Below are 144,179 nucleotides of genomic sequence, written 5' to 3' on the forward strand. Positions count from 1 at the left end.
CCTTTTGCAGGAGGCCTCTAGGTACATTAGCATGGAGATCTGTCTTGAGCCTATGTGATCACAGATCATGTCCTTTTCTATATGTGGGGGACTTGGGGCATTGCCATTATGTGGCTGATGGCCACAAATCTATGGAGGAGCTGTGGCTAATGACAGGGGCCTGGTGCCTGGGAGCAGGCAAAGCTCCTACCATCCATTCAGGGTTTCTGATGCTTCTAGCCTTAGCTCATGGTCCATTGCCCACACTTGGTGACATTTGGTTCTCCTCCGTGGTCCTAGACTTCTGCAAACACTAATTCCTTCTTCTTGATATTATTACAAACCAAACAATTTTCATAACTGCTCCTCTAAAAGGAAATGCGAATTACCAATTCTGGCAAAATAAAAAAAGGAATTTATCCTTCTAGGTAGACACACCATCAGGTGGGATTCAAACGTATGATTGTATAGCCTTTTTAAACACTGGGTTTTAGTGTTTATTGGGCTTCACTGTTACTGTTTTGGTGAAACGGTGAGTCATTTGATTTTGTCAGGCTGGCCTCCATGTTTGGGTTCTGGTGAGCCTCCTGCTTCATTCAGCCTCTGAGGTAGCTGAGAGGCACAGACCTGTACTACCCAGCAGCGCCATACTTGGTTTTGTTGTTGGTTTTGGTTTCCAAGACAGGGTCTCACTCTATAAACCAAGCTATGCTGGAACTACGCCACCCAGGCTGACCCTGAGCTTGCAGTTCTTCTGCCTCCGTCTCCTGAGCACTAGGAGTATAGGCGTGAACCACACTTGCCTTGTTTTGTCTTTAAACAAATGTAAACATGAGGTTTGCCCCCACTATGTATCAATAAGCAAACAAATAAAGGAAAATAACCATCTAGGTTAATTTTAGTGTCTCCCAGCTTCCTCTGCCCTAAATATTGAATCTCATTCCTTTCCTTAGACTAGTGAAAAAATCAGAGTCCTGGACAAGTCCTTGATACAACCAAGTTATATTTGCAGATTTGGGATTTGGGGGGAAACAGTGACTGAGAAGCTGGAGAACACTAGAGACAGACATTAAAGCAGGTTGGTGAGCTCGGGGCCCTCTGTGTCTGACCCTGGGCTGCTGAGCGTACAGGCACGCACCAACACGCCCGGCTTTCCTTGGACTTCTAGCAGACATTCAAGTATTTCATCCCAACTCCGCATTCCATGTTCCTAATGTACATTTCTCCATGTCTGTTGAAATCCTTTGTGTGTGTTAGAGTTGTCCCTACTATGGTTGAGTCACACTTCTCTCTATATTCTGGAGAGTGACCTCTTATCAGATGAATGACTTGAAAATGTTTTCTACCATGTGCGTTTTTTCTGTTTCTGTTTTTCTTTTCATTTTCTTTGTGGTGTCCTCTGATACCCAGATGTTGTTTGTATCTGGTACCTCCACAGATTCACATTTGAGCACTTCTTTCCCAGGCAGTGGCACTGTTCTGGAAGACTCTGGAAGGTAGGTCTAGCAGGCAGAGGCAGGTCGCCAGGGAAGGCCTCCGAAGGTTACATACTGTCCCAGATTTGGATCTCACTCTGATTACTGATCCTCTGAGATGTGAACTGCATAGCCTCCCCTGCATGTCCCTGCAGACCTGAGCCGAGCTGTTACGACACATTATCCATGATGAACTGAAACTCTGGTGAGCCAAACTCACCCTTTCCTCCATTAGCCTACTCAGTTCAGGGATTAGCTATGGCGCCGTAGCTAACACATCGCTCACAGTTTTGGTGAAGTAAATGACTGATTATTTTTTTCTTTTGCTGCCCTTGCTTTTGTTAAGATACTATTGTCACACAGATCTTCCGACTCTTTGTTCCAAAAGCTTTATAGTGTTAGTTCTTTAGGTCTTTGCTCCATGCATTTTGAGTTAATTTTGTGCCTGCTGTTAAATGTCCAGCCTCACTCTTTTGCCCACAGATCAGCCTCCTAAGCACCATTAGTTGAAATGGTAGTTGTTTCTCTATTAGCTTGTCTTGGCACTGCTGTCAGAACTCATTGTGCATGTGAAGGTTGACTTCTGGTTGTCTGTGCATATCTGTATGTATGTCAGGGCCACAGTTTCAATTGCCACACTGTAGTGCTTTGAGTATGTTTGACCCAGGAGTGGCACTATTTGGAGGTGTGGCCTTAGAGTAGGTGTGTCAGTGTGGGTGTGGGCTTTAAGACCCTCATCCTATGCTTCACTCCTTCTTTAAAAGGGGAACAAGAATACCCTTGGGAGGGAATAGGGAGGCAAAGTTTAGAACAGAGGCTGAAGGAACGCCCATTCAGAGCCTGCCCCACATGTGGCCCATACATATACAGCTACCAAACTAGACAAGATGGATAAAGCAAAGAAGTGCAGGCCGACAGGAACCGGATGTAGATCTCTCCTGAGAGACACAGCCAGAATACGCAAATACATAGGTGAATGCCAGCAGCAAACCACTGAACTAAGAAGGATCCCCCGTTGAAGGAATCAGAGAAAGGACTGAAAGAGCTTGAAGGGGCTTGAGACCCCATATGAACAACAATGCCAACCAACCAGAGCTTCCAGGGACTAAGCCACTACCCAAAGACTATACATGGACTGACCCTGGGCTCCAACTGCATAGGTAGCAATGAATAACCTAGTAAGAGCACCAGTGGAAGGGGAAGCCCTTGTTCCTGCCAAGGCTGGACCCCCAGTGAACGGGATTGTTGGGGGGAGGGCGGTAAAGGGGGGAGGATGGGGAGGGGAACACCCATATAGAAGGGGAGGGAGAGGGGTTAGGGGGATGTTGGCCTGGAAACCAGGAAAGGGAATAACATTTGAAATGTAAATAAGAAATACTCAATTTAATAAAGATGAAAAAAAAAAAAAAAAAAGACCCTCATCCTAGCTGCCTGGAAGCCAGTTTTCTACTATCAGCCTTCAGATGAAGATACAGAACTCTCAGCTCCTCTTGCCTGGATATTGCCATGCTCCCAGATTGATGATAATGGACTGAACCTCTGAATCTGTAAGCCAGCCCTAATTAAATATGTCCTTTGTAAGACTTGCCTTGGTCATGGTGTCTGTTCACAGCAGTAGAACCCTAACTAAAACATACACCTTTGTAAGTTTTGAACTTAAGGGTACAAATCAATTGTGTTCGTTTTAAGCTTTTTAAGGTCATTTTATGCAGCTAGACTTGACACTGCAAACACATGCAAAAGAAAAGGCGGAAGCCTCCAAAGTCATGCTTTCTTGTTGAATTTTCTTATTTATTCACTTTTTATATATGGCTGTTTTATCTGTATGTATGTCTACATACCATGCACCTGCAATGTCCAAAAAGGCTATAAGAGAGCAGAGGGATCCCAGGGACTAGAGTTACAGATAGTAGAGTTGCCACATGGAAGCTGGGAATCAAACCCAGGTCCTCTAACAGGAGTCAATATGATCTTAACCACTGAGCCATCCCTCTATCCTGAGCTTTCCACCTTTGGAAAGAGCCAGTCATGCCTGTTCTCAGAATGGTCTGCATTTCCTCCTGGAAGAGTAAAGGTAGCTATGTAATATAGTCATGGACAAGTGGGTGTGGCTAAGCGATATGTGAAAATCCATCAAATTCCATACTATAATGCAACAGTTTCTCAACCCGTGGGTTGTGACCTCTTTGAGGTCTCATATCAGATACCCTGAATACACTACAATTTATAACAGTAGCAGAATCGCAGTTATGAAGTAGCAACAAAAATAATTGTATGGTTTGGGGTCACCATGACATGAACTGGGCTAAAGGGTCACAGCATTAGGAAGGATGAGGATCACCTCGGGTAAAAAGAGAGCTGGAGAGAGCGTGAACACTAATTAATGTTCTAGCTAGCCATGTGTATGAGTCAGGGTTACATTGCTGTGGATATCCACCATGACCATGGCAACTTTTATAAACAACAACATTTAATTGGGGCTGGCTTACAGTTTCAGAGGTTTAGTCCATTATCATCATGGTGGGAAGTATGGCAGCATCCAGGAAGATATGGTGCTGGGGAACGAACAAGTTCTACATCTTGATCTGAAGGTAGGCAGCCAGAAGGAGACTGTCTTCCACAGGCAGCCAGGAGAAGACTGTCACCCACACTGGGCAGAGGCTGAGCATAGCAGGAGACCTCTAACCTACCTCTGCAGTGACACACTTCCTCCAATAAGGCCACACGGGCTCCAACAAAGCCACACCCCCTAGTAGTGCTATCCCCATGGGGACCATACCCTGACAGGACATGCCTGTCACCCTAGGACTTAGGAAGCTAATAAGGTAGGGGGGTTGTGAGTTGGAGGTAGCCTCGGGTACACAGAGATAACTGTCTCAAAAAAAAAAATTCAAGACAGAAAATGAGGACAAGTCCCAGTTCATCACTGAAAAGCAACGGGCTTGGATCTGGAGAGATGACTCACTCAGTAAACTCATTGTTGCAAAGGCACGAGGACTTGAGTTCAGAGTCCTAGCATCCATGTAAAAAGTCAGACATGGAGTGCCTATCTGTGGTGTGTGTGTGTGGGGGGGGGGGAGAGGGGAGGGAGAGGGGGAGGAAGGGAGAGAGGGGGAGGGAGGGAGAGCGCAATGAGCCTGCTAGCTCTCTGAAGATGCCCTCTCAATCTTTTCCCTTCCTTTCATGACCTATATACATGGGGTTATACTTAACTGACACCGAGCATGTATGGGGCAGTCCCTGCAGTGCTGTGAAGCTTGCTAACTTAGAAGTGTTGTTGTCCACATGACCACTCATCTTCCATCTCTCCAGAGTCATGAAGCAATTCTGGTCAGCAGTTTGATGACATCAAGTAGGGTTTCTAGTCATGGAAGTTCATTAAATCCTCCAAAGTTGGTCTGGAGAGATGGCTCAGTGGTTAAGAGCACCCGACTGCTCTTCCAGAGGTCCTGAGTTCAATTCCCAGCAACCACATGGTGGCTCACAACCATCTGTAATGGGATCTGATGCCCTCTTCTGGTGTGACTGAAGACAGCTACAGTGTATTTATATATAATAAGTAAATAAATCTTTAAAAAAAAAAAAGTCCTCCAAAGTTCACTGCTAAGAGTTTTGGCTGGCAGTTTCTTACCCAATCAGCTCCGGCAGGTAATCAAGGAGCCTCTCGGTCACACCCTGCTTTCATTCTTGTCACACAGCCAAGAAAAGGCCAGGGAGAAGCTGGAAAGTCTGAGGGACAGGGAGCTCCTGGTCGTCTGGGGAAAGGTCCCTTTCCCTCCTGAACGTGTGAGGAAGAGTATAAGCTATTCATTCACCAGGCTGCTGATGTGGCGGCTGGTGACACCACAGCTGTAGTGTGGTCCCAACAGGAGGGCCATTAAAAATAATCAGGGTGGGCCATGGTGGCGCATGCCTTTAATCCCAGCAGCAGAGGCTGGTAGATTTCTGTGAGGTCGAGGCCTGGTCTACAGAGCTAGCTCCAGGACAGCCAGGGCTACACAAAGAAACACAGTCTCAAAACACAAAACAAACAAAAAGCTAAACCAAAACAAAACCAACAACAACATAACCAAACTTCAATCAGCCCGAACAACAAACACCGCCCCTATTGGCTGTTGGCCTCAGAGCAATTGCCAGGGCTCCTGACAAGTCACTCCGGGCCTCCTGATAGGATTCTCACCACCCACAGAAGAACAGAGAAATCTCTTCATCTCTGCATGTTAATTAAGGAGGACAGATGGCCCTGTGATTATTCAACCATATGTAGGTCATGACTAAATGAATTAATAAGCAACTTAATTCTTAGCCGCCTCCATGAGCTTATGGGCATCTATGAACAAACAATTGTAGTATCCTGGGAAAGCAGACGGGCGGGCGGGCAGAGGGACTGCATCTCCCTCTCACATGCCTAAAGCCCCATGACCCAGGAAGGGACATCTTTGTCTCTCCATCCCATGTTGCCTGCTACATAATATTTGGGATATGAAGATGAGTCAAAAGTTGCACATTTTAGTTGTCCACTTATATAGTGCATAACCACGGCTAGCAGGGGTTCTCTTGCGCGCGCTCTCTCTCTCTCTCTCCCTCCCCACCCCCCGTCATTTTTCTGTCTTTATGTTAATCTTCCTTTAACTGATCACCTAAAAACAACAGAAGTCCCAGAGCCACAAAACCTAAAACAAGCAAAATCTACCCCCAAACACAACCCCCAACACCAAGACAGCATAAGGGAAGCCGAGCCAAATCCCGAAACAGCTCGAGGGACAGGAGCTGTGGGAGCTGGGGCAGCCGAAGGCCCATTCGGAACAGAGGGCCAGAACTAATTCTTGCTTCATTTTGATTTTTTTTTTTTTAGACAGGTCTTGGGATACAGCAAAGCTGGCTTTGAAGTCACAGACCCCCGCTCATGACTTTGGATGTGGAAGTCAGGAAGCTATGGCAGACGCAAAAGGGGCAGGAGGAAAACCCCTCCGAGGGCACGGCTGAGACAAGGCACGGTGTGGAGTGGGTGAGGTTCAGCAAGAGGAGTCCTGCATGGCTGCAGGGCTGCACTTGTGGGACTCCAGCTGGATTCCACAGGACAGAAACGTATACCCATCTTGGGTTCTTCTGGGACAAGTCTTCCAGCACCACCTGCCGCATGTGGATCTCTGATTGCACTGCATGTCCTGAGATGGTTCCTGCCCTACCCTGTAGCTAAGTCCTCTTCTGTCTGTAGGACGTTTTTCATTTTTCAAAGACATGAGATTTGATTAACTTTTACCTGAGTAGATACTTTTTAACTTCCTGGAAGTGCCAACACTCTTTAATACCAAAGCCAGTTCTGTCAGAGAGAACTTCATGTGTACTTTTTAAATTTTGTAGTAGATTAACACCCACTGGGGTAGCCTGTTATTGACATGGTGCTTCTCAACTCCAAAGTCCCCTCTTCCTTACTGCTGCTACTGTGTCAAAACGCACTGGAGCACTATTTAAAAATAAAACATTTTGTAAACAGACAATTTAAAAAAAGATGATATAAGGATTCACAATAATCAAAAGGCACTTATTATGATCTGATTAAAACATGTTTCGACCCTCCCCTGTTAAATAACATAGTGAACACAAGCCAAAAACACACAAAACTTCCTCCTCCTCTGAGATTCATAAAGAGAAACTCATTAACTCCTCGGGTTTGGCAGCGGCCCGCCTCAGTGGGGCATGAACACTGTCAGAAAAACCAACGCTAGGAGAGCTGAAGATCTAGAAATGGGCAGGTTCAGAATATCTCTGTTCATATAATCTGTTCTGGAAAGTTTCTTGCTGCCTTGGGAAGATCCTCTGTTTAAAGCCCTCTATTAAACTAAGCTGACTTGACAGCCCAAAGCAGTAAGACAGTGTGTGCATTTCATTGCTGCCACTGTTTCTAAGATGTGCCTGCTCTGTTACCCTGCATTTGAAGTCCTCCTGCATCAGCCTCCTGAGTCCCGGCATTAAAAGTGTGGCCAACTCGCCAGTACTAAATGGAAGGGCTGGAGGTTTGTCACATTGATATTCTGTCTCTGTCTCTCTTTCCCTCCCTCCCTCTCTCCTTCCCTCCCTCCCAGTTCTCCTCCCCACTCCTCCGTGTGTGTGTGTGTGTGTGTGTGTGTGTGTGTGTGTGTGTGTGTGTGTGTGTGCGCGCACGTGCACACAAGTGTGTGTGTGTGGTGGGGCATGCACAGAGGGCACCATGCAGGGGGTCAGTTCTCTCCATTCACCATGTGGGTTCTGGGGATTGAACCCAGGATGTCAGGCTCTGGCAAGCACCTTTACACACCGAGCTAGCTCACTGGCCCCCCAATGGGGATATTCTGACACACTTGTGAGGTATTATGTCTTCCTTTGGTCCTTAACCAACTTTAACAGTAGCTGGTTTCCAGCACAGGAGTTATTTTTTACCCACTGTATCTAGCTTCTGGTTCGAGGATTCTCCAAAGACAGATCACAAGTGTGTCACACAAAATTTAGAACACACACACTATTGGTGCTGCACGAAATAGCCATACTTGAGTCTCGTGAACGTTCCACTGAATGGATTCCCACAAGCACTGCATTTCTGTGCCACTTAATTTTGCCCTCTCCGCAGCAGTTGTTTTATAGGTCACGGTGCTACTTGAAAGACTTCCCCTTCTAAAGTTTAAGAATTCATACAAGATACAGCTGTGTGCGTGGCACGTGGGCTTCAGGCATTCTCTTCATGCTTTGTGGAAAAAGCTGTGGCCAGGAGACAGCATTTCTGGCCCTTACTTGCAGCAGCCAACTCTGATGGAAAACCAAGTTTTGACGGAACCATAACTCCCCTGATAATTCTTCTTCCTCAGAGCACCTTTGCTGTGACCATTTGAGCTAGTACTACATCAGCTCGGCATGTTTTAGGCATTGATAGTTCAAACCCAGTCAAGATGGGAGAACACAGTGCTTCAGAAACAGCCATTAAAACTGTTTCCAGGACACTGGTATTTCAAAGTGAAGGTGCTGCCCACATAGCACAGCAAGTTTGCATTTTATGGAATCTTTAAGCATTAAGAAGACTCGAGAAAAGCGTGGTGATGCACGCTTCCCTCAGGCTGACACTCAGGAAGCGGAGTCAGGAGGATCAGAAGCTCAGGCTCCTCTCTGCTAATAGCAAGTTCAAGGCCAATCTAGGCTGCATGAGTCCCTAACTCAAAAGGGAAAAGACAACTTTTATAGGGCTGGAGAGATGGCTCAGTGGTTAAGAGCACTGACTACTCTTCCAGAGGTCATGAGTTCAATTCCCAGCAACCACACGCTGGCTCTCCAATAGTGGAATCCAATGCCCTCTTCTGGTGTGGCTGACAGCTACAGTGTACTCATATAAATATAATAAATAAGTCTCTTTTTAAAGAGACAATTTTTTACTACTAGCGAACTACAGAGTATATGAATGACTTCACCTGGGCCTCTTAAAGTCTATACTATAATTTTGAACATTAACACCAGTAGGGCTTACTAAAATATACAATGGGAATGAAGCAGGCTGGGGCTGGTCATAACTTAGTCAGGGTGTCTGTTAAATCAGTTTCAGCCTAAGTAGAGGAAAAGGCGGGTGATAAAACTGATTTACAGAGGACAGGAAACCAGCTACTGTTAAAGTTGTTATAAAAGCTATAGAAGAACTCCTGGGGCAAATTCTTAAACGTGAACAAAAACACGAGTTCTGTAAAGCAGGAAAAGTTCAGCCTAGAATGTGTGGTTCCCCTGCTGGATGGGAGGGACCACGGCAAGGCAGTCTCATGTCCAGTTGAGGGTCATCTGCCAGGCATGGAGCATGGCAGTGTTTCCAATCCATAACCCCGTACCTACACTTCCTGGAACTCACCCTGGTCAGCTGTTCAGTCCTGTTTCTGATAAGCGGGTGAACCTGCCACAAACAAGGCTGGAAAAACAGTCCTAAGTTATCTGCAGGCAAGCACAGTACAAAGGACAGGAGCTTTAAGTATACTGATTACACAGAACACTTAAAGGGACATTTGTAACTTCCTAGAGGGATCATGCCTTGGCCAGTCAGAGCTGTCTTGGCAGCTGTTTACATGGGGCTCCTCATCCCAGGCGCTGTGTCAATTGCTCTGCTCGGGTTCTGGCAACACCCCGAGATAAGCAGGACTTTGTGACTGAAGGAGCCTGAACTCCAGAGACAGCAGTTTCACAGTCGAGGCTGCTAACTTCTTACCTTAAACCCACAGGAGTCTGCTAATTTATGTGGATCATTCGCCTCAAAGCTCATGCCTTAGATTATACTTAGTGATAGGCAACTGCAAACCAATTTGGATGTTAAACATTACGGGACTGAGATAGCTACGTTATAATAAAAATCAAATATCTTTTCAATAGGCCATGGTGTGTGGTGCCTTGGCGGGTCGAGGGCAGGCCGTGGCTATGCTGGAGCAGAGAGTGGTTGGATTTAAGTTCAGCATATACTGTACAATGAGGCCCTGTCTCAGACAAAACAAAACACCCGCCTTGAAAAACAGATTGCTTCGTAGCCTCAGAATCACCTGGAAAAATAAAAAAGCAATGGCATTCTGGCTTAGAATTCGCTGCAGTAATAGGTGTTGTTAGAAAGCATTCTATTAGCCAACTCTTCTTTCATTGGCCAAGAGAAAAAAATTATTGGAAGCAGGGCTGGGGACGTAGCGAGATTTAGAGTATTTGCTTAGAAAGAGAGGCTTGTCTCAATCCTTGGTACCATATTTTAAAAAATGGCAAACAGTAAAAGGATATAGATGATTTTTTTAAGTATTTTATTCTTACTACTGTGCACGTGTGTGCAGGTGACCACAGAAGCCAGAGCTGGAGATTTAGGTAGTCATGGATGCTGACGTGCGGTCTGAGGGGCTCAAACTCAGTAAGGGCAGCTACACACACAACCCGTCATTTCTGCAGCCCAACATGGTTCTTAATTAAGCTTGGAACAAATTCTTCATACTTTATTAAGGCCAGAAAAACATTACTTCTGAATAGTTTGGTATAAATATGGTCATTTTGGGTTTGTATTTTCTAGGAAAATGGGGGTTCTATTCTTTTCTAACCATTACGTCCCCAAGGACTTATCTAAGTCTGCATCAGAAGCCACTAATCAGACAAAATACAGTCTTACCAATGAGCACCCAGTCTTGTTTTCCTGCTTCAGGGTTCCTAGCCTGCCTATCTGCCCAGCTGTGTGGTAATTTGTTTGTTATAAGAGAATGCTCTACTGGGATCCTCATGTCCCAGGCAGGACCTCTTTACCAGTGATTTAACTACATAGTTTATGTTGGCCAGACATGTAAACAAAAATATAGTGTTTCCCTTCCAATAATGAAACAGCTCAGTCTAATTTACTAGTAACAGGGAAATGTATGGATATTAGTAGTTCAAGTCTTTGATATAATTCTATATCACCACAAGATGGAGTAAGAGTTCAACTCACATACCAAATACACACACACACACACACACACACACACACACACACACACACACACACACACTCACTATGTCAGAAGTCAATAGCTCTGACATGTTCTATTCTGCCATCTAGTGGTTATACAATTGGGTATTATTGGATCTGTCTCCCATGAAAGAATAGTTAAGTTTCTAGGGCCTAAGGATTAGTTGCAGGAAAAGACTGAGCACACAACAGAAGGTGGTAACATCACAGCATGCCAGGCTGAGGTTTCAGCTGTCAAAACAAGTTCAGAAATATCTAAATCAAAGCTACACCAGACAAGGTGGTCCACAGTGTTCATCGGAGTGGAGGAAGATCAGGAGTCAAGGTCAACGTCAGCTACACAGCCTGCCGGGGTGACGGGTGTGGGCCTCAGGCCTACCCCAGGAGAGGAAGGGTGGGATCTTGAGGGGCTTAAATTGTGGGTGTGATCACTTAGATTCATAGTCCATTTATAGTATTTTCCTTTCATCAAGCACCAATCTTTTTATTGCTGGAGTTTTACATTTAGAATTAAGGGGACATAATTTTAATTTTTATCAAAAAGTATACTTGGGGCTGGAGAGATGGCTCAGTGGTTAAGAACACTGGCTGCTCTTCCAGAGGTCCTGGGTTCAATTCCCAGCAACCACATGGCACCTTACAACCATCTGTAGCTCCAGTTTCAGGGATCTACCATCTTCAGACATACTTGCAGGCAAACCACCAAAGAGCATAAAATAAAAATAAATGGTTTTAAAATGTACTTAAATGTAAAAGCAGACAGCAGGGGGTTAATATTCTTGGTGAGTAAAATGTCATATAAATTAATGAATACAATCACTCCCCTAAGGAATAAAAGAGACATGACAAGCAACCTACAAATAATATAATCAACAGACAATACAAGTTCCCACTCAGTAATTTGAGCAAGATGACAATGGGACCAGCAGGACGGTTCAGAAAGTAAAGACCCTGCCAGCCAACCTCGATGACCTGAGTTCAATCCCCCAGACCCACACGATGAGGACAAGCACCTCCTTTGACCGCTACATGTTCATGGTGGTGTGTGTCCCAAAAGTGTAAAAAATGATTTAAGTGACGAGAAGACGAAAACAGTCCAATTTCCCCCCAGTTGAATGGGGAGAAAAGCTTGTAGCTGGTGCTTACAAGGATGGAGGGGGGCACATACTGGTGAACCCCAGTATTTGGTATCAGGAAGGTGTGATAGTTTGAATGTAAGCATCTGGAGATTTGAGATTTCTTCTAGGTAGTAACTCCAAAATTATACACATAGCTTGGCTTGTAATAAATTAATTGGTTGTTTATAAAAGCCAAACCTTGGCCACAGCTGAGGCCAACAACAGGAGAGTAGATACACAAATTTGGTGCACAATAAACTGGGCTACTATGTAACTAATTTCTCAAAAAGATTGTATTATTTCTATCTTTTTCTTTATGTTTTCCTTCCTCTCTTGTTTCTTGCCTGTTCTCCCACTTTCCTTTTTCTGTTAAGGATGCAGTCTGGCATGACAGTGCGGTGTAAGCATTTTACCCCAGCGATATCACTGTATGTGTGTACTTTAAGGTTTTTTTTTCCCCCAAGTAGTGAGGATTGAACTCAGGGCCTTGTAAATGCTTGGTAAGTGCTCTACCACTGAGTCACATCCCCAGGAAGTATTTTAATATATAACTTATGAGAACAAGATAAGCTAGCCTGTCTCCTCTGAAAGACAATAATCAATGTCATGCATTGAAACTAGGTGTTTCTGCTAGTGCGATAAAGTACTTCTGAATCATGCTGTGCCCAGTACAAATGAACCTAAGAACTTTGTCACTGGACTTCATTAATGAAACATAATGACAATTGCTGCTAGTAGAATTAAAATACGACAGCACTGTAAATATAGCATAAATAAAATTTAAAAGTCAATTCAGATAATTCAAAATAATTTATTAAATTATTAACTAAAATGATTATTTATTTATATCAGTTACAATAGCACTAAGAATTAAAAATCACTTTGTTACATCTCTTGAAAACAATTATGAGTATAGGACAAAATGAAGAGAAACAAAATGGATATACTAAGCACTTCTCCTAGGTAAATGGTAATGTGACTGCTTGTGACACACCCACCTGCACATGTAAACAGTAAGCACATTCAAAACAAATTCATTTATTTACACAGCTATTCCAGTAAAAACCCAGCTTTCAACTACATGTGCAAGTTTTTGTAGAATCACAAAAGTCAGTCTGTCTGTATATACCCAGCTTATGCCACTTCAGAAAGTTCCACATCAACACAGCAGTGGTGAAATTGGGTTTGACTTGGGGAAAGTAGTATCCAGAGCCACAGGCCTCATCAGCTACAGTCTGCTATGCATTCCTTTTTCATTAAAGGAAGGGAGGGAGGGAGGGAGGAAGGGAGGGAGGGAGGGAGGAAGGGAGGGAGGGAGGGAGGGAGGGAGGGGGGGAGGGAGGGAGGGAGGGAGGGAGGGGGGAGGGAGGGAGGGAGGGGGAGGGGGGGGAGGGAGGGAGGGGGGAGGGGAGGGAGGAGGGGAGGGGGGGGGGGGGAGAGGGAGGGAGGGGGGGAGGGGGGAGGGGGGAAGGGGGGGAGGAGGGGAGGGAGGGGGGGGGAAGGAGGGAGGCAGGGAGGGAGGGGGAGGGAGGGAAGGGATGAGGGAGGAGGGAAGGAAGGGAGGAAGGAAGGGGGGAGGAAGGGAAATGAGGGAGGAGGGAAATGAGGGAGAAATGAGGGAGGAGGGAGGAGGGAGGAGGAAGGAAGGGAGGGGAGGAGGAGGGAGGAGGAGGGAAGGGGAGGAAGGGAGGGGAGGAGGGAGGAGGGGGAGGGGGAAGGGAGGGAGGGGAGGGAGGGAGGGAGGGAGGGAGGAAGGGAGGAAGGAGGAGGGAGGAAGGGGAGGGAGGAGGAGAGGGGAGGGAGGGGAGGAAGGGAGGAGGAGGAGGGAGGAAGGGAGGAGGGGAGGGAGGAGGGAGGAGGAGGGAGGAAAAAAGAAAGAGGGAGGAAAGGAAAATCTCCTTCAAATTAAGTATATACAAGAAAAAATAAAAGTATGTTTCATATCCGTTTCTGAATTTAAAACCTATGTACATAACCCCCCTTGCTTTTGACATGTTCAAACAGGGATGAGCAGGGAGACGACTGACTCTGTAGATGACTACAACACCCTGTATCTCCTGTAAGAGGAATGTGCCGGAACGTCAGGTGTTCCTGTGTGTGTTTAAATGTAATAAAGGAATTCTTGTAAACAGTGCCCTTCAAGGAAACCTGACGGCAAAGGTCCCACAGGATCCTAAGGTTAACCAGGCCTTGTTTGTGGAATCAGAGAAAACATGGGGAATTCATCTTGCTAGGAAAAAAGGACACAATCTTTTTTCCTTTTTGTTTTTCTGATTATCACAATTAAACATCCGAAGATCTACCCGCATACACATTGAAGCCAATGCTGACTTCAAGAACGCATGACTTTTGTGTCAGCATCGCTTCCCTGGTGCTTCACCCCTAGAGGCCAAGGCCGCACTGTCACTGTGAATTGTCACTGGGCTCCTGTGCCTTTCTCCTGCGCATCCTTGTTGGGACTGCAGCTCCCTGGCAGATGCAGGCTCAGCAGCACTTGGTGGTGTTGAACAGTGGGACGGAAGTGTGTGGTGACTACTCTCCTCCCCAGAAGTAGATGGATGTCTTTTTCTTCCAAATTCCTCACTGGTAGGGGGCTGCAAGGCATGAAAGACAGCAGAGCAGACATTTTGGCTACTTCCCTCAGAGTGTAAGCCTGAAGTTCTAACCAGGGGCTTGGAGCTGGTGCTTAGAGACTTTAGCGGGACTGCATTTACATTTCCTCAGCACATGGGACTGCTACTTCAGTCAGCATAGACTTGAGAAGCTTCTCCTGTAAGTCGGGGCATAAGTACAGAGACCACTTCATTGACCTTCCTTTAGCTTCTTGGATGCATTGCAGTTCCAGTCCCTTCCTTATCACCAAGCTCCTATTCTAGGCTTCTCCAGCTCTGATGGTTAAATGACAGCTGAATGGAACCAGAAAGGGGGAAAAGGTGGCAGGTCAAACAGCCACCAGCCAGTTTGACATTTCATCCAGGATTCCTATGCTAGAGGGACTAGACAGTATTACCAAGAATACTAAAGTCAAATCCATAATGCAAGCAGGAACAGGGACATTTAAAATGTCTGCTTTGGGGGTTGGGGATTTGGTTAAGGGGTAGGGGGCTGGCTCAGGAAGCGCAAGGTCCTGGGTGCGGTCCCCACCCCCAAAAAAAAAAAAAAAAAAAAAAAAAAAAAAGGTAAAATGTCTGCTTTGAATGAATAGCCTAGTAGGGGCACCAGTGGAAGAGGAAGCCCTTGGTCCTGCCAAGACTGAACCCCATGAACGGGATTGTTGGGGGGAGGGTGGTAATGGGAGGAGGATGGGGAGGGGAACACCCATACAGAAGTAGAGGGGGAGAGGTTAGGGGGATGTTTGCTTGGAAACTGGGAAAGGTAATAACAATTGAAATGTAAATAAGAAATAACTGATTTAATAAAGATGGAGAAAAGAAAAAAATGTCTGCTTTGGGGTCTGTTTCAGTTACACCATTACAAATCTAACAATATGTGTATAGACAAATATTCTTTAATCTGAAAAATGAATTAAAACAACAAAACCATCTTCCTGTCCTCTGCTGTATTTAGAACTGAGGGTCTACATTTGTGGCTGATGTCAAGGCAAGCATAACATTTATACTTTTTAGGGTTCTCCTCCTCCACTTTCCTTCTTTGTAATTTTCTTGATATAACCTTTTCTTTTCCACTTGAAATCAAATCAAATAAAGTACCCACCAGTTAGCAGTCTTGCTTTAATTTGTGATGCCAGGGACCCATCCAATCCAGAGCAGCATGCACACTGGGCTTACCCCTGACACTAATTTCATTATGAAGAACCTCGAAATGCATGTGTCATCACACTATATAAAAATTATATGGAAAAAGCACATTAAAAAGTAGAAAGTTGCTGCCAGGCGGTGCTCATGTTTTAATTCCAGCACTCTAGAGGCAGAGGCAGGTGGATATCTGTGAGTTCGAACCAGCCTGAGCTGCAGAGAGCAAGTTCTAAGATTGGCTGCACAGAGAAAACCCTGTTTTGAAAAACAAAAACAAAAACAAAACAACAGAAAAAGAAGAGGAGGAGGAGGAAGACAGGAAGGAGGGTGAAGAGAGGAAAAAGGAAAAGGAGGTAGCGGAAGAGGACAAGGAGGAAGAGGAAGAGAGGGAGGAAGAGGAGGAGGAGGAGTAAAGAGAACTGGCTATTCTTGCAGAGGACCATAGTTGAGATTCTCAGCACCCACGTCCTCCAGCTCCAGGAGATCCAAACCCCTCTTCTGGGTTCTGTGGGTTGTTACAGTATGTACAAACACACATGCTCAAACAAAATAATCTTTGAAAGAGAAGATAAACTTTAACACATCTTTGAGAATACAGCTTAGTGGTGAGCACTCACTCAGCATGTACAAGCCCTCAGCTCAATTCTTAGCACAGAAAACTGTCCAAAGCTTGTAGGTTGTTGTCAAAGAGATATACAGTTGGACAGTAGAGAGTGGGGCAGGGACAAGGTTTTGTAAGGCAGGAGAGAGGAGGAAGGAGGGGATCAAGACAGAGGAGGATGGTTCAGCTTTAGGTGAATAGATCAATTTTATCTTGTCTAGGTGGGCAGTTTATATCTTTATCAGTCAGCAGTGAATTTATTGTGTGGATGAATTATGGATTGAGAATTTAACATGTAAATCTAATTGCTAAATTACAGGTTTCTGGAACTTCAATTCTATCAGGCTAGAGAGGACAGGGTATAAAGAAATGGCTGAGAGGCAGTTGGAGTGTGCAGATCTGGTTCTGTTGCCCATGCAGAGTGAGAACACACAGGCCCCACAGAACAAGGTGTGTGTGTGTATGTGTGTGTGTGTGTGTGTGTGTGTGTGTGTGTTCATGAGTGTGCATGTATCTGTCTGTGTGCGAGTTCATGTGAGGACAAGAGGTTGATGGCAGACGTCTCCCTCTGTCAGCCTCCACCTGTCTTTGGAGACAGGGTCTCTCCCTAACCCTGGAGCTCATGGTGGGGTAGACTGCTGGCCACTGGGCATCAGGAAGGCACCTGTCTCTGCTCCCACACTCTCACCCGACTGTGCTCAGCTTTCATATGGATGCTGGGGAAACCTGACATAAGTGTGACAAGTTCTTTACCAACTCTGCTATCTCTGCATCCCCCAGTTTTTGGAAATCTAAATGAAAAAAGTATATGGTAATTTTCTTATTTATTTTTGTGCCTGTTTTCAAAGTTCAATGTCAAAAGTTAAAAGTTCAAAGTTAACAGCCCCAAATTTAAGATTAACATTATGAAAGTCTGTTAAGTTATAAAGTGGTACAAGTGATAAAAACAATAGAGAAAAGAAATTAAAACTTACATCAACACGGAAGTCTTCTAACTTCTTAAAACTGCAGAGGTATTCCTGAAGTTTCGGGTCAATAGACTGGGTCTTAGATTGAGAATATTTCAGATAGGCCCAAAATTTTTCCAGTCCATACAGCTGACCTTAATAATAAAAGAATTTATGTTATATGGAATTAACAAACCTATTGTGCATATGTACACCGGCAATAAACCACACACAGTGAATTAGCAGTGGTGGCAGTTAATATCTACTGATAGTTTAACAGGTACTATCAAATATCAAACTAATCTGAACCACATGTACCCAACCTGGTGGGATAGTTCCTTCTGCCTGCATTACAGATGGGAACACTGGAGCTGGAGGGTGGAGGAACTGGCCTAAGTCACACGGCTATTGAGAAAGGGGAAGATGCTCAGACCTACACTCCTCGTGGTATAATTCTGCCTTGCCAAGCATACCTTATTATGCTCATGAGAAGGAGCACCAATGAGCAGCCATGTCTGTTGAGAAGTTAACATTGACACATACCTCTGTAAGGTCAAGGCACCTAACAGGAGGAGCCTTCTTACTGCAGGGTGCCCCACCCTCACCAAGAATTACAACAGTGGGCTATCTTAAACGATTGTCCCAAAGACAAAAAGCTGCAAATTCCTTTCTTATTTTTTAAATTACATGAGTGTTTATGGGTGTGTTTGTGCACATGTATGCACGTGTATATCTGTGTGTGTACACACATGTGTGGATGTGCACACATGTGCAGGCAAAGGTGCACATGTGGGGAGATTCTTTTCAGAGTAGGTTCTTCCCTTGCATTATGGTAAGGTTACAGGGAGGTCGCCAGGTCTGACAGCAAGTGCCTTTACCCACTGAGTCATCTTGCTTTCCTTTCCTAGTTATTGACCGATTCAAGTCTACAACTTCCAAAGTGAGTGAGTGTTTGTTTTACCAGATTCGTAGTCTTTTTTGGTTTCTTCTTGAAAATCCTTAAAAATTTCTTGTCTGAATTTTTTTTCCAGTCCATAACTATAAAACCTGAACAGACATTCTAACCCATACCTATGGAAAGGAAAGAAAAAGCACGAAGTTGTGACTTTGCTAGCATAATGAAGCACCTCCCAGTGTATACTGTGCAAGCGAGCGTGGCACACACCGTAACAGGAGGTATTTCTTTGTTTCACTTTCTGGGACAGTGTCTCACTCTATACTCAAGGTTACCCTAGAACTCACTATGCAGTCCTAGCTGGCCTTGGGCTTGCCATCCTTCTGCCTGCTTCAGCTCATGGACGCTGGAATGGAACTAAAATTTCTAACTGATGTGCTAATGAGGGCAGGACAGTGTTATTTCCTAAGAAGTAGTGAAAAGATTCAAGGACATTGGAAGTGTTTTAGATTTTTCTTAATGCAAAGTTTAAATGGCATGCTTTTTCTTGAATACAATCTTCCATCTGAAAAGTCCACATTTTTACCTCTTCAATTATAATGGTACATGCTTAACTGGGTGGTTATAAAGTACATTCCTAGCAGGTCTATTGACAATAGGACTATGAAGTCACTTTACAAATCAAAAAAGCATTTCCCTGCATCTTCTTATAACCACCTAGAGTACCTGGGACAAGAATATGACCGTGGATCAAAAAACAACAGGGTTCCACCACTCATGGGCAGAGCCACTGAGGAGAGAGGAACAGAATGAGAACAGACAGGACATTCGGCATGAGAAGTCTTGCTTGTATGGGTAGATTGTCATCTCAAGAAGTCTTAAATCTGCATCGGCTCTCAGCACGCATTAATCTGGGGCTATCCATGCATGTGCAGGGAAGTCCACAATGATGGGGGCATAAGAGAGAACGGTTTTAACATTTCTTTTTATTTAGGGGTGTGTGTCTGTGTGCCTACTTGGCTGTATGTACACCCCATATGTTTAAGCCCTCTTGGAGATCAGAGAGTATCTGATCCTCTAGGACTGGAGTTACATTTGTGAGACACTTGATGTGAGTGCTGGGAACTGAAGTGTTCTTCACTGAGACATTTCTCTAGGTAGGAGAGAACTTTCAGCTTGGTGAATCCCTGCTGACCCTATCTTCTGTGATCTGCAATCTCATGTAGGTCTCTTTCACTGTACCTGGGCCAGTTTGTATGAACAATACCGTATGGTAGAAGAGATGCTGTCATTTCTAAGGAAAGGTTATTCAATGAGGCTCCTGCTTTGGAAGCTGCTATTCTTTCTTAGATCACTGCTCTGCGAGTAGCGACACTGAGAAATACTCTGTGGAGAGGCAGCAGGAAATGATACTCTGGCCAACGGCCAAGGGGCGAGGCCTGAGAAGACCCTGCGGAAAGACCAGCCCTGGAAATACCTTATGAGGAGCCTCAGGCTGGGGTTCCCTGGTGAGATGGGTCCCAGAGGAACCCCCCCTCACCCTTTAGGAGTTAACAAATGCTTGTTTTGAGTCTAGGAGTTGTTTATTATTTAGCAACAGAAGACAAATACAATTCTCATTCCAGTTACATTGTGGTTATTTTTCACAGTTCAAAACTCAAAATTGTGATTAAAATAATTTAAAAAAAAGCATTAAGAAACGTTTGACCTGTAATTCTCTTTTGCATCTTCCCAAGCAAGTTGTCTAAATTCCTCATACATTTTCCTATTGAAGTGGTCTCTGAGGAAGAAGGACCAGAAACGAAAGAGGGTGTTCATTTCCTGGGACTGTCCAATTCCCAAGCGTTTTCTCTCTGGAAAGAGTTAATAAAATGCCAAGATAGCAAGCATTTTATATAACTCACAATGAAAAAAGTAAAAACAAAACAAAAATACAACACTAAAACCATAACTGAGATTCTTCCAAATTGAGGACACATTGTTCAAGTTATGAATACTTGTCAACAGTAACAAGAAGAATATAATAGATTCATTTACTAGTGTGTTTAAACTTTAAAAAAGCACAGGAAAACATAAATGAAAGGTAAGACTATTTGGCCAGATATGAAGTGACAATTTAATTTTTAGAATCTCCTGTAACAGCAATACAGCTTACATAGGACAGGCATCTTACCACCTAAGCACCTTCGACGATACTTCTGGTACACTTGTTGGGTAAAGCCATTTTCCTTCAGGAGTTCATGAGAAGGATGCTCAAACTTTGGGAATGATTGAGGCATGCAGCTGCAGCTTCCTGTGAGTGGTGCAGCTTCTGAAGGTGAAGCATTTGAACTGCTGTTTGAGGAGAGGAAAAAGTCTTCAAAATGAAGTATAACAGTGGTTCACCCAAAACAAGAGGGCTGGACTCTCCTCAGGAGAACTCATGTGAAGCCGGGTGAACATGGAAGATGCCTGCCCTTCCAGCTTCAGAGGTGGACACAGAAGATCCTGTCTAGCAGCTTAGCAGTATCAGCAATATCGGTGACTCTGGGTTTGACCAAAAACCCTCTGCCTCAGTGAGTAGGATAGAGAGGAGTTGACGAATAGTCCCAGCATCAAGTTCCATCCTCTATGTGCCTGTGTACACATAACGGAATCTGTACTGATCTTTCTCTATCACTGACTGCGGAGTGGTGCAGCACTAGTCTTAACTACAGACACAGGGGACAGAGGAATGATACACAGGTCACACACAGGATCACTCAGAACAATGTCACAAATTCACTAGACTCCAAGAAGATAAGAAGAAAATCCAACAGCTCATTTATTCTCCCAGGTTAATTGCCAGTTTAGCTGAGATTAGGCTCTTGTCAGCATTATAATACTGGGAAACCTCAACTTAATTAACTAGATTAAAATGGAAGATGGAAATGTGAGAGAAAATCCAACATGGTGAAACCAAAAAGCTCACCTTCTTAAAGTCACACCTCATCTGCCTAAGCCAGTCTTCCTCTGAAGAAGCTGCTGCCTGGCTGTTTCCATGTGAACCCATTGTTTAAGCTTAGGCCTTCCTCTTCTTCCACTTGGATTCACGAGTCCTCCAACTCTACCTTGCCACCAAGACCTTCCTAAGACATCAGCAGTTTTCAAAGTGCAGGCCCTGTGGGTACAGGAGAACCTTCCCAAAGCCAGCAAACCCAAACTGTGTCCACATAATTGGACAAAAAGTAATGATGTGCTGACGTAAGCTGAGGCTGTGCTCAGTTTACTAGTGACTGTATTGTTTCCTACTGTGTGCCTGCAATGAGGAAGAAGAACACCTTTCACTTTTGGATGTTTTTGGTTAAGTGGAAAAATTAACTTTATGAAATCACAGCCATGGGGCACTCATCTTTTCTGTCTGACAAAAGCACAGGAGCTCCAGATTTGCATGGTGGGAATGTTCTGAAAACCTTCATCACTGCACCCTGAAAGACAGCTTGGGCTGGGGAACGCTCAGGCCACACAGAGCACACATCTACAACCCCAGCACTCCAGGGACTGGGAAGCCAGGCAAATCCTGGTGCTCGATGACCAGACAACTGTGGCCAAAATGACAAGCTCCAGTTCTGTGAAAGATCGTGTCAAACCAGGAAAGGTGCAGAGTGACAGAGGAAGCAATCAATACTGACCTCTCTACCCTTTATAGACACACATACATGGGGGTGCGTACCCACCCACACAAGAATAGTTAAGACAGTGAACTTTCTTGTTTTGTTTTTGTTTTTAACTACAGTCTAAAGAAAAGAAATAGAAACACAATGCTTTCATGGTCTATTAAAAAACAGATGTCTTGTGGTAAAGTCCTTGTGACTAAGCTGTGAGGTAAAATAGCAGCTTTCTCATGGAACACTGTTTTTAAAAAATATGTATGTATTCGTGTGTGTGTGTGTGTGTGTGTGTGTGTGTGTGTGTGCGCGCGCGCGCGTGCGCGTGCGCGTGCGCTTCCACATGCATGCTGCAGTCCACAGGGAGAGGTCAGAGGACAATGCACACACACCAGTTCTTTCTTTTCACTAAGTGGGTCCTCGGGATAAGACTCAGGTCATCAGGGTCAGTTGCAGTGCGTTTATTTGCTGAGCTATCTTACCTGCCACAGCACTGTCTTAATTAAAGTCAATGATGAGTATATTCTCCAGGCTTCATTATTTGTGAGATGTTGCCTTGACTGGTCATTAACATCAAGACAATTATTGAGTATTGCCAATGCTAAAACTTGAGTTTTTAAGCAAAAATGAGATTTTACAAACTTTGAATTTGTCAGAGGCAAATACCTAAAGGTTTTTTCCCACTGATACTTAAAGACCTTTCTAATAAAGTAATGGCCTTTTTTGTGCTTATGTTAAAATATATAATGTAAATGACCATGTTAAACACTATTTATAAGCTTATAATTCATTGGCATTGCATATACGATCACCACCAGTATCCTACCCCAGACTCTATTAGCATGTCCAACTCTTACCTATTAACCATGAACTTTTACTTTCCTTCCTACCCCCAAAGTTATTAATTTTATTTCCATGTTACTTTCATCAAACCAATATGATGAGAAAAATGTTTTTAGGACTTCCAGAAAGGGCTGAACAGAAAGCCATAGCACATGCTTGTAATCCTAGTGGTGGGGAAAGATGGATAAAGGCATAGCTCTGGGCCTCACAAGGGAACCAGCCTAGTGTATTCTATACAAGTTCAGGGCTAGTCCAGGAGCCTATATTGAAAAAAGGCAGAGAGGGTCTAAGGAATAACAACTAAAGTTGTCCTGAACAAAACATGAATGGAACACACTTATGAACACCTATATGCACACACAAACACATATACATGTATGCCCAAATACACATGGGCAGAATACCTCTGGGTAGACATCTAGGAATAGTATAGCTAGGCCATACAGTAATTCTATATATCTTAACATTTTGAGAAAAATGCTGAACTCAGCTTTTATATCTTCACTAGTGATGCAAAAAGATTCCAGTTTGTCTCCCTCCTCACCAACATTTTCAGAAATTTTCATACTTCTACAATGTAGTATGGGCTATAACAATACAGAACAGAATGGATTGGCTTAAACCACAGAAACATATTTCCTTAAATCCTAGAGGCTAGATGCTATAGAACAAGATGACCAGGTGAAAGGTATTCTGGTTTTCTGTCAACTTGACACACACTAGAGTAGTGTGGGCAGAGAGAGCCTCAAATGAGGGGTTACCTCCACCAGAGCTTATCTATGGGCGAGTTTGTGTGAGCATTCTCTTCATTAATGATTGATGTAGGAGGGACCAGCCCCCAGGGTATATGAAAGCAACCAGTAAGTAGTGGTGCTTTATGGTTTCTGTTTCAGTTCCTGCCTTGAAATGTTGTCCTCATGTCACTAAGTGATGAACTGTGACCTGGAAGTTGTAAGAGAAATAAACTCTTCCTCTGCTGAGTTGATCGTGGCCAATGTTTTATCACCACAACAGAGAAGCAAACTAGGACACTCCGTGTGGTGGGTGGCTCACGCCTGTAATAATCCCAGCACGCAGGACACAGAGGAAAAACAGGTCACATGCTTGAGGCCAGCATGTTCTACATAGTATGTCCTAGACTGGCCTGGGCTCCATTATGAATCCTTGCTTCAGAACCAACGGTGGCAAGAGAAGTCACTAGCAGAGCCATTGCCTAGTAGGCACAGGGCCCTGGGGCTTGATCCTCAGCATCCACCCACCCCCAATCAACCGGAGCTGATTTCTGGTAAACCTCCTGACTTTCATGTGACTCCCATCTTGCTATGTCCTGCCTTCTGTTGAGGCACAAAGAAATATGCCTGTTGTCTCTATGACTTCTTATAAATCTCCTTACACAGAAAATGCACTTTACAACAACAGGATGCTGCTTTCACGGCCTCATTTATCGCCTCCTTAAAGGCCCTATCACCAAACACACTCAAGAGGGCTTAAGGCTTCAATACATGGACTCTGGGGTACACGACTTAGTTCGCTTGACCTAGTGGTATCTCATTGTAGGTTTTTTCCTTATTCTATTAGTTTTTGTCTAGTCAAAGACTATGTCACGATTCTTTTCATGTGCTGGGGTTTTACTTGTATACCTTACCTTTTCTAGAGAAATGTCCACTTAAGTTTTACATATTCTAAAATTAACTTTCTTTTGTCCTTTAAAGATTGTCCTTTACTTGCTCATGTGTGAGTGCAGGTGACTGGAGTCCAGAGGAGAATGGCTCCTGTGAACTGGAGTTATCAGCACTTGTGAATGCTCATCAGACGCTGGGAACTAAACTTGTGTCCTCTGTAAGAGCAGTGTACATTCAGCCACTCAGCCATCTCTCCAGCCCCTCAGCCCCTAAGTTGGTTTATTTAGTTTTTAAAATGTTATTGTAATTGTTGAGTTACAAGAAGACTTTGTATGTTCTGGACTTAAATTCTTAATCAGCTACTGTCATTGCTCCACTAAGGAACATTATTCTATTGATGGCTGCACAACCTTTGATCATCTTGATGTGGTCTATTTACCTTTTATCTTTTATTATCTGGGTTTTAATTGTCACACTCATGGAAATGAAACCAAATCCAATACCATGAAATTTTCTGTGCTTTCTTCTTAAGAACTATATAGTTTGAGTTCTTAAGATTAGGTTTTTAAAATTTTACTTGGAGTGTTTTTTTTTAAATATGGTATTCAGCAAGGTCCTAGGTTCAGTAGCAATGCATGTGGATATTCAATTTTCCCATTGAAAAGATAATATTTCCCCCACTGAATAGTCTTGACACCCTTGTCAAAAAAGAAAGAAACCTGAGCACACATGTGTTTATTTCTTGGCTTCTATTCTATTTCATTGGTCTATGTATCTTTTACTGACCAAGGAAACTTATGTAAAATAAGACTTTATTTTTATTCACTGGAGCTGGAATTACAGGTAGTTGTGAGCCTCCTGATTTGAGTGCTGATAACAGAACTGGTCTTCTGCAAGAGCAGCAAGTGTTCTTAACTGCTGAGTAAGCTCCTCCTCATCTGAAGTAACTTTAAAAGGTAGGAAATGCCCTAACTTAATTATTTTGTTTAAAGTTAGATTTAGCTATTGAGAGATTGCTGCAATTACACTGAATTTAATGTTTCTGTGGGAAAGCTATGAGAGTATTGATAAGGAATGTGGATAATTTATAAATTCTTTGGGTACCAATAATGTCATAATAGTGTTACCCCTTCCCACCCATGAACATGAAATGCCTTTGCACTTATTTAGGACTTCTGCATTTCTTTCATCATATTTTTAAAATTGGTTAATATTGTGTGTATGTACAGTGGATGTAGAGTATTCTTGAGCATTTGTAACGCTCAAAAGACAGCTTTGTGGACTCAGTTCTCTCTACCTTCACATGGGTTCTGGGGCTGAACTCAGGTCCTGAGGCTTGTGTATTAAGTGCTTTAAGCACAGAACCATCTTCCTTCTCTCACACCACCCCCAATTTGACTTTTGTTTTGGGCTTTTGAAACAAGGTTTCTCTGTGTATCCTTGGATGTCCTGGAACTTACTCTGTAGACAGGATTAGCCTTGAACTCGGAGATCTTCCTGCCTCTGCCTCCTGAGAGCTGGGATTAAAGGAGTGGGCCACTACACCTGGCTACACAGAGTCACCTCTTTGGCTTCATGGTTTACAGTTTTGAACATACAAGTTTTTCACATCCTTGGTTAGATTTATTCTTGAATACTTAATTTTTGGGTGCTTAATTTTTATTATTATAAATACTAATGCTTTGTAAATTTCCTTTTCATTTTGCTCATTTGGGCTATTTTGAGAAACAATGGATTCTTTTGAGGGGGCAGTATTTTTCAAAATCAACCTTAATATTTTCTGGTGGATTTCTGAGACTCACACTATCTGTAACAGGGGTGATCTGCCTTCCCAATTTGATGTCTTTTGTTTCTTTGTTTTCTGTTCTAGCTCTGGATAGCACCTTTCATTCAGTGCTAAGGATCTGGAGGGAGCACATGCTTCCTTTCTGTGGTGGGAAACTTGGTATGACTCACCACTGAGTATAATGTTCTGATTTCTATCTTTCAAAAATACCTTTTCTCACATTGAGGAGATTTCCTTTTATTCCTAATTTTCTGAGTTTTTAATCATGAAAGGTCACATCAATTGAAATGGCCAAGTATGTTTTTTTGTCCTTTAGTTCTATTAATAACATAGGCTACATGGATTTATTTTATGTTCCTGGGATGCCACTCTCTTGACCATAGTGAATATTTCTATCCATATGCTACTCAATTTTACTCTCTAGGATTTTTAAAAATGACTTTTGTGTCTATCTTTTTTTTTTCTTTTCTTTTCTTTTTTTCGGAGCTGGGGACCAAACCCAGGGCCTTGCACTTGCTAGGCAAGCGCTCTACCACTGAGCTAAATCCCCAACCCCTCTTTTAAAAAAGACAAAGTGTGACTTGTAATTTTGCTTTCTTTTAAAAAAAAATCTTGTTGTCTTTTTAAAAAAGATTTATTTATTATCTATAAGTACACTGTGGGTGTCTCCAGACATACCAGAAGAGGGCATCAGATCCCATTACAGATAGTTGTGAGCCACCATGTGGGTGCTGGAATTTGAACTCAGGACATCTGGAAAAGCAGTCAGTGCTCTTAACCACTAAGCCATCTCTCCAGCCCTGTAGTTTTGTTTTCTTTAAATGCATGGTGGAATTCACTAATGAATTGCCATTTGGTCCAAGACTTTTATTGGGAATATTCTGATTAGCAATTCAATGTCTTTTATTACAGGTCAGTTGAGATTTTACTTCTTCCTAATTCAGTTGAGAGTATTGTGATAGTTTGGATACTGAGTGTTTGCAAAGGCTGATCACCAGTGTGGGGCCTTTGGAAGGCAGTGGGACCCTTAGGAGGTCAGGTTAAGGGGAGAGCCTTTAGGTCCTAAGCCTGTAAGGGATTATGGGACCCTGGCCTGCTCTGCTCTGTTGCTTCCTGGCCATGGGGAAAATGGCTTTGCTCTGTCATGCACACCTGCCATGATATGCTTGCTGCCTGAGATCACAGCACTGGTTCATCTCAGACCCACAGCACAAAGGTCCATCACAGACCACAGCACAGGCCCATCACAGACCACAGCACAGGTCCACCACAGACCCACAACACAGGTCCATCATAGACCACAGCCCACAGGTCTATCACAGGCATGTTGAGAGATGGGAGCACACACCTTTAATGACACTGACACTGATCTGAGTTCAAGGCCAGCCTGAGCTACATAGTAAAACAGTTTCTTACACACACCACCCCCACCCCCACCCCCACCACCACTTCCTCCTCCTCCTCCTCCACCTCCTCCTCTTCCTCCTCCTTCTCTTCCTCTTCTTCCTCCTAATGGAAAGGTAAGTACAACATGTAAACAGAGACCTTGCTGAGGAGAAATAGAATGCTTAAATATAGGTAAAAAGTGTCCAGTGACTACAGTGAGGAAAGAATAGGGAAGTTAAACACCAGAGACCTGAGCACTGAGATTTTATTAAATGCTAGGACACAAGTGTATTGTGAATCTAAAATAAAAGCAATAAGAGGTGAAGAGGGGCTGGAGAGATGACTCGGGGGTTAAGATTATTTACTGCTCTTGCAGAGGACCTAGGTTACAGATGAACCAAGCCATCTTCTGGTCTACAGGGGCTCCTGAACATAAAAATGGTACACAGAAACCCACTCACATACATATAAACAAAAAAGAAATTAAAAAATTGAAGACAGTGGAAAAAAATTCTAACTGAATATAATAAACCTATTAGACTATCATAGAAACATAACAGGGTAAATATTTAATTCATCATCACTGTTGATGTTTATGGAGTGAGACAGGGGATGAACAAGCTATGAATGTTAATTATTAGCATGAAAAAGCATGGTTCTTAGAAACACCTTTGCTGGGCATGGTGGCAAACACCAATAATCAATCCCAGCGCTCAGGAGCAGAGGTAGGCAAATCTCTGAGTTTGAGGCCATTCTAGTCTACAAAGTGAGTTCTAGGATGGCCAGGGCTACACAGAGAAAGCCTGTCAGACAGACAGACAGACAGACAGACAGACAGACATTCTACCTAAACTAAATGTCACTGACCATTCTCTTCTGGTCTCCAAACATGCTGTAACAAAGCAACAGACAAACACAGAAAAACACAAAAACAACCTACTCATGGAACAAAACCCTATCAGAGCAGTGTGTTGAACAATACACATTTTATGTGTTAAGGACACTGTATTTGATGAGAGCATCATACTCTAAATAAAACACTCTAAATAAGTATTGAGAAAAGTAAGTTTCAAGACTGTGAGTTTAAGATGAAATCCCTTGCACTTGTTTTCATAAAATTAATCTTCCCTGGTGCCTGCAAAATGGCTCAGCAGAATAAAGTGTAAAACAGAAAAATCACCAGACAGCAATTCTGAAAATATCTACTACAAGCATAAAACAGGCTTTACTTATTTTTTTAAGCATTTATTGTGTGTGCAGGTGCACCTGCATACATTCTATGACCCTAGAGCACAGATTATGAGATATTGGTTGTCCTTTCACCCTGTGAGTTCCGGGGGCTAAACTCAGGTTGTCAGGCTTCATGGCAGTGCCCTTTACCCATAAGCCATCTCAGGGGCCCATAAAATAGGTTTTCAACACACAACACTGTAATGGTTTATATTTTCACCTACATATGAGACAAATAATAATTTTTTAAAGTTAAACTAAAAGAAAAAAACACATACTGCTAATAGGTTATCTAAATTGTTTCTTCCCAAGAGGACAACAAAATATTCTGTTCCTAAATTCTTAATATACTCCAAGAAAACCATTTAGGACAAAAATTCTCTTAACAATACCTCTGAAGAACCTACTAAATATCATGAGGAATGTACGTTCTTTCTAAGGAAGCTTTCCAATACTCACACCATTTACAAATCTAACACTCTACTTTGTGAGAAAGATCTGAAGCGGAAACATGTCCCACTGAAGCCTTGCTCTGTGAACCCCGTGGTGACCCATTCTGAGGTCTCTCTTGTGCATGTTCCCTGCGGACCTGTGCTTCTTTGGTTCAACCTTGCTCTGTGGTTGCTCATTGCTGTCTAAGTCTCTATATATTAATTTCCAAATGCTTCCAAATAGCAACTTAGTAATGCTTAGAAAACTTGTGAAGAGAGTGAGAGAGAGTGCTGCCAACTAGGTACCTGACAGAGGGTGGTCTTGGCCCATGGTCCCTGGAATCCATCACCCACCCAACGTGACACTCTAAAGCGGGGGTTGTGCTGTGACTCGTCTTCCTCTTTCGTGGACTCTAAAGAAAAAGAAGGCAAACATTGCAATTTCTTTTGGTAGTTTGAACTTCACAAGTAAATTAAAACACTCTGGCTGCAAACCAACTACACATTTTCACACTGCAGATGGCACATTGTGAAATCACATGAAGTCACAAAACCCAAACATCTCTCACACAAGTTACAAAGCTTAACCTGAAGGACCCTGACTTAGTTTGAGCACAAGGCTAAATGAAATCAACACAGAATAATCCACTGCATCCTGATTGTCTTTAATCCCATGACACCTTGAAAAAGAAGGCACAGTTCAGCCTAAAGACAGTGTGGTAAATACCATTTTAAAGTGAACTATTACGAGGTGTACATGTTACAAAGACTCCTCGTGCACTGTTAGAGGATGTACAATTCAAGCCTCATACCCCTGGGTATTTGTATGTTTATGTTGATGGTTCTTGGTTCTTTGACAACAGGACAAAACCTCCATGTTTTGTTAGGATCTTGCAGTTGGAGCATTTGATGTGCTTTGGAAATCCCTGTAGGGTGAATCCTGGGAGAAGCAATCACTGTAGAAGGCATTGTGCCAGCCATTGTTGTTGAGGTCATTTCTGAGAGATCAAACAGCTTCTAAGTTCATTTATTAATCAGGTCTGCCAAGTGGCTCTTTAAATCATTTAGATGGTAGAAAAATATTTTACTTTGAAACTAAAGACAAATCTGAAAAACTCTAGGCCCAAGAGTTTTTCATTCAAATATTTCAAATACCTTAAAAGGAATTTATAAAAATACTTGGTAGCATTACCTTGTTTTATAACATTCTATTGTGTTTTACAGTAAGCAGGTAAGATGGTTCAGTACGTAAACATACCTTCTGCCAAGCCTGATGACCTAAGTTCTGCTGCAGAACCCATATGGTACAGGAGAGAACAGACTGACTACAGCAAGTTGCCCGTTCACCTCCACCCATACATGTGCACAGACACATAAATACAGCCTTTAAGAGAAGGCTTATATCCCTGTTGTCATTTCTAATTCCATTTCCTTCCTGGTTTTCCTCCTCAGAGATGACCAAGCTCTTACTTAAGCTTAGTATTTTAGTCTGTTACTACATATTTACAATATTATTTTTCCCTAATTGACTTTATATATGTGAAATCATACTTTATGTATCATGCTCTAAATTGTTTGTATTTTATTCATTTACCAATCTTGTGTTTCACTACTGAAGAATATGCTGTTATATAAATGTATCAAATCTCCTGATTCTCCTGCTGATAAGATATTTGTTATTTCCAATGCTTTGGTTTAATCAGGAATGCTGTACCACTGTTGGGGAACATGTCTTTGCTTACTTGCTCCAGTTATTACCAATTGCCACTTCAATTCTAGTTTCCCAACAGCTGTCTTGCTTACTGGGTGTATAGTTTTCTGGGTAGGTTCCCCCCAACCCCCCACTTCTCTCTGAAAGCCCTGTCCTTCATCTTGTGTGCAACCAGTTGGCCCTGCATCTTTCAATGCTCAGCACAGATGCTGGGGCACGGGAGACACTTAAGCACCTCCTGCCATCAGACTGAATGCTTTGAGTCCTTTGGCCCTTATACATTTGTTGCTTCAGCTATAGCTTGGGTTTGAAATACCTCCCAGAGGCCCATGTGTGAATAGCTTGATACTCAGATTGGCACTGTTGGAAATGGTGGAATCTACTACAGAGGTAGAGCTTAGTGGGAAGTCAAGCCATACAGAGGCATGTCTCTGTCCCTCCCCTTTCCTCACAAGCTCCCATCACAAGTCCAAAGGCAAAAGCACCAAGGGGCCATGGACTGGATTTTTAAAAGTCTAAGCTTAAACTTTTCCTTCTTATAAGCTTCCCACATATTTTGTCTCAGCACAGAAAGCTGAGTCGGTTTCATTAGCCTATTAATGTTTATTCTCATCTGTCATCTCATTAGATCCCTGAAAACAGCATCTGCAATCTCACCGAATACCAGTGTCGGTCTCAGAAGGAATGTCAAACTTAATTCAAATGTGTTTATGCTATTTTACTTCTGCCAAAATATCGCAGATTTTTGAAAATAAGAATGAACATGAAAGGGAAGATGTCCTATCACACACGAAGGTGAAAGAAGTTCCAACATCTGGGGTCAACGGCTTTCTGGGCAGTGAGCTTTGATTTTTGATTCCCACTCATCAGGGGCATTTGCCCAAGGAAATAATGTCTGAAGTATGGGGAATGTAAGCCTTGGAAATCCTGAGCCTGGAAACCAATAATGTTAAATTATGAGAAATATATAGAAGTAGGAAATGAGAACATTTAAATAATAATGACAAAAGTCAAAGGATGGGAGAAGTTTAGGAATCCCACCAATTAGTAGCACTATGGCACCCAAAAACAGTGGCTGAAGCATGTTACCAGGAAGCAGATTAGGAATTACATGAGTCCACAATAAAATGCTAAGACTCAGTTACTTTCAAAGGTTGCTGGGGTACCAACTTAGTATTTTGAAAACTGATAAACTGGATCACAAGAAATTACGGTTTGTCCTATAAAACTTTGGTTTCAAATTGAACAAAGAGTTGATAGCGTTCTCTGCCCCCCGCCCTCCTCTTTTTTTGTGACATAGTCTCACTACGTAGCTCTGGCTGGCCTGGAACTCCCTATGTAGAAAGGGTTGGCCTTGAGTTCAAGAGCAATTCACCTGCCTCTGCCTTCCTCGTGATGGAATTAAAGATATTTTGATATTTTAATTCTGTGTAAGAAATGCAAAGGAACTAAGTTATTATTAACACTTGACAAAAGTAGAGGGTTAGGAAATTTTTATGAAGTACTACACATACAAGGCCAAGCAAAGCCTGCGTCCTTCAGCCATTAGCATCCGGCAACATATGAAGAAGTATTTCCAGAAAGATGATTCGAGTGAGACTGAGTGTGAAGTGGCAGACACAAGTAGCTGTAAAGGCTGGTCAGGATAAGGACGAATGGCAAACCACTGAGAGTGAAGTCAGGTGAGACTGGCACATGGCAGCCCGTAAGCAATCGCCCATGTTTTATCAAGTGACAAGGCCTCTTCATTACACTTGCTCACTTATGTGTAGGGGTGTGGGTGTCGGCACATGTGTGGAGGTCGGAGGGAGACTTGGGGTCAGTTCTCTCCTCCTATCACATGGGCTTGAACTCAGGCATTGAGGCTTGACAGTAAGCATTTTTACACACCAAGTCATCTGGTCTGCCCCACAAAAGGAAAGAGTTTTTATTTCATAATTTAACTTGATTCAAGGATTAATATTAATTAATTAATATTGATATATCAGTAAGGATATAACAATTTCATGAATACTATGATCTATGGTCTATGCTTTTTAACTCAAACATTTTTTCAAATTTGTATAGTCTACTATTTATAATATGTTGACATAAAATTATTAAAAATAGTTCAATTCAAATAAAATATTTATATCAGGCATTAAAATACTATTACAATATGCATAATAGGGACTAGATGGATGGCTCAGTGGTTAAAAGTACTGGCTATTCTTCCGCAAGACCCAGATTCAATTCCCAGCACCCACATGGCAGTTTGAAACCATCTGTAACTCCATTCCCAAATGATCTGACACTTTATTGCAGCCTCCACAGGCATCGAGCACACATGTGGTGCATACACATACATGAAAATCAAACACATACAAAAAAATAAATCATTTAAAATATGCATATATAGAGCACATGTTAACATTTTATCAACTACTAGCCTGGAAGAATATATTAATATTAACTAATGTAAATAAAAACTAAAGGTCTTATCATATACATAAATAGTCATAATAGTATTGTTTAGAATAGACAAAATAGAAACAATCCAATATCCACTACCTGTTGATCAAAGTGTTTGTACAGACATAGAACACTGTCTGTGATAAAAAGGAGTAAAACATTGGTCTGTATAATGACCCTCAGTTGTAAGATTGGCTATTACATGAAGGCTGCCTCATAGTCACTTGGTCCACCATGCATTTTCTGGGAACTGCAAAGCCACAGAGAAGTAAGGGTGCAGCTGCTGCCAATGGTTGAAGGCGAGTGCTGACATCAGCTATGAGTAAGAGGGAGTGCTCAGCACGGTGGCATTGCTGAACACTGGAGGGGTTGCTGACGCGCAACTGTAGCGGTTACTGAAATTCAAATGATAGCCTTAAAGTGGGTACATTTTAATATGTAAACTATACTTAAAAAACCTGAAAAAAAAACGAATCAGGCCATCTGCTCTTTAGAACACTATACTACAAACCATCTATAATCCATCCAGATTTTACTAAAAGCCTATGAAGGAATTAGTATCTTATAAGCTGAATAGTGGCTAGTAAAATGTAACCTTAATAGCATCCCTGAGGGAAGCCTGCTAGCCATGTGCATCCTGATTTTTCCACCTATAACTTACTAAACCAGAAACTTGGTGTGGAACCCTGTTTTATCAAGTTCCCAGTGAATAATACAATGCTCGCTAAATTTAAGGATCACTGATTCTACTTTTCTACAAGTTGAGATTTTCCAAATTTTACCCCTGCCAAATCAAAGCATAGTCCAGTGTGATCCCTTCCCACACTGCTGCTACCCGCCTTGTATAACAGCAACACACTCCTGAGAGACAGAAACTTCAAAGGTTTTGTGTTTGTCTGTTTGTTTTTAAATCAATAAAGATGTCACTAAAGCCAAGTTCAGCAAATGACAGAGTGTAAATATTTTCGGCTTTTTTGGTCAAAGACCTCTGTCGAAACAACTCAGGCTTTGCCTCTGTGGCTTGAAAATAGCCTTTAGTCCTAATAGCGGACGGTATGACTAACTAACTGGTCCTCAGCGTCCATGGGTCAGAATATGCTGACAACAGGCCCAACTAGAACACTGGACTTGGACTTTCGCTTATTAAAGAAAGAGTTGCTGGGTGGTACTGGCTCACACCTTTAGTCCTGAGCAGGTAGAACTCTGAGTTTGATGCCAGTCTTGATCAAGTTTCAGGGCAGCCAAGGGCTACACAGAGAGACAGACCCTATCTCAAAGAAACCAAAAATAAAAAGCTATGACTATACTCCTCCATTAATTCAATAACGTACAGGGCAACATGAACACTGTGGAAAACCACAGTTGCTGAGACTAAAACCTGAAGTGATACTCTAGAGGAAAGAGGACTGGGGTCCTGGGGGTGGGCACAGCATGAGAGTGAGCTGAGCAGAGCAGGGCATTAGTAAGGAACAGCTCTTTTAAAACAGCCTGATTTACACATATGTTGAGTCTGCAAAGAAAGGAACAGAGAACGCCACTTGTTCTTTGGAGACAGGGTATTGCTATGTAGCCCACACCAGACTGACACTGGAGACCATATTGCATTAGCTCGGTGCTTGGGTGACAGGATGCTTAATTTAATTTTGTAGCTTAAAATAATGGAAGTTTCCTAAAATTCATTTAAAAATATATAGTTACAATTATGTAAAAAAATTTAATGACCAGCACTTGGAGGCAGAAGTAGGCAGGTCTCTGTAGAATGGTCTACATAGCAAGTTCCAGGCCAGGCTCAAAGCAAGCAAACAAACAAACAAGCAAACCAAAAAAACTAGTAAAAGTGCAAGAAGTACAAACAAGGAAACTATGGCACTTATACTTAAATGTCTTTAAATAGGTGATAAAAATCAACAAGACAAAAAAACAACAACAAAAAACCCCAAAACACCAAACAAAACAAAACAAAACCAAGCACAATCAACAGAAACTGCCCAATCACAGAAAAAGCAACTAGAAAACACTTGCAGAGCCTCAGTAGTCCCCAAGAAGCTATCCTGACGACTTCTCTCTGGAAAGCTAGGGAGAAACCACATTGTCTGTACTGAACAAGTGACTGAATGTCTGTGTCCAAAACCATGCAAGCCAGAAAGAAGTGGCACAATGGTTAACCTGCTCTAAGAAAGAACTGGGGGTTGGGGATTTAGCTCAGTGGTTGAGCGCTTGCCTAGCGTGTGTAGAGAAGGGAGGGCTGGGAGACATCACCGAATGCACTCAGAGTTGCTAAAGAAAGGACTTTAGTAAACCAGGCGAGGATACCAGAAGGAAACTCAACCACCAGAAATGGAGAGAGAGCAAGAGAAATGTGTGGACAGACATAATGTTCTATGCTCTCACTAAGTTCTCTAGAACATCTTTAATAGTTGAAAAGTAAGCGATGTTCACTGCCCAATGGGCATTTAATTGTATGAAGATGTAAAAGAAAAGCTATTGTGTAAAGAAACAGATGGGAGGGGACTGGAGAGACGGCTCAGCAGTTGAGGGCACTTGCTGCTTTTGTGAGGACCAGGTCCACTCTCAGCAGCCACATGGGTGGCTCCAAAAGATCTCATGTTCTCTCTGTCACCAACAGGCTGTTGTACAACATTGTGCACACACATGCCGGGGACACACTCGAATACACACAATTCTTTTAAAGAACTAAATCTCTGAACAATACATAGGGAGCCAGTGAGATGGCTCGATGTATAAAAGTATTTGCTGTTCAAACCTGACAACCCAAGTTCAATCTCTGGAATCCACGTAAAAAACAAAACCCAGATATCAGCATTCCTGAGATGAGATGGATAGAGACCAAAAATTGTCTACAAGGTCAGATGGTAAATAGCCTGAGGCACTGTCGATGTCAGAAGCAAGAGATACTCCATTTCAAAGGGAGGGTGAACAGAGAACCAATTCCCCAAATGACTGACCTCCCCTGGTGTGAGGCAGCATCCATGTGACTATACACATGCATCACACACACACACACACACACACACACACACACACACACACACACACACACACACACCTAAATTCAAAATAAAAAGTAAGAATGCCCCCAGCACTCAGGAGGCAGAGGCAGGTGGATCTCTGAATTTGAGACCAGGTCTGTAGGACAGCCAGGATTATACAGAGAAACCCTGCTTTGAAAAAACAAATGAACAATGAAACAAATGAAGAAGTAATTAAAAATAAGTAAACTAAATATACCAACTAAAAGGCATTGTCAGGTTGAAAACAAACTTTACCCAATTATATGATATAGCAAATCATATTTACTTCAAATATAGTGATACAGGAAGAGAAGGGCTAGAAAAAGATAAAAAAAGAGATATGTTACACAGCATAAAAGTAATCAGTAGAAGCATGGAGTAGCTTAACTAAGATCAGAAACACTAGATTTCAGAGCAGAGAGAACTGCAGCAGATAAAGGATAACACATCCGTGTGGGTCAAATTCACCAGGCAGACAATAAAGAGAGCACCCGAAGAAGAGTCCAGGGCGAGTGCAGCAGAGACACTTTCAGAAGGCAGAGGAAAAGATGTCGACTTATCCTCAGAAATAAGCATAAAAAACAGACAGAAATCAACTCACCAATGTCAACCACCACCTAAACCAAACAGTTATTATAGAACATTCCACTAAACACAGCATGTACCTCCACGGTGGAGTGGCTTCGTAGCATATGAGAGGGCATGGGTTTAACCATCAGAAAACACGCATGCACACAAGTTAGACTTTCATGGTCACAAAAGTATTGAAATAATGTAGAATATGTTCTTTATAATAAAACCAAACTATACAAAATAAGACTGGTATCAAAAATAGAAAAACTTTCAATTGCTTGGAAATTAAATAGCACATTCCACGTAGAAATGAAAGCTGAAATCTTAAAATATTCTAGAAATCATTATAAATGAGCATTAACATCTTTATCAACATTTGTGGATTGCAGCTAATGTAGTATTGGGAAGAAAGTAACAGGATTAAATGCTTCCATTAGCAAAGAAAGACTACATTCAGTAATATAAACTTCTCCCTCATAAAATTATTATGAAAACACACAAACTAAGAAATTAAAAAAAAAACATGTAATAGTTGATCGGTCAAAAAATTTTTAATTACAAAATATTAGGAATAAAAAAGCATATTTTGAAATTTGTGAAAAGCATTCTTCTTCATAGGAAATTTGCAGCACTGGGTACTCTCAGCATCAAACTCAGTCACACTACACCAAATCCAGCACATATCACAATGAGGAGCGAAGCAAGCCATGCCAGGGCAGTGGGACGGGAGCAAGGCCAGAAACTAATGGGACCACAAGAAAGAGCAGAGTAACTTGGGAAAAACTAAAGAGATGAGATTAATGAGTAACAAGGATGTAAAGAAACACCTTGCCTGTGGGGCAGGAGCTAGGGCACAGCTGGGCCTTATGATGCAAAACAAACCTCAGGAATGTCTTAACTAGCCCAGCAGTGCACACCTGCAGTCTCAGCTTTTCAAGTGTTAGCTAAAGCAGGAGGGTTGCTCAGCTGAGCCTGGATAAGACAGTGAGAACCCATCTCACAGTAACTAGTACTCACTACCTCATTGTGTGTGCGAACGTTTTAGTGTCAAGCAGATCATCCCTCTAGATCAAACCTGTGGGAATAGAAACAGATGAAATGTGGCCACAGCAACACAACTTGCAAAACACAGAAGGTGGAAATGTCCTAGAACAAGCCCCTCACTTCTGCAGTAATGCGCTGTAAGCCACAGCAGGCTTTACTACCATATATACATCGCACAGACTTCTTCTCAACTAGACACTCAGTGTTTGCAGCTTACATGCACATTTATTAAGACAATGCCACTGGAGCCACAGAGGTGGTTCAGAAGTGCTAGCTGCACAAGCATGAGGACCCAGCTGGCACCCATGTAAATGCCATCTGGATGTGAAACCTCCCTGCAATTCCAGGGCCTGCTCCAAAGGTAGAGATAGAACAGTCACTTTTTAAAGCATCTTCAAGGAAAAGAAAATCATCCTGAGTGAGGTAACCTAGACCCAGAAAGACAAACATGGCGTGTACTCACTTGTAAGTGGATATCAGCTGTAAAGTAAAGGCTAACCATGCTACAGTCCGCAGGCCCAGAGAGGCTAAGTAACAAGGAGGGCCTAAGAGGAGGATGCAAGGATCTCCTTGGGAAGAGGAAATGGAATAGATTTCACCTGTGGACTGGGGTGGGTGGAGTTGAGAAATCATATGGGGGAGGGGTACTGGGAGAAACTACTAGAATTTGGGAGGCATTTCGGGGTCAAGGTAGAAACTTAGTGCAGTGGAAACTCCATGAAATATAATTAATCAGTTAGAGAGTAACCCTAATAAAGACTCCTAGTAATGGAGAACTGAAGCCTAAACTGGCCATCTGATGCAGAGTAAGAACAACCTATCTAGACCTCCTACTTTACTACAAGACTGCCCAGGTTTACAGTCTGTGTGTTTGAATCTCTAAAATGTGCAGAAGTTCATTATATATGTTAAGGTTCAGTTTTTAAATTCTAGTATTTCTTGATAGCTGAAGAATCCTTTAATATAACGTAGAACATCTTTAAGAGCGCACAGGCACAGAAACAGGTGTCCATGCCTTGCTAGGACGGTGAAGGTGCTACGGAACTTCTCCGTTTGGTTCAAAAGAAGTTCAGGTGTTTGGTTTTCAAACTGCCCTTTACTAATGAGACTTACCTTCTTAAAGTTCTTGCTTAAGTAGAGTTGGGGAGTCTAATTATGAAACTAATTAATGACTAAAATTTGATCAATAGACAACAATTGATACCAACCTCAAAACAATTGAGCTTTAGAACAGGGCTTAAATGTACCTTAATAAAGATTTCTGTTAAGGAATCTAGTGTCATATTTAACAATATGAAAAGCTTAAGAGAACCTTAAATATTTATATGTAAAAACTTTGTAAGAGCATATATACATATATATATATACATATATACTCGTCATCAGCTGTTTATTGGGTATTTACAGACAGGAATGCTGGGCATTATTGAATTTACATAGTTTGGTAGTATGAATATGCTTGGCCCAAGGAGAGGCACTGTTAGGAAGTGTAGCCTTATAGAAGAAAGTGTGGCGTTCTTGGAGGAAGTCTGTGACTCTGGGGGTGGGCTTTGAGACCCTCCTCCTAGCCATGTAGGAGACAGCCTTCTTGTGTTGGCTTTTGAGACAAGATGTAGAAATCTCAGCTCTTTCAGTATCATGCACGTTTAAACACTACCATGCATCCTGCCATGATGATAATGGACTGAACCTCAGGACCTGTAAGTCAGCCCCAATTAAATGTAGTCCTTTGTAAGAGTTGTCTTGGTCATAGCGTCGTCTCCTAACAGCAATGAAACCCTAAGACACACAGTAATCTAAACACACTTGGCCCTTAAGAGATATTTTTTAAGTTCAAAATTAAGTGTATACATAAAAAGAAATGATTATCAGGTGAAATATGAGTGGCATTTGGTATAAGATTCAAGATCACTAGAAAGACATCATACCACAGCTGGGACAAAAACAGTCCCTAAAGGATGAGAATTTACAGTATGGGAAAAAACATTCTAAATATGGATTGGAAGCAGACACAAGACACTTAGAAAAGACACCACATCTATTAGAAAATAAAAACATGAATAAGAAAATGTGTGTACAACATGGGTAATTAAAGGCCTGTTGAAGAACCAGAAGAAAGCCACTAGAAGTTTTGCTTCGTTCTCTAGTGATGGGTTGCAAAGGGTGAGTTGGGATACCTAGGTGAGCTGAAGACTCGTTTTTAAAACCCTCTCACAAGCTCAGCAGACAGGAGAGAAGAAGGGACCCCTCCCTGCCTCTGCCCCCACAGGCTCCTCCTGCTACATTATTATGTACATGTCCACTGCACTGATCTGCAGACATGGACAACATTGCTAGAGGCAAAGGCCATTCATTCTGGAAAGCAGAGAACGATCTCCAGTGACTAAGGTTACAATCTACTACTATTGGTTGGTTAACTAAACAATACCTAGATCTCATCCAGGTGGACAATACCCAAAGAAGGCTTAAGTGTTTGGCAGATGGAAGCAAATTAAAAGGATCATTAGAGAACAGTTGTAGGAGTTTGCTCTGAATACCTAGCCACAGCATGTCACATTGTTAGTCATTAGTTACTACCAACTGGCATCATCCACCACATCCTGCTGGTGTTGTTGATGATCTTGTTTGCCTTTGGGAGGTGAATGTGTTGGGGGCTTTGAGATGTTAGGGAGATGGAGAGGGGTTGGATATATTTCATGGTATCCATATAAGGAATTTCTCTAATTAGAAATATATTTAAAGGGCATGCTAAGAAATATAAGCTCCTTACTTTAGGCCAAAATTTCTGCTTCCAAGCCTTTATTAGGTCTAGGGGAGTTAGCTAATTACAGATGAGACACTGGGATTCATTCACTAGCCCTGTGGAAAAACTGGGGAGGGGTCTCTAGTTGCAGCCTGTGGAGGAGGGCTTGCCTAATAGATCTAGTATATGCTATGCTATGATTAATCCAAATACCAGAAAAGAAAAAAAGGAAGGAAAAAGAAATTGTTCTTTGCTGACTGTTCCTTACTATGGCCCAAAGGTCATTATTAGCAAGTCCTAAGTCAATAAACAAATACTCTGTTTATAACATGGAGGACTCAAAAATACAATCAACCTGGATACACCCCGAGAGTATGTTCTCCTTTAAAACAATTGATATAAACTGGAGGACTGATAAAAACTAGATAAGCACAGGAATCAAAAGTGTTGATCTTAATAGTAATCAACAGGGAGCAGTGATATGGCTTAATGGGATAGCGTGTGTCCAGTATGAGACCTCAGTATAGTTCCCAACAGCCCCCCTTATAAACCTGTGATGAATAGAACTGTGTCAGCACCTCTCAGAGAGACCACTCGCACCCTCAAAGCTCCTCTCTACCTATCATTCTGCTTTCTGCCTCTCCTTCCCCAATGATAGCTAGGGTGCTGACTTCCTCACCATAGATTCTGGTTTGTCATGCAGGACTGTGTCGGCTCTCATCGGTAACTGGAACACAAGCTCTCACCATTAGTTGGAACACAGGCACACTCATTTGCTTAGCAGAACTTCATCAGTGAGACTGCAGAATTGAGCAGTTGCCACAGATAAACACATGACCCTCGTTTACTTCCATCCTGTTCTACTGTTAGGATTGATAGAGTCCTCTCCGCATTATGGCTACTACAACTAAGTTGCTATTTTTTTAAAAGTGTATTTCTTAAGAACTTTTCTATGAACAAGGACACAACTTTTGTTGAATATTTACTTGAGGAGGCACTGTGACGTCAGTATGCTCCTCCTCAGTCTAAAGGAGAAAGGCCCACTCTTCTAGGCCGCCATCCGCATCTCCCAGTGTAGTAAAAGCCTCAGAATCAACACTTGGCAGCACCAGCTCTTAACATCTAGCCACGGTGATGAAGAAAGAAACCAACATAAAATGATGGAACATGAGTGACAACAGCCTATGTAGGTTCATAACTGTAACAAATGTTCCACTGTGGTGAAAGTATTGATAATAGAGGTGGCTAGGTATATATGAGGTTCAGGGTGTGTGGAAAAATCTGACTCTGCACATTTTGCTGTGAATCCAGAACTGTGCTAAGAAATAGGTAAAAGTTCAAAGCCATTTTGGCAAACATTAACTATGGGCTTATGTTGCCTAGACTGGTTTTGAACATGCAGTGATCCTCCCACCTTAGCGCCCTCTATGAGAGGATCGGAATCGTAAGCCAATATTCCCAACACTTTGTAGGAGGTGTGGAGGCTACAGTGTATTGGTTTATTCCCAGACTATCCTCAAGTTTAGTACAAAGCCAAGGTTGGCATGAAACTCCAAATCTTCCTGCCTTTAGCTTCCGCCAGCCTACTTTCTGAAAGTTCTAGTGGTTTGTAAATATTAGTTATGTCTTTGTTTTCTTTAAAAAAAAAAAAACTGAATGTAGTTTTTGTCAATTTTTATACTATGTACCTTATATTGTTTGCATATATGTATTTGAAATTTTATGCATCAGTAGATGTATATAGATTTAGAGGTTGAAACTTTTAGAGTAAAACCCATGATTATAAAAAGTCCATTTTGAGGCAAAGTTTAGAACAGAGGCAGAAGGAATACCCATTCAGAGCCTGCCCCACATGTGGCCCATACATATACAGCCACCCAATTAGATAAGATGGTTGAAGCAAAGAAGTGCAGGCTGACAGGAACTGGATGTAGATCTCTCCTGAGAGACACAGCCAGAATACAGCAAACACAGAGGCGAATGCCAGCAGCAAACCACTGAACTGAGAACGGGACCCCCGTTGAAGGAATCAGAGAAAGGACTGAAGAGCTTGAAGGGGCTCGAGACCCCATATGAACAACAATGCCAAGCAACCAGAGCTTCCAGGAACTAAGCCACTACCCAAAGACTATACATGGACTGACCCTGGGCTCCAACTGCATAGGTAGCAATGAATAGCCTAGTAAGAGCACCAGTGGAAGGGGAAGCCCTTGGTCCTGCCAAGACTGAACCCCCAGTGAATGTGATTGTTGGGGGGAGGGCAGTAATGGGGGGAGGATGGGAAGGGGAACACATGTTGGCCCAGAAACCAGGAAGGGGAATAACAATCGAAATGTAAATAAGAAATACTCAAGTTAATAAAGATGGAAAAAAAATAAAATGTCCATTTTTATAGACTCAAACATTATCTTTATTATCTATTTATTTTATTATGAGGTATGTGATGTGTTTGGGTGTCCATGTGCCATGATAAAGGTCAGAGGACAACTCTGTGGGGTTGGTTTTCTCCTTCTACCTTTGTGTAGTTCCTGGGGACTAACTCAGGTTGTCAGGCTTGTGTGGCAAACTCTTTCTTCAGTTAGCCACCTCACCAGCAATTCTTTTTATTATGAAAATCTGCTCCTCTCTGTTGACAGTTTCTTTTGCTGTGCACAGGAAACATCAGCTGTGAACACAGACTGCACACAGAATTGGAGAAGTCCTCAACCAGATATACTTCAGATAGGGCTGAAATCCAGAATTATAAAGAACTTCAAAAATTAAATTCTAAGGAAATAAAACTGCCAGTCAACAAACTGGGCTAACAAATTTAACAGGTAGTCTTCAAAAGAAGAAACACAGGAGCTGGAGAGATGGCTCAGCAGTTTAGAGCACTGACTGCTCTTCCAAAGGACCCAGGTTCAATTCCCAGCATCCATATGGCAGATCACAGTTGTAACTCCATTTTAAGGAGATCTGACACCCTCAAACAGACATGCACATAGGCAAAACAGCAATGCACATAAACACAAATAGCCAATAACTATTTAGTAAGGGTTCAATGTCTCTAGTCATAGGGGAAATGCACATTAAACCTACTTTTGAGATACATTCTAGAACAGCTGTCATCAGGAAAACTAACAAGAGAATGTGGGCAAAGAGGAACTCTTCTTATTCACTGTTGGGAGAGTGCAAATAGATAGATGTTATGATAATAAGATTGGAGGTTCATCAAAATGTTAAAAGTAGCTTACTACTACCTATTAAAGAGAACTACCCAGCTCTCCCATTCCTGGGTGTATGCCTTAAGTACTGTATACTCTGCTATAGCAATATCTACATATTCATGTTTAATGTTGCTCTGTGCATAGCAAGGGATGGAACCAGATTAGATGTGTGTCAGTAGATGAGAAGATAATGCAAACTGTCACACATACAAAGTAGAATATTATTCAGTTCTATAAAAAATGAAACAACATGTACAGGAAAATACATGGAACTGAAAATGCACATTATTACGTGGTGTAACCCAAACTCAGGGTGGGGAACCTTCATGTTCTCCCTCATATATGGATGCTCACTTATGATGGATGCGTACATATATAAATAGTTGTAGGTGTGGGCATAGTACACCATTTAGAAAGGACATCAAGAAAGAGCAGTATTAGGTGATGAGGAAGCAAAAGGACATGAACTGTGAATAGGGTGTAAAGCTAATTGGTTTTCTTCCTAGTTTCAACTCCATCATAATTTTTTTCTTTGTGGTCATTAAGTCCATAAAAATCCAAGTCACAGTATTTTAACTGTGGGAAAGTTCTCTGACATGTACAGTTTTGGACTAGGTATTAGCTAGCATGGCTATTCTAATTTGGGCATGTGACATTTTCACTTGGGAGTTCACTGTGATAGAGTGATTTGATTTCAGTCTTCTGGTTATGCGCAGCAGCACAGGCTTGTGTTCCGTTCCACACACACTGAAGAGTTAGGCGTCTCCTCTCTCTACCCCCTTGCCCATATTCCTGAGTTTTGTCTGGTACCATGTTTCTCCATCTGACATTCTTCCTTTAGGATTTTAAGTTCTGCTATAAATAAACTCTTCCCTGGTTTTGTTTGATAATATTGTTATTTTAGATCTAGTTTAGCATACTAGTTTAGGGAGCTATGTTTGTTAATTAATTGATAAAGCAATTTACCTATTTTCAGAGCAAGATGGAGAGAATGAGCAACTAGGGATCCAGGACTCTTATCTCCCTACTCTTCTATGCTCTTCTTGTAGTTAACACATCACAGGTCATTTTGTGTCCTTTGGCTAAAGGTAATCACCATGCTGGCAGAACTGATGTTGAGAAGTGTTGAAATAACATTATAATTAACTGATTCACATTCAAACTATTTTAGATTTTCTTTTATTTTAAGTGGCTATACTGGGAGATGAATTTTAAATATTTAAACTTAAACACTATATATGATGGCTACGAAATCTAAAATTTGAGGCACTCAACATCTTCAAGAATTCTTGAAAATTCTAGTCATGGTGGCATGTCCAAATTAATTCCAACACTCACGAAGATAAGAAGGCAGGAAGTTTGAAAGCCTTGTCCATGACATAAGACCCATTATTTAAAGGGGCAGGGAGAGAAGACCATAATAATGTGGTTTTACCAAAATTAGTAATTTATTTTCAAAGGTGCATCTACTTCCAAATTCTGAGCTACAAGAGGTGAATGTAGAATTGTAGCAATGGAAAAGCAGCTAAGAACATGAACTGTTCTTTCAGAACTGGGGTTGGTCCCCAGCATTCAATCGGTGGGCTCCTGCATGCACACAGCACATACAAACTCATGTAGGAACAAATCTACATAAAAATAACACTTTAAGGGAAAAGAAGTAACTGTGGTAACTATCCCCACTCATTCTCCCCCAGGGTAGCAATGGGATGCTGCCAATCAAACTGTCAGGTCCAGTTCTGGAGAAACACATAGGTGAGCCAAACTAAAACAGCCCCCTCCACTTGCTGCAAGGAAGAATTAACAAAACTGGGCCTGATTAGGTGGCTGCTCAACTTTTTATTCTTGAGGATGAGGTCTCCTTCAGCTGTGGGAGCAATAAGATCCACTGCCTCCTCGGCTCCACTATTTTTATTGAAAACTTGAAGCCACCATGGTATTTGCCTCAGAAAGATGGATGAAGGCACCTCAAGCTGATCAAAGCTCAGGAACTGACCCTCTGGAAGCAGCCTTCCTCATTCTGACTGGTAGGAAGCATCTCCATATGGTCCCACACATGTAAGTTTTGCTAGAGGTCGTCTCTCTGTTCTTTAAGGAATGTACTTTCAGCTTTTGGTCACTTCTAGAACTGGCAGAAGTATTTAAGTGAAATGCAGGCCCAAATTCCTGCTGTAGTTCTCCAAATTTTCTTTTTGTTCCTTCTTCTAGATTTTGGCATGATTCTGTCTTGTTAGCTCTTCTGTTTCTTCTAATCAATTTCTTTTTAAAGATTTATTTATTATAAGTACACTGTAGCTGTCTTCAGACACACCAGAAGAGGGCATCAGATCCCATTACAGATGGTTGTGAGCCACCATGTGGTTGCTGGGAATTAACTCAGGACTTCTGGAAGAGCCATCTCTCCAGCCATAATCAATTTCTTGAAAATTCCACTTCTCTATTGTGCTCAGCAGGAGAGGATGGGATGTCCATTAATGGAACGCACACCCATGCCTGTTTTTGCATTTGTTCTTTATACATTTATATTGTGGTCTATCAAAAAGGGAACCAGGGCAGGACAGTGCAACACACCTGTTATCCTAGCAAGCAGCAAATTCTAATAGGAACTTGATTTCAAAGCTAGCCTGGGCTCCATGATGAGATTGTGCCAGAAGGAAGAATAAGAGAAGGAAAGGAAAGAAATGGAGAGAAAGAAAAAGGTAGAAAGGATGCTGAAGAGATAGAGACAAAGGGCAGGAAAGAGGAAGTACCCTGGGGTTTAGCTCGGTAGTAGAGAGCACAGATTTTGATGCCCAGCCCTCCACCACCACCACCACCACCACCACCACCACCACCCCCCAAAAAAGAGGAAGAAACAAGCTATCAATAAGAGTATTTCCTGGATTACTGTATGACGTAGGTTTACCAGCTAGAGGATGGAAAGGAGTTTGGCAAATAAGCACCTATGAAGACACTACAGGGAAATAGCATGTGCAGGAGACTGAGAAGCTTAAAAACATGTGCTCGAACTGCCTGTGCCTATTATTGTTGGCATGTGGAGAAAGCAAGACGCAAGAGGAAAAACACAGAGGAAAGCATACCAAAGATAGAGTGAAAAAAACCTAAATCATGTCCTTGGCCTTGTACAAAGCCTTGCCTGAAAACAAGTACCACATCTGGGACTTTGCAGGACATTTCCTTATTCCCTAGGCTGAAAAGGGAACCGGACTGCAAAGAGAGCAAGAAAAAGAACATAAAGAGCCTATCAGATAAAGGTAATGAGAAGATGTGTGGCAGGGAAATGGACAGGAAAGACCAGCATTCAAACAAAAGCACAAGAAAGAGGATGGGATGAATTCCCCTTTCATGGTAGACACAATGAAACATATTTACAGAACACAAGTCACACTTGAGAATTTAGCAGGTTACTGGTTATGTACTAGTAGAGTCCCACAGAGATACTAGGGAGTTTTTGTATAAGCCAAGTTAGCAAAGTAATCCGAGAAGTAAAGCAAGACTAGAATCTGGGAAGGACATAGTTAAAAGTAGTGGTCAGCAAGATGGCTCTTCAGGCCCCTTATCCTGCGAGAGAGAAAGTCTGAGAGTAGTCCTCTGATCTTTACACATGTGCTGTCTGCACGTACATAATTTTGGAAACACAAAAGCCATGATTTTTTTAAAAAGGAACTAACATACTCTGCATTTCTAAGTCACAGAACTGTTTTTAAGATTATTGTTATTATATGATTCTCCTATTTACTGCCAACTTTTTCATTTATCTAAAACTTTTATTACTAAATGTAATGAATTATAAGTCACATCTTTTTCATGGATTTCATCTTGTGTTTCTATTGATGGGCACTGGACCCAGGGCCTGGAACATGCTGGACATGTGCATTACCACCGAGCTCAACCCCAGCCCTCAATTTGTTCCTTTGCCACTGAAACCTGGCACGACCCAAGTAATCATTTGTCTCCAAGTTACTTTTTAAGAACATTCTTCCTAATCTTAAATTTTCTTTTTTTTTTCTTTCTTTTTTTTTTTTTTTTGGTTCTTTTTTTTTTTTGAGCTGGGGACCCGAACCCAGGGCCTTATGCGCTTCCTAGGCAAGCGCTCTACCACTGAGCTAAATCCCCAACCCCTTGGTGATGTTTTTTGTGAAGCACATTTTAAAACCATTTAAAAATTACCATCTTAATTCCTTTTGTGTGCACTTCATTACTGTTAAGTATACGAACGCTGTTATAACATCCCAAACTCATCCAACAAAACTGAAATCATATATCATCAATTTATCATCTTTCTCTTCTCTCAATCTTTATAGATTTTCATCTCTAGCTACAATCTCATCATAAGTAGGGTGATATATCTTGCAGCAATCTGAATAAAGCATTAGCTTATGTATTTATGAATTATACACTTAACAATAGCTTTTAAAGTATTTACAAACTGTTTTACATCACTTTTAGGGAAATGTCTATTATGTCCTTTGCCCATTTTGAAAATTATATTGAGGGCTGGAGAGATATCTCAGCAGTTGCTCTTCCAGAGATCATGAGTTCAATTCCCAGCAACCACATGGTGGCTCACAACCACTTATAATGGGATCTGGTGCCCTCTTCTGGCATACAGAAAAAGTACTCATATACATAAAATGAATCTTTAAAAAATTATATTGAGTTGTAGGCGTTCTTTATACACACAAGATAACTCCTTATATATGTGATTTATTAAAGTTTTCTCCCATCACATAATTTTGTCCAGAGGTCATTTCACATGCATAGCAGTTTTAAATTTTCACAAACCACAATTTACTGTTTTTGTAGCTTGTGATGTGAAAACTACTGATTAGTGGACTATCACAAAGCTCCTAACCTACAACCTTCTTCTAAGTCAGTAGTTCTCAGCCATAGTAATGCTATAGTGCTTTAATGTGTTCTTCATGTTGTGGTGACATACAAACATAAAATTACTTTTGTTGCTACTTTATAAGTGTAATTTGGCTACTGTTATGAATCATAGTATGTGATATTATCTGATATGCATGTTATCTAATGTGATCCCCATGAAAGGGTTTTCAACCCCAAAGGTGGGTTGTAACCTACTGGTTGAGAACCACTTTTCTAAGTGTTCTATAGTTCTAGCATTAAGTCCAATTTCAATTTTAAAATATAAATGTGCATGTGAGCATGCATACATGTACACACACATGCATATTCGCATGCTCACACAATACATTTAAAATCATTTGGTACAAGCATGGAATTCTTCCAAACTCTATTTGTCCCACTGGTCAACTATTTTGGTTGCTGTGATTTTGTAGCATATCTGTAAATCATGGAAGGGAGAAGTATCTTCCTTTCTCTGTTAGAAAAAATAATTGTCTTTTTATTTTAATGTGTGAGCACCTGCATGTACACCTAAGCACCAGAGTGCCCAGAGTCCAGAAGGGTACCTCTGAGGTAAGTTACAGGTGGTTGTGACCTGCCCAGAAGGTGCTGGGAATAACCCAGGTCCTCCGTAAAACTGCCCTGTGCACTTAACTGTTGAGCAGTCTCATTAACTTCTCTTAGATCAGTCCTTACTATACCACAGGATAGCCTCAGCTTTCTCCTTCCTCAATGTGAGTGCTGGCACCACAGGCATACACCACACCCAGATGTTTTTTTGAGAACAGTTTATAGCATTCAGTAAGTTTTAGGTCAGATATTACTTTTATTGTTTTTATTAGTTTTATTAGTTTTTAAATTGTTTTATTAATGACAAATGTTGTCCCCCTTCCCAGTCTCCCCTCTTCAAACCTTCCATCCCTTCCCCCTTTACTATGCCTCTAAGAGGGTACTCCCCTTTCACTCTCACTCCCACCTCACCCTTTTAACATCCCCCTACACTGGGACAACAAACCTCCACAGGACCAATGACCTCCCTTCCCACTCATGCCAGATAAGGCAATCCTCTGCCACACAAACATAGCTGGAGCCATGGACCCATCCATGCATACTTTTTGGTTGGTGGTTTAGTCCTTGGAAGCTCTGGGGGAGGGGCGGGTCTGGTTAGTTGATGTTTTTCTTCCTATCAGTTACAATTCTCTTCAGCTCCTTCAGTTTTTCCCCTTACTCTTCTATTGGGATCCTCAGGCTCAGTCAGATGGTTGGTTATGAGTATCTGCATCTGTCTTAGTCAGATGCTAGCAGAGCATCTGAGGACAGCCATTCCAGGCTCCTGTCTGGGAGCACTTCTTGGCATCAGCAATTACTGTATGTGTTTGGGGGAGGGGGCGGGGGGGTGTCTCTGCTCCATTTTTTGTCCTTGTGTTTCCTTTAAGCAGGAATAATTCTGGGTTAAAAATTGAGATAGGTGGGTGGCACCATCCCTTAACTGGGGGGCTGTGCCTATCTATTGGAGGTAGCCGCTAAAAGTTCTATCTCCTCTTTGTTGGGTATTTTGGCTAATTTCATCCCTGTTGGATCCTGGGAATCTCTCACTTTACTGGTGTCTGGGACTTTCTAGTGGTTCCCCCCTCCACCTCCCATTCTCCACTCCTACTGCTACATGTTTCTATTCATTCTCCTGACCCCTCTGGACATCTCTTCTGTCTTCCCATACCTGATCTTGCCCCCCCTTTCCTTCCCCTTCTCTCTCCCTCTCAAATTCCTCCTGCCTTCTGTGATTATTTTATTCCCCCTTCTAAGTGGGATTGAAGCATTCCTTCTTAAGTTTCATATGGACTGTGAGTTGTATCATGGGTATTTTGACCTTTGGGACAAATACCTAGTTATCAGTGAGTTCATACCATGTGTGTCCTTTTGGGTCTGGGTTACCTCACCCAGGACATTTTCTGGGAACATCCAATTTTCCTGCAAAATTCACAAAGTCTTTTGTAATAGATGATTAAGTATTCCATTGTGTAAATGTACTACATTTTATCTATCTATTCTTCTGTTGAGGGACATCTGGGTTGTTTCCAGCTTCTGGCTTTTATAAATAAGGCTGCTATGAACATAGTAGAGCATGCGTCCTTGTTATATGTTGGAGCATCTTTTCGCTGGGTCTTCAGGTAGAACGATTTCCAGTTTTCTGGAAAACCACCAGATTTCCAAAGTAGTTTTACCAGCTTGCTGTCCCATCAGCAATGGAGGAGTGTTCCTCCTTTTCCATATCCTCAGCAATACTGCTGTCACCTGTGGTTTTGATCTTAGCCTTTCTGATTGATGTGAGGTTGAATCACAGGATTGCTTTGACTTGAATTTCTCTGATGACTAAGGATGTTGAACATTTCTTTAGGTACTTCTCACCATTTAAGATTCCTCAGTTGAAAATTCCTTGTTTAGCTCTGTACTCTATTTTTTAATAGGGTTATTTGGTCTAACTTCTGGAGTTTTTATATATTGGATATTAGCACTCTATCAGATGTAGGGTTGGTAAATCTGTAGGTTGCTGATTTGTCCTACTGACAGTGTCCTTTGCATGACAGAGGCTTGCAATTTTATGAGGTCCCATTTGTCAACTGTTGTTAGAGCCTGAGCCATTGATGTTGTGTTTAGGAAATTCCCCCTTGTGCCAATGAGTTTGAGGCACTTTCTCTATTAGACTCAGCATATCTGGTTTTACGTGGAGGTCCTTGATCTACTTGTACTTTGTACTTGAGCTTTGTACAAGGAGATAAAATTGGATCGATTTGCATTCTTCTGTATGACTCCCAGTTAGACCAGCATAATTTTTTGAAATTCTTTTTCCACTGGATGTTTTTGGCTTCTCTGTCAAAGATCAGGTAACCATAGGTGTATGAGTTCTGGGTCTTTGATCTATCCACCAGGTTTCTAAACATTACTTCCCCACTACCAAGCCAAGGTTCTCATCTGTCTCTGTACCAATACCGTGTGTGTGTGTGTGTGTGTGTGTGTGTGTTTATCACTATTGCTCTGTAGCACAGCTTTAGGTCAGGGATGGTGATTCCTCTAGAAGTTTCTATTGTTGAGAATTGTTTTAATGGGCTGGAGAGATGGCTCAGTGGTCAAGAGCACTGACTGCTCTTCCAGAGGTCCTGAGTTCAATTCCCAGCAACCACATGGTGGCTCACAACTGTCTGTAATGGGGATGCCATCTTCTGGTGTGTCTGAAGACAGCTACAGTGTACTTATATATATAATAAATATTTAAGAAAAATGTTTTTACTATCTTGGGTTTTTAGTTATTCCAGATGAATTTGAGACTTGCTCTCTCTAGCTCTGTGATAAATTGAGTTGGAATTTTGATGGGGATTACATTGAATCTGTAGAATGCTTCTGGTAGGATGGCCATTTTTACTATGTTAATGCTGCTGGACCATGGGCATGGGAGATCTTTCCATCTTCTTTGCTTCAATTTCTTTCTTTAGAGACTTGAAGTTCTTGTCATACAGATCTTGCACTTGCTTGGCTAAAGTCACACCAAGGTAATTCTATTTTTTGAAAAAAAAAAAAGCTGCCAAAATTTTGACAAGGACTGGAGAGCCTAGAATGCTTTAATGGTACCGATATGTTAAATCAATTATCAGATATGTTAAATGTTATCAATTTAAGTGTGTCATTTGTTGGTGCTCTTGTTGAGACAAGGTCTTTGTGTGTTACCAAGGTTGGCCTCAAACTCCTGGGCTCATACAATCTTCCTGTTTCAGTTTCACAAGAAGACTAGAACTATAAGCATATACCACTGCAACACTTTCCTGTTGTTTCATATAATAACCTTTAAAGTGCATAATTCATAAAATTCAAATATATAATTATATCATCTTTACATATTTAGCTCTGCCACTATTACATTTAGAAGGTTCTCATTAGGTGCTCCAGACACCGCACAGACCTGAAGGGGCACTTAAGGGGCAGGTCCCCTATGCTCCAGACACTGCCAGGACCTAAAGGGACTGGATCAACAGTTCTCTGCATCCAAATCCCATGGGAGGGAGAACTAAACCTTCAGAGGGGCAGACATGCCTGGGAAGCCAGAAGAGCTACACTCTGCCCACATTTCTGATTCCAGGGGAAAACACCTAACACCATTTGGGACCCCAGTGCATGGGGGCGGGGGAAAGGTGGCCCAGGCCCTCCAGGTTGCCGCCCTTACGGAGAGCTCAACAGCAGCCCCCCACGAGCAGCTTGTGCTGTGGGACCACAGGTAAGACCAACTTTTCTGCTCCAAGTGACCTGCCTGGTGGACTCAGGACACAGGCCCACAGGAACAGATGAAGACCAGTAGACAGGAAAGACTACAAACCCAAAATCAGAACACTTTGCTCCCATAACTGGCTGAAAGAAAACAGGAAAACAGGTCTACAGCACTCCTGACACACAGGCCTATAGGACAGACTACCACTGTCAGAAATAGCAGAACAAGGTAACACCAGACACAACCTGATGGCGAGAAGAAAGCACAGGAACTCAAGCAACAGAAACCAAGACTACATGGCATCATCGGAGCCCAATTCTCCCACCAAAGCAAACACGGAATATCCAAACACACCAGAAAAGCAAGATCTAGTTTCAAAATCATATTTGATCATGATGATGGAGGACTTCAAGAAAGACATGAAGAACTCCCTTAGAGAAACACAGGAAAACATAAATAAACAAGTAGAAGCCTACAGAGAGGAATCACAAAAATCCCTGAAAGAATTCCAGGAAAACATAAATAAAAAAGTAGAAGCCTATAGAGAGGAATCACAAAAATCCCTGAAAGAATTCCAGGAAAACACAATCAAACAGGTGAAGGAATTAAAAATGGAAATAGAAGCAATAAAGAAAACAACCCTGGATATAGAAAACCAAAGGAAGAGACAAGGAGCCACAGATACAAGCATCACCAACAGAATACAAGAGATAGAAGACAGAATCTCAGGAGCAGAAGATTCCATAGAAATCATCAACACAACTGTCAAAGATAATGTAAAACAGAAAAAGCTACTGGTCCAAAACACACAGGAAATCCAGGACACAATGAGAAGATCAAACCTAAGGATAACAGGTATAGAAGAGAGTGAAGACTCCCAGCTCAAAGGACCAGTAAATATCTTCAACAAAATCATAGAAGAAAACTTCCCTAACCTAAAGAAAGAGATGCCCATAAGCATACAAGAAGCCTACAGAACTCCGAATAGATTGGACCAGAAAAGAAACTCCTCCTGTCACATAATAGTCAAAACACCAAATGCACAAAATAAAGAAAGAATATTAAAAGCAGTAAGGGAAAAAGGTCAAGTAACATATAAAGGCAGACCTATCAGAATCATACCAGACTTCTCACCAGAGACTATGAAAGCCAGAAGATCCTGGACAGATGTCATACAGACCCTAAGAGAACACAAACGCCAGCCCAGGTTAGTGTATCCTGCAAAACTCTCAATTAACATAGATGGAGAAACCAAGATATTCCATGACAAAACCAAATTTACACAATATCTTTCTACAAATCCAGCGCTACAAAGGATAGTAAATGGTAAAGCCCAACATAAGGAGGCAAACTACACCCTAGAAAAAGCAAGAAACTAATCATCTTGGCAACAAAACAAAGAGAAGAAAAGCACACAAACATAATCTCACATCCAAATATGAATATAACAGGAAGAAATAATCACTATTCCTTAATCTCTCTCAATATCAATGGTCTCAACTCTCCAATAAAAAGACATAGATTAACAAACTGGATACTCAGTGAGGACCCTGCATTCTGCTGCCTACAGGAAACACACCTCAGAGACAAAGACAGACACTACCTCAGAGTGAAAAGCCATATACATCAAACCAGTAGCTAACATTAAACTAAATGGAGAGAAACTTGAAGCAATCCCACTAAATTCAGGGACTAGACAAGGCTGCCCACTCTCTCCCTACTTATTCAATATAGTTCTTGAAGTTCTAGCCAGAGCAATCAGACAAAAAAAAAAAAGGAGATCAAAGGGATACAGATTAGAAAAGAAGACGTCAAAATATCACTATTTGCAGATGATATGATAGTATATTTAAGTGATCCCAAAAGTTCCACCAGAGAACTACTAAAGCTGATAAACAACTTCAGCAAAGTGGCTGGGTATAAAATTAACTCAAATAAATCAGTAGCCTTCCTCTACACAAAAGAGAAACAAGCCGAGAAAGAAATTAGGGAAACGACATCCTTCATAATAGTCCCAAATAATATAAAGTACCTCGGTGTGACTTTAACCAAGCAAGTAAAAGATGTGTATGATAAGAACTTCAAGCCTCTGAAGAAAGAAATTGAAGACCTCAGAAGATGGAAAGATCTCCCATGCTCATGGATTGGCAGGATTATATAGTAATAATGGCCATTTTACCAAAAACGATCTACAGATTCAATGCAATCCCCATCAAAATACCAATCCAATTCTTCAGAGAGTTAGACAGAACAATTTGCAAATTCATCTGGAATAAGAAAAAACCCAGGATAGCTAAAACTATCCTCAACAATAAAAGGACTTCTGGGGGAATCACTATCCCTGAACTCAAGCAGTATTACAGAGCAATAGTGATAAAAACTGCATGGTATTGGTACAGAGACAGATAGACCAATGGAATAGAATTGAAGACCCAGAAATGAACCCACACACCTATGGGCACTTGATTTTTGACAAAGGAGCCAAAACCATCAAATGGAAAAAGATAGCATTTTCAGCAAATGGTGCTGGTTCAACTGGAGGTCAACATGTAGAAGAATGCAGATCGATCCATGCTTATCACCCTGTACAAAGCTTAAGTCCAAGTGGATCAAGGACCTCCACATCAAACCAGATACACTCAAACTAATAGAAGAAAAAAGTGAGGAAGAGTCTCAACACATGGGCACTGGAGAAAATTTCTGAACAAAAACACCAATGGCTTATGCCCTAAGATCAAGAATTGACAAATGGGATCTCATAAAACTGCAAAGCTTCTTTAAGGCAAAGGACACTGTGGTTAGGACAAAATGGCAACCAACAGATTGTGGCTCAGTCTTAGCACACACCTTTAATCCAAGAGCTTTCTCCTTGAATATTGTAAACAGGATTAAATAAAGTCAAGAGGAGCAAGCAAGCCTCCACTTGACAGGAAGCAAATATGGGATTATTTAAAAAAAAAAAGAAAAAGAGTAAGAGGGAGACCCACAGGATATAGAAAAGAAGGACATTTAGTTTGAAGGATATTTTTTGAGATGGTGTAAGAGAGCCATTCCTAGTGGGGCATCAGCTGAAGAGGAAGCTCAGCTGGATGCTTTCTCTGTCTCTATGAGCTAGCAGGCTTACACCCAGCATCTGGCTCCTAAGTCTTCATTGGTAAAATTGAACAATTGAGATTTTGTTAAAAAACAACAATTTGTGTGGACATGTTTTCACTTGTATTGGTTCACACATGCAACAATGGAATTGTTGGGTTATGTGATAACCAAGCTATCTGCCAGTGTAGATGATCTATTTTATATCTGGGGTTGGGGGGAGTTGGTGGGGACAGGAGACTTTGATTCCTCCCCATCCTCGGATGGCCAGTATCTGCCTTCTGTAAATAATAGCCATGCCATTGTTATGAGAAGTTATCTGGCTATTGATTTAAGTTTTCACTTTCCTGCTGTATAAATACATCTTTAGAAAAATCTTTGTTTAAATTTGCCCCAGTTTAAGGTGGGTTGTTAGACTGACTTATATTTATATATTTTAAATACAAGTGTGCATACACACACACACACACACACTAACTTCAAGCGTTAATAAGTCTTTGTATCTAGTATAGTTTTATAAACAAAGCACTTGGCAGAAGCAGAGTTATTGCAACACATCTCCTGCACCCACACAAACACATCCTCCCCACTATCACTGAGCAGTACCAGAATGATACACTACTTAAAAGTAACAAAGTCCACAGTCCATTCAAAATGGAGCAACTATGTGTTTTGACAGACTTTATCGTGAAACCATTGATGACACTGGCAACACTGTCCTAGAAAACTTCTCCAGTGTTCTCATCCTCTTCTGCATCTCTAGCAAATGGTTATTGTCTCCAGTTGATTCTCTAGAATGCTACAGCTGGAGTTCATACATTGTTCAGCCTTGATTTTACTCAAAAACACAAACTTCAGACTTAACTCCATATTTCCCCAACTTGATTACATATAGTAATAAATAAGAGTTCATTGTCTGGATGTACCATGGTTTATCTACTGACCTCCTAAGAGTTACCTTGGTTACATCCAAGTTTAGGAAATTATGGTTAATTAAAAGTGCTGTAAACACCCATATACAGGTTATTGTATGGCTATAAATTCCAACTTGTGGTAAATTTACTTGATTTGTTTTTTTAATATTTCAATTTGTAAGAAACTGTTGAGGGGCTGGAGAGATGGCTCAGTGGACAAGAGCACTGACTGCTCTTCCAGAGATCTTGAGTTCAAATCCCAGCAACTATATGGTGGCTCACAACAATCTGTAATGAGATCTGATGCCCTCTTCTGGTGTGTCTGAAGACAGAGACAGTGTACTTATATAAAAATCTTTGAAAGAAAGAAAGAGAGAGAGAGAGAGAGAGAGAGAGAGAGAGAGAGAGAGAGAGAGAGAGAAAGAGAGAAAGAAAGAAATTGTTGAAACAGCCTTCAAAAGCGACTGTGCTACTTTGCATGTCCCATGACAAGCTGCCCCTCTTCCAGTCTTTGCATTTGGTATGTTCATTAGCTTGGTGCTTGGTCATCTTAAATGGCAGTATTACAGCACCTTGCTGTTCTGACTGGAACTCCCCAGTAAGATTCTATCTACACCATCTTTTTCTACTTCCACTTGCCACCTATGTAGTCAGTCTAGATCTTAGGACATTTTTGTTTCATGTTAGTCTCATACAGTCCCAGGCTGGTGCCATAACTGTGATGTAGTAGAGGCTGGCCTTAAGCTCTTGATCCTCTTGCTTCTTCCAAGTGCTGGGATTTCAGGAGACTGGAGCGGTGCCTGGCATTTGACCACCTTTAAACCAGTTTGATTTTCTATTTTAAATGGTCTTTGTATATTTTTTTTGATAGAAGTGCTGCTTTGTTAGACATTTTTGACAAATATTTCCTCCTAGTCAGCTTGTTTTTCCTATCTCGTCAGTGGCTTTCAAAGAGCAGCTGTTTTTAAATTTAATAAAGTTCAGTCCACAGCTTCTTTTTCTATAGATAAAACGTTGCCAAAAATCATGGCAATCCTAAAGCCATTTAGATTGAGTTTTACTGTTCTTATTTTATATTTATAATCCACTGAGCTAATTTCCATCAAGAATGTAAGTTTGCATGTAGACTCTCCAGTTCCAACAATTTTTCACTGTATTCTTCTCCCCTTTGTGAAGATCAGGACAGGCTAGAGGTAGCTCAGTTAGGAAGAGCACAGGGTTCATCCTCAGCACAAAAACAATACCAACAGAAAAACAACAAAAGAAGTTCATGCATTTTTGCCTTTATATTTAGACATTTAATTCCTAGTAATCTTTTTGTTTTGCTTTCTTGTCTTGAGATTAGGGTCTCATTTGCTTAAGCTGGCCTCAAACTTGCTCTGTAGGTGAGGATCACTACCTGTACCTATGAACCAAATGCTGTGATTTCCAAGCATGTGTCACAGGCACAGCCTGGTTTTGTTGTTATTTTGATGTAATGTAGGGAAATCTCAAACAAATTCATTATTTTGCATGCAGATGTTCAAATGAACCACTACTACTTGTTCAAACTAATATTCTTCCTTCATTAAATGCCTTAGATGCATTAAGTATTTAACCTGGTTAATAATTTCTGACACACAAGCTTATTTTATTTCAACTCTCAATAATATTCCAAGTTCCCTTATGTCTATCCTTATGCAAGTTCTATTGTCTTGGTAACTATAATTTTTAGTAAGGTTTAAGAACAAAGTTTAAGGCTTTTCTGTTCAAGAAATTTTCCCCAGTGCCCACATGTTTGAGGATCTTCCCCATTTTTTCTATTAGTTGAGTGTTTCTGGTTTTATGTATAGAACACCAATGGCTTATGCTCTAAGATCAAGAACTGACAAATGGGACCTCATAAAATTGCAAAGCTTCTGAAAGGAAAAGGACACTGTCATTAGGACAAAACAGCAACCAACAGATTGGGAAAAGATCTTTACCAATCCTACATCTGCTAGATGTACAAAGATGTAAAATATACAAAGAACTCAAGAAGTTAGACTCCAGAGAACCAAATAACCCTATTCAATAATGGGGTACAGAGCAAAAGAAAGGATTCTCAGCTGAGGAATATTGAATGGCTGAGAAGTACCTACAGAAATGTTCAAAAGCTTAGTAGTCATCAGAGAAATCAAATCAAAACAACCCTCACACCGGTCAGAATGGCTAAGATTAAAAAACTCAGGTGACAGCAGATGCTGGCAAGGATGTGGAGAAAGAGGAACACTTCTCCATTGTTGGTGGGATTGCAAACTGGTATAACCTGTCTGGAAATCAGTCTGGTCGTTCCTGAGAAAATTGGACATTGCACTATCTGAGGACCCAGCTATAATACTCCAGGGCATATACCCAAAAGATGCTCCAACATATTACAAGGACACATGCTCCACTCCGCTCATAGCAATCTTATTTATAATGCCAACCAACCAGAGCTTCCAGGGACTAAGCCACTACCCAAAGATTATACATGGACTGACCCAGGGCTCCAACTGCATATGTAGCAGAGGATGGCCTTGTTGGGGCACCAATGGAACGAGAAGCCCTTGGTCCTGTCAAGCTTGGACACCCAGTGTAGGGGAATGTTGGGAGGTGAGGACTATAAAGGGGGGGGAGGATGGGGAGCAGAACAGCCTTATAGAGAATGGGAGGGGGATGGGATAGGGAGTTTATGTCTGGGAAACCAGGAAAGGGAATAACATTTGAAGTGTAAATTAAAAAATCATCCCCCCCAAAAGAAATTTAAAAAAAGAGAGTTGATAAAAAGACATAAGACAGCTGTTAGAATTCAAGGTAATCTTTTTGCCACTGATCACTATGCATCTACAGCCTAACTTTTTTTTTAACATATTTTGTCTATTCTGATTTAAAACTTCACATGAATTTCAGATCACCGAGTTAACTGCAGATGTAGACTGTGCTTATCTGATGGTGCCCATTTTTTCCTGTTCACCTCTACTTTCATCTCATCAATGTTTTGCATAAATCCTGACAACCTGCTTACTTTAGCGTAAATATTTGTGTCTACACAAACCACCCTAAGGACCTGTGTCTTATATTTATTTCTTACCATTCCTGTGCTATCACCCTATATTTCAAGTCTGTAGTTTGCTCATTTTTTAGAATAAAAAGCTTATAGTATAATCTACTTAATATTCAGTTATACAAGAGAAATGATGGCACTACGAAATCCTTTTGTGCCTGCTTTTCATGTTACTTCTGATTCTCAATATCCTATGTGCAGTGTTCATATTTTCTACTGAATCTAATTCCTGCTAAACCCATCAATCAACTTCTATGCTTATTATTTGGAATTTTTTGTTGTTGGTGGCAGTGGTGGTGGTGAGACAGGGTCTCACAATGCATCACAAGCTGAGATCTGCCACTTCTGCATTCCAAGCTCTAATGATTAATGGCATGTGCCACCATACTCTGTCCTTTGAGGAAGTTTTTATTTCCTTAAATACAACAAACACAGGTAATGTACATTTGTTAGTAATTCTACTATCAATTAATTTAAGGTATGGTCCTCCTGTCTCATACTTATTCTCACACACCGAAGTTCATTAATTTAATTAACTTTTTTGACTATCTTTTCCTTATAAAATAATTGAGTAAATACCTTTTGTTCCAGGAAAGTTGATTCAAACTGATCTAAATTTGCTTATAGTAGGGCACCTATGAAGTTTATAGGATGTTAACTTTTTAAAAATCATGTAATAATTTCTGTGCGTGATGTCATGTGTCTGTACGTATGTCCATGTGTATGTAAATGCATGAGCATTTCTCCATCTTAATGTTTTTCTAAGATTTATTTTATTCTGTGTTTGAATGAGGTTCAACTCCTCAATCCCTGCCCACCACCATCAATAAAATTCCACAATGATCCTCCAGAAAAAAAGCTCTGGCATTTCACTCTTCTAAACATTCACCTTGGATACCTTTGGAGATTCTAAGATGTTCCATCATCTATCGTGTGGCCACTGTCTTTAGCAATAAAGATATGAGAGCCTGCACATTGATATGATATTGATATGAGAGTCACACCCATTCAATACAGCTTCTGGAACCATGAACTTTAAAATTTTTAATGAAAAATTATTCTCATTATGTCTCAAATATGCCAGCTGTTGCCCCATTTTCAGATCCTAGATACTGTACTGACTCCTCCTCCTGGACTATTTCCCCTGCTTTTTTCATGTTTCATTCTTACCTTTCCAAGGACGCACTCTCACTATCTTATCTGACATGTTTATTCTTTTAGAACATTTATCATTATCATCTATGAGTCATTACTGCTAGCTATTGTGGGCTTATTCAATTTCAAATCCCCTGTATCTTATGCCTAGGGACTAGCAGTGTCTGGGACACTCTGGCAATCAATGATTTGTTACTCAGCTGACCTGAAGGAGAAGCACTAAAGAAAGTGCACATCCAACACAAAGTCAGAACCAAGGACAGTAATTATGGAATGGAAATAGTCTCAATCATACTAATCACCTACCACTGAACCACAGTCCTTTTCTATTTTGAGGCAGAGTTTTATGAAATTGATCAGGCTAGCTTTGACCTTGCACTATTCCTGCTGGGAGCACTTCCAAGAAGCTGGGATACTACAGGCCTGTGCCACCATGCCCAGCAATTAGAATATATTTGTACTTGTTACAAAAAGTATTTGAGATCGACAACAACTCTCAAACCAAGCATCAGAAATGTTAACAGGGTGGGCAAGACAGGTTAGCAAGTAATGGTGCTCACTGACTAGCCTGAGGAATTGAGTTCAATCCTCAGGACCTACATGGAAGGAGAATCAACTCCTTCAAGTTATCCTCTCATCTCCACACTTCCATTTTGACATGAGTACACATCCTCCCACCCTCTCTCTCAATGAATATGACTAAACTTCATTAAAACATAATTCTTGGCCCAACAGTTAAGAGCAGTCATTGTTCTTCCAGAGGATCCAAGTTCAATTCCCAGAACCCATATGGCAGCTCACAATTGTCTGTAACTCCAGTTCCAAGATCTGACACCCTCACACCAATGCACATAAAATTAAACAAACAGACAAAAACACCATAGTTATTTCCCACAGCAGCAGAATAGGCAGAAAACTGTTCAAGCTTTAACTCATTTGACATGATCTATCAGGAGCATGTTCTCTTAAAAGGCAGTGATTAAAAACAGTAATGGAGCTTCCAAGGTCATGCCTCTTGTTCACACCAAGCCCATTACAGGCCTCTGTTCAACCACTAGCTGGCAGCTTTTCTTTCTACAACTGTTTTATTTCTAAATTCATACTCCTGTTTGAGGTAACATCACCTCACTATTACTCAGACATTTAACTTTTGCAGTCTCTCCAAAAAAGTTTAACAGCAGAAAAAGACCCCTTAACATTCCTAATTTAAAGAGATTTGGAGATTCGACAGCTATTCTGGTTCGCTCTTCTACCTTGGCTTAATAGGATAGAGGGTAGAGTCTGTGGTGAAATCAAGTAGACCTGTCTATATTAACTCTTTTCATTCCTTCATAAGAAACTGCATTTTCCCCACAAGTTTTGGTCAGCACTTAATACTTTTGATATCACCCCTTAAAATTAGTCCTTAGAGATTGTGACTATTGTGCACAAGAATTTTCAAATTGGGTATTATTTATACTCAAAACTTTATGAAATAAACCCCTAAATTTAAGAAAACAAGCAATAACATGCAATCAGTGTGAACTATCTCTCAGCTGAAAGATGCTGGCCAGAAATCATTAACTACCTTTATGGCTTTTTATATATTTTCACCTTCCATGCACAGATGCTGTTCATAGTAATACAAGCCATCATTGACTGACTTTAGCACATTCTGATGTAATTTTTACGATATATGTGTGCCTGTTCAGTCTCTTCCATGATGCTTTCTCATATAAGGTGTTGTCTGAGTTACAAATCAAAATCTTGCTTAAACCTTGGTCAGTAATTCATAATCTGACTTATTATTGGACCAATCAGAGTGTTTTTCTTTCTGTCTGTTCTGTCTCTTCATTAAGCAAAAACAAGTTTTTCTTGTTCTGGTTCCTCTGGCAAATTTAGTTCATGTCTCTTCAGGTTGAAACCTGAAGCAACAATGTAGTGTCTCATATATAATATTAAAAAAACTTTAAAAAAGCATTATTTTTATTTATTTTTAAGGATAAATGTCCTATGAAGGTGTTAAGTGTTCAACATGAGGTTTGTATACTCAATGACCAAATTTGTAGGCAAATTCTAATAGAACACTAAGCAGTTGTTCTGGCTGGACTTGAGAAAAACACAAGGATAAATAAATCCTTGAATAAAAGGACTGATACAGACTTCCTAAATTTGGGGTGGCCTTTAGTTTATCTGACACATGGCCCTTATTCACTGAGCCACAGGAGGCAAGGCCTAGACATGGAAATTACTTCTGGTGCATTCAGAAAGACAAGAAAAATAAAACCTTTTAGGTTTAAAGTTAGCAAGCTCTCCATGGCTAAGTTTCAATGTGTGTGCCCACTGTGTGCCTGGCACCCACACGTCAAATCCTCTGCCATTCTCATCTCCTGTGGTGCTGTTTTCATGTTAAATCTGCTCTAATGCTAAGATGTGCATGTCTTTTATGCTCATGTAAAATAGCTATAGTTGATTCTACATGCCCAAGCTCTGGCTCTAAAGATCCTTCTGGCAGTGTCTAACATCTAGCCTAGCCTAAATCAGAGCACACCAACACTTCTGCTTTGCTGTCACATGCCACTCTCTGATCCCACTTTACTTTTGAGCTCCATATGCCTAGAACAGAGTAATCCCTTTCTTTCAGAATTCTTAGCCATGTAGATTTATAATCAGTTAGTTGACAATGTGTGCCAGGCGTTGCCCTAGGAAAACTGTGTGTGAATACTTTATAAAATTCAAAGTGTTGGGGTTGGGGATTTAGCTCAGTGGTAGAGCACTTGCCTAGCAAACGCAAGGCCCTGGGTTCAGTCCCCAGCTCCGAAAAAAAGAAAAAAAGAAAAAAATGCAAAATGTTGTATAATATGAATGTTTGTGTATTTGTGCATGTCTAGGTCAGCAATTGTTCTCTACTTCATTATTACTAGTTCTTGAATTCAAAGATTCTTCAGTTGCTCCTCTTTACTTTTTTATGTGTATGGGTGTTTTTCCTGCCTTTATATGTTTGCACTACATATGGGCAGTGCCTGTAGAGGTCAGAAGAGGGCATCGTATCCCATGGAACTGGACTAAATGATTGTGAGCCACTGTGTTGGTGCTTGAGTCAGGGTTTCTGGAAGTGTACCCGGTGCTTTACTGTCGAGTCACTGCTCCAGCTCCTGCTCTTGATTTTTTCCAGTCTCTCATTAAACCTGGAGGTTAGGTTCTGATTATACTGATCCTCCAATTTCCATCTCTCTAAAATAAGGGTTACAGGTACACAACACCATGTCTAACTCTTTACATGGTGCTGAAGATCCAAATTTAAGTTCTAATGATCATGAGGCAAGCCACTGAGCCATCTCCCTAGCCTAGGTCCTCTTCCAGGGAACCTAAGTTTGACACCCAGCACCCACTTAGCTCAAACCAACCAGTTCCAGGGTTACAATAACCTTTTCTGGCCTCTGCAGACACTGCAAACATGTGGTGTGCACACACATAAAGGCAGGCAGGCAATGAACCCATAACATAATAAACAAACAAAGAAATAATAATCCTGAATATATTTTTAAAGATATATATAAAGTGTATATGGGGGAGGGGCTAAACGATCTAACACCAAAGTATTAACAATGTTAAATTAAACTCTTGGACTAAAACCTTTCAATTTGTAAGGATTGATAAATTTTGTGTTGAGCTAAAAGGAAGGCTTGGCAGCTAAAGTCACTTGTCTCCAAGTCTGATGATTTGAGTTCAATCCCCAGGACCCATACAGCAGAGAATTGACTTCCTTCCTCAGATTATTTTCTGATCTCCATACCCATGTACCTCCCCTCATATAAATATTTTTAAAAGATTATTATTTGAAAATAACCTAACTATATGCTTATGTTCCATAATGTATATATAAAGTTCACTTAACAATGAATAAAATTAGGTCAGAAACTTTGAGTTTCTAGATAGCACAAAGTACATGTGATTATTATAGTGATGACACTCAAGAACCAGCACCAGCCAGTGTTCTAGCAAAGAAGACAGAAGACACTGCTCTCACCACAATCCTAGAAAGCTTTCAAATGGAAAGCGCAAAACCAAGAATAGACAGTGGGCAGCAATCAAAGGGAAGCATTGGAAACCAACCGCAAAGCACCTTTCCCTTCCTTTATTTAAAAACATGAAACTTATGTCCTCATGTAGTCAGAGCGGGGGTAGAAGGATAAAATATAATCTCATCTGTAAAAAAGAGAAACTGATTGTATCTCTAAGAGCAAAATAAAATACTTCTTGTTTTGCAATGGCTGAGATCCAGAGTCAGCATGTCTGTTTTCTGCCAGGGTGTAGGACAGAAGTCCAGATCTGTGGAAACTTTCATTCAGTCAAGAGTGTGGGCTGTACCTGACATTCATGAAAATGGCCTAAGGGTCAGAAGGCTGTATTCACAGCCACAAAACAGTCTACAATTTACTAATACCGGTAAGAACCACAAACCAATATCCACAAATAATACAATCCCTCACAACTACCCAGGAAGGCTGTAAGAGATCAGAAATGACCTGATTTTTTTTCCCCAAAGGAGCTTAGCCTTTGGAATACACACTTTGGAGTGTGGTGCTTTTCTTGACAGCATTTAAATACACTGTGTCTAACTGTGTCAGGGGTGGAATGTAGTTCACTGGTAGAGTACTTGCCTAGTATACTTGAAGCCCTGACTTGTATCTTTAATACTAGAATAAAGAAATAAAAAGATCTATTTTCTTTTTTCCTTCCTTTTGTTTTTTTCAAAACAAGGTTTCTCTGTGTAGCCTTGGCTGTCCTTGAACACACAAGAGAACTGCCTGCTTGGCTGGGATTAAGGGTTTTGCCCTGCTTATTAAGAAAGGTTTGTTAAATCAGAACTATTACCCTTGGACTTAGCTATACTTTAGAGCATGGAGGCCCTCAGAGGCCTGTGGGTCATCAGCTGTACTTCTGGCATCCTCCAGACACAGAACACCCTCCCACTTACAAAAAAGTGTTTGTTGACCTGGACAAATGCAGTCTTTGAAATCCCAGCTTCCTCTCTGTACCTCTAGTCTCCAGGACAAAGAACCTGGTTTACAATCCTTTAAAATTCTTCCCACAGTTCATCCATGTATTTTTGATTACCTTTCCTTAGAGAGCTTACCTTCTGAGAATCCAAGCCGCACTTATTCTAAAAAATGGTAGATCTGACCCATCCTTCACCCACTTTCCCCATTCTATAAAAATAAGCACCCTATAGAACCCCTGCACCCATCACAGGACAAATTACTCACATCCACATAAGCCCACAATTTAACTTGTATTAAATAGTTATTCAGCTAAAGTAACATCATTTTATAGTAAGTTGTGTATCGGTCAACAATCAAAAATGTAAAAGTAGTTTCCTCTGGCCCATTTACAATTCATTCTAACATGCTGAAGCCTGTAATGTGCCTTAAAAGCCTTATGAATAATCATATTATGTCAACGTTTGGAAAATCTTAAAACATTACAAAAATAGAAATATTCAAATTTAAACTAGTCACTTAGGGAAAGGAAAAATAGTAATAAATGAAAAAACCAAGTCAAAGCATTCTTAAGTTATGTTAAAAATAAAAGATAAAAATCTTGGATCTGTAGAGCTGGCTCAGTGATTAAGAGTACTGGCTGCTATTTCAGAGGACCTGTTCAATGCCCAGCACCCACATGGCAGCTCACAACTGTCTGTCTGTAACTCACACCCTCACACAGATATACATGTAAGCAAACCACTATATGAAATAAAAATAATTAATTTTTAAAAAGATAAATCTTTAAAAAATAAGAAAGATAATTTACTTTTCGTAACTCAAGTTTCTCTTGAAGGCCACAATTCCAATTTTTAAAACCTTTCAAAGTCTATGTATATGACAAACAGAAAATTTATGAATTATATATTATAACCAAGGCACACATTCATTGGGTGTGTACACTGACATTCAAGTGTCACTGGGGATGGGCGATGATTCGCAATCACCCTCTTTCAGAACCCATGGCTCTGAGTCCAGGTCAGGTAAGCTGGTAGACAAACCTCTGATAGCATCTGGAGGGTATGTTTCAGTATTTTCTTTGGGATCAGAGGACTTTCAATTCTTGGAGTGTTTGGGGTAGAATTTTAAATCAGTTCTGCAATTAAAATTGGTCCTTCTTACCCATTAACTGTATTTCATCTTGCCTTAATATGAATTTTACTGCACAAAAACATGATAATCAATTTCAAAACTTTTCCATGGTCTTCAAGTATGAATGGCTTGCAAGATTTACTCTTTTAAATATTCAAAAGGAAAGCCATTGAATGAAGGAATTTTACCAACAATTACACAGAATATCACATTCATTGCAGCTTCAAGAATGTTGAGAGTCACCAGTTATGATGGTCAGTCCATTTGAGAATCAAAATTGTGAAGTCTTCAACATGAACACTGAACTATAAGATTTCAACAGCTATTAGTCATAGGTAGTCTAAATACATACGATTTCCTGACAGACTGACAAAGATCTACACTACAGTAGCCATTACTCCTACATCCACATTCCCTGCATGGAAGGCAGTGTGCCCACTTATTGCATACCTCTTGCTGAACACTGCAAAACACACATCACCACAGTAAAGCACACAACTCCGGCAATAAACACTTTCAAATTTCAAGGGTCTTCCTTGGGTTGGAGAAATGGTGGAGAAATGGCTTGGTGGGTAAGAGCCCCTGCTGCTCTTTTCAGGTCTCAGCATCAGCATGGCAGATCACAACCACCAGGCACGCACATGGTATACATGCATGCAGGCAGGCAAACATACACAATAAAAACCAATGAATCTTTTTATAAAATTAAGACCGTTCTTCGCCTTACTTTTTCAGTCATTTTTAATCAAAATAAATATAAACTCTATAAAACCCAAATTGTTTTCTCTAAGTTGTTTTTCAAAGTTTAATTTACAATTCCATCCCCGGGTCAGAAGATAACCTGTTTTAAACTGTGAATATACAAAAAAATTATTTTTTACAAGTGTATGCTCTAAAATTCTAAGCATCATTACTTTTAAATTTAATTCACTAAAAAGACCTCAAGGGTAAATGCTTTATGCAGAAATTTGAGATGAACACTGAGTCTTTTACTGACTAAAGCACAGAACAGGAATGTGTGATGAGGGTTCTAAGATTTATTTCCATAAACATGCTAAAACCTGGATCTTCTCCCTTGACACAAGGATGTATTCATCAAATCACTGTTATTTTTAAAAAAGCAAGGAGATTTAAAGTAGAAAAAAGGCTCCAGAATATTCTAGTCAATACAGTAGGCATGGGCTTGCAAACATATGGCCCATGGCGGGCCTTTAGATTTGATACCCAGAACCACAAAAAATGAAAAAGGTTGTACAACATAATAAATTCTAGTTATGTGCAGTGAAGAACTTAAAGTGAGTCCAGTTCTGAAATATGCTCAAGGCAATTGTAAAGTGCTGTTAAAAAACAAACAAACAAACAAACCACCTGGCACCTTCTGTTCCAAATAAGCAAAGATTTATATTAGGCATGTTGTAATAATGTAGCTGTGGTAAATAAAAGTATTTATGTAAATATTACTGAAACTAAATGCTTTTGTTTAGTTGCTGTTTTTGTTTTTTAGTTTCAGTATGGAGCCCTGTTGGCTGCACTTGCTTAGTAGACCAGGCTAGACTAGAACTCACAAGAAATCTTCCCCTCTCTGCCTCCTGGAACTAGGATCAAAAGTGTGTGTTATGACACCTGGCAAATATTTTGTACTGTATTTATACAATGACCAAAGAACACAAAGAACCACTATCTTATTAATAGTTCCTTACACAACTCTCATTAAAAATACACATACATACATAATTTAACAGAATTACTGCACATATACACTTATATATACACATATATACATATATTTATAGGAATATATATGATCTAAATGTCAGAATAGCAACTGGAACAACAGTGGGGAAAATCAAAACTGTGGTTTTAAGGGGGTGGTGACACATGTGCATGGGGCCTGGGAGGTCAGAACAGGGTGCTGGATCCCCTGGAGTTAGAATTGTGAGCTGCCCTACATGAGTCTTCTGCAGCAAATGTTCCAGCCCCAGTACTTACTGTCTTACTGCACAATTTAGCCTTCTTATACCCACCTAACAGATATAAAGATCTAAAATCATCTCTTATCTCTAAGCTTGAATTATGTTTACAGTTACAGAATTATAGTTGTTTTATTATGCTAAAAATTTATGGGCTCAGAAATGGAATATTAAAATATTTGGCAAAGAGAAAAATTAACAATATCAGGATGAAGTTGTTCACTTACACATATACTCTGTCTTGTTTTCAGGACTCCTAATTTATTTTATAACTAAAGTATCTTAAATTAAAACATAAAATCAAAAGTTTAAGCTTTTGGCCGTATAACACCTTGGGTATAATTTGTGAGAATATATACCTTTGCTGATTTTATATTAAATAGAAAATGTCAGCCTGATTCTCCAAAGAAAAATGTGTACTTAGATCTAGGGTGGCTTTTCTCCTAACTATGGGTTGACTATAGTTCTCAGTCATGAGGATTCTTTAAGAACTTCTACATAAAGCTTTCAAAGGAAGCTCCACAGCCTGTCCAGTAGCCATTTCCTCTCACACACCATGAGCTGACAGTACACCACACCCACAGCAAACCCTGCATTCCAGAAGTCATCTTACCAGTCTCAAAATCAACCTTTTGTGCTGATTAAGATCTTCTGCTCAGTGGCAATGCCAACCCGTGTTACACAATTCAACCTCCAAAGAGGAAAAAGTAGATATTTAAATTTCTGTGATAAAAAGAATCAGTTATGTTAAAATAGTTTACCATACAAAGGCCACAGAAACATAATCAAACATTATTAAGATACTCTGAATTTGATTTATTAAAGGGTATTAGATAAAAGCTTCACTCCTTATCTCCACCTATGGTTACATAAGAAGGCTGTCTACAGTCCCACCTTGTTTCTTTCTCCAGTGTCAGTGTCACACTATTCTCCAAGCAATCTACAAGTAGACTAGCAAGGTCAGATGTGAAGATTTATAGGAAATGGAGGAAGATTTACTACGAGCTAATGTGAATCAGCATGATTCTACCAGCATCCCACTCGTTTAGCATCTGCTTGTTCTTTATAATATAAAGATCTGACATTAGCATGACATTTATTTACACTGACTTTTTTGTATGCATATGAACATAGGTTAAAAGGGTAAAATATATAAAACTTTGATTTTTTTACTCTTGCAATTTTATTGATAATAGATGAATGGTTAATGGAAAGTCATCTCCACCTTGACTCACCTATCTTAGATATCTTGTGGAAAAAATATTTCCATATTACTAAACATTCCCAATTACTTGTTCTTAAGTTGGTTAAAATATTATCTTGAACCCCAAGTATATATCTTGTAAAAAAATTATTTTCTATACTATCCAACGTTCCCAGCTAGTTGTTCAGGATCCCAACTTTACACATAGTTTCTTTTTTTTTCAGTTATTCATTCAATCTTTAGGAATAGAAACCTAAATTTCACTTCTCTTTAAAAACATACCCTAATTATTATAGAGAGACAAAATTATGGGTAGAAAACATCTGTGGAAAGCTAGAAACTGTGGGTCACAAAACATCTGAAACTAGTTCTTTGTGACTTAAAGAGTAACAAATTCTATGTATGGTTTGCAATTATAATTCAAATACCTTTATAATAAGGACATATGGACATTAAAAGGAATAAAACCAAAGGAAATATTTTGGTCTCAAACAGAAATATCTAAAATTATTCAACTGTTTACTGGTAGGCAGTACATTAGCTATCTTTTCATGTCACTGTAACAAAACACTTGACAAGAAGCAGCTTAAGGGTAGAAGGATTTATTTTGGCTCACAGTTTGAGGGGCAGAATCCATGATGGCAGGAAGGCATGGAGATAGGAACATGAGGTGGCTGGAAACACTGTGTCTGCAGTCAGGAAGCACAAAGATGAATGCTGGTATTCAGGCCAAGCACCCAGCCCAGTGTAGGATGGGTCTTCCCTCTTCAGTTAAGCCTCTCTGGAAATGCCCCCACAGACATAACCAGCAAAGTTAACAATGAAGATTAATTATCACAAGTACACTCCTTGTCAACTTGACTCTCAAACAAATCACTTTAAACCATTACATTTCATCTCTGACTCCCATAGCCTCATAAAGCAAAATAAATTCAGTCTGACTTCAAAAGTCACCATAGTCTTTAATTGTCCCAACATTGTTCAAAAGCCCAAAGGCTCTGAGATGCAAGGCAAGGTCTTAACGTGAGTTTCTATAATTTCAGAAAACAAGATACATACTTCCAATGTACAAAGGCATAGTGTAAACATTTCCATTCCAACAGAGAGGAATGGGGTATAGCAAGGGAAAATTGGATCAAAGTAACACCTAAACCTAGCAGGGAAACACTATACCATGATCAGCATCTGGGGCTTGTGGTACTATCATCTGGGATCCAAAAACCATGGACAGCAACACCCCTCCAATGTTGTCACCTGTACTATATATATATAGCTTCTCTCATGGGATGATTCTACTATAGTTTCCATTGGCGGGTGTTCCACAATTCTGGAACTTCCAATAAATAGCCTGGATGTCTAGTTTACAACTTGACCTTACAGAGCTTTAAACAATGGTGTTTCAGAATCTCCTTTGCCGCACAGTTTCAGTGGCTTCTGATGCAAGCTTCTATGACCCTGTAACTTGCATTTTACATGCTGATGAAGCATTCAAGTTCTACTGCCAGCCTGAGATGCTGTCTGGCCCCTATTACCTGTAAGTAGCTTAAGAGTGCTATAACTAGCCTTTCAACACTCTTGGGCTTCCAAACCTGTTAAACTTTTCTCATAGAAGTCTGTTTACATAGCAGAAATTAGCCAGTCTCACTTTAGTTTCTCTTCTTTCAAATCAATTTGAGACTATGGGCACTTGCCCTGCCTTAGTAGTAATGTTTAATTTCTCACTTTGGCACTAATTTCCTTAAGTATAAAAAGCTCTCTGTGCACTCTGCTGGGTGCACTCCTTTCTTCCCTACACTGCACATTTTCCACTCTCTGCTTTCTCTTGCTATAGATCTGAATAAGCACAGTGAGTAGTAAATATGCCTTTGCCTAAACATAATTCTATTTTGAAACTGCCACTGCCAAACAAATCGCTCTATGACTTATATTCTCAGGAATGGGCAGAATACATCCATATTCTCCATCAGTAGAAAACGCAAATAGCCTTTAGCTCAACTCTTCAGTGTTACCTGCCCCTCTCCGAAAACTGAGCACAATGGTCACTTGCTAGGTTCTCATTGGTGTGCTGGTCTCCTATAAGCCACTCAGAATGACTACTGAGCTCTGCATCCTTCTTTCACATTCCTTCTGAGGACCAGGTCCAACAGCCTACATACCACATAGGTTACTACAGCAACACTTCGACTTCTTGGTACTAACTTTATTAGTTATTTTTTTCATTGCTGTGCCCAAATTCTTGACAAGAGGGATTTATTCCAGTTTACAGTTTGAGGAACATAGATAGGCAGGCAGTTTTTTTATGCCAATGTATGAAATACAATTTTGAAGCCAGAGACATGGCTCAGAAGGTAAGGGCACTTACTGGGCAAATCTAACCACCTGAGTTTAATACCTGAGTCCCACAGTGGAAATAAAGAACCAACTCTGTAAAGTTGTCCTCTTACCTCCACACATACATGCCATGGCACACATATGCCCACACGCAAAAAACACACATATCATATGTGCACAATAATAAATAAAATAATAAAAAGAAAAGCCCTTAAAAACAATTTTGAAGCATAAAGGAAAAATGCCCTTATTTATTTAACTTAAATTTCTTACCCCTTAAGTATTCACATTAATACATCTTATAGTACATGTGAAATATGACAACATGTGAGTTATGCAAAGTATACTATATTAAAGAGCAAGTCAAATAGCAAAGGACCTAACAATTTTGGAAATGCTACTCAATCCTCTCTTTTTCTGCTTTATTGATCTGGGCAAAGTATAAATGCCTGGAAACAAAAGATAGAATTTGCAGTATTTCCCCAATGATAACAATTAACTTTCCCACCATGAAGTAGCCCGTGCAGCCTAAGCTAATGACATAGAAAGGAGAAGCTCCTACAGTAACAGCAGTCCTCTGGTCTGTCTCACATCATTATCGTAAAGGTGGTTTTCTCCACTGCAGGCTGGCCCAACCTTCTCCACAAGGGGGTGGGCGTAGACATTCTTGCACAGAAGACAGTATGGTCACTCTCACTTCTGCAGCACGATTTGCTCTCATATTTACATGGTATTTCAGGGAGTCACCTACTCCACTGTATATTCCGATCATATGACATCCAAGAGCATCAGTAGATCATCACCCTGACTGAAAAAAGGTTAAGCACACATATTTTTCCCAAGAGCAATTATCTTTAAAATGAACCAGGCAAAAAATTAACACTATAGTTTTTAGAAACTCAAAAACACAGGTAAAGAAAATCCCAATACTATTTTAGAATATGGGTTATCTTATATTTCAAGACAAGTTTAAAGTACATTGAGAACCAAAAAAAAAGGAAGACTAGCTAGTCTTGAGTACAAATGCTGGCTCTTTCAGGTTTAGGTAGAGAGAAGTGCTGTGATATACCAGTCATTTGGTAGAATTTTAAAATGGAAGAAAGTCCACAAAAGATAACACACAAAAAAAACTAAGATCAAGAAACACTATGATTGTGCATAATTAATTATAGTCTAGCTAGGAAATAGCTTAAGTAGAATTTCATTTAATTAGCTTTAGCTTTGCTATGAAAGCACAACAGATTACAGATAAATAGGAAACCTCACAAACAGCCCACTCTTACACTGTTTGAACTAGTAAAAGCAGTTACCTGTATGGGAGCCAAAGGCCTGGCCAGGTATGAACTCCGGACAATCAATCAACTGAGAGAAGTCTGTTTGTGGCACATTTCGTGGAGGAGGGCCTGGAATTGGCCATTTTTCTGGTTCTATCTTTTTCCTCATTTTCTCATCCACAATTTCTACTTCTGTGCTATCCTTAAGTGCCTGGGAGTAGAAAATTTACGCATTAAAGTTACATGCAAAAGGTCTTAGTTGTATGCTTTATATTTCTTATCTAAAAATTGCAAAGCTTTGGGGTTGGGGATTTGGCTCAGCGGTAGAGCGCTTGCCTAGCAAGCGCAAGGCCCTGGGTTCAGTCCCCAGCTCTGAAAAAAAAAAAAAAAAAGGAAAAAAAAATTGCAAAGCTTCGAGTTAGTAGACTGTAATAACACAGTTAATGCGTCTAAGACTAACTGTGAATTAGTCTTAGCAATAGAACATTCCTTTAGGTATATTGGTCCATGTCTGTAATTTCAGTGATGGGGCAGCAGAGGCAAAAGGATTGTGCCAAGTTTGGGGCCAGCTTAAGACTCTGTCTCAAAAGACAACCAGAAACAGAACTCAGGAAATGGGGGTGGGAGATAAATAGAGGTAAGCAAAGTTCTCAAAGTCATTCTAGGCTACAGTGAGCTTGAGGATAGGTGGCACTACATGAGACCCTGTACTCCAACTCCCATTGTCAAAAACGTGAATTAACAAGCTGAAGATATAGAGCTTACTTCCTAGGGTTCTTCCCTGACATGATTGATGTCCTGAGTTTGATCACAAGTAATCCCCCAAAAAAACAGGTATGGTGATGTGTGTCTGCAATGCAGCACTCACTCAGGTGGTAGGGATAAAAGGATCAAGAATTAAAAGTTTTCCCAAGTTACATAGTGAGTTTGATATGAGTTGAAGTCATATCTGTGCTATGCAAGACCCTAATTCAAGAGGAGTATACAAAAAGAAACTACACTGATTACTAACAAGGAAACAACTGACTTATTACTGGCCAAAGGTAAGGTTAAAAACTGTGTTACAGATCCTGTGGAATAGATTTTTTTTAATGTAGAAAACAACCTATGGAATCACTTAGTGGTCCATGCACAAGACTTTGGATTCTGTGTACTGGGTTTGGCCCAATGCTGCTTGTATTCTAATATTAATTTGGATCCCCAAAACTGCTTACACCACTGTCTGCATGTAGCTTCTGGGAACCTGCCGGTAGTGGGTCCTGATTGGTAATGTCTGTGGAGGGTAGACAGAGGCAGGTTCCTGGGCTTGGAACTAGAGGGGAGAAGGAAAGGGAAATCTGCGAGGTCAAGATAATGTGAAGATGATCAGAGAGAATGTGTGAAGGAGCCAGAAGAATGTGGCCAAGATGGGCAGCCCTCTGGGTCCAGAGCAGCCAAGACAGAACACAGAATTTATTAAGTTTCAACTCAGAATTATTGGAGGGAGGTAGATTCTTTCAGTGGTGGAGGTTGGGCAGTAGCCAGCTATTGTGCAGATTAAGGCATATCAAAATATAAAGGCTGTATGTGTGCTTCATTCATTCAGGAACGTTAAGCATTGAGGCAGGTAGTGTCCCACCACCACCAAAATTAAAAAACAAAACAATTCTGTCCTTAGTAAATGAACAGGTAGAAATTAAAAGAAATTAGTTATTCATTATTCATGTCTTCTAAAACAATTAGAGCATACCAACAGCCAGGCATAATGGCACATGCCTATAAACTCAACACTAAGGAGGGTGAGGTAGGAGGATTAGAGGATTACTACCCTGTGTGAAAGAAACAAGCAGACAAATTCTAAAGGGAACAGCTATATGCAAAATGTTCAAGCAGCTTAAATCTGAAAAAGTCTTAAAAAAAAAAACACTGAAACTTTTATAAATTCCAAAGCTTAACCCAAATCAGATCCTGTTTTAACTGATATTTGGGGGCGTCCAAAGTTCTGAATAGTTGACCAATTAGGCATTTTTCTTCATGATATAGTTAAAGAAAAAAAAAGTGATGAGAGTACACACCTTTAACCCATCACTCAGGGAGGCAGAGGCAGGAGGATCTGTGTCAGTTCAAGGCCAGCTGGTCTACATAGCAAAGAGAAACCCTGATTCAGAAAAAGAAAGGAGGGAGGGAAGAAAGGAAGAGGAGGAAGAGAAAGTAGCCCTGGGTTAACGAGATATCTGAGCTGGTATAGACACCTGACATTGAGGAAGTGGTGGAAGGAGAGAGAGCACTAGCTCCTAAAAGTTGTCCTTTGACCTCACACCATGGCTAACCATGCCCACTCACTGACCTGCTAAATAAATGTCAGTTTGCCGTTTTAAAATAGCAAGTACTAATGATCTATGTAGAGATCTATCCCTTAGGGCTGGAAGATCTGCATCTGTGAGAACCTGAGACAAAGGAAATGAGCAGACATAAATTCAGTTGATGCAGAACACGAGATTTAGAAAGGAAGCAAATAACCTACCGCTACCCCAGAGTGACCTTACAGTTACCAGCTGGTACGCTACAGAACAAGGGTCACCTGACCTACTGCAGGCTTGAACCTCATGAGCCTCATACCTGCAATACCAATACTCAGGAGGGTAGGGCAGGATTTCTGTGAGTTTAAGGCCAGCCTGGCTACCTTTTACAGAAACTGATTCATAATGTTAAGCTATGTAGATAATACTAAATCAGAGCTAGTTATTGCACATCCTAGAAACTACAGTCAGAAGAATTTACCCAGCATAAATGAAAACACATTCACATGAGACCTCAGTCTTTATTTACAATCTCCAAAATGGAACACAGTCATCCATTAGTGCATGGGTATGCTGAGGGACATCTGTACTACAGAACAGAGATCAGCAACACAAGGCAGGGGAGGGCTGAAACAGAACAAAGCAATCCCAGAGGCACTGTGAGACGTCAAAGATCAGGAGCAGCTGTTTGTGATGCCTCAGACCTGCAGTGCTAGCACCAGGGAGACAGAGGCAGGAGGATCCCAGCCTGGGCTTTATGGGGGGGGGGGGGGGGGGGGGGGGGAAGGAAAGGAAAAGAGAAAGGAAAAAGAATTAAAGACTACAAAATCTTAACTTACTAATTTATATGGTATCGGGAAAAACAAAAACTACAAGACAAAAGATCATCATTCTTGCTACGTGCTATGTAAGAGCCTACACAGGGACTATCATATATGTAGAAAAAGGAAAATAAAAAATGTTGAGAGAATTTCTAGAAAGAAGACAAAATCACAGATTTACTTAAAGGCAGTATTACCACAGCTAGAAAGGTTTTCTCCAATTAACTTCCTGACTAGAAAGAAGCCCACACCTGTAACACAGTTCTTTGGTGGTAGGGACAGAATAGGGAGTTCAAGGCTAGCCTCAGCTCCATAGTGACAACAGATTTGAAACAAGCCTAGCTACCTAAAACCCTGCATCCATGAGTTAGCATGTGCACATGTGCATTCATGTGAAGGAGGAAGGTTTCCTAAAGCACATGAAAATTCAATATTTAGTAAGTAGAATTACATGTTAGTTTAGAACAGTCTGAGAGAAGATTAAAAACCTCAAAATACTAAAGGTTCAAGATTTCAAAGAAACACATTTAAAATAGGACTCATTAAAAATAGGAAATAGCTGAGGTGTTCTCTGAACTCAGGAACTATTGACTGACAGCTTTTTATTATCTTTATTAAGATGACAGCTAACCTAGAACATATGGACTCAAGGATTTATACTTCTGAGTGGCTTTAAATCTCCATGCCTAGCATACTTCTCTAGGAGTTAGGAGTGGGTCTTGCTCTGTAGCTCAGATTTGTCTTGAACTTACCAATTCTTACCCAACACCTTGGTCAGCTTACTTTTTAAACATATAACCAGTATTTGTATAGTGTGTGCGCATGTTGTGTGTATAGTGTGGCCTTGCATAAGTATGCCATGGTGAACATGTGGAATCAGAGAAAAACTTGTACAAGTTGGTTTTCTCCTTCCACCACCACATGGACTCTGTGGGTAGGACACAGGTCTTCGGAGTTGATAGCAAGCACCCTTACTCATGGAAGCATCTCAGCAGCCCACTTTTCTTTCTTTCCTATTTTTTTTGGAGTGGGGAGGGAGCTAGTTCTGGGGATAAACAGAGGATCTCATGTGTATTGGCCAAATGCTCTACCACTGAGTAGTCCTCCTTTTTAAACACTTTTTAAGGACAGTTTTTAAGTTTGACTTTTTATTGTTTTAAATAAATATTTACCTCCAAGATGAGATTAAGGTTTGTGGTGAGAGCCTGCACACGGTGAAAACCAGCAATCAGGGAAATGGGCAGAAATCCCTGCTCATCCATCTTTCTTCGAAGAAAGAAGTCCCGTTCCAAGTTCTCTATGCTGAAGTAATACTCACTAAGAAAAGAGGACGGACGAGTTTACCCACTCATGTGGCAACACAGACATGTACCCACTGCTTAGAACAACTTATCAAATCATTCTCCTCTGGTTAGTAGTACTGCTATATTTACATGTTAGGCAAAATATACATGGAACATAATATAGCAGATGGCAAACATGAGACCAAGCAAAACCCTGCTCAATTGATAAATTTCTTTTGCACACAAGCAGAAACTCATTAAAAGTTAATGATAATCATTTAACTAAACTTATGTCTAACAAATTAAAATATAATTTAAAAATCCATTTGTTTATATTGTTCAGAATACAGACATATACTTGCTGGGTAAGTGAAAATTCTACAGCACTGAATTTTTCAATGAGTCATTCACTGAAAGATCCTATAGCAAAGTTACCTCCACCTGCTTCATTAAACCCTAAATAATAACAAAACTAAATATATCAGTTTACTACCTCCCAAACACTGGAAAGAACAGAGCACTTGAGAGTGTCTTTTGTTGATTCATACTCAAACATAAGGTCCTTTGTCCCCCTACCCCCAAAATAACAACACCCTAACATTGTATGTTAGGACCCTTAGCAACCAGCACACAACTAAGTAAAAATCATGCCAACATAATCATGCATAACTCATAGAAGCCCAAGCTTTTTGGTCCTCAGCATTTCCAAACAAAGGGAAGAATAATATATCTAAAAAAGACGTATCACTGGCTCCATGAAGTAAGTCCATGAAGAGAAAAGATAGAGACAATGCTTAGATAATTTGGGGTTAGAGTTATTTAAGTACAGATCCACTTAACCTTGCCCCATACAGATTATAAACAGGCAACTATCAGTCTAGCCAAAGACAATAAACTTAAAGATAAGTCATAAAAGACCCAGAAGGAAATTTTTTTTAATGAAGTGGAAAATATACATTTAAAGTACAGCATCCATATAGTAAAAAGAAAATAATGTGACTCTAGAGACAGAGATCGGGGTCCCAGATGGGATAAAGAGAACCCATGGCTACATTATAACGGGCAATCCTACAGTCCTACAGCTAGCTTCCCAAGCCCAGAGAAAGTTCTTGGGAGGCAGCAAGGTAGGAGAAAGCACACAATTTCACACTCCTTAGTGTACAACTAACTCCATTACTTGGTAACCTTGAACTACTTAGGACAAATTCTAACCTTGAATAACTAAGCACCTCTAAATATTAACTGATTAGGAATAACATTTCACTTGTGGGAGAGGGGGAAAATACTTTAAAAACATATGATCTAAATCTGTCCTGTGTAATATTCATCAGTCAAGGTGCAAAGTTCTCATAGAGCTTATTTACTGACATCTGGGTGACACTAATAAATTGTGTGTTCTGACTTTTATTCCACCTCAAGTGCCTAATCCCATTGCCTCAGGATCTTGAAATGTCTGAGATTACAAAACCTGGGACATTATACTAGCCATCTGATGTAGTCATAAGTTAGAACTGTATTTAATGCAGTTTCCTAAATCAGTAGTAATTGATCCATGGTGAAAACCAAAGCTATGTAAGTAAATCCACAAATCACTATTAGCTATAGTCTATGCTATACAAACATACTAATCTATAAATTTGAATGACAAGAGATTGATCAGTGTTAAAATTTAGCCCAGTGTGGTGACAAAGTAGCGGGTACTTGAAAAGTTGAGACAGGAGGGACCAGAAGTTTCAGTCACTCTATGAGTGCCTATCTCAAAAGGAAAAAATAAATAAAAATAAAAACAGCATTTAGCATTTAATTGTTAGAAATTTTTCATTTAAAGTGACTAAGACTATCCACTAGGAATAATAAAGCAACTTTAAAATATATTTTCATCTACCTAGTTCAATCAGTTGGTTAGAATGTAGTAATAGTAAAATAATATTTAGTATCAAAGTACAATAAAAACTTTAAAAAGGAGAAAAGGACAAAAATGCAAATGCAGACCCTAATCCATCACTTCACCTCTCTAAGTACTGACTAGAAATAGCCTGACCACTACAGTGAGCAAAGTGTAAACCCGCATCTCTAAGAGACACTCCATGGATGTTTGCCAAAAACCCTGCCACTGAAACAACAAAAAAGAGTCATGACCAATGTCTGACATTTTGCTCAGTGTCCTAGGGGACATACATGTCCTACCTTAGCAGCTCTGCATTCTACACTGCATGACCAGAAACTGTCAACAAGGAAGCAGCTCTGCTCCTCCCTCACTCATGAGCACAGTGGATGCCGATTATCCTGACATGGAGTTGCATGTTCACTGTCAGGTCTCAGAAGGACCTAGCAGTAAGAGTTACAAAAGAAGACAGGAATAATGGTATGAAGTTGACAGGCACTTTCTGGCCACAAAAAGGCCCTTTGCTTAGTTTTGTGTCAACCATAACAAAGGAAGCAAGAACAAAATAAGCAAGTTGCTCTGTACTGGTAGCCCATCACATCTACCACTACTAAGGCAACCAAAGGTGACTGGTTGACACCAATGAAAAAAATAAAGTCTAATTACAGAGGAGGGTCCCATCCTTTTTATATATATATAAAAATGTGTGTATTTTAAATGCTTATGCCCTCTCAAAAATAGACCATTTTCCTTCATCATGTAAGGTAGAGAAGTAATTAAGATTTTACCCAGTTGGTTACACAAATTACTTGGGAAAGTTGTGGGGTTTTTTGGGGGGCATGTTTTGTATTCTTTGTAATTTCCATGATATAAACATACCATGCAGATATGCAAAATATATATTTGGAATAAGCAGAGTTCTTACAGAGGACTAGTGTATTATTTAAAAATATTCTCCTTTAATAGATGCCATGAAGAATTCAGAGCTTAAAAGATAAAAGACAATGCAGCCATCAGTTGCTATTAAATTTTGAAACATCAGGCACTATTTTAATCATTTACAAGTGTTTTGTTTTTTATCATATGGGTTTTGCTCTGCGTCTCAGGCTAGCTTTGAACTCAGCAATGTTCCTCAGAATTTCAGGCATGTACCACCACACCCAGCTCATTTACAAATTTTAATTATCTATTTGCAAATGAGACATATTTTACTTATTTTAAATAATATGAAGAAGTTTTAGTCTTACATTTTTTCATACTTACTCATTGCACAATGACATTTCAACTACTCTTAAATGACAGGCATATAAACAAAAAGAAAAGTTTGTAGACACCTATTTTGTCAAACTCTTAGAAAAAAATCAAAATAATATTCCCATTCTGTAATTTTACTATTGCAGTTTTGAAAATATGGTAAGTCAGATATATAATAAATTTGCTACTGAAACAGATGTGAGTGCCTTCTGTCTTTGACATGTACTTACATTTGGCGCTTAATGTACTCTTTAAGCAGTGTTTCTTCCACAGGATACACCTGCACACCTGTGCCATCATCATAGTAATACATCATGCTGGTGTTAAGCTCTGTAGGAAATGGCTGCTCAGTCCTTTCCCCTGGCTCTCGATAACCATATGAATAATCAAAGTTCACTGGATACAAAGTAAAAGAAAGGTGATCACAAATTAAAAAATAAGCAGTAACTACAAAAAGAAATCCAAAATTAAAAACTTCAAACACAAAAACCAAATTTACTATCAAACTAAAATGATTTGCTGACCCATCCTGCCAGAGGATCACTGAGATAGCTCAGCAGGGAAAGGCCCATGTCACCAAGCTAATAGCCTGCATTTAACCTCCAGGTGTCACATCATAGAGAGAACCAACTCCTGCAATTTGTTCTCAGATTTCCACATGCATACCGTGGCACCCTGACCTAAACCACACACATAAAAATAAAAAAGTAAAAAATGTTAACATAATATAGGACAACATTGAAAAAAAGGCTAATTGCTAATTTTATTTCAAAGTTCACCTTATTTAACAGAGGGGGGAAAAAATCTCATATCTTACATCTAGGGTTTCCTCGACCTCGGCCTCTTCCTCGGCCCCGGCCTCTTCCCCGGCCTCTAGTGGAACCTCGGATGGTACCACCCTCACTTCTCACACTGGATACTTCATCTTGATCATCTCTCTTTTCTCTATCCCGTCTCCAACCTTCAAATAAAAATATTTAATACATTCAAATTTACAATAAAATAATGATCTCTATGAAAATATAGTAACGACTCTCTCCCCCATTTTTTCCTCTTTGAATTTAAAAGCACCTCTTATTTATTCTTTTCATGTGCATACAATGCATTTAATTATAGTCACCCACTTCCCCCTCTCTTGGGTCTTTTTTTTTTTTTTTTTTTTTAAATTTAAAAAATCATTTTTTAGGTGGGGTTGCTGGCATTGAATTTGGAGAGCTGCCTGGGGCTGCCTCCCAAGTGATGGGATTAAAGGCAGGCGTTAATAAGCGCCAGGCCTTAAGATAGTGTCAGATTTGGTAGCCCAGGTTGGCCTTGAACTCCTAGAAATTCCTGCATAAACCTGCCATAGTGATCACTAAGCAGGAGCTACCACATCCTTCCTCTCTTCTATCCTAGTTGATAGTAGCCAGGCTGTATTTAAAGAGCAAGAATCCAAGGTTACTATCAATATCTTTAGCATAAAAAGTGGGTTGGGGTAAGGAGGTGCTGAGCATATAGAAAACATTCTGTATTAAGTAAATGACATACTAGAAAGACAATAATATGCTAATAATATGTTATATACATATTTACAATGCTCCATGGCTATTGTATTTATACATAAAACTTCCCTAAAAATACTTTCTATAAAACATGTAAGGAAGAAATACTACCATTCAAATAAAAGGCATGCTTTTTTAAAAAAGGAAAACTGAAATCACATAAAAAATCCAGACAAAAAGAACAAGAGAATTGTATCTATAATATTCTCCCACTTTCACTCTGTACACAAGAGGCTATCCTCAAACTCAGGGATCCCTATGCCTCTACCTCATGAGTACTGTTAAAGGTGAACTGCCATGGCCTACAACAAAGATTTTTGATGGTGGTCAGGCAAGAGTGAGAAAGAAGGAATTACTGTATGCTGTTCAGATGTGTTCCATAACCCCCCATTTCCACTCATTAGCCCACACCCCACATCTATGCATTCTTCAGAAAGGACATCCAGCATTATCTCTCCAACTGAAAGCCCTAGACCCTATAACCCCATCTTCTATGACAGTTTAAAATTCTTTGCAATTTATGTGTCTGTATATGGATTTATGTCTACCACATGTGAAGAAAAGCCCACAGATGTTAGAAGAGACCCTTGGATCCTTGGAACAAGAGTTATAGGTGGTTGTCATGCAGGTGCTGGAATCTAACACTTATCTTCAAAAGAAGTAAACATTCTTAATTATCACTCCAGCCCCTAAAATATTCTTGCCAAAAATGGCTATACACCTACAATCCTAGCTATTGGGATGTTGGAGGACTTTGGGTTCAAGGCCAATCTGTACAACAATATTCAGTGATATCCAGAACAGTTAAACCAAGTAGTCCTACCTTAACCCAAAGTAGGCCTTCTTTTACATTATACCATAATAAACTTACAAAAAGTTTGCTATTGAAACATAAATATCATCTAAGTATTTAGATGCCAGGCACTGTGGTACACACTTTTAATCCCAGCACTCGAGAAATAAGAGAGGCTAATAGATCTCTGGTTTATACAGAGACCTTGTCTTAAAGAAAAGTATTTCTACTAATAATTTGTAATTAAAAACTAATCATAAGGAAACATGACTCAAAACATAGCCCAAAGTAAAAAAAAAATCTGTTTAAAACCAACTATTATCTTGCAGGGAACAGTTTATGCCTTTAATTCCAAAATTTTAATTGGCAGAGGCAGGCTGATCTCTGAATTCAAGGTCAGCCTGGATTACACAGAGAGACCCTATCTCAAAAGAAACATAATCACTACCATCATCATTCAATTGTCTTATAAAAAAGAAAAAATCAATGTCAAGGAAGTCAAAGCAAAGGAACTGTTAAGACAATGGTGGAGATTAAGGGAGTGATAGCGCCTGTCTGTAATCCTAGCACTCGAAGGGGTCGAGGCAGGAAATCACAAATCTGAGGTCAGATACACACATGCCTGGCTACAGAGTAAGCTAAATAGTAAAGTCCTGTCTCAAAATATAAAATAAGATATAAAATTAAGCCAGGAGATGGTGGCACATACCTCGAATCCCAGCATTCAGGAGGCCTACAACAAAGTGTTTGAAGCCAGCCTGGCCTACAGAGAGAATTCTAAGGACAACCAGGGCTGCACAAGGAAACCCTGTCTTGGAAAACCAAAAAGATAAAAACACCAACATTGGAATAAGCTATATTGTGTTCAGCCTTGTTGTTAGGTGCCATAATTGCACTACTCTTTAGACATGTCCGCTGAAGATATGTAGACTTAGATATGTCTGCAGTTTACTCTATACAATTCCAATGGTAAGTGCTAAAGCTATGTTTGTTCAAATTCACGGCACTCTTGAAATGATACTTACTTCGTGTATCACTTTTTCTATTGTTGTGCGCTGGTTTATTTGCTTCAGGTTGACATCTAGAGCTGTTCCGGGACCCAGGTCTTTCCTGGCTGTCTGGTCTCACATCATCTAAGTGGAGTGGTACCCATTTGTGCTTATTAGCTTGAAAATAAAACAAAACAAAATTGTTTCATGATGATGTACAATTCTCATGAAGGCTGTGTAATTCTAAAAGCACTCTGAATTTTAATTAAAGATTCAGTCTGCCTTTGAATGATTTTCTGTATGTAGAATACCAAAAGAATTCTTTTTATTTTTATAGACCTATCTTTCACTAAGTTTGTGCAAATACTTCTACTAGCAAGTGAAAAGCCAGTAAACTACAAAAAAAAAAAAAAAAATTGAACCAACATCCCAGGAGTTGGGAAGATGAGTCCATTAGTAAATACTTGCTAGCTAAGTACACGGCCCTGAGTGTCACCTCTAGCACCTACATAAGAGCCAGGCCTATGATGCCAACACTCAGGGATGGGGAGGCAGAAAAAGGAGGATCTCTGGGGCTTGCCCATCAATATGTTTCAGGTTCAGTAAGAGAAATAAAACTGAGAGTAACCAGCCTCTATACACTTATGCATGCATACACAAATCATATACACATAAATACATAAGCACACAAAATCATAAAAAAACCCAGAGACTTTGGCTTCAGAACACTGAAGTAGTCATTTGTTTCTCAAAAGCAGGTGAGGAATAAGTATAAGATGTTTCCTCCTTGATACAATTTTCTTGACATGATATTACCAGTATTTATTACTGGTCAATATTAAAGACACACAGAAGACAAAAGAAGCTGAATAAAATGGCTCATGCCTGTCATTCTAGCTCCCGAGAGGCTAGGGCAGGAGGATTTCAATATCCTGGGGTACACATCAAAAAAAAATCTAATAAAAAAAAGATGCTGTTAATTTCACTTCTTTCCTTTCTTTCTTTCTCTTTTTTTCCATAACTGGGTCTCACTCTGGAGCTCTGGTTATCCTCAAACTCACAAAGATCCATCTGCTTTACAACTACTGGAATAAAGAGTGTCCACTTGATGATGTTTAATATCAATTGTCAACTTGAAGGTATTTGGAATAATCAAGGAACAAGCCTCTATAAGAATCTATAAGATTTTTTTAGAGTCTGTTAATTAAGGTGGGCCAGAGTTAATAGTAGCCAGCACTATTTTATAGGCCAGGGCACATGAGAATGAGCAGGGCAAAAGCTTTTTGGCTTTCTACTGCCTGGGAATAACAAAAGCCAATAACTCCAGATCCTGCCACCATGACTTCCCCACCAAAGACTATCTTTTAACCATAATCAAAATCAAAAAATGAATCCATCCACTTGTAAAGGGAACTAAAACAACAGGTGTGGTGGGTGGTTCAGGACTATAATTCCATCAACTTGGGTGTTGAGGCAAAGGATTAATAGTTCAAAGCCAGATTAGAACCAAAAAAGGCCCTGTCTGAATAAAAGGTCAAATGACAAGGGAAGGCAGAAGTAGGAACAGAAGGCAAGGGAGGATAAAGGAAGGGAGAGGGCAGGAGAGGAGGAAAAAAGAATCTGTTAGAGACTGGTTGGTAACTTTAAAATTATCTTGGTTGCCAGGCATGGTGGTGTATGTCTTTATTTCCAGCATTTGGGAGGCAAAAATAAGTGGATTTCTGTGAGTTTAAGTCCAGCCTGGGCTACACAGCGAGTCTCATGATAGCCAGAAGTAGATTGAGAGACCTGGTCTCAAAAAAGAAAAAAAAATGTTATTATTATACCTGATATCTATTTTCTACAAAATTAAAAAGATTTACGACAAAAAAGAGGGCAAAGTACTTTAAGAAAAAATGATTAGGGCTGGAGAGATGGCTCAGTGGTTAAGAGCACTGACTGCTTTTCCGGTCCTGAGTACAAATCCCAGCAACCACGTCGTGGTGGCTCACAAATATCTGTAATGAAATCTGATGCCCTCTTCTGATGTGTCTGAGGACAGCAGCAGTCTGCTTATATATAATAAATAAATCTTTAAAAAATATATTTAAAAGAAAAAAAAGATTATGGCAGCAAGATAGCTCAGCAGGTAAAGGCACCTTCCAAAAAGCTGACAAACCAAAGTTGACCCTTAAAATCCATATAGGAGAGGACTGACTCCTGCAAGTTGCCTTCTACCTCCACATACATGCTGTGGACACACACTCAAATAGATGCAGCAGTAGGGACACTCAGGCAAAGCTGAGTGGATCTCTAAGTTAGAGGCCAGCCTGCTCTATGGAACTCTATATATAGGATGGTCAGGGCTACACAGAGAAATCATGTCTTGAAAATTCAAATTCAAATAACCAAACAACCAAAACTATAAAATGGTTTTGTTTTAGAAAGTCTGCATGATGCTGCTCACCCTCCCAACCCAATCCCAACTTTGACTACTTTATCTTTTGGTTTCTCAAGACAGGGTCTTGACTGTAGTCTTAGCAGGCTCTGTACTCACAAAGGCAGGCTGGCCTCAAATTTTTCCAAGTGAATGGTAGCCCAAACTATTTGTGTATGCACATGCATGAGCATATGTTATACATGCATGTTGTACATGGAGATCAGAGGACAACCTTTGGAGTTGTCCTCAGAAAAAATGTTCATTTCTCACTAATTCTGCTAAACTGGCTGGCCAGTGAGCCCTACCAAACCTGTCTCCAACTCACAAGTTCTGCCCTCATACCTCACTTTTCATGTGGGTTCTGGGGATTAAATTTGGGTCCTCATGTGTGGATGCCAAACACTTTTTGGCCTGAGCTAACCGCCCAGTCCCTCAAGCCCTTCTTTAAAGTCAAAAAGAAACCAGGCATGGTGGTGCAAACCTTAATATCATACTCAGAAGCAAGGGCAGGGGATATCTGTCAGTTTTGAGGCCAGCCCGGTCTATATAGTTAAGTTCCAGGCCAGTCTAGACTGTGTAGAGAAATCCTGTCTCAAATAAACAAATTAAATAAATAAATGAACAAAGAAAAAAATACATGCTGGGTTTATGTGCTGGCTCTGCATATACATCAAAGTGCTTTGGAGCTTTGGAGTTGAATCCTTGGAACTCACATTGTAGAGAGAAGGCAACTCCTGCAAGTTGTTTTATGGCCTCTACGTGGATACAGTGACATGTGTATGCAGCCACCCCCATCGATAAAATATAAATTTTTCACTGGGTAGTGGTATATGCCTTTAATCCCAGCACTTGGGAAGCAGAGGCAGATGAGCTCTGAATTGGAGGCTAGCGTGGTCTAAAGAGTGAGTTCCAGGACAGCCAGGAACCACACAGAGAAACCCTGTCTTGAGAAACCAAGAGAAATATATAAGTTAATATCTTCATTGAAAAAAAAAAAGCATGCAGTAAGTGCACAATTCATGGCTTAAATATGGCTTAAATTTATCTGGCTATATAGAGAACGCCTAACAGTATTGACCCATCAATTTCAACTAAAGCAACAAAGACAAACTAAAGCAAAATGACAGGTCTTTCATATGTATGAATTCTAGACAGCCATGATCACTATTATAGAAAAAGCAAGAAAAATGTTAAGTGACAAAGCTGTTAATGAACAGGGAGAAATGTTTAACAGTTGCTTATTCTAAGTCAAGCTTTGCTTAGTAGATCAAAGCAACCTAGTCCTTAACTCTTACAATTATTTAATAAAGGATTATTATAAAATATAAAACTATTTAATAAAAACTCAGTCATGGCTGTACACACCTCTATCCCTTTAATCCCAGCATTCAGGAGTCAGAAGCAGGACAATATTTGAGAGAGGCCAGCCTGGTCTGCATAGTGAGTTCCAGGATAGCCAGAACTGCACAGAAAAGGCCTTCCTCAAATAAACAAGTTTTAAAAGACAATGATTCAAGTAAGTGCTGTATGTGCTTAGGATATATATTGGTCCTGACAGCCATGAAGTTAAGTGCCATACCTTCGTGTGTCATTTCACCACTGCAGAGTAAATGCCTGCCTAAAGCAATCACCCTCTTCATTTCAAGTTACCTGAACATTGCCTCTCTCTCTCTTGCTGACCATCCTAGACTCAGAACCCTGAATGAGTATAGGCTCTCACCAAGCTTGCCCCTAAACGCATGAAGATATGAAGAGTCCAGGAAAAAAAATGGAAAAGAATTTAGGGCAGTAAATTTTTCCTTCATAACTTAATCTTTTCAGGGAAAACCCTGACTAAAATTGGGGCTGGAGAATTGATGACACAGTGGTTAAAGAACATAAACTGCTATTCTGGAAGACCCAGTTCCACTCCTAGAACTCATGTTGAAGAACTCAGAACTGCCTACAACTCCAGGGATCAAACACCCTCTTCTAAGTTCTATGGCTATCTGTGCCCACATGCATATACCCATATACTGACACACACTTGCACACACATAATTAAAAATAAAATCTTGAAAAAAAATTGTTGGAGACAAAAGAAAGTTCCAGGCCACTCTGTGCTACAACAAAATAAAACCAAAAAATCCTTAATACACTGACTAAAATTGTTTTCACTTTTTCTCTTAGAAAACCAATTTTTTCATTTTCTCAGAAATGCAGGGAGTAATTTGAATATAAATTTAAGAAAAGACTATAATCCAAGAATATATCTGCAAGAGAATCTATAAAGAATTTCACTCCATTTTTTTTTTTTTTTTTTTTTTTTTTTTTTTTACAGAATAGTGGCGGGGCAGGCCAGAAGACCAAACAGGCCAAATCAGTCACTACTTCAGGAGGTTGAACATGTGATGACAAAGAGACATAACTACAATTCATCAGCATGCAGTCTTCAAAACTTTAAGTTAAAATAGACTCAGACCAGCTCACCTCTCTTTCGCTGGCTGCTTGACTGAGCTTCATCCTCGCTGACGTTTTCAATAGGACCATCTAATTTTGCTTCCCGGTTCTCTTTGCTCTCACTGTTGCTTCTTTTTTCAATCTTCTCTTCTTTTTCTTTTCTAATTTGTGGCTTTTTATTTCCTTGGCTGATAACACTCTGAGACTGCCCCCCCCCAAAAAAAGTGTTCTGAATAGAATCATTTTTATTAGCATTTCACTAAAAAAACAAGTCAATATACCTATGCTAAATATTGCTTTAAAATGCAAAACCAAATAACTTACCAAAAGTAAAAACCTGGGGAGTAGGACACTTGTCTAATAGTATGCATAAGGTAAAGGTTATATACCCAATTTCACCAGCACATGAATATGCTGCCATCATTCAAAGAAGTGCAAATAAATCACATATTTATCACAATGGATATAGTTTTAAAAAACTGACCAACTTGGGCTGAAGAGATGGTTCAATTGTTAAGAGCACTGGATGTTCCTCCAAAGAAAGGGGTTCGATTCCCAGCACCCACATGGTAGCTCACAACTATCTATATAACTCCAGTTCCAGGAGATCTGAAACCCTCACATACATACAAACAGGAAGAACATAGATGTACATAAAATAAAAATAAATCATTTCTTAAAAAATAACTGACCAAATTAAGAGTACTGAGACTGAAGTAACTGAAATTCTAAGATACTATCACTGGGAACAAGTTTGGCAATTACTTAAACTAAATAATAGCTAGGATATGATCTTGCCATTCTTTTCCCTAGTTATCTACTACTATGGGGGAAAAAAGGAAATTTCTGTGCAAAAGCTTTATAGAGTTTCGTTTACAATAACTCAAATCAAAATAAATGAGTGAACCGTGTTACAACTGTGAATTGAAATATTACTGACACAAAAAAACATAATTTTAAGATAATAGTACTTTAGTAAGCCAGAAACCACAGTGCTTCCTACAGTATTCAACATACACAGAAAATATAATTTATAGTAGGAGACAGCTTATCGGGACTTGCTAGATGGCAGGGATGGCTGCAACACTTGCAAGCAGGAGCCAAGCTTATTTTCTGGTCGTGGTAATGAGTTTACATGCACAGTCTGATAACAGCCTATCATATTAAGGCTGGGTATAGTGATATATTCCTTTAATCCCAGCATTTTATTGGCAGAGGCAGAGAGATCACAATGAGTTTGAAGGCAGTCTAATCTACAGAGTGAGTTCAGACAGTCAGAGCTATATATAGAGACCTTGTCTCAAAAATAAAAAACAAACTCCCCTGAAAAAAAAATAATGATTAGGGTCTGAAGAGATGGCTCACCAGTTAAGAGCATGTGTTAACTCTTACAACGGACCTCAGTTTCTTACAACCACCTTTAATTACAGTTCCAGGCAGTCCTTCTGACCTCCACAGGCACCAATTATGCACATGGTGCCTATACAGGCAAAATACTTAAATATATTAAGTAGATCTAGTTTCTTTAGTTAAAAAATAAAATTTAATCCTTTTTGGAAAAAAAAAGACCATAGAACAAAATGTAAACACCTCACCCCAACTCCTGAGGATAAGCCAGTTAGGGAAATATAATGAAATTATCTTAAAATTTGGGTAAAACTATGAAAAGAATAGCTATCAAATTTGTACCATCTTCTTATCAAGAGATATAATCATATAAAATGTAAAATTGATGTATTATAACTTATATGTGATCATTATTATAAAAATACACTCTGGGGTAAATGTTAAGGCACCAAATTCATTACTAATATTACTTTGTAGGAAAAGATGCTGGAAGTCAAGACTCCTACTGGTGAGCCACATCTTCATGTATACCCATCACAGTAATGCTGAAATAAGAATTTTCTTTTTAAAACAGAATTAAAACACTTACCCCCGTGTTAACCAATTCACCTGGTGTTGGCCAGTTTGCCATATCACTGAAGTCACTAGCCTAAAAAAGTAATAAGTGTTATAACTGAAAATGATTTTTAGAATTTTTAAAGAGAAAAAAATTGCTAAAGGTAGTTTTGTAGCATAGCATGGTGGTCCATGCCAGCAATCTTAGGAGGAACAGGAATTTGGTATCAATCATGGGTGAAAAAGGCTAACCCTAGGCTACAAGGAGACCTTGTCTCAGCAAAAGCGAAAAGCTAGATATAGCAGCACACACTTCTGATCCCAGTAAGGAAGCAGAGGCAGGTGACATTTTTGAATTCCAGGCCAGCCAAGGCTATGTAGTGAGGCCCTGTCTGAACGACAGGGCAAAAAGAAATAACAAAATCAAATAAAGCAATAGTAATTTTTAAAATTATCTATATTTATTTATATGTAGACTTTCAACCACTTTGAAGTAAAACTTCAGTGATCTTAGGACCACTTCAAGGATCAGACTTTCAAGCAGAATTGTTTCAAAATGATTTTAAAAAAGTACTTCCTGTAAAAGCATACCTTGTTGGATTTCTTTGTCTTGAGTTTTCCCGCTTTTATAATTTTGGGGGAACTGAGCTCTAAAGAAAATATACAAAATTGTTCTTACAACCATTTCATTTAATAAACTTAGTAAATGAATATTATTTCAATTTTAGCAAGTTAGCATAGTTACCACTCCCAATAAAATCTAAGTTATCCGTTTTTCAAATTCCTAGAAAGATATCAACTATAACATGCAAATTTAAATGTTACCCACATTTTAAAGGTGGAAAATACTAGCTGGGTAGTGGTAGCACACACCTTTACTCCCAGCACTTGGGAAGTAGAGGAAAGTAGATCTCATAGTTCAAAATCAGCTTGGACTACAGAAAGAGTTCTAGGACAGCCAGGGCTACATAGAGAAACTTTGTCTCAAAAAAAAAAAAGAAAGAAAGAAAAAAGAAAAAGTTGGAAAATACTAATTTACACCAAACTGACAAACCAGTACTTTCATTAATAACAACAGAATAAAACTAAAACTGTAACTTCTTTAAGTAAAATTCTACTCCACCCATTTTCTTGTTCTCTTATTTTTTTTTTTTTTTTTTTTTGGCATGTCATCAATGGGAAGGCATATTCTATCTCCAAGTTACAGCCTAGCCCTCAACTCACTTTGTAATAGGACAAATATTCTACATAACACATTCACCAAGAAACATTTGGAAGAAGTGTTATAAGACTTCAAACTACATCTAGGAAACAAACAGGTTTGTCAACCTTAATAGATTACACCCAGGGTCTCTGTTAGGGATTTTGTAATTGTTAAACACCATTACCAGGGACTAGAAAGATAGCTCAGGGGTTAAGAGCATTTTTGCTCTCACAGAGGACCCAGGTTCAGTTCCTATAACCCTTAACCATAAATAAAATTCCAAAAAAATCTAACACCCTCTTCTAACCTCTTTAGACACTAGGCACACACGTGATACACATACATAAATGTAAGTAAAACACTTATACATGTAAACTAAATAAATCTTTAAAAAGAAAACAACAAAACTACCATTACCAAAAGAAACTTGGAAAGGAAAGCACTTGAAAACAACAACAACAAAACTACCATCACCAAAAGAAACTTGGAAAGAAAGCACTTGTCACAGAGATTCTGTCACAGAGCTGGGGCAGAAACCTGGAGGCAATGGAGGGCGCTGCTTACTGGGTTGTTTCTAGAAAATTATCTTCTTGGATAATGTTAGTTCGAGCCAAGTTGACTAAACAAGCAAATAAATTAAAATAAAAAAAAAATAAATCAGCAAACTAACCAGGATATCCAGAACCTAACCACACAAAAGAAAGTAACTGGTCTCTGTAGAATTTTGTGGGCTGGGGCTGTAATTCAATGAAAGGTGGAAAGCTTATCCAACATACACAAGGTTAGTGCCCCAAACAAGTAACACCATTTATTGATTCACCTGTCATTCTCTTTAAAGAGCACATGCAGGCCATAATGCCTTTAACTCCAGCAGTAGAGAGGCAGAGACAGGAAGATTATCCCAGCTGGAGGCCAGCCTGGTCTAGAAAGCAAATTCCAGGACAGCCAGGGCTTTACAGAAAGACCCTGTCTCAAAAAACAAAGAGACAAAACCAAAACAAACAAAATCCCAACTCTCTGTAAAAGAGGTGATAGATCTCTGTGTCTCTACTAGCCTACAGACCTAGTTGTAGAACAGCTAAGGCTACATAACGAAACCCTGTTTTGAAAAAATAAATAAAAATAAATCTTAAAAAAGGGAAAAACCTTATCTAGTTTGGTGGCTGTATATGTATGGGCCACATGTGGGGCAGGCTCTGAATGGTCGTTCAGCCTCTGTTCTAAACTTTGCCTCCCTATCCCCTCCCAAGGGTATTCTTGTTCCCCTTTAAAAGAAGGAGTGAAGCATCGCATTTTGGTCATCCTTCTTGAGTTTCATGTGTTCTGTACACTTAAGGTAATTGGAGCATTTGGGCTAATATCCACTTATCAATGAGTGCATACCATGTGTGTTTTTCTATGATTGGGTTACCTCACTCAGGATGATACTGGATGAAGCAAAGTACAGGCTGACAGGAACCTGTAGATCTCATCTGAGAGACACAGCCAGAATACAGCAAATATATAGGTGAATGCCAGCAGCAAACCACTGAACTGAAAACAGGACCCCCGTTAAAGGAATCAGAGAAAGGGCTGAAAGAGCTTGAAGGGGCTTGAGACCCCATATAAACAACAATGCCAACCAACCAGGGCTTCCAGGGACTTCCAGCCACTAACCAAAGACTATACATGGACTGACCCTGGGCTCCAACCTCATAGGTAGCAATGAATAGCCTAGTAAGGGCACCAGTGGAAGGGGAAGTCCTTGGTCCTGCCAAGACTGAACCCCCAGTGAACGGGATTGTTGAGGGGAGGGCGGTAATGGGGGGAGGATGGAGAGGAGAGAACACCCATATAGAAGGGGAGGAGGAGGGGTTAGGGGGATGTTGGCCTGGAAACCAGCAAAGGGAATAACAATTGTAATGTAAATAAGAAATACCCAATTTAATAAAGATGGAGAGAAAAAAAAGAAATGGGAAATTGTAGAACATGAAAAAAAAAAAAAAAGGGAAAAACCAGTAGAAGATAACCCAGCCATGGGACCAACCTACAGTGGGATCTACTACAGTGTATGTGGTGGAGGAACAGGAAAGAAAGAGAAGTGGAATGATTTGAGCACTATAAAGAGAGGTAGAACTGGAGACTCAGGGTGGAGAGGCAGTCTCATATGAGGAGCTGGCTCTGAGGCCATAGTAAAGTCCAGGCCTGTGCTGAGGGCCATGTCTGAGTCCATGGCCATGCAGCAGCAGAGGTCTGTGTCAATGTACATGAGTCATATTACCAAAGTCCATGTGAATTCCCTAGACTGGGCCACTGGCTCACAGAGCTGGCCCCACTCCTTACAGGCTACAGCAGTTGGGAGAGAGGACCCTGCACCTCACATGGGTACCACAATAGAGCTGGCCCTGTTGGTGGGAGTATGGGTGAGCCAGGGAGAGCTGCCTTCTCTCCCCCCCTTGCCACCTACAGCAGATGGGAAAACTGGCCCCCAGGTCACTAAAAGGAGAGCAGGCACTACTACCTCATATGGTCAGCACAGTAGCTGATCTTAGTGCCAGGGGAAAGAGGATGAACTAGCCCTGAGGGTGTGAAAGGGGGGAGTTGGGGGCTGGGTAGCTGGTCTGTCCCTTACCTGAGGTGACCTTGAGTGAGCTAACCAAGGCAAAGCTGGAGAGCTGGCCCTGGTGGTAAGGGTGTGGAAGAGCTGGCAAGCTAACCAACTCTGCTACCACCCAGGCCCAGATCCAGGGCTTTAAAGTGGCCCAACCAAACATCTATCCCATCTATGAACTGCTGGAGCACATGAAGGGATCAGTCCTGCAGATCCAAAGCTGGAGGGTCTCTATGACACAGGGCAACAACAGGATAGCCTTTGAAGATCCAGTATTGATAGTGTAGCTGAGGCCTGGAACCTGACTAATGACTCACTACACTGAACATTTACAAGTAAAAATGTGTAGACGAAGGGTTATGCTGTGTGACACAATGTGACATTCTAGAGCTTCTACAAGGAGACTTTGTTGTTGTTGTTGTTGTTGTTGTTGTTTGGAGAGGGCCTTTTTACACTAAAAATTTTCTTTTGGGAGTAGGTTGCAAGGGTGGACAAGGAATGGAGAGATGATTGGGATTGTGGTACACAATATGAAATTCACAAAGAACCAATAAATAAATAAAAATAAGAGAAAATTGTCTTTAAGCAAGGCTTTTAAGCTACAGTTGTTTTTTTTTTTTTTTTTTTTTTTGTATTTATCCACTCCCTCTGTCCCTCATTCCGTTCATTCACGATTTGAGGCAGGGCCTGGATGTGTAGTCCCAGCTGACTTGAACTGGTTATACAGAGATCCTCCTCTCTTTGCTTTCCTACCTAGTCTTGGGAGTACAGGGTAAGTCACCACAACTAGCCATACCAGCCTGAGATTGTGAGAGTCTACCATCAGTATGTGCTATAAGTCAGTCTGTCTGTCTGTCTCTCTCTCTCGCACGCACGCACACACGCACACACACGCGCGCTTGGCCCACATCATAAAACTAGAAACAGATTTACAAAGGATCTAGAACACTTAACAAGGCAATAGGGAGGTTCAAATAAATTACCCCCACCCTTTTGAGATATGGTTTCTCTCCTGCCTGTCTTGGAGTGTGATCTACAACCCCCACCCCTACCCCCCAGATCTGCCTGCCTCTGCTGGGGTTAAAGGCAGATGGCACCACAGACCAGCTAACTTTAAAAGAAAAAGATTTATCAAAGATGGTAACATAGCATAGATAGCCTGTATGTGTGCATACATACACATACACATGGATAAAACATATACCTTGGCAATAATCAATATTTAACTGGATTTAAGAACCAAGACCTCAACGACAAACAGGGAAATCATGCCTGGTACAGGAAACTTAGTCAACTATTCTAGGTTAGTGAAATCACAGATCTCAGAAGTACCTACAACCAGCATTTTACTAAGCCAGCACAATCCCTATCTACATTCTAAATATTTGTCCTTATACCCATGTATAGTTTTCCCTTCTCATCTAGGAAACTTGAAACTTCTCTTTAAGAAAACCACAATCGACCAAAATGCAGAGTTGTGTCCTATTGGGTAGAACTGCAATACAACTCATCCCCTTACAGTTCAGGGAACACTGCAAAAGAGGGGTGGAGGATATTAAGAGCCAGAGGATCAGAGTTTGCTGTGAGATCAGGTCTCATAGGAACATCAGAAACTACAGTCATAAATTCTTACCAATATGATTACCTAAAAATGACCTAAACCACGACAATTCCTATAATAGACATGAAAAAGTGGACAGGGGAATAACCACTAAGCCTCACTACACATAATTACAAACTACAAAGGCATGCTGAAAGAGGAAGAAATAGTTTTTCCAAGGGAAGAACAACAATTGGTTATTCAATAACAAATGGTCAACCCTGCAAACATAAATAAAAGAACATACAGAGCAGGTTGTACTGTGTATAGGAATATGAATACATGCAGAATAACAATGAGGGCTAGAGAGATGGCTCAGCGGTTTAGAGAACTTACTGCTCTTCCAGAGGTCCTGAGTTCAATTCCCAGCAACCACAAGGTAGCTCACAACTGTCTGTAATGGGGATACCCTCTTCTGGCGTGTCTAAATGATGCGATAGTGTACTCACATGAAATAAATCTTTTTAAAAAAAGATTCAAAATTCAGAAAAAAAGAATGAAAAAAGAGGTCATGGGGGCTGGGGATTTAGCCGGGTGGTAAGGCAGTTACAGAGGAAGCACAAGGGCCTGGGTTTGGTCCCCGGGGCCAAAAAAAAAAAAAACCAAAAAAAAAAAAAAAAGGTCATAAAGTTGAAGGACATTTGAGAGATATATAGGAGGGTTAAAAGGAACAAAGTAAAGGAGGAAATGAAGTAATTATAGTATACTATATTATACTATTATATCATGTTTTCAAAAAACAGGATATAATAAAAAACACCCCGTGAAAAATTAAAAAAAAAAAATACAAAGAATATAGGACAGAAGGGGGAGGGGCAGCCATGGGAAAAGAAACCAAAATCTCCAATAAAAATATCATTTGGGGGCTGGAGAGATGGCTCAGTGGTTAAATTAAAAGCTCTGATTACTTTTTCAAAAGACACAGGTTCAATTCCCAGCACCACATGGTGGTTTACCAACTCTAACTCCAGTTCCAGGGGATCCAATTCTGACCTCTGAAGGCATCATATACACAGGTGGTACAGACATACATGTAGGCAAAACACCCAAACACATAAAATAAAAATATACCTAAAAATACCACGTTGGTGGTACAGACCTATAATCCTAGCACTAGGAAGGCTGAGGTTAAAAAAAAAAAGTCAATCTGTGCTGTACAACAAGACTCTCATCTAAAAAAAGAACTCTCCTCAAACTCACAAAACAAGGAAAGGATTAATTCTCTCCTATGCTAGCAAGAAAATACCAATTTATAGTCAAACAGTAATACCCTGTGGTATAACAATTGATTTCTACATTTATGCTATGGAAAAGCACAATAACAAGATACATATAAAATGTTACTTTGTCAAGATAAGGGAAGGGAACAATCAAGACTTAATAGGCCATTGATAAATTAGCTATAAGAGTTATATATATGTGGATTACTACATGATTTTAAAAGCAAGTCTAGATTATAAAGGATTAGCCAGACAGGGCTAAGTGGCACTGGACTGTAGTCACAGTACTTAGGAAGAGGAGGTAGGATCAGAAATTCAAGGTCTGCCTTAGCTACTTAGTTTCAGGCCAGCCTGAGGTACACAAAGCCCTGTCTCAAAAATTAAATTAAATTAAAAGATCACCCAGTACCTTTTTGTTTTTTTTTTCAAGGCAAGGTTTCTCTGTGTGGTTCTAGCTGTCCTGAACTCACTCTGTAGATCAGGCTGGCCTCAAACTCAAAGATCTACATGCCTCTGCCTCTGAGTACTAGGATCAAAGGCTTGCACCATCCAGCAATCACCCAGTACTGTGGATGAAATTTTGTTTCTATAGAATATATTTGTTGGAAGTAATTGTTTAAAAGGTTTTTAAAAAATGAGTAAACAGATTAGAAACATGACTCTTTTTGAAGGGAACATCACAGGATCAAAGTTATGGGTAGTCTGTGTGTGGGATGTGTGTGTGTGTGTGTGTGTGTGTGTGTGTGTGTGTGTGTGTGTGAGCCCCAACAGTTTGTTTTCTTTATTTTTATTTCTTTATTTATTTATTTCATGTATGTGAGTACACTGTCACTGTCTTTTGACAGACCAGAAGAGGGCATCGGATTCCATTACAGATGGTTGTGAGCTACCATGTGGTTGCTGGGATTTGAACTCAGGTCCTTAGGAAGAGCAGTCAGTGCTCCTAACCACTGAGCCATCTCTCCAGCCCAACAGTTTTGTTTTCATGTTATAAGGATATATATTACTTTACATTTTTTTACATTATATACTTATATTTTATAATAAAATAGAATTTGCTTAAGACATATTTCATGAAGGCACTAACAGCAAACATGTGTGGGGGGAAAAAAAGGGGAAGTGGGTTGATAAAAAGCAACATAGTGGGGGTTGGGGATTTAGCTCAGTGGTAGAGTGCTTGCCTAGCTAGCGCAAGGCCCTGGGTTCGGTCCCCAGCTCCGAAAAAAAAAGAAAAAAAAAAAAAAAGCAACATAGCCAGGCATGGTAGTACTCGCCTTTAATCCCAGCATTATGTAGCAGGTGGACTGTGTAAAGTCAGTCTAGAATGTAGACTGGGTGAATTCCAGGCAGCCAGGGCTATATATTGAGATCCTTTCTCAAAACATAGGGTTCAAAGAACAAAAATGAAAAAAAAGAATATTAATATTTTCATACTGTTTCTGAAAAATTATACAAGGCTGATTTTTACTGTACAACCACAGCTACAAGCAAGTAATTAACAAGTCTTAGACTGTTATTTAATGAAGGGCTTATTGAATAATTACAACTACATAACAAGTTTAAGATGGTTTGGAAAGATCTCAGGTCGGAAGTCTTTTTTTTTTTTTTTTTTTTGGGGGGTCAGAAGTCTTAATACTGATCAAGATATTCCTAGGTGGGCCTGACTGGCTGAAGTGATTTATCTGGTTTCCCCAAAACAGCAATATACTACCAGAGTCATCCTAAAAGTGGAGGAGAGTGTCTTAAAACATGGGAGCCATCAAGAATCTGCTACACTTTTATCTAGAGAAAGCTAGGCTGCTGAAATGGCTACATACGTAAAGGAGCTTACTACCAAGCCTGACTTGAGTTTGATCCCAGAACACACATGATTTAAGAAGAGAAACAACTCTCCCAAAGCTGTTCTCTGATCTTCACATAAACCACCATGATGCATGCACACGCACACACACACACACACACACACACACACACACACACACACACACACACACACACACACACACACACACACACACACACACACACACACACACAAAACAAATAAATGTAGTGAATAAAGCCCATGATCATATTCTAAAAAGACTCTCCATGGTTCCTACAATGCATCATGCATCTACCTCTGATAATGTTGATAGCAAAAAGTTGTGGATATAATTCCTTCAGTTCATTAATAAGAGTAATAGTTTGGCTGGGATTAAAATTATCTCAAGAGTATTTTTTTTTTGTAGAATAAATTCTAGGAGCACCTATCAATTGACTGTTAATTTAATATAGCTCAATCTGCATCCTTTGAATCCTATGATCTCTGGACATTTGATTTTTTTATTACTATTATTCTCTTTTTGATATAGGGTCTCATTATATTTTTCAAATATTTACTTCACTTTAATTATGTGTTTATCTGTGTACTTTATGAGTGCAGGTGCCCAAGCAGGTGAGAAGAGTGTTAAGCTTCTCTGGAGCTGGAATTACACATATCCTCTAAAGAAGCAAAATGTGCTCTAAAGCTCTGAGCCACATCAGCAGCCCTGCCTCACTGTTGCTTTGGCTGGTCTCAAACTTCCAAGTACCTGGGACTGTAGGCATGTGCCACACACAGCTCATCATCCCCCCTCCTTTAAAATCTCATCTTTTAGAAGATTGCTTATTTTTATTTTTGTGTCTGTGCACCAACCTCAGGGGCCAAAGGGCAATAGATCCCCTAAACCTGGATGAACCAGATGTGGGTGCTCTGTCAAAAGCAATAAGCACTACTTAACTACTGAGCTATCTGTCCAAGCTCTAGCTCACCATATTCATTTTTCTTAGGAAAACAAGAAGGAGGCCATGGCATCTAGCTTGCATGTCAAAAGCACTCTTGGTTTTTAAGTACTGAAAGATTTGGGAGCAGAGGCTCCTTCATGCCCATTACTTCAGCTACTGGGAAGGCCAAGAGGGAGGTCTGGATTTGTTGCTAGCCTCTATAATTCAGAAAAATGCCTTCTCAAAACAAAGAACAAAATAGAAGACGCATCCATGTCACTAATTTACAAGACCAATAATCTTGCCAAAAGTCAACTAGCTAGTTACTAATAACAACACTATCACCCATTTCTTTCAGCAGCACACTCCTACGGCACACTCCATTAGACATTATAGAGGAACAGCTTAGAGTCAGCATTGCTACCCTGCCACAGATCTGAAGAAAAGCATCCCTTGCAGTGACTCCAGGATATAAGAGTTGTCAATACAGAAACATTGGTACAACTGGAGCTGAGAAAACTCTACAGAGCCCTGGTTGTCCTGAAACTCACTAAGTAGATCAGGCTGACCTTGAATTCAGAGATTCACTGCCACTCCCTCAAAAGTGCTGGAATTAAAGGCCTGGTTTCTTATTTTCTGAGACCCTGGTAATCTAGGCTAATCTCAAATTCATAATCCTCCTGCTGGAATTACAGGTATGGGCCAAACTCCCAGTAAGCCACTGTATCCTTAATCTAAGAAGGACTGGAGAGCCAAGGCACAAGTAGGCTAAACTGTCAAATATTTTTCCAAATAATTTGCAATAAAAATCTTGAGGGGGTGGGTGGAAAATTTGCACATACAGTATGATAAAGTACTTGCCCAGCAAGCTCAAAGCCCTGGGTTCATCCCCATCACCGGGAAAGGGGGGGGGGGGTGTTCCAGTTTCACTTTGAAAAGTTTTAAAGTCTGGAAAACAGGGTTTATAAAAACTGGGTTAATATTTGGTAGTTCAATAAATACTATAATGCCTAATACTATGTGTAAATTTAGATATGGAAGGGTAGCAGTCAATAAAGTGATTCAACAGGTTTTTCTACTAAATTTTAGGAAGACTTGGTATACCACATTCTCTTCACTTATTTGGCAATGGCAGTAAACAGCTCTTTTCAGCAGACTAGAATTATGCTAATATAAGACAGAGAGCAAAATACACTATTTTTGTTTTGTTTTGTTTTTCCTGGAAATTAGAATTAATGAGGAGAGCTGAATGCCTATAATCCTAGCAACTGGAAGGAGACAGTGACAGGAAGATCAAGGATTCCAAACCTGCCTGGGCTACACAAGTAGTGCTTCAAAAAGCAAACAAAATAACAAAAAACAAATAAGTTAGTGAGCATTTCTCTATGCAAAAGCTAAGAAACTAAATTGGTTCAACATTTATCTCCCCCTACAGGAGAGATACAACAATCACAATTGTACAGGATCCCTTCGCTGCGTTTGACCCTCACAACCCCATAAACATGCTCAAACTTCGGCTGTTCCAACGACTCTCCCCAGACTAGCGAAAACTTGCCAACAAAACAGTCGCAATTTCCACAGGAAAAAGCCTAGTTATTTTAGTGCAGTTTAATTTTAAAAACAAATGGGAGAGTTTTACTCAGCATTTCCATTCTAACATTTTTTTTTCTTTTTGAAAGACTTTACTAAATAAATAAGCTCAGTCCGGCTTCGAACGCCTAATCCTCTACATCAATAGGCATGCGCCACCAAATACAAGCCAGTATTAATTTTATTTTCTGAACTGCAGTTGTTGCAACCCAAATAAAGCCCCAAGGGCTGTATTGCATTGGTCAGCATTCGAGCGCAATGGCACAGCCCAATTTCTAACGCGCAGGCAGGCTACCGTGGGACCAGCTGTGCGATCCAGACTCCGAGTCAACTGTCCTATCTCAGGCATTCTGAAACACAACCGAAAAACACCTAATACCAGCTGCCATCAGAGCCACATCTACCTGGCAGCTTTTTGAGACTTTCGTTTCACCAACTTTACCTCAGGAGCGAGCCCGATCGCGCTTCCACTTACTCACACGCAGGCTCGTCCCGACTCGCTTCCACTCTGTGGCAAGTTCGCGGAAACTTTTCCACAGTATTCACCGCGTCCAGGACGCCGACACGTGAAGGCACGAGCCCAACACGGCCGCGCTGCCCAGTCACCCACGCCGTGCCCCTACCCGTCAAGGAGAACCTGAGGTCCCACCTCTTCCTGTCGCTCCCTCTCCCACATGTCCATTTATGTAAATCGGCACGGTGAATGACACCTAGGAACCAAACACCTCCCGCGGATCGCACTCACCGGCCTCCGGGGAGTCCTGAGCGGGCGGCGGCACGCCGGTGCCCACCGGGGACAGGTGCTGAGGCAGCTTCTTGGTCCACGGGTTCCCCTTTGGCAGCGGCGGCGGCTTGTCCTCGAGGCCGGCTGCCGCTGGGTCCTCACGGACGTCCTCCGGTGGGTCCCGAGGTGCTGGCGGCGGCGGCGGTGGCGGCGGCGGCGGCGGCGGTGGTGGTGGCGGCGGCGGCGGCGGGGCCTCCCGCCGAAGGGACCCCCGGGCGCACGCGCCTTGTGCGCCAGGTGCAGCGCCAGCGGCCTCACGGGCACGGCCGCTTGCGGCACGCTGTGTCCCAGCACGAGCGCCGGCGACGGCTCTCCCCGCGCCCCGCGCTGGTGGCGGCCGCGGCCCGCTCCTCCCTCGCCTCTTTGCCCTCCCGCTCGCCGGGCGCCGGCTGCTCCGCCCGCCGGCTCGCCGCTGCCAACAGCGCGTCCCGGTCTCCGGCCACGGCGGGCGGGTCCTCCCGGGGGCAGCGGCGGGCACCGGGGCGCGAGCGGACATGGCCGGCCCCTGGCCCCAGCCTCCTGCCCAGCCTGGGGCCGTCCGGGTCCAGGGGAGCCCGGCCGCCCCTCTCTCTCCACACGGGGGCACCGACCCGCTTCGGTCCTGGGACGCGGAACCCGCCCGCCGAGGCGTGCAGCGCCCGGCGTGCCTGTCCTCCCCGCCCGCCGAGCGGAGCGCTAACCGCCCGCCGCCCGGCCTCGTCGCAGCGCACGGCTGGAGCTCGCCACACGCGCCGGGCGCGCCCGAGCCGCGAGCCCTCAGCGGGCGCGGGCGACGACGCGGCGCTCCAGCCAGTCTGAAGGATCTCTGGCGAGCCGCGGAGGCGCGCGCGGCCTTAGCCGGTAACTGCCCCAGAGGGCGGGGCGTGCAGAGGGCGAGGCAGTCGGGGGCGGGGCGTGCAGAGGGCGAGGATGGCAACTGGGCGGGGCGGGCGGAGGGCGAGGAGGGCCAATGGGCGGGGTGGTCGAATAGGCGGGGCGTTTATAAGCCGAGGCGGGCCGATGGGCTGGGCGTGCGGAGGCGGAGGCGTCCAAGAGGCGGGGCGCGCAGAGGGCGAGGCGGGCCAGTGGGCGGGGCGTGATAAAGGCTAGACAGCCAAGAGAATCAGCGTTCGGTAGGCGAGGTGCCCAAGGACCAGGGCGAGGGCCAGTCAGGGTGAGGGGCGGGGCGGGTAGAGGACGAGGCAGGATAGGGGGCGGGCACCCCGGAGAGTGACATGCCTACTCACTGGCATCCCTAAACGCTGCGGGCGACCGCGGCCTGAGGAGTCTTCGCGAGTGCGGCGGGCGTGGTTTGATGAGGGCCCCGCCCTAGCGGCCTGCGAGGTTGAACCTGCACTCTTGGGGAGCACCCGACATCTGTGACCCAGGGACAAGGAGGACTCTCCTCCAGAACCGGGAGGACCAGAAAGCCCATATTGCGCTTCAGGTTCTTCAGGAAGGCGGGTCCTTAGGACCCGGGAAAAGTTTTCCGCTAACGCTGTGGACTCCGTAGGCACTCCTGATCCGCAGCCAAGCTCAGGTGAAGACTCAGCCGCGACATTAAGTGACATTAAGTGACAAGTGCACTTACTTGTCCGTCCTGATTCTAACCCACAGACAATGAAATGCTTGAGTTCTCTTGAGTAAAGCAAACACTTAACATTTCGCCACCTTTTTCATTTTTCACTTTTTCAATGGCTTTTGATGTTTTCAAACTAGATGTTCGGTAGCACAAGTTGACCTCGATCTCGAGGTTGGCCGTGAGCTTTCTTTTCCCCTTGCTTTTGAGACAGCGTACTACTCTAGTCCAGGCTGCCCTGGAAGCCATCGACTTAGACCAGTCTGCTTCTGAACTCAAAGGAATGCACCTGCCTCAGCCTTTTAAATGTTGGGATGACTACAGGCGTGAGTACTAGGCACCAGCCAGTCTTGAACTTTTTTTAAAGAATTCTTTTAGAGTTCCTAGGGCTGGTATTAAAGCTTAAGGACCACACCCAGTAGGCTTTGTACATTCACAGTCTCTCCGTCTAGATTTCTTTTTTTAGATCCGCCTGCCTCTGCCTCCCAAATGCTGTGATTAAAGAAGTGCACTGCCTCACCCAGCATGAATTATTCTATTTTTAATTACAGGAATGTGAGTACGTGTGTGCATTTGTGTGTACAATTGTGCAGGTGCCCCAGATTACCGGAGGAATTGGATCACCCTGAGCTGAAGATACAGGCTGTTGTGAGCTGCCCGGCACCGTACTGGGGAGACCGAGCGACAAGCGCTCTTAATCTTAAAGCCATCTCTCCAGCCCCTTAGCTTTGAATAATTGACGGAGTGAAAAAAGGAATACAGAGGGAAGGGCATAACTGCTCCCAGATACGGTGGAGTCTAGAGTTGACAGGACCAGATTGAGACTGAGCTGGGGCATACGGGGAGAAGGGGAGCGGGTGGAAGAGGGGAGAAGAAGGGACAAACTGCAGAAGCCAGGAGGCCAAACGTACAAAAGGGACCTGCAACCAAATTGGTTGCATTATATAGGGAAGAGCAACCCAGTTGCCTGGGCTGGGAAGTTCAGTGTAGGAGGTGGAGGGTTAGGGCAGCCAGGGGGGCCCTACTGGTACTGACCGAGGGTTGCAGGAAGATCACAGCTGCCAGGTCCCCTTTGATATGTTAAATAAGCACCTCAGCCAATTGCTGCAGGGTTTGAGATTTAACCGTGACCCTGACTCCACCTCCCTTCGGATTAGAAGAGGTGAGCATCTCTCCCAGTTTGTTTACCAGTCTTAATTTGTGCAAATAGCACTTGATTACAGCTTAACCATGTTCCCAATATTTCTCCCCAGTACAATTTGGTAAGCCTAGCAAGCTCTTTCTTTTTTAGCACTGAAATTTGATCTGAGGTGATATTGGCCAAACATGCTTCAGGTTTGATGAAGTTGCATTGTTCAAGGTCATCATTGAGAACTATTCCTACTGGTGAAAAGGTTTTCTCCACCTCAGACCACCGCTGACCATGTTCAATAGGGTTCTCACGACCTCATATATAACGTCAGCTATACACAGTGAGGCTTTGCTGGTTTTCTACACAGAAATCTCCAGGTTACCCGTCCCTAAGCTAGGCGATGAGAGCTATACTTCCATCTGAATTGCCCAATGCCAGTGCCAACTTCTTGTTTGTTTGTTGGGTTTTTTTTGTTTTTTGTTTTTTGTTTTTTTTGGTTTTGTGAGACGGGGTTTGTTTGTGTAGCCCTGGCTGTCTTGTAACTAGCTCTATAGGTAAAGCTGCCCTCTGACAGAGCTCCCCCTGCCTCTGCCACCTCAATGCTGGGATCAAAGGAGTATACTACTACTTCCTGGCTGCTTCTTGTAATCAGTTTTTGTTTTTTCAAGATCTGTTGGAAACACTTAATTCTTGTATAGAATTGTACCAACAAATACCAGTCAACGGGATTCTGAACACGTTGTATTCGTTTTTTGCTTATCGAAATACAAGACTGAGTTAGTAGAAGGAAAGGAAATAGGGTAGTGTCTGTCTACAATTCCATTTACCTGTGCTCCTATGGATATTTGGTGCACAAATGCATGCGTGTATATACACACGGGTGCTCGTATAAAGGTCTGAGGAAGACCAGGCAGCATCCACCCATTTCTATTTATTTATTATTTTGATGTAAGTTCTCTCACTAGCTGGAACTCACCACCGGCTACCTGGCCAGTGACTCTGCACCTCCCCAGTGACACCAAGTTTGGTCTTTTGGGGGACATCAAACTCAAATCCTCACAAATATTTTACTGACTGACCTCTCACCCCAGTTCTATGCTGTATTTAAAAGTCACAAGACTTCTCACAAAAAAAAAAAAAAAATTCAGCTAGGAATGGCACACACCTTTGATCCCAGAATTTGGGAGGCAGAGGCAGGCAGATTTCTGTGTTTGAGGCCAGCCTTGTCTACAAAGTGAGTTCTAGGACAACCTTGTCTATACAGAGAAACCCTGTCCAGAACAACTCTTCCACCCCAAAAAGAGAGAGACCGACTCCTTAAAGTGAAGGATGATGAAGAAACAATGTTTCTAGGAACAGTATTTGCTTTTCTGGGAGAGAACGGAGAGCAGTTGTACTTTCAGGGCTCCAGTGGCAGGGCCTTTACTGTAGTGCATTGTTACTACTTGTGACTAAAGCTTACTGTCTATTATCTATCTTTCAAGTACTTAGAACTCCTGCTTCCTCCTCCTGCTGCTGCTGTGGGCACTGCTGCTGTTCTAACTCCTTCTCTTCCTCCTCCTCCCCCTCCACCCCCTCCCCCTCCTCCCACTCCACCTCCTCCACCTCCTCCTCCTCCTCCTTCCCCTTCTTCCTCCTCCCCCTCCCTCCCCTCCCCCTCCCTCTCCCTCTCTTCCTTCTCCTCTCCCCCAAGACAGGGTTTTTCTGTGTAGCTCTGTTTTGGAACTCACTCTGCAGACCAGGCTGGCTTCCCACTCAGAGATTCCCCCTGCCCCTTGCTAGGAAGCGAGAGCCACAGTTGCCTGGCCAAACTGCTTCTGGTAAAGAGCTTAGATGTTTTTGTTGTTGTTCACTCTAGCCTTTTTCTGTTCTTTTGTTTGTTTCAGGGTTTGTTTTTGAAGAGCAAGCAAGAAAACTTTTATTAAGGAGTAATATCTCCCTAGGAAGGGTCTGGAAAATGAGTTGTCCTGTGTTTTGTTTGGTTGCTTTGTATTTTTTGTTTTGTTTTATTTTTTATTTATTGTGACAGTCACATTAGGTAGCCCAGCCTGCCCTGGAATTTGCTATGTAGCCCAGACTGACTTCAAATTTAAAATCTACCAGATTAAAATCTCCCAACTTCTTCCTGGAGCTGTAGTCATGCACCACCCAACTTGGCAACCCTCCTTCTCCTGACCTTGTAGCAGAAAAGTCTAACCTCCCTAGACAGTGTGCAGTCTTGCCCTCCAGTATCTGTATATTAGAAAGGTCTGACGATATGGAAGTTCACAGTCCTCATTCCCCCAAGGCAAATCACCAAAGGTTATCAGCAGTTTTCTCTCAACCTGTTCTGTGTTTATCTTTGCCCTTATAGGCACAGAGATAATAACCACCTGCCCTCAGGGTACTGTACTAGCCCCCGATTCTCTGACAATAATCCTTATCTTTGTAAACGGTCCTTTTAACAAGTTCAAATTATGAATGTTGAGTGTTCCATCGTTCCTAGCACCCTAGCTGAGCCAGTTTGCCATTGTTAGCCTCCATTTTGTTCTTGGTTTTTCCTTTATAGCGAACTATAGCTTATATCAGATTCTTCCTCTATTTCCTAGTTCAGAATCATGGAGGAGCCAGGCAAGGGGTCAGGCACTCATAATCTCAGCTACTCAGAGGTGTGGGAGGATCACTTAAACCCAGGATTATGAGGCCAGCATGGGCAAACAGGAAGATCTCTGTGTCTAAAGCAGGGCTGGAAGGGAAAACCCAGGTTTGTACTTTGTCATTTGTGCCCAAGTTTTCTAGTCAGAATAAATGAGTTACTAGCCAATCTGTGAATTATTTCTCCTTGAATACGGGTTATTCGTCCCAGCCTAAAGGAACAAGTTATTTGGTTCAAAACTCAACAATGAAGGCAAAGGAGAGGAAGCATCCTCTAAGCAACAGCCTCCCTTCTTTGAGACAGTCTCGTGTTACCCAGACTGGCATTGAATTCTTTAAATATCCCAGAGAAAACTATGAAGTCCTAATCATCTGACCTGTAGTTCCCAAGTGCTGTAGACCTGTGTCACTGCATTCAGTTAAAATTCTTGTTGAATGGCCACCATCTTCTAGTCCTCACAAGAGACATGGTTGCCATCCCTTTTCCTCTCTCACCTTCTATACTAGTTCTGTGAGAGCCAAAGTTATGTTGTAAGTTTTAATTACTATGCCTAAGAGATCTGTCTTAGTTACGGTTTTACTGCTGTGAACAGACACCATGAGCAATGCAAATCTTACAAGGACAACATTTAATTGGGGCTGGCTTACAGGTTCAGAGGTTCAGTCCATTATCCTCAAGGCAGAAACATGGCAGCATCCAGGCAGGCATGGTGTAGGAGGAGCTGAGAGTTCTTCCTCTCCATCTGATGGCGGCTATTGGGAGACTGGCTTCCAGGCAGCTAGAATGAGGGTCTTATTCCCCACACCCACACCGACACATCTACTCCAACAGTGCCACTCCTTCTAATACTCCCTGGACTGACAAACCATCACAAGATCCATGAAACAAAATACCTCTTAACCTGCAAATCCTTGGCCCAAGGACAGATAATTCCTGAAATGCTAAAGCTATTGTTTATGGGAGATAACAAGCCATGTATTTCAACACCCCTAAACAAGTTTGTTTGACCCTAACTCTCCCGGATATGCTTGATGATCACGTATAGGTATAAAATACATCAAGATGTGTGTTTGCCTCCTATTGACCGGATGGGAAATACGGTGGCCTTATGGGTTTCCTTTGTAAGTCTGCAAAATGTGACTTGTCATTTTCTGGGAACCCAGGAATGGATCTGATCAGAGTCCATCATCCTGGCCAGTATTTAATTAAAGCTTGCTTCAAATTTGGCTTAAAATTGTACCATGGTTTTATTTTCACTGGTGGGATTAACAGTTCCTTCATCGACAAGAAGCTGCCAGCAGTGTTCCAGGCTCTCGATAATCCTATCAATTACTGGATCTCTTTACTGCTTCCTCCACACTGCCATCACCTTCCATAATGTGCCACTTCCTGTTAATGGCTTCTCTGTCTCTGCTAAGGCCCATTTCATACTGTGAGGACCATAAGAGATAACTATAAAATATAGCAGGCATATTAAATCACGTGAGATTACCCCTTAATGTAATGGGAATTAAAATCTAGAGAACATAAGGTTGTGTCTTGAGACCGGTCCTTTGGGTCTTGAGAAGTCATTCTTCGAGAACCTTGATGGCTAGATTGTTCAAATAAGCCTGGAAGAAAAGTCCCGTTTACAGTTTGCTACCAACCCACTCCCCCTGCTCTTTCAGGACACATTTATTCCATGAGAACATAAAAGGTCCTCTACTATTACCAAGTTACCCAAAACCCAAGGTTCAGAGAGCTTTCCTGGGTGCCAGAGACATTTCAATGACGGCATTAGATAGAGTTTGTGCAAATTCTATCTAATTTAACTTTCTGCAAAACAGCCACTTTTTTTTTTAAAAGATTTTATTTCATGTATGTGCATACACTGTCACTGTCTTCACACACATCAGAAAGGGACATCGGATCCCATTACAGATGGTTGTGAGCCACCATGTGGTTGCTGGGATTTGAACTCAGGACCTCTAGAGGCGCAGGCAGTGCTCTTAACTGCTGAGCCATCTCTCCAGCCCCAAAACAGCCACTTTTAAGGTAAGTGATCCTTTAAAAAACAAATATATAACAAACAAGATGGTGAATCATCCTTGCTTCCAATTGGCAGAACTGTAGCCCTTCAGCCTTGTCTGTTACAATAGGGTTCAGTACTGTTTCCTAGTCTCTCTAACCTATGAGCCAGGGTCAGCGCTGATGCATCTCTCTCTCTTTTTTAAAAAGATTTATTTGTTATATATGAGTACACTATAGCTGTCTTCAGACACACCAGAAAAGGGCATCAGATCTCATTGCAGATGGCTGTGAGCCACCGTGTGGATGCTGGGATTTGAACTCAGGACCTCTGGAGAACAGTCAGTAGTACTCTTAACCACTGAGCCGTCTCTTCAGCCCACTGATGCACATCTGTTAGGCTTTCTGTCCAAGGAAATCACTGGAAGAAAAAGCACCTTTATGGTTGGCAGTCCAGCACTCGGAGGCTGAGATAAGGGAAGTGTGTGCTCCAGTCAACCTGGGTTACACAGTGAGTCCTGTCTGGACAACAGGAGACCGTTTCAAAAAACAAAATAGAGCAAAACAAACGAAAAACAAAACAAGAGCTAAAGAGTTGGCTTAGCATTTGGGAACACTTGTTGCTCCCACAGAGCACCGTACAGTGCTACACAAACATGTGTGTTCGAGTTCCAGGGAATCCAACACCCTCTTCTGACCTTCATGGGTGCCAGGCACACATATGGTACACATACATCTATGCATATAAAACACCCATACACATAAAATCAAGAGCAATGAATCTAAAAAATCAAAACACATTTTAAAAATAAACACTTTAAAAATAAACTGTTACTGTGTGTAAAAACTGTAAACACATAAAACTGGTTGCCCAGATCACTGTCCCTTAGCCCCTTCCTAAGTAAGAATTACCCACATCTCTTCACTTTTAATTATTTTTCCTATTTAGTCACTGGTAGCAAAGTAGTAGTTTCTTGGACTCTCCTTTTAGTAGCACATCACAGTATAACTGTTAGAGCTACAGAAATTTTGTATATTCAGACTCGAACATTTTATTTATTTATAATTTTTTCTTTTTTTTTCTTTTTTCTTCTTTTTTTTTTTTTCGGAGCTGGGGACCGAACCCAGGGCCTTGCGGTTGCTAGGCAAGCACTCTACCACTGAGCTAAATCCCCAACCCCTTATTTATAATTTTTACAGTCCAGTCGTTATCCTCCTCCCAGTCCGCCCTCTGACTGTTCCTCATCCCATTCCTCCTCCCTCATCTCCAAGAGGATGTCCCCAACTCACACCCACCCCACCAGACCTCCCTACTCCTTGGGCCGTCAAGTCGCCTGAGGGTTAGGTGCATCTTCTCTCACTGAGGCCAGACCAGGCAGTGCTCTGTTACATATGTCTGCTGTATATGTGTTGGGGGTCTCATATCAGCTGGTGTATGCTTCCTGGTTGGTGGCCCAGTGTCTGAAAGATCTCGGGGGCCCAGGCCAGTTGAGACTGCTAGGCTTCCTCCTCCAGCTTTTCCCTAATTCAACCAACCCAGTGGTCCTGGGCTTCTGTCCATTGGTTGGGTGTAAGCATCTGCATCCAACTCTCAGCTGCTTGCTGGGTCTCTCAGAAGGCAACCATGCTAGGCTCCTGTCTGTAAGCACACCATAGCATCAGTAATGGTGTCAAGGTCTGGAGCCTGCTCTTGAGCCGTATCCCAATTTGTTCCTGTCATTAGACCTCCTTTCCCTAAGTATCTTCTCTATTTTTGTCCCTCCAACTTTTAAGCAGGAACAGAGTTTTTGACTGTGGTATGGCAACCCCATCCCTCCCCTTGATGTCCTGTCTGTCTACTGGAGGTGGACTGGAGCCCCCTTTCCCCACCGTAGGGCATTTCTCTAAGGTCCTCCCTTTGAGTCTTGAGCATCCCTCCCCTCCCAGGTCTCTGATACATCTTAGAGGGTCCTCCACCTCCTACCTCTGGGGGTTGCCTGTTTCCATTTTTTCTGCTGGCTCTCAGGGCTTTTCTCCTGCCCACCCCCTAACCTCATCATGTTCTTTTCCCCTCCTTGTCCCCTCTCCCACCTAGGTGCCTCCCTCCCTCTGCCCACTTCCCCCATCCCCCCAGGGATTGCTTTCTTCTCCCTCGAGGGATTGAAGCATCCTTGCTTGGGCCCTTCGCCTTGTTAACTTTCTTAAGTTCTGTGGATTGTATCCTGGGTATTCTGTACTTTTTTAGCTAACATCCACTTATTAGTGAGTACATACCATGCGTGTTCTTTTGGGTCTGAGCTACCTCACTTAGCATGAACTTTAACTTTTGACCTCAAATAGAAGATGTTCCTTAAAAGTGAAACCTTAAGCCAGCGTGATAGTGGTGCATACATCACACATACCTTTAATCCCAGCACTGGGGAGGCAAAGACAGGCAGGTCTCTGTGTTGGAGGTCAGCCTGGTCTACAGAATGAGTTCCAGAACAGCCAGGACTACACAGAGAAACCGTTTCAAAACCACAAAGACAGTGTTACTGCTTAGCTAAAGCTGACCTTAAACTTGAAATTTTCTTGTTTCTACTTGAGAATATAAGGCACAAAACAACTGTCCAAGCTTAGGTAGCTTTCAGTAGAGCAGTTTTACTGAAATAGGTTAGTATCCCAAAAGCTTATGTGCTTATGGGCTAAGAACTTCTAGTTTGTAACAGCCGAACTAGAATTATGGCTGTCTCTCTATCTTTCCATACTGTTTGGTATCTTTCTTTCCCTCTGTCAAGCTTTTTGAGACAGGGTTTCATGTAATCCTAGATGTCTTTGAACTACTGGTTCTCCCACCTCCACATCTGTGATGGTTTGTATATGCTTGACCCACAGAGTGGCACTATTAGGAGGTGTGGCCCTGGTGGAGTAGGTATGCCATTGTGGGTGTGGGCTTTAAGATTCTCATCCTAGCTGCCTGGAAGCCAACCTTTTCCTAGCACCCTACAGATGAAGATGTAGAACTCTCAACTCCTGCACCATGCCTGCCCAGATGCTACCATGCTCCAGCCTTGATTGATGATAATGGACAGAAATTCTGAACCTATAAGTCAGCTCCAATTGAACATTATCCTTATAAGAGTTGCCTTGGTCATGGTGTCTGTTCACAGCAGTAAAACCCTAACTAAGACAACATATTCCAAGTTTTTTTTTTTCTTATAAAACAATTTTGGGTGCCGGAAAGAAGGCTAGGCTGTTCAGAGTGCTCACTTCTCTCACCGTTTTTGCAGAACTTGGTTTCCCCGCATCTTTAGCAGATAGCTCACAGCTACCTGGGTACCCTGTTCTGACCTCCACTGGCACCTTCACTTAGATGCACATAGATACATACAGGCACACACATAAAATAAATTTTTTAAAATAACAACTTATAGGGCTGGAGAGATAGTTCATCAGTTAAGAACACTTGTTGCTCTTTCAAAGGACCTGGGTTTACTTTCTAGCACACACACAGTGGTTTATACCTATCTGTAACTCCAGCTTCAAGGGATCTATCTAATGCCACTTCTGACCTCTTCGGACACCAGGCACAAATGTGCACATATATACATGCAGGCAAAATACCTATATACATGAAAAAAGATCTAAATCAACAAAACTTTCAATAACACAAATAGTGGTAATATTTAATCCTTTAACAATATTAAAGTAAAATAAAATAAAATAAAAAACAGAAAAGTAGACCCTTTGCTCTTTTCCTGTTCTGAAGAAACCAATTTTTAAAGTTCATGTATGTATGTGTATATGTATGTATGTGCATTATGTTCCCACAGAGGGCATCAGATTCCCTGGACCAGGAATTATGAATGGTTGTGAGCCACCATGTGGGTGCTGGAAATTGAACTTGGGTCTTCTATAAGAACAAGTGTGGGCTGGAGAGATAGCTCAATGGTTAAGAGCACTGACTGCTCTTCCAGAGGTCCTGAGTTTAATTCCAAGCAACCACATGGTGGCTCACAATCATAGGAGGACCTCATGCCCTCTTCTGGTGTGTCTGAAGACAGCTACAGTGTATTCATATACATAAAAAAATAAATCTTAAAAAAAAGAGAGAGAGAAGTGCTCTTAACTTCTGAACCGTGTCTCCAGCCTAAAGGAATGAGTTTATTGCTTTAAGACAGGTTCTTCTTGTATATCCCAGGCTGGCTTCAAATTGGTGAACCTCCTGTCTCATCTGTCAGTGTTGGCATTATGTGCAGGTACCACTACCCTCACCCACAATTTCACACTCTGATGGCCTAATCTAGCTTACTATACAGAAGGGGTATCAGGTTGGAGAGATGGCTCAGGGGTTAAGAGCACTGGATGCTCTTCCAGAGGTCCTGAGTTCGATCCCCAGCAACCACACGGTGGCTCATAACCATCTGTAAAGATGGGTACCCGATGCCCTCTTCTGCTGTGACAGCAACAGTGTACCCACATACATGAAATAAATCTTTAAAAAGGGGGGGCATGTATGCATAAACTCTAGAGTTGAATCCATTTTTACATTTAAATTAATTTATTTTATCATTGTGAGTGTGTGTGAGAAACGTGTGTCTGTGGGTGTTCCATAGCACACGTATGTCTCCATGGACAACTTGAGGAGTTAGCGCTCTCCATCTACCCTTACATGATTCCAGAGATTAAACCTAGGTTGTCAGGCTTGCATGACAGGCATGGTCACCTGCTGAGCCATTTTGATGGCCCTTCCATGCTTGTTTGTGACACTTTCACCACACGTTGGGTAACCGCAGCCCTGCAGCTTTCTGGGTCTTCTATTCTATTGGCCTGTGTGGGTTCTTGTGAAATACTTTGCTGTTCTTGTTACTGTCTCCGTAGTATACCATGAAATCAGATTATGAGGTCTTACAGCATTGCTTTTATTTTTTGCCTACAATTACTTTGGCCACCGTGGGGGCAAGGTGTTTTATGAGTCCATATGAATTTTAGGATTTTTTTTTCTAATTCTGTTCATATCATTGGAATTTTGATAGGAATTATGCTGAATCTGTAGTTTGTAGATACCCTTTACTTCTTTAATTAGGCTTATTCTTAAGTTTCATTTTTTAATGAAAATATGAATAGACTATATTTTCTTCTGGTTTCATTCTCAGAAAGTTCACTTTTTATGAACAAAAAGCCTTTTCATTTGTGTGTGTGTATATGTGTGTGTGTGTGTGTGTGTGTGTGTGTGTGTGTGTGTGTGTGCGCGCAGAGGCCAAAAGAGGATGTCAAGTTTTTATCACACTCTGCATTATTCCTGAGTTTCCCACTGAAGAACTTGCCTGGTGGCCAGCAAGCTCCAAAGAATTCCTGTCCCTTCCCCATCTACAGCTAGAATTAAAGGTATGTGTACAGCCACACTCAGCTTTTAACATGGTTGTTGGCATAGAAACCTGGATCCTTTGCTTGCACGGAAAGCATTCTAACCCATGAGCCACCTTTCTAGCCCTTGAATGTAATTTTTGGTATGCAATGAAATGTGGTAACATTAGGACCTACAACTCGGTGACCTACAAAGTCGTTGATGGGGAAATGAAGGAAAGGCTTATGGCTTTTTTTTTCTGATGTAACTATTTTTGCCTTTATTGTATTAATTTATTTATTATTATTTTGTAATGGTGGGATCAAACTCAGAGCCTCACAAATGCTACCACTCTACCACTGAACTGTAACTCTAGACCAACTGTTTTTATTATTGAATGGCCCTTGACTGGGAGTAGCTGTATTTCTGGATAGCTGCTTCCATCCCAAGGAGATGATACACAATAGTGTAAAGCTGTTTGACAGGAAACAAGTCAGGGCTACATGGGATACCTGACTTGGGCACTGGCATATATGGCCTTGGCCAAATCCTGTCCACACCCTACAGCATAAACTAAGAATAGCTTCTTCCCCACACTTCCCCTACCCCATTGGTAGGTACTGAACACAGGCCTTGAATATGCTAGAAAAGCACTCTAAAGATGAAAAGAGGGATAGCTTATAATACATGAAAAATCCTATGAAGTTCAAATTTCAGTTCCTCCTTTTATAAAATTCTTATTATTTTACGTACTTTGGTGTTTTCTCTGCGTATATGTGTGTGTGAGGATGCCACATACCTTGGAACTGGAGCTAGTTACAGACAGTTGTGAACTCCATATGGATGCTGAGAATTGAACCTGGGTTTTCTGGAAGGCATCTCTCCAGCTCTCAGTCCCTTAAGGAAAACACTGCTGGGACACAGCCACGTGTATTCATTTCTGTTTCCTATGGCTGCTGTATAATGCACAATTCAGTGGTCACAATAGAAACCGTGTGCAGCATTGTCATCCCTTTGTTATTGTGACGAGGGAAGTATGGAGAGCAATCAAGTAGAATTATATAAACACGTTCCAAAGGGTCCAATCTGTTCCAGACCTTTGGGAGGCAGAAGCAAGACATCTCTGTAAGTAGAGGCCAGCCTGGTCTATCTATATAGCAAGCTCCAGGCCAGCCAGAGCTTCATAGTAAAGCAAAATCATTTATCTAGGGATGATAATCAGATTATAAGGCAGTACCTCTCAGTGTAGAGAGTCTCAGAGCAAAACTATGCAAGATGTCCTGGTGGAACAGCCTTGACACATGAATATTTGCAAAAGATTTTGATGACAGGGAACAAAACTTTGAACCCCAATTAAATAAATTATCTCCCTTGGGAAAAAAATCCGACTCTCAGTTCAGCACGGTGGGTGCACAGCCCTTTAGTTTGGAAGCTCGGGAGGCAGAGGCAGAGAGGCAGAGACAGAGGTACTGGCGGGTAGATCTATGCGTTCAGGACCAGCCTGGTTTACATAGTGAGTTTCAGATCAGACAGGGCTACATAGTGGAACCTTGTCTCAAGAGAGAATTATTATTGATTTTTTGAGACAGTTTGTGTAGTTCTAACTCTCCTGAGTTCACTCTGTAGACCAGGCTGGCATACAACTCCGAGATCCGCCTGCCTCTGCCTTCTGGGATAAAGGCACGCACACACCAATGGTACAGGTGTGCAGTCAGCCCAGCTGACTTTGAACTGTAGGTCCTCCTGCCTCAACCTCTCCAGTGTTGGGATTACAGATCAGAGCAACCACATCTGCCTTCCAAACCATTCCTTGGCAGCCTTTGTTCAGGATCCCACTCCTCCCAGCCAAAGGGAATTCTTGGTTAACTGACACCTTGAGGTTTTGTTTGCAATGTGTTTACAGTCTCTAGTGTAATCACATCCGGGTTAAACACTGAGAGCCATGTGTCAGAATGCTTGTTCTCCTGGGATCACATGGTGCAAAGCTGGCTCTGAAGAGATATGAATATTGTGTTAGAGCCTTCCTTACTTATTTCTGCCTTACCATATAGGTACAATACCTAAGGGTAAACAAAATTATTTCAAGTTTGGATACATGAATCAAATGAAACATGCTTCTGGTAGCTGGAATGATACCTCTTTACAAAGAAAACACATAAACCAAATAATTTCCGAAACAGATTTTATTAGGAAATAAAATTTTGGCAAATATTTTAAAATTTGTTATATAGTTAATATTATAATAGAGAAAGCACCATATTAAAAATACATTGATCTAATTACAACATTGGTAAATAATGAAATCTAACTACAGAACTCTATCTTCAGGGCCTTTAAGACTGAGTCAGAAATATAGAGTAGTAGTTACATATAAGAATGCCCACCCTTATGTACAATACATAAAATTGGGTCAAACCAGCCTATGGTTGGATCCCTGCAACTCTGCTCTGAATTAATCTGTAGTATTTTATAGACCTAATCCACCAGGTGGCAGGAAAATGGCAGGCAGGACTTCTTTGAGAATATATTAGTTTCTCAAAGAATGTGTACAACTTGTGTGTGTGTGTGTGTGTGCGTGTGCATACACACGGGTGTGCTGCTGGTGGCAAAGTTCAGGATAGGGGGCTCAAGAGTTCAATATAGGTGGGGGGTTTAGAAACCAGGTTAGGAACTGAGGGACGGTGGAAGAGGTTCGATTTGATATGGTAGATAGCAATTTCAGCCATTTGTCTCAAGCATTTGAGACTTTACAGTACTTAAGTTATTATTTTGCAGAGTGGGTTTGAAGAAATGTGAGTGAAGTCATTTTCTTCTCTGAATTAATAAGTCTAGGTAGTTTTGTGAGTGTTGTCTTGAAACAGCCACTTAAAAGATGAAAATGAACTTATTTGTGACAGGTAGCCCTGGTTGGCCTGGAATATACTGTGTAGACTGTGCTGGCCTGAACCTTGTGGTTGATTGATCCTCTGTCTCCCAAGTGCAGGAATCAGGCATGTACTGCCAGTAACACCCAGTGTAGCCCTAGTTGTCCTACAACTCTTCTGTAGACCAGGCTGGCCCTGAACTCTGCCTCCCAGATGGGGAGGTGGGGAGGGATGGGCAGGCAGGTGAGGAGTAGGGTGGAAGAGACTGTGCCATCACTCCTGGCTCTACACCCAGTTCTCTTATCTTTTGTTTGTTTGTTTTGTGGTTTTGTTTTGAAAACAGGGTTTCTCTGTGTAGTCCTGGCTGTCCAGGAACTCACTCTGTAGACCAGGCTGGCCTCCAACTTAGAGAGTGTCTGCCTTTGCTGGGATTAAAGGTGTACACCACGACCACCACCACCACCACCACCACCACCACCACCACCACCACCACCACCACCAAGGCCAGATTTTACTCTTCAGGTTTTACTAAAAGTAAAAGTTCAAGTCTGAAAATACAAAATTGCTGTAGCTCTAACAGCCGCACTGTAATGTTACTCGAAAGTAGTGTCCAAGGGGCCGGAGAGATGCCTCGGGGGTCAAGAGCACGACTGCTCTTCTGAGGTTCTGAGTTAATTCCCAGCACCCGCATGGTGGCTCACAACCATCTGTAATGGAATATGTTGTTCCGCTTCTGGTGTGTCTGCAGACAGTGACAGTGTACTCACACTCATAAAATAAACAAATAAACCTTAAACAACAACAAAAAAAGTATTGTTCAAGAAGCTATTGCTCTGCCATCAATGAATTCATAGTAAAGATGTTTAAATAGCTGTTAGAAATTTTAGTGACAGAGACAGAGTGCCACAACATCTTTTTAAAAAGCTGCAGAAGACATGTATAATACATATAGCCTCACCAGACCAGGAAGACCTAATTTAAATGTAAGGACAAAACAGATTTCAAAGTAAACACATTTACCTTTTAAACACTTTAGCTCAGAGCAGGTTAACATTAGCACCAAATATCTATCCATATAATTTCCATTTAAAAAGTTAGCAGTGTGCAAAAACCTCATGTTTTTCTGTACAATGGTTTAATTTCATATGTAGTTTTTAAATTCTGAAATTAAAATGTCAAAGCTGTTAACTCAGTCTATAAGCAACTGAAGAACAAGTATATAAGAAATGTCTGACAGAACCCATCTAGTGCAAAGTTCTTTTATTATTTCCATTTTTCAACATAAATCTCTCTTAAGTAGAGAAAACATGTATAACCCCCACTTCTCAAACACCTCCAGGTTTTCTTTTTGTTGGCAGTGCTGGGAACTGGCCTCCGAGTCTAGTGGCTGGGCAAGCACGGTCCCAGCCTGGACACTCATCTAAGAGATCTGCTTGTCTCTGCTTCCTGCCGCTAGGATTAAAGACATGAGCTACCATGCAAGGCATGTTTTCTGAGACAGGGTCTCATGGAGCTCAGGCTGGCCTCAATTTGCTCTGAAAAAGAAAATGCCTAGACTCCAGACTCGCCGGTCTCCACTTCTCAAGTGCAGGGATTACAAGTGCACTACCACACAGGGTACAGCTTAGCACTCAGGATGCTCATAATTCAAAGGTAACACTGGTTTAATATCTTAAAGTTGAAAACCAGATTATAAACCCACTACACACACAAAAAGGATAGACATGGATTTTTAAAATCAAGTTAATAGCAAAACTGCCATATAACGGTATACAGTACGTGTGATGTTACAATCTTAGTTTCAACAATTCTCTTAAAAATCAGTAGAGTTCTATTTATCCTGAATCAATAAATTATTCACAATTAAAATGTCCTCATAAATAGTAACAACAGATGTTATATAAGGTATATGAGGTTTTTAAGAGTTACAAATACTTCAGGATTGTATGATTCAAGTACTGCTTTCACATTACTGAAATGTGCCTACAGTTGTAAATGCCTGCAGCACTGGCCATACAGACTCACTTGGCAACAATCAGGTATGTAGTGCTGTCTGCTTGTTTTTCACATCATCATAGGGTGAACTCTTTTAAAGCAGGAGATAGGATGTTATACCATATACATCGATCCAATTAGTTAGCATATTTATGAAGGAAACGTTCAAAGGCATCGTAGATGGCTTGTCTAAAATGAAATGTAAAGAATTAGTCATGGACAAATATGGGCAAGGACAGATAACTATTATATTTCTAAAAGTATCTCTGGTTAAAACTTTGGGATAAAATGTGCATCTGATATCCTACAGCCTTCATTCTCTAGAGGACATACAGGAAAAAAAAATACCTCAATGTAAGAAATAAAGTATTATGTACTTTTGTTTTATGTTCTAGTCCACTTACTTCCTTATTGGCCTCCATATATTTCTTAAGGCAAAAAATACCCCCTATCAAACAACAAATAAAACCCTGGCTAGAGAAATCATCTTACCTGAAAAGTCCTTGTTTAAAGAGATAAGCACTGATATGACCCCCTTCTAGATACCGGATTTCACAACCAGGCCAAATTTCTTGTAAGCTTCGAACTCCTGTTCGTGGAATATAGGCATCCTCTTTGGCTTGTACCACTATAATGAGGCTTGGGTCAACTGGAACTAAGCATAGGATTTTGATGCATTAAAAATTGTTTGATGTTTGAATAAATACCTATTCCCAAAGAAAATGCATCATATCTGAGTCTGTAATCCTAGCTATTTGGGAAGCTACAAGTTCAAGATCTATCTGAACAACTTAGACCCTGCCTCTGACCCTGGGATGATGGCTTAGTTAGTAAAATGCTTGCAACACAAGCATGGACACATGAATTTACATCCCCAGACCTCATGTTAAAAGCTAAGCATACGGCTTCACTTATATGCTCAGCTCTGGGGAAGTATAGACACTGGCCAAGCCAGTCTAGTGGAATTACAAAGCTCCACTGGGGTGAGGAGTCACTGCAGAAGACACTTGTGTTGACTTCTGGTTTCCACATGTATGAGTACATCCAAATCAACACACACACACACACACACACACACACACACACACACACACACACACACACACACACAAACACAAACACAAACAATATACAATGGTACCACAATATTCATCTAATAAAATGATTTTTTTTTTTTAAAGAAAATCTCATATAGTCTGGCCTCAAATTCACTTTGTAGCCAAGGAGGATAGCCTCTACCTCCTGTGTGCTAATGCTAAGATTACAGGCATTACTGCTGTTCCCAGTCTATGCACTGCTGGGGATTGAATCCAGACATTGTGCAAGCTATATCCCTAGCCCTAAAGTGAATCTCCTAAAGATACATTCAGAAACAAGAACAAAAGCAAACACAAGATTGCTGGAGCGATGGCTCAAATGGTTGAGAGCACTGGCTGCTATTTCTGAGGACCTGTGTTCGATTCCCAGGCTAACACATAGTGGCTAACAATCATTTGTAACTTCAGTTTCAGGGGATCTGATACCCTCTTCTGGCCTCCATGGCACCACGAATGTATGTGATGTACAGGCATGTATGTAGGCAAAATACCCATCCACATGTGAAACGAATATTTACACACTCCAGATGTTCCCAGTTTTCTAGGCAATTCGTACCTGAGAAGTTTGCTACGTGAGTGCATTCATCCATGACTCCTTTCATGAATATTAAAGATTCTTTTTGAAGGTTGCTCCTTCTTTGTTCTCTACTGAGCAAGTGTAATGACTGAGGGCTGTAACTTGCAAAACAACTTTTGTTAGTTGTGAGTGTTTGATTCAAGCGTTCCACCTTAGCTGTATCTTGCAACAGCTGTCCTTTTGAAGTAGCACTGATAGATGCTTTACCAGAATGATGGCACTCAGCATGCTTTGGGGACATAACTTGGTCTCTCATATCTAAGTTTAAAGTTCTGGAAACCAGATTCAGGTTAGTCAGCTTGTCTTCATTGCTAGGGAAGTGTTTCATGAACTCGTGTCCCATTTTGAAAGAATCTGTCTGAATAGATAAGAAAAACCATTTAATAAATATTAGAACTTTATGAAACATTCTAAATACAGAAAAGGTAAAAAGTATCAGTAAGTAAAATATGGCATGGCATACATCAAATGGCCTAGTCTCAGAAATTAATGAACAGCTATGGGTGGTGACACACACCTATAATTATAGCACTTAGACTGAGGCAGGAGAATAGGGTGTTCTAGGCTAGCCTGGGCTACCTAGTGAGAACTTGTCAGAGAAAACCACTACCATCGCCACCACCATCACTGCCACCACACACACAGAGTAAGAGAAGTATTTTTCTGATCTCATTTTTTCTGCATAGGGTCTAACTACATAGGCTTCCTCCCATTCTTGATCCTCCTGCTTAAGCTTCCCAGGTGCTGAGACTACAGGCACAGGCCACCACTTCTAGCTCTAAAGTCCCTTCCCTTTTAAGGCACATGACTGGACACTGTCATATGAGTAAACCATGTACAAAGGGAAAATGTATATCCTGCTTATTATAAAAAGTTTCCCACATTCACATTTACAGATGGAAAGGAATTGGTGGTGGTTAAGAGGATGCATAAAGTGGAAGTGGCACTTATTGTTCAACAGGTAGAGTTTTACTTTGGGAAGATGAAAAGATTTTGAGATGGATGTTGGTGATGGCTCACAACTGTGAGTGTGCTCACTATCAATGAACTGGACCAGCAAAATGCTTAAAGTGGCATTTTTTTAAATGGTAAACTTCATGTGGGTAAATTTACTATCGTCCTTACAGGGCCAAAGAAAAACCAGATGACAAAATTTGAAGAGAATGAAGATAAATGGCACATTATTGTTGAATGTTTCCTAAGGAAGTCAGAGCTGCCAAGCAGTGATCCCAGCACTCAGGAGGGGGAGGCAGGCAGATCTCTGAGTCTGAGTCCAGCCTGGTCTACAGAGTTCCAGGACAGCCATGGCTACACAGAAAAATGCTGTCTCAAAGATGCAAAAACAAACTAACAAAGTTACCTGCATCAGGTTTTACTGCCAAAAATTTCAAAATCCAAGATGGGCAATGGATACACACACACACACACACACACACACACACACACACACACACACACACACAGAAATATAAAAACAAGGTCTTAAGCTTATAATCACATGGTCAATGTCATCAATAATGAGATAAAATAAAGCTATTCCAATTTTACTATCAGTTGAGTTTAACAGACTCCCAAAGTTTAGCACAGCTAACACCATGTTAGAGGCACCATTTTTACCTAAAAACCCAGTACACAGGGCCAAATGCCTGCCAAAATGAACTGACAGGACACCTGGAGTTCAAGCTCAGTAGACTAAGTACTACTAAGCTGGTACACAGAAAAAGACAACCAAAGACTATGATTTTTTTTTTTAAGTAATAAAAGTTTTCAGTACTTCCTCAGCATTCTAACATACACTGATGACCTGCTAAGACATGCAGCCTGTGGACTGTTGGTACACAGCCAGGTAACAGACATGTATGTATGTATGTATGTATGTATGTATGTATGTATGTATGTATGCATGCATGTATACACATATATTCTATTAAATCACTCTAATAAATCATATGTATGATTTATTATATATACATGTATATACATACACATATATTCATTTCATAAGTTCTGTTCCTCTAGAGGACCCTAAGACAACCCCCACCTGCTCCTGTGTTCAAAGATGGCCCCCCAGTGTAACAATGCCCACACCTGGGACTTTCTGGTCTTACACTTGCTGTGTAGCTGCTGCTGACCTTGAACTACTAATCCTCTTGATTATATCTGCACATCTTAAGATTACAAGAATATCCCTCATGTCCAGCTTACTTTTTACTTAATACTTTACGTTGGTATATACAAAAGCTCAGTTCTTTAAGAGGCTAATTAAAAGGATTTTGTTAGAGTTCAAGGCCAGCCTTATACGTAGAGTCAGCTCTGGGACAGCCAAAGCTACCGAGAAACCCTGTGTGGAAACCCAGAGGACTTTGTTGATTACAAGATATAATAAGCTTCAGTGTCTGATAATATACAACTGGATTTTCTTTTCCTTTTTAGAAGCAATGTCTGACTATGAGGCTGTGGTGCACACTTTGATGCCAGCATTTCAGAGGCAGAGGCAGGCAGATCTCTGTGTTTGAGGCTAGCCTGGTCCAATGGAGCAAGTTCCAGAAGAGCCAAGTCCACACAGAGGATCCCTGTCTTGAAAAACCAAAACAAGAGCTGGAGAGATGGGCTCAGTGGTTATGAGCCCCGACTGCTCTTCCAGAGGTCCTGAGTTCAAATCCCAGCAACCACATGGTGGCTCACAACCATCTGTAATGGGATCTGGTGCCCTCTTCTGGTGTATCTGAGGACAGCTACAGTATACTTATATATAATAAATGAATAAATCTTAAAAAAAAAAAACAAAAAACAACAAAGCAAGCAAACACATAAGTAAATAAATAAAACAAGGAAAAAATTTTTTTTGTTATGTAGTCCAGACCAGCCTCAAACATGTGGTCCTTCTGCTAGCTAATACGATGAATCAGTGTAACCTTTCTGTCTTAGCCTTCAAAGTGCTTGGATCATAGCCATGCATCACCACACTTAGATAAAGAGAATTTTGAAAAGTTCAAGTGCGTTCATTTTTTAAAAAATTGTTATTTTCTTTATATAACTAAATATGCAATCAACTTTTACTTCACTGCCATGAACATTAAAATACTGCAGCTGGGCATGGTAGATCATACCTTTAATCTCAGCACTTTCGAGGGAGAGGCAGGCAGATCTCTTGAGTTTCAGATCAGTTTGGTCTACAGACTTTGTTCTAGAACCTGTCTCAAAAAAACCAAACCAAACCAAACCAAAACTTACCCCACAGTATTCGAGCATATGAATAATTTCTTCTTCATAAACTGTCTGTGTATAATACTGCTTTTCCAGCTCCCGCCAATTAATTGATTTACTCAATACACCCTGAAATAAAGAAAAAAAACCATGACATAGCTTGCTCCATACATTATTATTATTATTAATTGCTGTATAAGAGTTTGTGCAATTGGGCTTGAGATTATTCATATATTGAAAGGACCATTTATATCCTTCAATGAAGTCTGGGGATTTGATCAATAAGCAGCTTTTACACTGATAGGGAACTTTCCCTAAATGCTAAGAGTGGACCATCACAGTCATATTGTTTGCACAGGTCTGTGCTTTGTTTAACTTCTGGCACAGTGGAGACAGGGCATCTAAGTCACTGACTGCAGACTCTTAGCTCTGCCAGGCTCAGTGAAGAGCAGCATTTCACTATCTGCTACAAGTGACTGCATGGTTTATTAGGCATAAACCATGAGATTCAGCTGAGCAAGGACCCTTGGAGGCCTGCATCAGGTTTGTCTCATGTGCCTTTTTCTTTTAATGATTTTTTTTCTGTCATATCCTTTTGCTAAAGTTGGGCTATGTGTGTGTGTAAAATACAGAGAGAGTATATGTGTTCTGTTATTCCTTCTTGTGGTCACTAAATCTAGAGGTGACTTTGGGGACCCCTAATATAACTATATTTAAGTACATGTAATCAAGTATCAACTGCAATCCGATTACCGTGGTGAAGACCCCAGACGCTGTGGACCAAGACAGGCATGGAATCAACGGCATGGGCTTGGGCCAGTTGGACACTGCTAAGGAGGCCATCTGTTCATTAGAAAACAGCAAGTTTACAGAGTTTCTGTTCTTTAATGTGAAAAATAGGAAATACTAAAAAGTACTTTGTATAGTGGGGAGTGGGTAAGACATGAACACAAGGGCTGTAACATTTAGAGAATGCCTCTACATTATAGGTTCAACAACAAATTTCCTTTTAGAAAACAAGAAACTAGAAAGGCTTTATTTTGAATGTTTTGAGGTAGTCTTGCTGTGTTCACATGTGTACTATTTCTTCCTCGGTCTCCCAAGTTCTGGGATTACCAGCATGCACTTGCCACACCTGTGTACTGGCTGGTTGTGTCAACTTGACACAGCTGGAGTTATCACGGAGAGGAGCCTCAGTTGAGGAAATGCCTCCACGAGACCCAGCTGTAAGGCATTTTCTCAACTAGTGATGAAGGGGGCAGGACCCAGCCCACTGTGGGTGGTGTCGTCCCTGGGCTGGTAGTCTTGGGTTCTATAAGAAAGCAAGCAAGCCAGTAAGTAACTTGGCCTCTGCATCAGCTCCTGCTTCCTGACCTGCTTGAGTTCCAGTCCTGACTTCCTTTGGTGATGAACAGCAATGTGGAAGTGTAAGCGGAATAAACGCTTTCCTCCCCAACTGGCTTCTTTTTCATGATGTTTGTGTAGGAAACTGACTAAGACACCTGGCTTTGAGTAACATTTTGGATTTAAGTTTTTATAATTCAAATGGTCATCTATAGCAAACTTCACATGCATTTTTAAGTATGTAAATCACACACACATAATGCTAATGACGAATAGACATTACATAATCAGTCAGAGCCCGTGGCGGGTACTAACTTTACTAACTTCACGAAGAACACAGCACAGCAAGGAATTAGGGTGTAATATCATGGAAATGTACTGAGAGTCAAGCACAATTTACAAGTGAACTTGGGACTCAAAAATGGGTTTCATTGGGGAGCTGTAAAGAAAGCTGTCTCCTCGACTAGGTGATACACTAGAGACACGAGTGCCTGACATACTAGAGCCTGTGAAACAAGCTAACGCATTTTGAGCAGGAGAAAGCAAAGACCAGACTTAGAGCATTCGAGTAAAAACAGAGAAGAAAACCTTAAAAGAAACCAGGCTGGACTCAGATCAGTGCCTCGCTTAGCCCTCATCAGAGAGGCTTCTTGAAATGGCTGCAAACAGAGAACCACAACTGGACAATGGGAGTTGAAGGGGGCATGGATCTCTGAGTCCAAGGCCAGCCTGATTACAGATAGAGTTCAGTATAGGTAGGGCTACAGAGTAACCCTGTCTCAGAGAAGGAGAAAGGGGTTGGGGGTGGGGGTGGGGGCGGGGTGCTTTGGAGCACTCAGCCTTACGTGGATATTTCATCTGCCCTCTCCTCAGCACTCCCAGCCTGTGCAGAGGAAGAAGCAAAGAGGGGTGGAAAGATTAAGAGCCAGAGGTAGTGGATGACTGACTCTAAGGTAACAGTGTCTTCTAGACACAATAGAATTGATAACGTGATCTCACAGACACAGGAAGCAAGAACAGGTTCAAACCAGATTGACTGCCAGCCCAGATAGGGAGGGGTTGAGGGGGCGAGTGGGTGGAGGGTGGGGGCGGTGTCCCCACCCCTAAGCAACTGCAGTCTGCACTTGGTACCCACTTAAAAAGGAAACAAAGAAGTCTTCTCCACCTGAGTCTCACTGAGCATATTAACCACAGTTCAGGTAGGTCCCATGCCACAACATCTTTGTAGACTTTTCTTCTCATTTAGCTTTGGGCATTTTTGTTTGTTTTTGTTTTGTCTTATTGGCCATAAGACAATTGGTCCTTGATTTCCAATTTTGTGGGGTTTTTTTGGGGGGGGTGTTTCTTGTTTTTATTTTTATGTTTTTGTTTGGTTTCATTTATTTATTGTTTGTTTTTTGAGACAGGGATTCCTCTGTGTAGCCTTGGCTGTCCTGTCCTGGAACTGACGCTGTAGAGCAGGCTGGCTATGAACTCGGAGATCCACCTGCCTCTGCCTCCTAGACTGCTGCTACCAAAGGTATGTGCTACTACTGCTGTCTACCAGCTGACTCTTTGCTCAGTTTTCAAAGAAAAATAAATGGTGTGGATTGGGTGGGTAGGGAGGTAGTGGGCATCTGGGAGGAAATGGGGGATTAAAGGTGTTCAGCACCACTGTCCAGCTGTAATCAACTTTTAATAAAACACGAAATCCAAAGTCTGAGCTATACCTGAAGTTGTACAATATCAGCTTGTCTACATAAATTATACAAAATAACATTACTTTCTTACTGGAACTGTCTCTACTTCCTACTTTCACTGACGTTAAATTCATGCTTCAAGTACAATTAAAATTACGTCTATTTATAAACATGATGGTAATGAAATAAAAGCTGCAAAGACTCACATGTCCTCCCATGGATATCCCAGTCATCCCAAGAGGTCCATAACCTTCCCTCTCCAGCCAGTGCAAGAGAGCTGCAGACTCAAGAATAAGAGCGCCTCCCATCACAAATAGGTCAGACACATTTTTTAAGCTGGATCTTCTAGCCTCACAAAATAAGATAGAAAATGATTTACTTCATGCATTTACATTTTTAACATTGTATTTACTTATTTAAAGATCTATTTATCTTATTTATGAGGGCTCTATCTGCACGTACAACTGCGTATCAGAAGAAGGCACCTCCTGCCTCTGTCTCCCAAATGCTGGGATTAAAGGCATAAACCACCATGCCTGACTAACATTTATATTTTGAATAAAGCTAGGCTATACCTTTAATTCCAGCATTTGGGAGGTGGAGGCAAAAGCAGGCGGATCACTGAGTTTAAGGTCAGCCTGGTCTACAAGTGAGTTCCAGGACAGCCAGGGTTACACAGAGAAACCCTGTCTGGAACCACCACCCTCCCCCCCCCCAAAAGAAACCTAAGAAATTATTGTGCACTGGTGTGTGTCTGCTGGTACACATGCACATGTATTCATGCCACAATATGTGTAGGAGTCAGAGGACAACTCTGTGGTGGGATTAGTTTTCTCTTTCCACATTTATGTGGTTTCCATGAATTAAACCTAGGTTGTCAAGCTTGTGCAGCAATTGTTATTTTTGTCAGTTTAGCCATTTTCACTGTCCCACAATTATATTTTATTTTTCCTCCTGAGAGGAATATAGCTTGGGCTAGCAGTGAACTCATATGTAGCCCTGAAATCTGAGACCTTCTTGCCTCTGCCTCCTAAGTGCTGAACTTTCAGATATGTGCTACCATGCATGCCTGACTACAAAAATATGTTTTAATTGATTATTTATTTTTGAGACTGGGCCTTGCCATGCATACCAGACTGACCTAAATTCTAGATCAACCTGCCTTAGCCTTAGTGCTGGGATTACAGGTATGGGACATGAAACCTGACTAAATTAATTTTAATAAAAACCAGCCAACATAGCTGAAATTTTCTATTATTAATTCTTTGATACAGGGTCTATTATAGCTCAGGATGACTGAACTTCTGACCCACTAGCCTTTGCTTCACAGGTGCTGCTGGCATTACAGGAGGGCCACTATGCCCTGCATAAGGGGGGGTTCTCATAGGGAAGCCTGCTTTTCTGCAACTAGAGGCTTGGTAGACAGTAGACGTTAAACTGTGGGTGGTGGGGGTCTTATTCCATCCTGGTATCTCATCACAGAGTTAATGTGAGAGGCACCAACTAAATAATCACTAAGTGAATTTGTACATTTTGACAAGATTTCATTGGAATGCTGAAGCAGGGTTTAGGCCAGCCTGGGCTCCACAGTGAAACCCTGTTTCGATAATGTTATTGAGAACAAACTGCATGCTCTCCTCCATCAAAGCTGATCACATTCCACTGGAAAAGACACCACTTTCTTTGCTTTCTGCTCTTAAGCTAGTTTTCTACATCTCATTACACAATTTATTTTGGCCTTGCATGAAAATCATGACTTCTGAAGTTCTGTTCCTTATTACTCCTCAGTTCTTTTTACAGAATATACCAGTGTGAGGTTCTGAGACAAGAGATATTTAAGGTGGACTTGGCCCAACAATTTCTTCTGTAATCTCTGTTTACTTACTTTGGATGAAAACAGACTTAAGATGACTTTTTTAAAGAGAGGGAGAAGCAGGACAAGATGGTACATGGCTGTAATCCCATATCGTGGGAGGTTCAAGTAGGCTGGTGTGGACAACTGAGCGAGGAATCTCATTCAGTTACCACCTCCCTGTCCACAACCAAAGCAAGCAAGAGCAGTAAACTGACTTAAAGATTTAAACTGCAAGCCATCGGTACTCCTGTTGCATGCTCTGAGGGAAAAAAAGCACACAAACTGGCTCCTCATTACTACTGGTTTTCAGGACTGTGGATCAAATGCTAGGCCTGGTCTACACGGACTCCAGTCCCACCCGCACAAGCACATTTCTTGAGTGCATAATATAAGAAACAATGGCGTTTATTTGTTTGTTTTTTTTGACACAGGGTTTCTCTGTGTAACCTTGGCTGCCACTGAACTCAAGAGATCCATTGCCTCTGTTTCCTGAGTTCTGGGATTAAAGGCATGTTCCACACACCCAACAGGATGAAAGTTTTTATCCTTGTTCTATGCAGGAGGTAAGTGGAATTAAAAGGGCCAGGTTATATAATTAGTAAATGACAAGTTATCATTCCAATCTCAGCCTTTTACTAACTCAGATTGCTTCTTGTTAGTCTAAATAAACTTTTCTCTTTTTTTTCCCCAGAGACAAAGTTTCTTTATATAGCTTTTGCTGTTCTGGAACTAGCTCTGTAGACCAGGCTGGCCACAGAGATCTGCCTACCTCTACTTCCTGAGTGATGGGATTAAAGGAGTGTGCCACCACTGCCTGGCAAACTCTTTGGTTCTTAAGCAATTTATGGATAAGGAAAAAATAGCATCTATATTTGATCCAGGGTTTGGCTCCAGACTGAAAATTCTTGAGGTATTTAGCGTGGACTTAAACTTTCACATAGTTTCAAAGTCTGTCCTGACCTAGTCCTCACAGTAAACAAGGAGCATTGGGTGCTGATTCAAAGCATAGTCTTCTCTCTGGACAACCTGCCCCAACCCTCCTATAATGGTCTTCAAAAGGCCATTCCACTGTTCTATCAAGTCAGCTGCTTGGGGACAGTAAGATGAATGGGTTCCATGATCATGGGCCCACTGCCATGCTATGAAGCAAGTTCCTTGGTCAGATGCGATGCTGTGTGGAATACTATGACTGGATAAGGCACTGTTTAAGTGACAGATGGTAGTTATGTGCAAGAAAGGAAAATCTATAGCCAGAACTAAGTATTGCTAGGGTCCACAACTCCAAATCAGCCCAAGCAGGCACAAGAGTCTACAAAGCAAGATCTTTGGATTAGGCAGCAGAAACTGACTGGCGAGGATAGCAGCGCAGATGCAGGAGCTGATGGTGTCCTCAGCTGACAAAAATGTCTTGTACTCAGCCCCTACATACCGTCAGGGCAGCAGAACTGAACTGCCAACCCCAGAGCCAGAATGTTACATAGCTTTTAAGCTCAACGCCCTAATAATAACATCCTAATAACTCAACTAATATCTGTGCCAGGTTACAGTCACAGTTTTCTATCAATCAGACTCATTTGTTCTTTCATGGTCAGGAATAGTCATGATGTTTTTGGGAACAAAAGAAGAATAAGGAGGAAGTTAGCTACCTATCTGGAAAGCTCCCCTACAGCTGGAAATTTGAACTCAATTTCACCTTATGATCAAAATAAGAGTCTGAAAAAAAAAATGGCAGTCCTTAAAATGATAAGTCTCATTTGTTTGATCCCTACAGTATTCAAATAAGGACAAAACTTTGCCCCTTTTTTCCCCAGAGACAAAGTTCCGTGAAGGAAAGACCAATGTAGTTAATCTACCAACAGGTAGCTGGCTGGTCCCAGGAGACTAGTGCCCTACTGGGGCTCAGTGCTGTCTCTGCAGTAGGGAGAGCTGGTGCAGCGACAGCCAGGTCAGCCTGGGTGAGTCAAAGTCCGTGTTACCCCGGTCATTCGTAACCTCCACCTCTGCAGCCATAGCCACTCTGTTCATGGAGCCACTGGGCAAAGATAGGGGAGGGATGGCTGGGGAAAAAAAGGCTGACTGAATTCTTAACCAAAGTCACCTCTTGATGAGACACGTATCTTCAAATTCTTTGCCCATTTGGAGAAATCACCCCACATATTTGAACCCAAATGTTCTTCTGACCAATATTCCAATCACACTCCTTCCAAGTCTTTGAGGGAAAAAAAATAAAAGTACTTTAAGAAGAACCAAGTTTGGGGCCAGGAGAAGTGAGCAGAGGTTAAGGGCTTATACAGCTGCTGCTGCTGAGGACCTGGATTGGGTTCCCTGTATCCCCATCAGGTAGCTCATAAGCATGTGTCATTCCAGCCCGGGGGTTCGAATGCTCTCCTAGATTCAACAAGTACCTACCTTCATATGTACATACCAACTACTCCAGTCCCAACATGTATACAGTGATTTAGAAATATATATTTTAAAAGGACAAAGTTTTATCTTTTGTTCAGGTATGATTTCACAAATATAATCTGAATCAACTAAGGTTTCTAAATCTATCACTTTGACATTAAAATGTAAAAATCTTAAAATAAGAAAGTCTGTGGTCACACAGGCCTTTAGGAGGCACTTAGGAGGCAGAGGCAGACAGATCTGTCAATAAGAGGCCAGCCCGGGCTACAAAGGAGTTCCTGGACAGCTGGGAGACTACACAGAGAAACCCTTCTTGGAAAAACAAAGAAACAAAAAGAACTAAGTCTATATACTTACTAAGTTTTACAAGTCAACTAAAGAAATGGTTAACTGAAGACATTTGTCCTAAAGACTGCAAATAAAGACAAAGAAGGTGATATATACTTACACTTGGTCCTTGGGCTTCCTGCAGCCATTTAAGAAGATGGGTCAAAGAGAAAGTTTTAAAATAATTAAATATACTCATCTTAGAACATATTATTTAAGCAAAACAGTTAATTTTGAATACAATACCCAAGTGACTACTTCCTAGTTACTTCAAAAGCTCCTTACGAGTCCTCATATTTTTTCAACTTAACTGTTTTTTTAAAGTTTACATAGCTTTATTTAGATATAATTACAAACCAAATGATTCACTTATTTGAAATGTATAAATTAATATACTCAGTATACTTACAAGATTGTATAATTTTCAATTTAGATATAAAATATAATTTATATATTTATTTTAGAAATCTAAGAAATCTAGATTTCTTAGATTTCTAAAATAAATCCATGTCTGTATACATGGATTTTCTATACAGACATGGATACTAACATTTTTAAAATTATCCAGTATGGGTGTTTTTGGGTTTTTAGTTTTTCTTTTTCCATTCCAATGTTTGTGTTTGTTTCTATCTTGCTTTGGTGACAGGGATTTACCCAGGACCTTCTGCATTTGCTCCACCAGTGAGACAACATGGCTAATGCCCTGTTCTTATAGCATAAGTTCTTTCATACATGACTCTAAACTTTTATTTAAACTTAAAAATGGTTACTATTTTGTACTGAGTAATATTCTGTATAACTTAAGAAATTATTCCCACTAGTAAGTGAGAAAACAGATATAAGTGGCAGGTCTGAGGTCACAAGTACAGAAGCGATAAACAGTACAAGCGACTGTACCCGCCAGTGTCATGAGCCAGGCTACTCGGTCGTTTCTGTATGGTGCACATTTATTTCTAATGCCTTACATAAGTAGAGCTACATGAGCATATTTCTAACTGTGTTTTTGTTTTGTTTTGTACTATATTCTTATAAATTTGCCAGAGTGAAGAAAAATGACTGTCAAGGGATCTGTGAGTTTACCTTTCCCTTATTTTCTCCTGTATGGCAGAGGGGATTGAATCTGGGAGATCGCACATGCTGGCCACTCTACCACTGGGCCACTTCTTTGCCCAGATCTGAGATGGCTCTGTATGAGTATGTGTGTGACCTCATACCACTTACCTTCTTATATCTGTTTTCTCACTCATACGTGGGAATAATTTCTTAGGTTATACAGGATATTAAATACTCGGTATAAAATATTCACCATTTTTTAAAAGTTTAGAATCATGTATGAAAGTATTTATGATGTAAAAACAGGGCATTAGCCATGTTGTCTCAGTGGTAGAGCAAATACAGAAGGTCCTGGGTAAATCCCTGTCACCAAAGCAACTCACCATATGTCTCTGCCTTCCTAGTACTACTGGGGTTAGGCTCTTTCGTGGGGTTCTGGAGGTCTGAACCCTGGCTCTCAGATTGTGAATGCAGGTACTTTACAGAGTGCTCTATTTCCCCAGGCAGGTATGAGAAGTTTTAAGATGTTGAGCTGAACTGACTTTTTAGTCATTTGTAATAAGTTTCTCTTTCACTGTAGCTTTCCTAATATTGTGTTTATTATTTAAGAAACACTGGTAATTGTTGAACTGTACATTTCTCTTAATAGCAGACATGTTCATCGGTTTCTTTTTTTCTTCGAATAACCTGACATCATCTTGAAAATTAAGCATTGTTCTAAACCTCCACCTTTACTGTAAATGCATTTCAAAAATGAAAATTTCTTTAATAGCAAATGTTTGACTTATTAAAAGTCCAACATAAGAACCTTAAGAACTAGAAGTACATTTTATCATTATTATAAATAGGATTAAATTATTTATGTTAGTCTCATTATACAGCTAAAGCTGGCTCCAACTCGCAACTTTTCTGCTTCAACCTTCTGAGTACCTGGGGTTACAGGAATTTACCACCATGTATGGCCCACTTTTTACTTCTTCTTCTTTTTTGAGATACAGTAGCTGTGGTTGTCTTGGAAATCGCTATGCCTTAAATTCACAGAGAACCTCATGAGGCGTGCACCACTGGACCTGGCCTTTATTCTTTTTCTTTTCTTTTCTTTTGAGCCAGGATTTCTTGTAGCTTAGGTTAGCCTCAAACTTACTATGCATCTAAAGCTGGCCTTGAACTCTACTTTCCATTACATTTCTTTTTAAGAGGTATAAATAATCTTTTCTTCTTTTTCATTCTTGCTTTTTAATAATTTTCTGAACTGATAACTGGATTTAACTAGTTTTGAAAAGTTAGTTACCATGGGAGCTGGAGAGATGGCTCATTGGCTGAGAGCACCGGATGTTCTTCTTTTGAAGAGTAAATATATAAACAAAGAGAGAAAGAAATGTTTTAAGTATCACAAAAGGATATAATAAGGGTTTTCTAGCAACAAAGAAGCCATTCTGGCCTCCTTAATCATGGGACGAGCCATGAGCGTTCTGCGCCTCCAATAATGCTATGGAAAGAAGAGATGACACATTAACAATATGACAGGCACATGCTGAGGAGAAGTGCTAAGAATTTTCTAGGTTTGAAATCCTATGAAGTCACAAGTCTTACATGGTCTCCTGTTCCAGCCAGATGAATGCACACAGGTCTGTATCTGCTGTTCCATTCTTTAGGCACGATAAACTGGAACCTACGAGAGTAAAAAAAATAGCCATAAACTCCACACACATATATCCATGTATATGTTTTTAATTATTTATGTTTAATTAATTCATGGAGAAGGTCTTGCCATTATATAACTCAGGTGGGCCTGGAACTTACTATGTAAGTCAGGGTGGCCTCAAACTTGTGGCCTTCCTACCTTAACATCCTGAGTGCTGGGATTATAGGTGTGACTCATCATGCCCAGTTCTAAACTCTCAAGTTAAAAAGCATCATAATTAAGCTCTCTTTCTCCTAAAAGGATGGGCACACGGATTTATACTTACTAACATTTATTTGTATGTGTGTGTATGTATACATATGTTTATGTATATGTATGTGTGGGGTGGGTGTGCCCTGGTGCAGGTCAAAGGTCAGAGAACAACTTGTGGGAGTTCTTTTCTTCCACCACAGGAGTCCTATCAAATTGAACTCTGTCAGTCTTATCAAAGTGTCTCTATTCACTCAGCTATCTCACTGGCCTACACTTTAACTATCCTGAAGTAAACACTTAGAACTTTGACATTCAATTTGTAACTATGTGTCCAAAAGCCACAATATTATAAACCTAATTTCTGTTAGGAGGAAAAAACATGAAAGCAGGAGGAAGACTTAGAAAGATTAGGGATTTGGTGGGATGGGGTAGGGAATGAGAATACTGGGAATAGGATGTTGCAAAGGAAACTATGTTTATGAATGAAACTGTGAAAGAATTAAAAAAAATTCAAAAGGGAAATTACCAATGATACCACAGATGGAGAGGAAACTACGAATAAACTGCAGGCATGTCAAACTTTTTGCTTATTTTGGACATGGATTGATTGAATGTGACACGGTGTTATGTCAGACAAAACTAAATGACTCTTCTCTATAGAAAATGAACAGTGAGGCTGCAGATCCAGTTAAGAAAGTACAAAAGCTAAGCTAAGCACCGGTGTGATGGTTTGTATATGCTTGGCCCAGGGAGTGGCACTATTAGAAGGTGTGGCCTTGTTGGAGGAAGTGTGTCACTGTTGGCATGGGCTTGGAGAACCTCCTCCTAGCTGCCTCAGGGTGCTCAGTCTGTTCCTGGCTTCCTTCCACTGAAGATGTAGAACTCAGCTCCTCCTGCACCAGCCTTGATAATAATGGATTGAACCTCTGAACCTGTAAGCCAGCCCCAGTTAAATGTCCTTTATAAAACTTACCCATGTAGAGATCTGAGATGTGTGTAGCTCAGCTGGTGGAGACTTACAAAAGGCCCTAGGTTCAATCCCCAGCAAAACATAAAACTTGCCTTAGTACATTTCTGTAATCCCAGCACTCAGGAGTTAAGAGGAAGTAGGATTAGAAATCCAAAGTAATCCTCAGCTACAAAAAAGCAGGTTTGAGGCCAGCCTGCGACAGGTGAAACTATCAAAAAAAAAAAAAAAAAAAAAGGCAGGTGTGGTATTCACCTGTGATCTCAATGGTGGGGAAGGACTGGCTACTGTCCAGCTAATCTGGTCTAATATGTAAATTCCCTTGAAACCCTCTTTCAAGAAAAAAGGTGGATAATTCTTGCAGAACAACATGGGAAGTTGGCCTAGCCACCAAGCACATGTGGATCTGCATATATAACCCCTCATCAACACACACACACACACACACACACACACACACACACACACACACACACCCCACACACACAGGAGGAATTATGTTGAAAAATTATAATGTCCTAGAAGTTTGGTGAGGCAGTGCTTGTTGCCATTCATATGGGTGCACTTGAGCTCTGCCTCCCACATTGTAGAGAGAACCAAGTTCTTCAAGTTGTCATTTTACCCCACATGTATGCACATCCACACACAAACATTTTTTTAAAAAGCCCTAGAAAAATAGGACAGAACGCTCTTTTATTTGTTCTACTCTTTTGAATTTAAACTGTATTTTGGTTTATGCTTCATCCCATTTATTTGTTTGCTTGTTTAAAATCTGGTCTCACAATGTAGCCTAGGTTGGACTGGAGCTTGTCATCCTCCTTCCTCAGATTCCTGAGTTTTGGGATTGAAATCAGTGCAGTAGTGCATGCTTGTAATCCTCGTTCTTAAGAGACAGGAGGATGACAAGTTCAAAGCTAGCCTGGTCCACAGAGTAAGCTTCACGCCAGCTAAGGGCTACATAGGGAGAGACCTTACGTCAACACAGAAACAAAAACAAACTATACATACAATGTTGGAACTACAGGCATATATTACCATGTCCAGCTAATTGGATATGTTGTATTTTATTTCTTCTTTTAAAAAGTTATTACTGTAGTGTATATGTACATGTGCCTGCTTGTCTGTCCATGTATCAGGTACACACAGGTGTCCTGTGCCCAAAGAGGTGCTGGGCATACTGCTCTGTATACATCAGGAGAAACTGTTTTCCCATCATCGCAGTTAGTATGCACCATTATTTTCTTACTTTACAGATGAGGAAACTGACATACAGACTTGTGTAAGGTCTGAAATCCAGCAATAGTGTAGCTGGGATTCCCAGTTCTGAGCTCTTACATCCTAAGTCATCTGGCCTTTTGCAGTTATATAATGGAATATAGACACAGTAACTTCCTATATTCTAAGTTTCAGAAGTGTGTGAAGAGAGATAGGCAGAAGGAAGGCCAGTAGCAATTAAAAGTGTGGTCGGTTAACACGTGTAACTCAGGCTAGACTTGAGTTCCTGATCTTCCTGACTCAGCTTTCCAAAATTATTGGATTCCAGACTCAGTGGCACAATGCCTGTCTCTGCCATTTAACTTCCTTTGTCTTGTACCCTTGTACTCATGTCTGTTTTTCCACTTCCTCTCTGCGAATGCCATTATAATTAACACACACACACACACACACACACACACACACACACACACACCCAGTTAAGATAAGAGCAAGACACTTTATGCCAGTAACCTGTAAATACTGCCTTTAAATCTCAGTGATTAGCTTGACTTTAACAATGCTGCCCATGGGTCACTGCTTTTCTTACCGACTAGTTGAAAAGCTAAAAGGAGTACTTTTGAATTTCAAACTGTAGATTTCAAAGGCAAACACCGCTGATTTCTTGATTGTTGTTTGTTTTTGAAACAGGGTCCTTCTGAGTAACCTTGGCTAGCCTAGAAGTTACTATCTAGACCAGGCTGGCCTTTCCTCCTTAGTACTAAAGGCATGAGCCACCGCCACGTCTGGACCCAGTGCTGTTTTGGAAGCTAACAGGAAACCTTAGCAGGGAAGCTCTACCTTCTGTCAAGTGAAATAAGTAGTATTTTTTTTTTTCCTTTGCCTTAAAACTCTTTCTGATTCTGCATGGTCCTTTGGAAAGTCAAGCTTTAAGTCTGTTATTGCACTGATTTCCTGAGTCAGATGAAGGGGGCTTAAGAGATTCAAAGGCAGAGGGTGCTGAAGTAGCAGCATGTGGCTTTGGTGAGGCATTCTACATGCTTTTATAAAAGATTTCCCTCACAGATAAATAGATGTGACTCATCGTACTCCTTCTCTCTAGTAACAGTTTCCCTTCAACAGCACTTTATTACTGTCTGTATCTTTCCAGCAAACCAACTCCAACAGCATAGCCCCATGCAGCAGATATGCAGGGAGATGATTGGCAGAATCATTGTCATATTCCCCCTACCCACTGTGTTTCATGAAGAGCACTAGTTCCTGTATTTTCTATAGGCTAGGAGAACACTCACACTATTACTTTTCACCTTGCTACAATGAGTAGAAAGTTAGTAGGTAGCACATTAGTACTCTGAGAATGGTTTAAAAACATGTTTACATTTAAGACCACATATAATTCATTCTTATTACTGGTAAAACCATCAGAATAAAGTAAAGATATACTATTAATTTTCTTAATGTGTTTTACTGCCATTTATTAATACTTCAAAATAATATAAAACAAGGTTGGAGGTTGGCTCAATGGTTAGGAGCACTTGTTGCTAGCACCTAATGGTGGCTCGTAACCATCCATAATGCTAGTTTCAAGAGATGTGGATGTGCCTCTCTTCTAACTTCTGCATAGTCATGGTACACACACAAGCAGGTAAAACACTCATGCATAATGTAATATATATATATATATATATAAAATGTATTATATGCATTATATATTTTATGCACAGACACACACACATATACTTAAAACAGTATTTTTAATATCTAATTGTGCACATGTTAACTCTAGGGATGGTGGCACATGCTTGTGATGTAGCACTTGGGAGGCAGGATCACAAGTTCAAAGTCAGTCTCTACATAGTGAGGTTTTGTTTTGTTGTCAGACAGGCTGGCCTGGAACTTACAGAGCCATTTGCCTCTGTCTCTAAAGTGCTGGGATTAAAAGTTTGTGTCACTATGCCTGACACAAAGATGGTAATTATATTTTTTAAGATTGTTTTTAAATGTATGTGTATATAACTGTGCATGTGTGTCTGGATTCCTTGGAGACCATCAGATGCTCAAGTGGTTCTCTGAGTTCGAAGGCAGCCTGGTAGACAGCATGGGTTCCAGGACAGCTAGGGCTACACAAAGAAACCCTGTCTCAAAAAAAAAAAAAACAAAAACAAAAAGGAAAACAAACAAACAAACAAAAAAACAGAGACAAAAAACAGAGGATCTCTCAAACAAAACTATAAAACACACACACACACACACACACACATACACACACACACACACACACACACACAACAAATCTAGAAATTCCATGAAAAAAAGAAAAGTAAAAAACATGGAAGGATCTTAGGTTGCTTTAAGGAACAAAATATGCCATTTAAGTATGTGCCTTGAAGATTTAGGAATTATGGTAGAGCCACAGAAGGGAATACCTATCAGCTTTTAATAAAATGACAGACTACCTTCACTGATTAGTTAGGCCAAAATGAAAATAAGCAGTCTTAAATGTGAACACCAAGGAAAAAAGATGATGATAGACATAAAATAGCAATGATTTCTTCGTGTGGCAATTATTAATACTGTTCTCTTATTTGTATTTTAGTAGACCTTAATGCAATAGTATAAGTTACTATGCCCACCAGGCCCCAACCAGGTAAAGATCAGAAAACCAGACATCAATGTGCATCAGTTGGGAATTTTTACTCATCAAAATAAGTGATGCTTTAAGATTATGCGACTGCAAACCAGCACCTAGGAGGCTGGAACAAGAGGCTTGACAGTTTTGAGGCTAGCCTGGACTATTTAGTGATTATGTCTCAAATACTCTTTAAAAACAAAAAATAAATGCTATTGCATAGTTAAATTTGGTTATTTCACCATTACTGTTCTTCTTATCAACAAGAAAGAACTCCCTTAACTCCCAATAAATGCTGAAATGATATTATTTCTTAGACTGAATTTCTCCTTCCTCCTTCATGCCATGTTAACCAGGCCCTTTTAACCAAGTTCTTCCCCTTTCTTTAAGCTAATACCTATACAATTTTCTAGCTAATACTGAGAGGATACGAGAGGACACAGATCCAGAGAGTACAATTACAGTATGTAGAAATAGCAATTCCTTTACCATATATACCATTAATATATAGTCTAAAGAACTACATGTTTATTTAGCCCTTTTATAGTCATTGAATACAGTTTTATTCCCTCATATTTAGCCCTTTTATAACCATGTGGGATGAAGTATTGTCATCTCTATTTTACAATATATGACTCAGAAGAATACCTGGCTCTAAGGTCACTGGATTAATAAGTAGTGGAGCCAGGGTTCAGTCCAGATCTGTTTAATGTCAAAGTCCTTGTTTTTTGCTCTATACATTGCTTGCATTTTATTTTGATTTTATTAAAAGAAAAAAAAATCAAACCAAAACCCAATACCAAAAACCAAACCAAAGCAAACAAACAAAACAGATCTGGGAAAACAGGGCAGCATTCAGAACACGGTGCTCTTCTAAACGACCCACATTTCTCAGAACCCACATGGCGAGACACAGATATCTGTAACTCCAGTCCCAGATGGCACATTCTTTTGGCCTCCTGGGTACCAGCACATACATGATGCAGACATACATGCAGGTAAAACACCCACACATATAAAATAAATAATTAAATGATAAAATTTTAAATAATAATTATCTTAGAGCAAAGGAAAAATACTGAAAACTACAAGTAAATACAGTTATGTTGGTTCTGTTCTGTTCTTTTTTTGAGACAGGGTTTTTCTGTGTTTCCCTGGCCATCCTAGGGTCCCATCATCATAGAAATTTAAAAATGAAATTTTATTAATTTGGGGTGTGTGGGCACACATGTGGGAAGTTAGAGGCCAACTAGTGGGAACTCTCTCCTTTTATCATTCAAGTCCTGGGAATTGTCATCAGGTGTGGTCAGGTGTCTTTACCCGGTAGGCTATCTCACTACCCCTCAAAGTGAAAATTTAAATGGCAAATTCTACTTAGAAATGATGGGAGCTGACATATGACTAAAATCCTTTGGAAACATTTCTATGTGACTGTGCATATCTGAATTTTTATGAAAATGGTGTTGACTTCTTAAGCTTTCACCTCACCTTGATATCAGTAACTATGCATGCGAGGGTAATTAATCTCCTGGAGGAAACATTTAAGGCATCACCCAGACTCTGTAAGCACAAGCAGTACTTACATGCACTCAAGGATCTCTGGACACTGCTGCTAGACACAACTCACTCATCTTGCTTGCCAAACAGATTCTTACCTTGCAATAACAGACTCAATTGGCATGATACCAGGCACATAGTGGGCCATGGGAGAAACAAAGTGTCCATCTAGGATCTTACAATCTGACTGTTCTTCAACCTAAAAGAAAAAAAAACCTGAGGTGTATACAAAGTAGAGTAAGATATAGGTCTATCATGGACTTTTTTATTTTGATAAAAATTCTATTCAACTAATCACTAACATAGCTCCTGCATATGAACATTGTTTTACCTACAACTGAGCTACATCCTCAGAACCAAAACTTCTTCATTGCTTACTGTGTTTCCTTTTCACCCCATTTTTTAAACCAAAAGATATATTTTTATCCAAGACTATCTATAGTGTCATAATTATTTAATGGCTATGTAACTGATACCTTCTGAAAAATTTCATGCTTTTCTTTCAAAGTCCTCCATTTATATTTACTTGATAGGGAATTATCCATTGTGCCTTCTTAAAGACAGCTTCACAAATATTTGTTTTCCTTCTATGTTACAGTATAGTTGGGAAATAATAAATTTAATTCACACACTGGCAGGCAATATCTCATAAAATACAAGTTAGAGAAATTCAGTACCATTCAACAGGGCTGGGAGTAAGGCTTAGTATAGAGCATGTGGCAAGTAGGGAGACCCTGTATTCAACTCTAGGTACCACAAAAACAAAAACAGTCAAAAGCATTCAACTATATAAAAGCCACCAAACGTACAATTTGGAAGCAGCAATAATTTGGTGCCATCTAAGCTACTATCAAGTGTTCATGGTGGTTTGATATCACATTTCATTATGTGATATCATACTGGTGCATTATGTAAGGACAAAATGGGATTTTTTAAAATTTTTTTTCTGTAGTAAAGGCAATTTTTAGGCAGCTGTGGTAACATGTTTAAAATCACTTCAGGGGCTGGAGAGATGGCTCAGCCGTTAAAGGCTAGGCTCACAACCAAAAATATAAAATCACTTCAGTGTGGAAGCTAGGCAGGAGGCTCATGAGTTCAAAGCTAGCTTGGATTATGTATCAAGACCTATCTCAAAAAAAAAAAAAATTCAAACAACAACAATAAAAAAGGCAATTTGCTAACATTCAATACCTAAGTTTATTTCTCAGAAAATTAGTTTTTTAGTATAAAAAAATCCTATTTCAAGTCAAAGGCTAAAATTAAAGTAGCAGGAAGGTATCACACATTTTGACTATAATAAAACAAAACAAACAACAAAAAACCCCCAAAACCATCCATGTCAGTGGCTGCAGTTGTTCAGTCTT

At 40.8% G+C, this 144,179-nt stretch overlaps 3 protein-coding genes across 9 annotated transcripts in view; all 3 read right to left on the reverse strand.

Moving 5' to 3' along the window:
* Positions 1 to 13,927: 13,927 nt before the first annotated feature.
* On the reverse strand, positions 13,928 to 70,948 carry LOC116896907 (la-related protein 1B-like). Of its 2 annotated transcripts, XM_032898465.1 has the most exons (7): positions 69,976 to 70,948; positions 29,473 to 29,579; positions 20,416 to 20,576; positions 19,951 to 20,095; positions 18,309 to 18,418; positions 17,375 to 17,502; positions 13,928 to 14,638 (listed from the first exon to the last, which is right to left on the reverse strand). In XM_032898465.1, exons 2-7 carry the CDS (start codon positions 29,511 to 29,513, stop codon positions 14,399 to 14,401), a joined length of 825 nt encoding a protein of 274 aa, XP_032754356.1. In that variant the 5' UTR covers positions 29,514 to 29,579; positions 69,976 to 70,948; the 3' UTR covers positions 13,928 to 14,398. The 2 variants fall into 2 exon arrangements, with proteins under 2 accessions (XP_032754356.1, XP_032754355.1); XM_032898464.1 differs by lacking the exon at positions 69,976 to 70,948 and having other exon boundaries at positions 29,473 to 29,848.
* Positions 70,949 to 71,152: 204 nt separating this feature from the next.
* Positions 71,153 to 104,323, reverse strand: LOC116896906 (la-related protein 1B-like). Of its 4 annotated transcripts, none has more exons than XM_032898459.1 (10): positions 103,471 to 104,323; positions 92,368 to 92,426; positions 91,811 to 91,870; positions 89,905 to 90,079; positions 85,053 to 85,193; positions 82,511 to 82,654; positions 81,924 to 82,089; positions 78,444 to 78,588; positions 74,208 to 74,382; positions 71,153 to 73,705 (listed from the first exon to the last, which is right to left on the reverse strand). In XM_032898459.1, the coding sequence occupies exons 1-10, from the start codon at positions 104,003 to 104,005 to the stop codon at positions 73,686 to 73,688; spliced, it is 1,620 nt and encodes a 539-aa protein (XP_032754350.1). In that variant the 5' UTR covers positions 104,006 to 104,323; the 3' UTR covers positions 71,153 to 73,685. The 4 variants fall into 4 exon arrangements, with proteins under 4 accessions (XP_032754350.1, XP_032754354.1, XP_032754353.1 ...); XM_032898463.1 differs by lacking the exon at positions 103,471 to 104,323 and adding an exon at positions 103,205 to 103,350; XM_032898462.1 differs by lacking the exon at positions 103,471 to 104,323 and adding an exon at positions 103,201 to 103,350.
* Positions 104,324 to 120,255: 15,932 nt separating this feature from the next.
* The window catches only part of Abhd18 (abhydrolase domain containing 18), a 31,056-nt gene continuing 7,132 nt past the window's right edge, over positions 120,256 to 144,179 (reverse strand). Inside the window, exons 3-11 of one of the 3 annotated variants that reach the window (XM_032898466.1) lie at positions 142,914 to 143,014; positions 136,144 to 136,222; positions 135,955 to 136,039; positions 133,619 to 133,646; positions 129,116 to 129,254; positions 126,640 to 126,729; positions 125,914 to 126,015; positions 122,659 to 123,037; positions 120,256 to 121,660 (exon numbers count right to left, since the gene is read on the reverse strand). In XM_032898466.1, coding sequence (XP_032754357.1) covers positions 121,494 to 121,660; positions 122,659 to 123,037; positions 125,914 to 126,015; positions 126,640 to 126,729; positions 129,116 to 129,254; positions 133,619 to 133,646; positions 135,955 to 136,039; positions 136,144 to 136,222; positions 142,914 to 143,014 — 1,170 coding nt within the window. In that variant the 3' untranslated portion in view covers positions 120,256 to 121,493. Of the gene's footprint in view, positions 121,661 to 122,658; positions 123,038 to 125,913; positions 126,016 to 126,639; positions 126,730 to 129,115; positions 129,255 to 133,618; positions 133,647 to 135,841; positions 135,933 to 135,954; positions 136,040 to 136,143; positions 136,223 to 142,913; positions 143,015 to 144,179 lie in introns of those variants that run through there. The other 2 variants (XM_032898467.1, XM_032898468.1) reach the window with 2 other exon arrangements.

The sequence above is a fragment of the Rattus rattus genome, chromosome 3, assembly GCF_011064425.1.
Source record: "Rattus rattus isolate New Zealand chromosome 3, Rrattus_CSIRO_v1, whole genome shotgun sequence".
NCBI lineage: Eukaryota > Metazoa > Chordata > Mammalia > Rodentia > Muridae > Rattus > Rattus rattus.

Coding starts and splice junctions, on each gene's coding strand:
- LOC116896907 (XM_032898465.1), bottom strand. CDS start 29,513: ATGGATTCCAGGGACCATGGGCCAAGACCACCCTCTGTCAG. Junction 20,577..29,472: donor CCAAGACCACCCTCTGTCAG/GTACCTAGTTGG, acceptor CTCCTCAAACAG/CAGTTCAAATGCTTCACCTT. Junction 14,639..17,374: donor TAGAAGACTTCCGTGTTGAT/GTAAGTTTTAAT, acceptor CATGCCTTGCAG/CCCCCTACCAGTGAGGAATT.
- LOC116896906 (XM_032898459.1), bottom strand. CDS start 104,005: ATGTCCGCTCGCGCCCCGGTGCCCGCCGCTGCCCCCGGGAGGACCCGC. Junction 85,194..89,904: donor AAGCAGCCAGCGAAAGAGAG/GTGAGCTGGTCT, acceptor TTTATTTTCAAG/CTAATAAGCACAAATGGGTA. Junction 73,706..74,207: donor GGCCTTTGGCTCCCATACAG/GTAACTGCTTTT, acceptor ACCTTTTTTCAG/TCAGGGTGATGATCTACTGA.